This window comes from Anomaloglossus baeobatrachus, unplaced genomic scaffold (assembly GCF_048569485.1).
Source record: "Anomaloglossus baeobatrachus isolate aAnoBae1 unplaced genomic scaffold, aAnoBae1.hap1 Scaffold_2558, whole genome shotgun sequence".
Taxonomy (NCBI): domain Eukaryota; kingdom Metazoa; phylum Chordata; class Amphibia; order Anura; family Aromobatidae; genus Anomaloglossus; species Anomaloglossus baeobatrachus.
The window spans coordinates 456-144634 of NW_027442122.1; the positions used below are offsets into that span (position 1 = coordinate 456).

Sequence of the window (144179 nt, forward strand, 5' to 3'; positions counted from 1 at the left end):
GGTACAAATAGGCAACTGGGGGTTGGGGGCAGCCGTACCTGCCTGCTGTACCTGGCTAGCACACAAAAATATGGCGAAGCCCACATAATTTTTTCAGGGGGCAAAAAACTTCTGCATACAGTCCTGGATGGAGTATGCTAAGCCTTGTAGTTCTGCAGCTGCAGTCTGTCTGTATGGAGAAGAGCAGACAGCAGCTGCAGAACTACAAGGCTCAGCATACTCCATCCAGGACTGTATGCAGAATTTTTTTGCCCACCAAAAAAATGACGTGGGCTTCGCCATATTTTTGTATGCTAGCCAGGTACAGCTGGCAGCCACGGGCTGCCTCCAACCCCCAGTTGCCTATTTGTACCCGGCTGGGAACCAAAAATATAGGGAAGCCCGTTTTTTTTAATTATTTCACTTATTTCATGAAATAATTAAAAAACAAAAGACGTGGGCTTCGCCCTATTTTTGTGTCCAGCCGGGTACAACTAGGCAGCTGGGGATTGGAATCCGCAGCACAGGTTAGCCCGAGGTTTGTGGGCGCCTCTGCTGCGGATTTCAGTCCGCAGCCGTCCCAGAAAATGGCGCTCTCATAGAAGCGCCATCATCTGGCGCTGTATCCAACTCTTCCAACAGCCCTGGAGCCGGGTGGCTTGTTGGGTAATCATGAGTTAATACTGGCTTTGTTTTACCAGCCAGTATTAAGCCAGAGATTCTTAATGTCAGGCACGTTTGACCCGGCCATTAAGAATCTCCAATAAAGGGTTAAAAAAAAGACACCACACAGAGAAAAAATACTTTAATAGAAATAAATACACAGACACATTAGAGACTCCATCTTTATTACCCCCTGTCAGCCCTCCACGATCCTGCTCTTCTGTCTTCTTTCTTTCTAGTGTAGTAGTAGTGACGATTGTAGTGAGGAAGGATGAGATTCACCAGCTCATCACTTGGGGCTGGGGAACCTCCATCCTCACTACAATCATCACTAGTGTAGTAGTAGTGACGATTGTAGTGAGGAAGGATGAGATTCACCAGCTCATCACTTGGGGCTGGGGAACCTCCATCCTCACTACAATCATCACTAGTGTAGTAGTAGTGACGATTGTAGTGAGGCTGAGATTCACCAGCTCATCACTTGGGGCTGGGGAACCTCCATCCTCACTACAATCATCACTAGTGTAGTAGTGACGATTGTAGTGAGGAAGGATGAGGTTCACCAGCTCATCACTTGGGGCTGGGGAACCTCCATCCTCACTACAATCATCACTACAATCGGGAAGCAGCGTGCAGCCTTCACTCCGTGAGTGATCAGTGCTGGCTGCTAGCGGTAACGCTGACAGACGCGTTACCATAGCAACGGTGCTCTCGGAGCCGCGGTTAGCGGTGACGTCACCGCTAACTGCGTTGCTATGGCAACGGCGATCTCCGTTAATGACCGGCTGTGTCAGCCGGTCCCTAACGGAACGGGGAGTCGACCGTGTGCTAGAGCATGTCGCCGGTACACGGCGATACACATATGTGCACCGTGTACCGGAGAGATGCACTCGCAGGTCCTACATGACGTGTCATAGTCATGTGACCAGTCTGTAGCCAATGAGATAATAGCCAAGTGACTGGTCACATGGCTATTTTGACGTCACGATAGGTCCTGCATCTCTGCTGGCAGTGCAGGTCACCGGGAGGATTCAGCGATCATCGGATGGAATAGCGGCAGGAGACAGAGTGCAGAAGGGATCGCGAGGACCGGTAAGGGTTATGGCAATGTTTATTAACTGTTTGTGTACATTTATAATGCATTTTTATGTGTTTGTGATTGCCTCCCATTATAGCTTATACGTTCGAGTTCGGTTCGTCGAACGTTCGACGAACCGAACTCGAACGGGACCCCGTTCGGCGAACCGGCCTCGAGCCGAACCGGGACCAGTTCGCTCATCTCTATTAATGAAACATTTGCAATTTTTATTACATATTTTACCAGTTTTATTCCTACAAAGGAATTTTGCTTAAATTCAAGTTTACATTGAATGTGTTACTTTTTTCTACATAGTTTAGTTGTTTTCTTTTGTATTTATGGGAACTATATATTTTGAAAAAAACAGGATTTTTATAATATGGGATTATGTTTCCTGCTAAAAGGTCAATAAAAAAGAAACCCAAAATCGTAGTTCTCTTGGTGATGGAAGCCAAAATGTATTGTCATTTGGCAACTAAACCAATAATTTCATATATTAAAAGTCGATAGGAAATAACTTCAACTCCAAAAACGGATTGGTTTCACTAGGGAATAAACCCAGAATACTCTGCATGTGAAGCAGACTTGATGAACACCACACTAGAAAACCTGTGAAATCCTGCAAAGTAATGGCAATTAGAGACGAGTTTTGACCGCCAGGGGAAAAAAAAAATAATTTGTATTTCTGTTGGTGATGGAAGCCAAAACATCCCATCATTCGGCAACAAGCCAAGAACTTCATATTTTCTAGTTTGATAGGGTATTATTTCAACACCAAGAACAGATTGGTTTTAATGGGGATTTAACCAAGGACCTTCTGCGTGTTAATGCTGAAGGAAAGTATTTTTGGTTAATGAAACATTTACAATTTTTATTACATATTTTACCAGTTTTATTCCTACAAACGGATTTTGCTTAAATTGAAGTTTACATTGAAAATGTTACTTTTTTCTACATAGTTTAGTCGTTTGCTTTTGTATTTATGGGAACCATATATTTTAAAACAAACAGGATTTTTATAATATGGGATTATGTTTTCTGGTAATTTCATATATTACAAGTCGATAGGAAATAACTTCAACTCCGAAATCGTATTTGTTTCAGTGGAGATTGAACCCAGAACGTTCTGCATGTGAAGCAGACTTGATGACCACCACCCTTGAAAACCTGTGAAATCCTGCAAAGTAATGGCAATTAGAGACGAGTTTTGACCGCCAGGGGCAAAAAAAAATAATTCATAGTTATGTTGGTGATGGAAGCCAAAACATCCCGTCATTCGGCAACAAAGCCAAGAACTTCATATATTGTAGTTTGATACGGTATTATTTCAACACCAAGAACAGATTGCTTTTACTGGGGATTGAACCAAGGACCAGCGTGTTGAGCAGACGTGATGACCAGTACACTATGATACCTGATGGAAAATTACTGTGTATTGGCAAGCAGAGCAGAATTGTGACTGACAGGGCCTTTTTATTGCTGAAGGAAAGTATTTTTGGTTAATGAAACATTTACAATTTTTAGTACATATTTGACCAGTTTTATTCCTACAAAGGGATTTTGCTTAAATTGAAGTTTACATTGAATGTGTTACTTTTTTCCACAAAGTTTAGTCGTTTGCTTTTGTATTTATGGGAACTATATATTTTGAAACAAACAGGTTTTTTATAATATTGGATTATGTTTTCTGCTAAAATGTTCAATAAAAAAGAAACCCAAAATCGTAGTTCTCCTTGTGATAGAAGCCAAAATGTATTGTCATTTGGCAAAGAAACCAAGAATTTCATACATTAAAGGTTGATAGGAAATTACTTCAACACCGAAAACAGATTGGTTTCACTGGGGATTGAACCCAGAACGTTCTGCATGTGATGCAGACTTGATGACAACCACACTTTAAAACTTGTGAAATCCTGCAAAGTAATGGCAATTAGAGACGAGTTTTGACTGCCAGGAAAAAAAAAATTCGTAGTTCTGTTGGTTATGGTATCCAAAACGTCCCGTCATTCAGCAACAAAGCCAAGAACTTTATGTATTGTAATTGCATAGGGTATTATTTCAACACCAAGAACAGATTGGTTTCACTTGGGATTAAACCCAGAACCTTCTGCGTGTTAAGCAGACGTGATGACCACTACACTTTGAAACCTGTGAAATTCTGCAAAGTAATGGAAATTAGAGACGAGTTTTGACCACCAGGGGAAAAAAAAAATATAATTCGTAGTTCTATTGGTGATGGAAGCCAAAACATCCCGTCATTCGGCAACAATGCCAAGAACTTCATATATTGTAGTTGGATAGGGTATTATTTCAACACCAAGAACAGATTGGTTTCACTGGGGATTGAACCCAGGAACTTCTGCGTGTTAAGCAGACATGATGATCACTACTCTATGAAACCTGTGAAATCCTGCAAAGCAATGGCAATTGGAGACAAGTTTTGACCGCCAGGGGAAAAAAAAAAATTCGTAGTTCTGTTGGTGATGGAAGCCAAAACATCCTGTTATTCGACAACAAAGCCAAGAACTTTATATATTGCTGGTTGATAGGGTATTATTTTAACATTAAGACCAGATTGGTTTCACTGGGGATTGAACTCAGGACCTTTTGCGAATTAAGCAGACGTGATGACCACTACACTTTGAAACCTGTGAAATCCTGCAAAGTAATGGCAATTAGAGACGAGTTTTGACCGCCAGGGGAAAAAAAAATAATTCGTAGTTCTGTTGATGATGGAATCTAAAACATCTCATCATTCGGCAACAATGCCAAGAACTTCATATATTGTAGTTTGATAGGTTATTATTTCAACACCAAAAACAGATTGGTTTTACTGGGGATTGAACCCAGGACCTTCCGCATTTTAAGCAGACGTGATGCCCACTACACTATGAAACCTTATGGAAAGTTACTGAGTATTGGCAAGCAGAGTAGAATTGTGACTGACGGGGCCTTTTTATTGCTGAATGAAAGTATTTTTGGTAATGAAACATATACAATTTTTATTACATATTTTACCAGTTTTATTCCTACAAAGGGGTATTGCTTAAATTGAAGTTTACATTGAATGTGTTACTTTTTTCTACACAGTTTAGTAATTTGCTTTTGTATTTATGGGAACTATATATTTTGAAACAAACAGGATTTTTATAATATGGGATTATGTTTTCTGCTAAAATGGACAATAAAAAAGAAACCCAAAATCGTAGTTCTCTTTGTGGTGAAAGCCAAAATGTATTGTCATTTGGCAACGAAACCAAGAATTTTATATATTACAGGCTGATAGCAAATTACTTCAACAGCGAAAACGGCTTGTTTTTTACTAGGGATTGAACCCGGTACCTTCTGCGTGTGAAGCAGATGGGATGACTACTACACTTTGAAACCTGTGAAATCCTGCAAAATAATGGCAATTAGAGACGAGTTTTGACCACCAGGGGAAAAAAAAAATAATTCGTAGTTCTATTGGTGATGGAAGCCAAAACATCCCGTCATTCGGCAACAACGCCAAGAACTTCATGTATTGTAGTTAGATAGTGTATTATTTCAACACTAAGAACAGATTGGTTTCACTAGGCTTTGAACCTAGGACCTTCTGTGAGTTAAGCAGACGTGATGACTACTACACTATGACACCTGATAGAAATTTACTGTGTATTGGCAAGCAGAGCAGAATTGTGACTGACGGGGCCTTTTTATTGCTGAAGAAAAGTAGTTTTGGTAATGAAACATTTACAATTTTTATTACATATTTTACCAGTTTTATTCCTACATAGGGATATTGCTTAAATTGAAGTTTACATTGAATGTGTTACTTTTTTCTACACAGTTTAGTCATTTGCTTCTGTATTTATGGGAACTATATATTTTAAAGCAAACAGGATTTTTATAATATGGGATTATGTTTTCTGTTAAAATGGTCAATAAAAAAGAAACCCAAAATCGTAGTTCTCTTTGTGATGGAAGCCAAAATGTATTATCATTTGGCAACGAAAGCAAGAATTTTATATATTATAGGTTGATAGCAAATTACTTCAACAGCGAAAATGGCTTGTTTTTACTGGGGATTGAACCCAGGACCTTCTGCGTGTGAAGCAGACGTGATGACTACTACAATTTAAAACCTGTGAAATCCTGCAAAGAGAAGGCAATTAGAGACGAGTTTTGACCACCAGGGGAAAAAAAAAATAATTCGTAGTTCTATTGGTGATGGTAGCCAAAACATCCTGTCATTCGGCAAAAAAGCCAAGAACTTCATATATTGTAGTTGGATAGAGTATTATTTTAACACCAAGAACAGACTGGTTTCACTGGGGATTGAACCCAGGACCTTCTGCGTGTTAAGCAGACGTGATGACCACTACACTATGAAACCTGTGAAAACCTGCAAAGTAATGGCAATTAGAGACGAGTTTTGACCGCCAGCGGGAAAAAAGAATAATTCTTAGTTCAGTTGGTGATGGAAGCCAAAACATCCTGTTATTCGGCAACAAAGCCAAGAACTTTATATATTGCTGGTTGATAGGGTATTATTCCATCACCAATGACAGATGGGTTTCACTGGGGATTGAACTCAGGTCTTTCTGCGTGTAAAGCAGACGTGATTACCACTACACTATGAAACCTGACAAAAAAATTATAGAGTATTGGCTATCGGAGCCGAATTGTAACTGACGGGGGCCTTTTTATTGCTGAAGAAAAGTGTTTTTGGTTAATAAAACATTTACAATTTTTATTTCATATTTTACTAGTTTTATTCCTACAAAGGGATTTTGCTTAAATTGAAGTTTATATTGAATGTGTTACTTTTTCCACAAAGTTTTGTCTTTTGCTTTTGTATTTATGGGAACTATATTTTTTCAAACAAACAGGATTTTTATAATATGGGATTATGTTTTCTGCTAAAATGGTCAATAAAAAAGAAACCCAAAATCGTAGTTCTCTTGGTGATGGAAGCCAAAATGTATTGTCATTTGGCAATGAAACCAAGAATTTCATATATTACAAGTCGATAGGAAATTACTTCAACATCGAAAACAGATTGGTTTCACTGGGGATTGAACCCAGGACCTTCTGCGTGTCAAGCAGACGTGATGACCACTACACTATGAAACCTGTGAAATCTTGCAAAGCAATGGCAATTGGAGACGAGTTTTGACCACCAGGGGAAAAAAAAAATTCTTAGTTCTGTTGGTGATGGAAGCCAAAACATCCCATCATTCGGCAACAAAGCCAAGAACTTCATATATTGTAGTTTGATACGGTATTATTTCAACACCAAGAACAGATTGCTTTTACTGGGGTTTGAACCCAGGACCTTCTGCGCGTTATGCAGACGTGATGACCACTACACTAAGAAACCTGTGAAATCCTGCAAAGTAATGGCAATTAGAGACGAGTTTTGACCGCCAGGGGAAAAAAAAAAAAATAATTCATAGTTCTGTTGGTGATGGAAGCTAAAACAACCCATCATTCGTCAACAAAGCCAAGAACTTCATATATCGTAGTTTGATAGGGTATTATCTCAACACCAAGAACAGACTGGTTTTACTGGGTATTGAACCTGGGACCTTTTACGTGTTAAGCAGACGTGATGACCACTACACTATGAAACCTGATGAAAAGTTGCTGTGTATTGGCTAGCAGAGCAGAATTGTCACTGACGGGGCCTTTTTATTGCTGATGGAAAGTATTTTTGGTAATGAAACATTTACAATTTTTATTACATATTTTACCAGTTTTATTCCTACAAAGGGATATTGCTTAAATTGAAGTTTACATTGAATGTGATACTTTTTTCTACACAGTTTAGTCGTTTGCTTTTGTATTTATGGGAACTATATATTTTGAAACAAACAGGATTTTTATAATATGGGATTATGTTTTCTGCTAAAATGGTCAATAAAAAAGAAACCCAAATTCGTAGTTCTCTTTTTGATGGAAGCCAAAATGTATTGTCATTTGGCAACAAAACCAAAAATTTCATTTCTTACAGGTTGATAGGAAATTACTTCAACACCGAAAACAGGTTGGTTTCACTGGGGATTGAACCCAGAACTTACTGCATGTGAAGCAGACTTAATGACAACCACACTAGAAACCTGTGAAATCCTGCACAGTAATGGCAATTAGAGACGAGTTTTAACTAGAGTTGAGCGCGGTTCGTGGTTCGTGGTTCTCCAGTTCGCGGCTCGAGTGATTTTGGGGGCTGTCTTAGATCGATCTAGAACTCGAGCTTTTTGATAAAAGCTCGATAGTTCTAGATACGTTCGAGAACGGTTCTAGCAGCAAAAAAAACAGCTAATTCCTAGCTGGCTTTCCGCTGTAATAGTGTAAGTCACTCTGTGACTTACACTATTATAACATTTCAGTGTATAGTGTGCGGGAACAGTGCGTTCAGATCACTGCTGTATGGATAATGGCAATCGCCATTTTTTTTTTTTCCTTGTCTTCCTTCCCTAAGCGCGCGCGTGTAGTGGGGAGGGCCAGCATGTCAGCCAATCCCAGACACACACACAGCTAAGTGGACTTTTAGCCAGAGAAGCAGCGGCATGTGTGATAGGATGTCCATGTCACATGTCCCTGCATTATTAAACCGGACATTTTCCTCCAGCACGCCATTATCTGCCTTCTGCGTCCTTGGTGTCAGACTTAACTGGCGCAGCTCCTATCGCCGATACAGCTGTATACGCTCCATACACAGTGCTGGGCAGCATAGGGATAGCACTTTCTATCAGTCCTTTTAAGGGCTCATACCGGCAGGGTCAGAGCCATAGGTGACAGGTCCTGAAAACAGAGTTTAACAGCTACACAAGATGACAGCGTCTGTGTAGCTAAGGTCAGGGATTTCCTCGCTGCATTTTCCCATTAGGAGGGATAGAAAGGCAGGCTTCATTTCCTCTACCCAGAGACCCACAACCCTGCCACTGTACCCTCCTGCCCTTTGCACACTCCAACTCATTGTTACTAAGCCATTATACTAGCAAACACTGAGTGAACTTAGTGGCATCCTAAACGTGGCTATTGGACTTCTGTATAGTTCCAGTAGTGCACAGATATTTGCAGCACCTCTGCCTGCATTGCACACTCAAACTCATTGTTACTAAGCCATTATACTAGCAAACACTGAGTGAACCTAGTGGCATCCTAAACGTGGCTATTGGATTTCTGTATAGTCCCACTAGTGCAAAGATATTTGCAGCACGTCTGCCTGCATTGCACACTCAAACTCATTGTTACTAAGCCATTATACTAGCAAACAATGAGTGAACTTAGTGGCATCCTAAACGTGGCTATTGGACTTCTGTATAGTCCCAGTAGTGCACAGATATTTGCAGCACCTCTGCCTGCATTGCACATTCAAACTCATTGTTACTAAGCCATTATACTAGCAAACACTGAGTGAACCTAGTGGCATCCTAAACGTGGCTATTGGACTTCTGTATAGTCCCACTAGTGCAAAGATATTTGCAGCACGTCTGCCTGCATTGCACACTCAAACTCATTGTTACTAAGCCATTATACTAGAAAACAATGAGTGAACCTAGTGGCATCCTAAACGTGGCTATTGGACTTCTGTATAGTCCCACTAGTGCAAAGATATTTGCAGCACGTCTGCCTGCATTGCACACTCAAACTCATTGTTACTAAGCCATTATACTAGCAAACACTGAGTGAACCTAGTGGCATCCTAAACGTGGCTATTGGACTTCTGTATAGTCCCACTAGTGCAAAGATATTTGCAGCACGTCTGCCTGCATTGCACACTCAAACTCATTTTTACTAAGCCATTATACTAGCAAACACTGAGTGAACCTAGTGGCATTCTAAACGTGGCTATTGGACTTCTGTATAGTCCCAGTAGTGCACCGATATTTGCAGCACGTCTGCCTGCATTGCACACTCAAACTCATTGTTACTAAGCCATTATACTAGCAAACACTGAGTGAACCTAGAGGCATCCTAAACGTGGCTATTGGACTTCTGTATAGTCCCACTAGTGCAAAGATATTTGCAGCACTGCTGCCTGCATTGCACACTCAAACTCATTGTTACTAAGCCATTATACTAGCAAACACTGAGTGAACCTAGTGGCATCCTAAACGTGGCTATTGGACTTCTGTATAGTCCCACTAGTGCAAAGATATTTGCAGCACGTCTGCCTGCATTGCACACTCAAACTCATTGTTACTAAGCCATTATACTAGCAAACACTGAGTGAACCTAGTGGCATCCTAAACGTGGCTATTGGACTTCTGTATAGTCCCAGTAGTGCACAGATATTTGCAGCACGTCTGCCTGCATTGCACACTCAAACTCATTGTTTCTAAGCCATTATACTAGCAAACACTGAGTGAACCTAGTGGCATCCTAAACGTGGCTCTTGGACTTCTGTATAGTCCCACTAGTGCAAAGATATTTGCAGCACGTCTGCCTGCATTGCACACTCAAACTCATTGTTACTAAGCCATTATACTAGCAAACACTGAGTGAACCTAGTGGCATCCTAAACATGGCTATTGGACTTCTGTATTGTCCCACTAGTGCAAAGATATTTGCAGCACGTCTGCCTGCATTGCACACTCAAACTAATTGTTACCAAGCCATTATACTAGCAAACACTGAGTGAACTTAGTGGCATCATAAAATTGGCTGTTGGACTTCTGTATTGTCCCACTAGTGCAAAGATATTTGCAGCACGTCTGCCTGCATTGCACACTCAAACTCATTGTTACTAAGCCATTATACTAGCAAACACTGAGTGAATCTAGTGGCATCTTAAACGTGGCTATTGGACTTCTGTATAGTCTCACTAGTGCGAAGATATTTGCAGCATGTCTGCCTGCATTGCACACTCAAACTCATTGTTACTAAGCCATTATACTAGCAAACACTGAGTGAACCTAGTGGCATCCTAAACGTGGCTATTGGACTTCTGTATAGTCCCACTAGTGCAAAGATATTTGCAGCACGTCTGCCTGCATTGCACACTAAAACTCATTGTTACTTACTAAGACATTATAATACCAAAAATTGAGTAAACTTAGTGGCATACAAGAAGTGGCTGTTGTACTCCATTAGTGGCCCATTGGTGCAAATCTATGTGCAGCACCTGTGCAGGACACCCTCCTGCTCTGTTTTTAATAAGCTATAATGATAGCAAAAAGTACTGCCATTTAGTGGCATCATAGAACTGGATGTTGTATTCCATTATTGTCCCACTGGTGCCAAGCTATTTCTAGTACCTGTGCAGGACACCCTCCTGCTCTGTTTTTAATAAGCTATATTGATAGCAAAAAATACTGCCATTTAGTGGCATTATAGAACTGGATGTTGTATTCCATTATTGTCCCACTGGTGCCAAGCTATTTCTAGCACCTGTGCAGGACACCTTCATGCACATTTTGCTACGCTAATGTTATAGCAAACTCAGGGAATTCATTGCTGCATTTGATAATTCGGAGGGATAGAAAGTGAGGCTTTCTTTAGCTTTTCCTTCTGTTCATAGACAGCATCTCCAAGTCCACACCCGAAGAGCAATTTCTCCTCCACGTGTAAGTGTGGAGAGGCAGCTAGTGCGCATGCGTGTGCCGATTTACCCCAGCTACAGCCTAACTACAGTGTTTCACCTAGTGAGTATGCTCAGCCTGACTGTGCCATTCCTGACGCTAAGTCTTCATTTCGGGATACAGCGCATGCTCCCACACTTAGTGTGAAAAGCCTCTTTGCACAGGTACTTGCATTCTGTGCCGGGTCTAAGTCCTGTTTTGTGCCGAGACACCATGCTAAAGCTGATAGTCTTTTTTCAGAGATGCTATTTCATGCAACTGACCATGCTCAGGCACTTACTGCATCAGAAACTAGGTCCGGTAATGAACTCTTTGGCCCTGCCCCTGATGTGGGGGGGCCCATATAGACCACAGAGCATCAGGTGTCCTGACGATGTGGCCAGGCCACTCCCAAATGGCTTGCAGAGGCCCGCCCCTATGACTTGTCACCTCATTATTGATGGTAAAACAATGACTGGTGAGGTGTTTGTGTTGTGGCCGCCATGATGTCATTATTGAAGTTGCGGTTCCAAATAGGACGCTAGTTATGCCACTCATGACGTGTCACTCTGCTTTTTTCTCCAGGAGGTGCATTGTGGTCCACCCTGGTTTGGGGCGGACCCAGGTTATAAAACGGGCTGGAGCCAACAAGGAGGTGCGCAGTCTTCTATTATGCTCCGAAAGAGCACACCTCCATGTGTTGAACCCATTGCGGCTTTAGGCCAGAGGTAGGCAGGGATAGGGCGTCGATGCAGGCCGCCACCACAGTTGGTAACGCAGAACGGTTAAGACCAGCTCCTGTCCTTCAAGTCCTGCTTGTGCAGCCCAGTGGCATTAACAGGCCTGCTGCTGCTGATGCACCTGCTGTCCACAGGTGTGGCCCCAATGCACACGGTCAGCGTACTCAATGGCCCCTGTGATGTTAACAGGGAGTTCCTGGGCTGGGTGGGCGTGTGGACCCTGTGACGCTAACAGGGCTCCCAGTCTCAAGATCCGAGTGGCGTCTAACTCGGTTCAGGCAACTATTAGTTTCATAGCCACACAGATCTGTATCCTCCACCGAACCTTCCATTTGCCAACCTCTCCTTTTCCATCTGGGAGCACGGTGGACATTGACTGCTGATGGGGATATATACCTTTCTCTTTTTTTTCTTATTAATTTTCGTTATATACCAGTAACATAGTATATACCACCTTATCCAAATCTGCCAGTCCCACCGTAACAGATGGTGTTTCTTCATCAAATGTTACTTTTGCTTAACAACCAAACCCACTCACAAAAACTTTTTTCCCCTTTCCAACACACCTGTTCCCCTTTCCACCAGCATTTGTCATTTTTCAACTCATTTGGTATATGACCAAAAGTGCAACTCTGCAGGGACACCGTACTCAATGCTGTCACGCTCCCCGGGTCCTTGGCTCCCCTCCCCGGGTCCTCCGCTCCGCTCCCCGGGTCCTCAGCCCCGCTCCCCGGCTCACCTGCCACGCTCCCCGGGTCCTTGGCTCCGGTGCCCGTCCTTCCCAGGCCCCCTGGTCTCCGATCGCGGCGCCCGACGGCCTCCCAGGCCCTGGCCGGCTCCCCTGCGTCCTCTTCTCAGCCTCCTTCCCTGGCTTCTGGCACCCGGGCTGCGCGCATGCGCATTAGGGCGCGCGCGCGGTCACTGACCCTTTCTTAAAGGGCCAGCGTCCATTAACAGGAAATGAGGCTGAACAGGTACAGGGTATATAGGGGTGTATTGTCCAAGAGGGCGGGGCCTGATCTTCGTGTTTTCCAAGCTAGGAGTCAGGTCTCCTTGTGTCGTCTTGCCATACTCACGTATCTCTCTTCTAGAGCTGATCCTGCCTCGCCATCCGGTCCTGCTGAATCCCGAACCCCGCACGCTGTCCGTCTGCCATCTGACAGTCCGTACCATCTCGGATCCCTGCGGTGACCCGTCATCTCGCTCCAAAGGTTCCGGACCCCGCCTGACATCACCTCGGCTTCCGAACCTGAGCTACGTCACCCGGACTACCATCTGTGACTCCGCGGTCCCAGGGACTCCTTCGTTACACTCACTGGCACGGACTGTTCTACTGCCCATAGTGCTTCAGCTACCGGACTCCTTACCACCATCTTAGAGTTCGGCCCAGTGGATCCACCTCCTGGGTCTGCCCGACCGCCTGGCCCTGACAAATGCCATCTCAGCCCAGCAGCCAGCCCTCGGTCCCTCAGATGTGGACAAGTAAAAGCCCATTTCCTCCTATCCATGACAAAGCATTGAGATTCACTCTGTGCAGCACTGGTGTTTACTGGAAAAGCAGATCTAAGAATCCGTACCACCTTCTGCAGATACTCCTGTATACGTGCGTCCCTTTCTATGGCTGATATTATTTCGCCAAATTTTGTCTTGTACCGGGGATCTAACAGTGTGGCAACCCAGTAGTTAGCATTACTTCGAATTCGTACAATCCGAGGGTCATGTTGTAGGTAGTGCAGCAAGAAGGCGCTCATGTGTCTTGTGCATCCAGGAGGACCAAGTCCTTGGTTTGTTGGTGGCAGAGAGGTGAGAATCGTGCCTCCTTCCTCTGCCCTCTCCCCCCAACCTCGCACAACCGAAATGTGAGCAAGCTCTCACTCATCTGCTGAGTCTTCCATGCCCATCGCAAGTTCGTCCTCCATTTCTTCATGGGCTCCTGCACCTTCCTCAACAATTTTTGCTGATACTATGCGCCCTTGTTAATCCCTATCCCCCACCATGACTGCCGCCTAGGTGCCGCTCAACGTATGGACCTTGTACATCTTATTATCCCTTCTGCATATGACTCCTCCTGTACTTCCTCCCCTTCCTCTTGGACCAACACCTGACTCCGAATAATGCTTACAGTGTGCTCCATCTTGTAGATGACCAGAATTGTCACACTGAGAATGGCATCGCTAGTGCTAAACATCTTCGTCGACATTTGTAAACTGTGTAGAAGGGTGCATAGGTCCTTGATCTGACACCACTCCAGCAGCGTGATCTGCACCACCTCTGGATCAAGTTAGCCCAGGGTATACATTATAACGTATTTCAGCAGGGCTCTGCGGTGCTTCCACAGACGCTGCAACATGAGCAGATTCCAATTCCTGCGTGTCGGAACATCGCATTTCCGGCGTTTAACCGCCAGACCCTAAGACTTCAGGAGCGATGAAAGTTGTTGAGCTGCTGGGTGCGAAGGATGAAAGTGAGCACATAGCAGCATGCCCGCTGCACAAGGCCATGTAGGCCGGGATGGTATTTTAAAAATTGCTGGAGAATCAGATTCAACACGTGAGCCATACAAGGCACGTGTGTCACATTGCCCTGACGAAGGGCCGCAGACAGGTTTGCATCATTGCCGCACACGGCTGTTAAGTCACCAACGTAGTCCACTCAATTAATTTGTACTCCGGTCGCCAGGTGACAACGTGTTCCTTTCGTGCATAGTGCTGATGATGGGAAAGGAGTCGATGCCTGCGGCGCAGGTGGACGCAGGTTATGGTCACCCACTGGGTTGCGTTACCTTGACAGGCTGAATGTAGGTGGTGGGTATCTCACAGATGAAGTACCATCATTCAGCTACAACCAATGGGAAGACACCACACCCTTTTTTAGGCCCCTCCTGTCTGCAGACCACTGCCAGACAAAGCTATGAACCTTTTGTTACTGTTACCCTCAGTTCAGTTTTATGAGTTTGTGTGCTTGTTACCTGACTACTTTTCCTGCTTGCTGTTTATGTACCTCGTTGGCCGATCCGCATTTCACCTCTGCTTGTTTTCTGATTAAGTCCTGGCCATCCCATTCTGTTCCTCTTCCTCAATTAATGTTTTTGACCCTGCATGACTACTATTCTCTGGAACTGCAGCCTTCCACAGGTATTGATCAACTTGGGCCCTGTGTAATTCCAAATCACTGTATAGGGGTTAAAGGGTTTCAGGGTTCTGGGTGTCCAGCTTGGTGAGTGGCTTGCCTCTAGCCTATCCTTTACAGCCCATCTGAGTGTGTCGATCCAGGCAGGCGTTACACCGTGCCCTCTGCAGAAGGCCATGTAGGCCGGGATAGTGTTTTAAAAATTGCTGGACAACCAGGTTCAACACGTGAGCCATACAAGGCACGTGTGCCACATTGCCCTGAAGAAGGGTCGCAGACTGGTTTGCATCATTGTCGCACCCGACCTTCCCTGGCTGCTGGTTGAGTGGAGACAACCTTTGATGAAACTCGGTCTCACTCTCCAGAGCTAACCGTCCACAATTCCTCAGCGGTGTCTCACATTTCCCCTACATTTCAAAGTAAACATTTGACCGCCTGATGGCCTTGAGCTCTGCTGCCAGCATAGTAAGGAGGTGTGTGGGATTCCTTGGGCGCAGTTACAAGGAAGGGTGGACTGACCACACAGGGCTTGGGCCACACGAGGTTGAGGAGGCAGAAGCAGCGGATGAACTTGTACATACAGAGGAAGGATTGACACACAAGTCGTGGGGACGGAAAGACTTGTACAGCAAACCCTTCTCCATCTCTCACCCAGTTACCCAGTGCCCAGTCAGCAACATGTAACTCCCCTGTCCATGCTTACTGGTCCAAGTATCTGTGGTGAAATGCACCCTGTCACACACAGAGTTTCTCAAGGAATCGGTGAGGTTGTGTGCGACCTACTGTGGTAGCGCGGGCACGCCTTTCTTGGAGAAGGAGTGACGACTGGCCATCGGCTCTTGGGGCACTGCAATGGGCATAAGGTCTCGAAAATCCTCGGTCTCAATAGGGTGTAAAGGCAGCCTTTCTGTTGCCAACAAGTTGCAGATGATGAAACTCAACCTCTTAGGCATGTCATGCCCTTCGAAAATCTTGTAAAACACAGCGAGGGGACTCCAACCACAGTCTCCCTCATTGCCACTAGTTGGGCCACACACACCCCACTTGACTGGCATCAGTTGACCCCCCCTTTTGAAAAAGAAAAAGATGCTTTGCATGAAGCACTCTCAAAAATACGCTTGCCTTTCCCATCCCCTGGCTGACTCAGGGGAAGAAAAGTCCTCTGAGAGCCATGACTTGTTCATCTTGGTTCTTTTAGAAACACAGCGAGGGGACTCCAACCACAGTCTCCCTCGTTGCCACTAATTGGGCCACACACACCCCACTTGACTGGCATCAGTTGACCCCCCTTGTGAAAAAGAAAAAGATGCTTTGCATGAAGCACTCTCAAAAATAAGCGTGCCTTTCCCGTCCCTTGGGTGACCCAGGGGAAGAAAAGTCCTCTGAGAGCCTTGTCCACATTGTCAGTGGACAGACACGTGTGCTTATCTACCAGCAGACCCCCAGCAGCACTGAAGACAGGTTCCGAGAGAACGCTGGCTGCAGGACACGACAAGATCCCCAAGGCGTACGTGGCAATCTCAGGCAATTTATCCAGATTCGAAGCCTAAAATGAGCAGGGCTCAAGTTGCACAGTAATGGCATCGATGTTTCCTTGCATATACTCATATATCTGTGTGTCCTCCTCTTTTTCCTTGTCCAGCACTTTTGTTTTCGCATGAGTATATGTCCTTGTCACTTTCCCATGTGTTTGGGATGTGTTGTGCGTTGTTTGTCACCTTTTGGACACCATTGAGGGTGTTTTCTATGTGTTTTTATGTGTTTGTGAATGCCTGCCATTGTTTCCTATGCAGTTCGAGTTCGGTTCGTCAAACGTTCGACGAACCGAACTCGAACGGGAGCTCCGTTCGGCGAACCGACCTCGAGCCAAACCGCGACCGGTTCGCTCATCTCTAGTTTTGACCGCCAGGGTAAAAAAAAAAAATAATTCGTAGTACTGTTGGTGATGGAAGAAAAAACACCCCGTTATTCGTGAACAAAGCCAAGAACTTTTTATATTGCTGGTTGATAGAGTATTACTTCAACACCAAGAACAGATAGGTTTCACTGGGGATTGAATCAGGACCTTCTGCATGTAAAGCACACATGATAACCACTACACTATGAAACATGACAAAAAAATTATAGAGTATTGGCTATCGGAGCAAAATTGTGACTGACAGGGCCTTTTTATTGCTGAAGGAAAGTATTTTTGGTAATGAAACATTTACAATTTTTATTACATATTTTACCAGTTTTATTCCTACAAAGGGATATTGCTTAAATTGAAGTTTACATTGAATGTGTTACTTTTTTCTACATAGTTTAGTCGTTTGCTTTTGTATTTATGGGAACTATATATTTTAAAACAAACAGGTTTTTTTATAATATGGGATTATGTTTTCTGCTAAAATGTTCAATAAAAAAGAAACCCAAAATCGTAGTTCTCCTTGTGATAGAAGCCAAAATGTATTGTCATTTGGCAACGAAACCAAGAATTTCATACTTTACAGGTTGATAGGAAATTACTTCAACACCGAAAACAGATTGGTTTAACTGGGTATTGAATCCAGAACGTTCTGCATATGAAGCAGACTTGATGACCACCACACTTTAAAACCTGTGAAATCCTGCAAAGTAATGGCAATTAGAGACGAGTTTTGACTGCCAGGGAAAAAAAAAATTCGTAGTTCTGTTGGTTATGGAAGCTAAAACACCCCGTCATTCGGCAACAAAGCCAAGAACTTCATGTATTGTAGTTGGATAGGGTATTATTTCAACACCAAGAACAGACCGGTTTTACTGGGGATTAAACCCAGGACTTTCTGCGTGTTGAGCAGACGTGATGACCACTACACTATGAAACCTGTGAAATCCTGCAAAGCAATGGCAATTGGAGACGATTTTGACCGCCAGGGAAAAAAAAAAAATATCAAAGTTCTGTTGGAAGCCAAAACATCCTGTTATTCGACAACAAAGCCAAGAACTTCATATATTGTAGTTGGATAGTGTATTATTTCAACACCAAGAAATCCTTGGAAGCCAAAACATCCCATCATTCGGCAACAAAGCCAAGAACTTCATATATTGTAGTTTAATAGGGTATTATTTCAACACCAAGAACAGATTGCTTTTACTGGGGATTGAACCAGTGTTAAGCAGATGTGATGACTACTACACTATGAAACCTTCTGGAAAGTTACTGTGTATTGGCAAGCAGAGCAGAATTGTAACTGACGGGACCTTTTTATTGCTGAAGAAAAGTGTTTTTGGTAATGAAACATTTACAATTTTTATTACATATTTTACCAGTTTTATTCCTACAAAGGGATATTGCTTAAATTGAAGTTTACATTGAATGTGTTACTTTTTTTCTTTGTTCTGAAACAAACAGGATTGTTATAATATGGGATTATGTTTTCTGCTAAAATGTTCAATAAAAAAGAAACCCAAAATCGTAGTTCTCCTTGTGATAGAAGCCAAAATGTATTGTCATTTGGCAACGAAACCAAGAATTTCATACTTTACAGGTTGATAGGAAATTACTTCAACACCGAAAACAGATTGGTTTCACTGGGTATTGAGCCCAGAATGTTCTGCATATGAAGCAGACTTGATGACCACCACACTTTAAAACCTGTGATTCCTGCAGAGTAATGGCAACTAGAGACGAAAATTGACTGCCAGGAAAAAAAAAAAATCGTAGTTCTGTTGGTTATGGAAGCTAAAACATCCCGTCATTCGGCAACAAAGCCAAGAACTTCATGTATTGCAGTTGGATAGGATATTGTTTTAACACCAAGAACAGACTGGTTTTACTGGGGATTTAACCCAGGACCTTCTGCGTGTTAAGCAGACATGATGACCACTACACTATGAAACCTGTGAAATCCTGCAAAGCAATGGCAATTGGAGACGAGTTTTGACCGCCAGGGAAAAAAAAAAAAATTCTTAGTTCTGTTGGTGATGGAAGCCAAAACATCCCATCATACTACAACAAAGCCAAGAACTTCATATATTGTAGTTTGATAGGGTATTATTTCAACACCAAGGACAAATGGGTTTCACTGGGGTTTGAACCCAGGATCTTCTGCGAGTAAAGCAGACGTGATGACCACTACACTATGAATCCTAATGAAAAGTTACTGTGTATTGGCTAGCAGAGCAGAATTGTGATTTCAGGGCCTTTTTATTGCTGAAGGAAAGTATTTTTGGTAATGAAACATTTACAATTTTTATTACATATTTTACCAGTTTTATTCCTACAAAGGGATATTGCTTAAATTGAAGTTTACATTGAATGTGTTACTTTTTTCTACACAGTTTAGTCGTTTGCTTTTGTATTTATGGGAACTATATATTTTAAAACAAACAGGATTTTTATAATATGGGATTATGTTTTCTGCTAAAATGGTCAATATAAAAGAAAGCCAAAATCGTAGTTCTTTGTGATGGAAGCCAAAATGTATTGTCATTTCGGCAACAAAACCAAGAATTTTCATATTACAGGTTGACAGCAAATTACTTCAACAGCGAAAACGGCTTGTTTTTACTAGGGATTGAACCCAGGACCTCCTGCGTGTGAAGCAGATGTGATGACTACTACACTTTGAAACCTGTGAAATCCTGCAAAGTAATGGCAAATAGAGACGAGTTTTGACCACTAGGGGAAAAAAAAAATAATTCGTAGTTCTGTTGTTGATGGAAGCCAAAACATCCTTTTATTCGGCAACAAAGCCAAGTACTTAATATATTGCAGGTTGATAGGGTATTATTTCAACACCAAGGACAGATGGGTTTCACTGTGGTTTGAACCCAGGATCTTCTGCGAGTAAAGCAGACGTGATGACCACTAGACTATTAAACCTGTGAAATTCTGCAAAGCAATGGCAATTGGAGACGAGTCTTGACAGCCAGAGGAAAAAAAAAAAAAAATCGTAGGTCTGTTGGTGATGGAAGCCAAAACATCCCGTCATTCAGCAACAAAGCCAAGCACTTCATGTATTGTAGTAAGATAGGGTATTATTTCAACACTAATAACAGATTGGTTTTAATGGGGATTAAACCCAGGACCTTCTGTGCGTTAAGCAGACGTGATGACCACTACACTATGAAACCTGATGAAAAGTTACTGTGTATTGGCTAGCAGAGCAGAATTGTGACTGACGGGGCCTTTTTCTTGCTGAAGGAAAGTATTTTTGGTAATGAAACATTTACAATTTTTATTACATATTTTACCAGTTTTATTCCTACAAAGGGATATTGCTGAAATTGAAGTTTACATTGAATGGGTTCCTTTTTTCTACACAGTTTAGTCGTTTGCTTTTGTATTTATGGGAACTATATATTTTAAAGCAAACAGGATTTTTATAATATGGGATTATGTTTTCTGCTAAAATGGACAATAAAAAAGAAACCCAAAATAATAGTTCTCTTTGTGATGGAAGCCAAAATGTATTGTCATTTGGCAACGAAACCAAGAATTTTATATATTACAGGTTGATAGTAAATTACTTCAACAGCGAAAACAGATTGGTTTCACTGGGGATTGAACCCAGGACCTTCTGCGTATGAAGCAGACATGATGACCACTACACTATGAAACCTGTGAAATCCTGCAAAGCAATGGCAATTGAAAACGAGTTTTGCCAGCCAGGGGAAAAAAATTATTAGTTCTGTTGGTGATGGAAGCCAAAACATCCCATCATTCGGCAACAAAGCCAAGAACTTCATATATTGTAGTTTGATAGGGTATTATTTCAACACCAAGAACAGATTGCTTTTACTGGGGATTGAACCAGTGTTAAGCAGACGTGATGACTACTACACTATGAAACCTTCTGGAAAGTTACTGTGTATTGGCAAGCAGAGCAGAATTGTAACTGATGGGGCCTTTTTATTGCTGAAGAAAAGTGTTTTTGTTAATGAAACATTTACAATTTTTATTACATATTTTACCAGTTTTATTCCTACAAAGGGATATTGCTTAAATTGAAGATTACATTGAATGTGTTACTTTTTTCTACACAGTTTAATCGTTTGCTTTTGTATTTATGGGAACTATAAATTTTGAAACAAACAGGATTGTTATAATATGGGATTATGTTTTCTGCTAAAATGTTCAATAAAAAGAAACCCAAAATCGTAGTTCTCCTTGTGATAGAAGCCAAAATGTATTGTCATTTGGCAACGATACCAAGAATTTCATACTTTACAGGTTGATAGGAAATTACTTCAACACCGAAAACAGATTGGTTTCACTGGGTATTGAACCCAGAACGTACTGCATATGAAGCAGACTTGATGACCACCACACTTTAAAACCTGTGATTCCTGCAAAGTAATGGCAATTAGAGACGAAATTTGACTGCCAGGAAAAAAAACAAAAATTCGTAGTTCTGTTGGTTATGGAAGCTAAAACATCCCGTCATTCGGCAACAAAGCCAAGAACTTCATGTATTGCAGTTGGATAGTTTATTATTTCAACACTAAGAACAGACTGGTTTTACTGGGGATTAAACCCATGACCTTCTGCGTGTTAAGCAGACGTGATGACCTTCTACGTGTTAAGCAGACATGATGACCACTATACTATGAAACCTGTGAAATCCTGTTGATAGCATATTACTTAAACAGCGAAAACGGATTGGTTTCACTGGGGATTGAACCCAGGACCTTCTGCGTGTGAAGCAGACGTGATGACCACTACACTATGAAACCTGTGAAATCCTGCAAAGCAATGGCAATTGAAAACGAGTTTTGACCGCCAGGGGAAAAAAATTATTAGTTCTGTTGGTGATGGAAGACAAAACAACCCATCATTCGGCAACAAAGCCAAGAACTTCATATATTGTAGTTTGATAGGGTATTATTTCAACACCAAGAACAGATTGCTTTTACTGGGGATTGAACCAGTGTTAAGCAGATGTGATGACTACTACACTATGAAACCTTCTGGAAAGTTACTGTGTATTGGCAAGCAGAGCAGAACTGTAACTGATGGGGCCTTTTTATTGCTGAAGAAAAGTGTTTTTGGTAATGAAACATTTACAATTTTTATTACATATTTTACCAGTTTTATTCCTACAAAGGGATATTGCTTAAATTGAAGTTTACATTGAATGTGTTACTTTTTTCTACACAGTTTAATCGTTTGGTTTTGTATTTATGGGAACTATAAATTTTGAAACAAACAGGATTGTTATAATATGGGATTATGTTTTCTGCTAAAATGTTCAATAAAAAAGAAACGCAAAATCGTAGTTCTCCTTGTGATAGAAGCCAAAATGTATTGTCATTTGGCAACGAAACCAAGAATTTCATACTTTACAGGTTGATAGGAAATTACTTCAACACCGAAAACAGATTGGTTTCACTGTGTATTGAACCCAGAACGTTCTGCATATGAAGCAGACTTGATGACCACCACAATTTAAAACCTGTGATTCCTGCAAAGTAATGGCAATTAGAGACGAAATTTGACTGCCAGGAAAAAAAAAAATTCGTAGTTCTGTTGGTTATGGAAGCTAAAACATCCCGTCATTCGGCAACAAAGCCAAGAACTTCATGTATTGCAGTTGAATAGGGTATTATTTCAACACCAAGAAGAGACTGGTTTCACTGGGGATTGAACCCAGGACCTTCTGCGTGTTAAGCAGACGTGATGACCACTACACTATGAAACCTGTGAAATCCTGCAAAGCAATGGCAATTGGAGACGAGTTTTGACCGCCAGGAAAAAAAAAAAATTCGTAGTTCTGTTGGTTATGGAAGCTAAAACATCCCGTCATTCGGCAACAAAGCCAAGAAATTCATATATTGTAGTTGGATAGGGTATTATTTCAACACCAAGAAAAAATTGGTTTCACTGGGGATTGAACCCAGGACCTTCTGCGTGTTAAGCAGACGTGATGACCACTACACTATGAAACCTGATGAAAAGTTACTGTGTATTGGCTAGCAGAGCAGAATTGTGACTGACGGGGCCTTTTTATTGCTGAAGGAAAGTATTTTTGGTAATGAAACATTTACAATTTTTATTACATATTTTACCAGTTTTATTCCTACAAAGGGATATTGCTTAAATTGAAGTTTACATTGAATGTGTTACTTTTTTCTACACAGTTTAGTCGTTTGCTTTTGTATTTATGGGAACTATATATTTTTAAACAAACAGGATTTTTATAATAAGGGATTATGTTTTCTGCTAAAATGGACAATGAAAAAGAAACCCAAAATAATAGTTCTCTTTGTGATGGAAGCCAAAATGTATTGTCATTTGGCAACGAAATCAAGAATTTTATATATTACAGGTTGATAGCAAATTACTTCAACAGCGAAAACAGATTGGTTTCACTGGGGATTGAACCCAGGACCTTCTGCGTGTGAAGCAGATATGATGACCACTACACTATGAAACCTGTGAAATCCTGGAAAGCAATGGCAATTGAAAACGAGTTTTGCCAGCCAGGGGAAAAAAATTATTAGTTCTGTTGGTGATGGAAGCCAAAACATCCCATCATTCGGCAACAAAGCCAAGAACTTCATATATTGTAGTTTGATAGGGTATTATTTCAACACCAAGAACAGATTGCTTTTACTGGGGATTGAACCAGTGTTAAGCAGACGTGATGACTACTACACTATGAAACCTTCTGGAAAGTTACTGTGTATTGGCTAGCAGAGCAGAATTGTAACTGATGGGGCCTTTTTATTGCTGAAGAAAAGTGTTTTTGGTAATGAAACATTTACAATTTTTATTACATATTTTACCAGTTTTATTCCTACAAAGGGATATTGCTTAAATTGAAGATTACATTGAATGTGTTACTTTTTTCTACACAGTTTAATCGTTTGCTTTTGTATTTATGGGAACTATAAATTTTGAAACAAACAGGATTGTTATAATATGGGATTATGTTTTCTGCTAAAATGTTCAATAAAAAGAAACCCAAAATCGTAGTTCTCCTTGTGATAGAAGCCAAAATGTATTGTCATTTGGCAACGATACCAAGAATTTCATACTTTACAGGTTGATAGGAAATTACTTCAACACCGAAAACAGATTGGTTTCACTGGGTATTGAACCCAGGACCTTCTGCGTGTGAAGTAGACATGATGACCACTCCACTTTGAAACCTGTGAAATCCTGCAAAGTAATGGCATTTAGAGACGAGTTTTGACCGCCAGGGGAAAAAAAAAAATAAATTTGTAGTTCTGTTTGTGATGGAAGCCAAAACATACTGTCATTCGGCAACAATGCCGAGAACTTCATATATTGTAGTTGGATAGCGTATTATTTCAACACTAAGAACAGATTGGTTTCACTGGGGATTGAAGCCAGGACCTTCTGCGTGTTAAGCAGACGTGATGACCACTACACTATGAAACCTGACAAAAAGTTACTATGTATTCGCTAGCAGAGCAGAATTGTGACTGACGGGGCCTTTTTATTGCTGAAGGAAAGTATTTTTGGTTAATGAAACATTTACAATTATTATTACATATTTTACCAGTTTTATTCCTACAAAAGGATTTTGCTTAAATTGAAGTTTATATTGAATGTGTTACTTTTTTCTCCATAGTTTGGTCTTTTGCTTTTGTATTTATGGGAACTATATATTTTGAAACAAATAGGATTTTTATAATATGGGATTATGTTTTCTGCTAAAATGGTCAATAAAAAAGAAACCCAAAATCGTAGTTCTCTTTGTGATGGAAGCCAAAATGTATTGTCATTTGGCAACGAAACCAAGAATTTCACATATTACAAGTCGATAGGAAATTACTTCAACACCAAAAACAGATTGGTTTCACTGGGGATTGAACCAAGGACCTTCTGCATGTGAAGCAGATGTGATGACCACTACACTATGAAACCTTTGAAATCCTGCAAAGTAATGGCAATTAGAGACGAGTTTTGACCGCCAGGGGAAAAAAAACAAATTCGTAGCTCTGTTGGTGATGAAAGCTAAAACATCCCGTTATTCAGCAACAAAGCCAAGAACTTTATATACTGCAGGTTGATAGGGGATTATTTCAAGACCAAGAACACATGGGTTTCACTGGGGATTGAACCCAGGTCCTTCTGCGTGTAAAGCAGACGTGATTTCCACTACACTATGAAACCTTTGAAAGCCTGCAAAGTAATGGCAATTAGAGACGAGTTTTGACCGCCAGGGGAAAAAAAAACAAATTCGTAGCTCTGTTGGGGATGGAAGCCAAAACATTTCATCATTCGGCAACAAAGCCAAGAACTTCATATATTGTAGTTTAATTGAGTATTATTTCAACACCAAGAACAGATTGGTTTTACTGGGGATTGAACGCAGGACCTTCTGCGTGTTAAGCAGACGTGATGACCACTACTCTATGAAACCTGATGGAAAGTTACTGTGTATTGGCTAGCAGAGCAGAATTGTGACTGATGGGGCCTTTTTATTGCTGAAGGAAAGTATTTTTGGTTAATGAAACATTTACAATTTTTATTACATATTTTACCAGTTTTATTCCTACAAAGGGATTTTGCTTAAAAGGAAGTTTACATTGAATGTGTTACTTTTTTCCACATAGTTTAGTTGTTTGCTTTTGTATTTAAAGGAACTATATATTTGTTAACAAACAGGATTTTTATAATATGGGATTATGTTTTCTGCTAAAATGGTCAATACAAAAGAAACCCAAAATCGTAGTTCTCTTGGTGATGGAAGTCAAAATATATTATCAGTTGGCAACAAAACAAAGAATTTCATATGTTACAGGTTGATAGCAAATTACTTGAACAGCGAAAACGGCTTGTTTTTACTGAGGATTGAACCCAGGACCTTCTGCGTGTGAAGTAGACGTGATGACGACTCCACTATGAAACCTGTGAAATCCTGCAAAGTAATGGCATTTAGAGACGAGTTTTGACCGTTAGGGGAAAAAAAAAAAATAAATTTGTAGTTCTGTTTGTGATGGAAGCCAAAACATCCCGTCATTCGGCAACAAAGCCGAGAACTTCATATAATGTAGTTGGATAGCGTATTATTTCAACACTAAGAACAGATTGGTTTCACTGGGGATTGAACCCAGGACCTTCTGCGTGTTAAGCAGACGTGATGACCACTACACTATGAAACCTGACGAAAAATTACTGTGTATTGGCTAGCAGAGCAGAATTGTGACTGACGGGGTATTTTTATTGCTGAAGGAAAGTATTTTTGGTTAATGAAACATTTACAATTATTATTACATATTTTACCAGTTTTATTCCTACAAAGGGATTTTGCTTAAATTGAAGTTTATATTGAATGTGTTACTTTTTTCTCCATAGTTTGGTCTTTTGCTTTTGTATTTATGGGAACTATATATTTTGAAACAAATAGGATTTTTATAATATGGGATTATGTTTTCTGCTAAAATGGTCAATAAAAAACAAACCCAAAATCGTAGTTCTCTTTGTGATGGAAGCCAAAATGTATTGTCATTTGGCAACGAAACCAAGAATTTCACATATTGCAAGTCGATAGGAAATTACTTCAACACCAAAAACAGATTGGTTTCACTGGGGATTGAACCCAGGACCTTCTGCGTGTGAAGCAGATGTGATGACCACTACACTATGAAACCTTTGAAATTCTGCAAAGTAATGGCAATTAGAGACGAGTTTTGACCGCCAGGGGAAAAAAAACAAATTCGTAGCTCTGTTGGTGATGGAAGCTAAAACATCCCGTTATTCAGCAACAAAGCCAAGAACTTTATATACTGCAGGTTTATAGGGGATTACTTAAACACCAAGAACACATGGGTTTCACTGGGGATTGAACCCAGCACCTTCTGCGTGTAAAGCAGATGTGATTTCCACTAAACTATGAAACCTCTGAAAGCCTGCAAAGTAATGGCAATTAGAGACGAGTTTTGACCGCCAGGGAAAAAAAAAAACAAATTCGTAGCTCTGTTGGGGATGGAAGCCAAAACATCCCATCATTCGGCAACAAAGCCAAGAACTTCATATATTGTAGTTTAATTGAGTATTATTTCAACACCAAGAACAGATTGTTTTTACTGGGGATTGATCGCAGGACCTTCTGCGTGTTATGCAGACGTGATGACCACTACTCTATAAAACCTGATGGACAGTTACTGTGTATTGGCTAGCAGAGCAGAATTGTGACTGACGGGGCCTTTTTATTGCTGAAGGAAAGTATTTTTGGTTAATGAAACATTTACAATTTTTATTACATATTTTACCAGTTTTATTCCTACAAAGGGATTTTGCTTAAAAGGAAGTTTACATTGAATGTGTTACTTTTTTCCACATAGTTTAGTTGTTTGCGTTTGTATTTAAAGGAACTATATATTTTGAAACAAACAGGATTTTTATAATATGGGATTATGTTTTCTGCTAAAATGGTCAATAAAAAAGAAACCCAAAATCGTAGTTCTCTTGGTGATGGAAGCCAAAATATATTATCAGTTGGCAACAAAACAAAGAATTTCATATGTTACAGGTTGATAGCAAATTACTTGAACAGCGAAAACGGCTTGTTTTTACTGGGGATTGAACCCAGGACCTTCTGCGTGTGAAGTAGACGTGATGACGACTCCACTATGAAACCTGTGAAATCCTGCAAAGTAATGGCATTTAGAGACGAGTTTTGACCGTTAGGGGAAAAAAAAAAAATAATTTGTAGTTCTGTTTGTGGTGGAAGCCAAAACATCCCGTCATTCGGCAACAAAGCCGAGAACTTCATATATTGTAGTTGGATAGCGTATTATTTCAACACTAAGAACAGATTGGTTTCACTGGGGATTGAACCCAGGACCTTCTGCGTGTTAAGCAGACGTGATGACCACTACACTATGAAATCTGACGAAAAATTACTGTGTATTGGCTAGCAGAGCAGAATTGTGACTGACAGGGTATTTTTATTGCTGAAGGAAAGTATTTTTGGTTAATGAAACATTTACAATTATTATTACATATTTTACCAGTTTTATTCCTACAAAGGGATTTTGCTTAAATTGAAGTTTATATTGAATGTGTTACTTTTTTCTCCATAGTTTGGTCTTTTGCTTTTGTATTTATGGGAACTATATATTTTGAAACAAATAGGATTTTTATAATATGGGATTATGTTTTCTGCTAAAATGGTCAATAAAAAACAAACCCAAAATCGTAGTTCTCTTTGTGATGGAAGCCAAAATGTATTGTCATTTGGCAACGAAACCAAGAATTTCACATATTACAAGTCGATAGGAAATTACTTCAACACCAAAAACAGATTGGTTTCACTGGGGATTGAACCCAGGACCTTCTGCGTGTGAAGCAGATGTGATGACCACTACACTATGAAACCTTTGAAATCCTGCAAAGTAATGGCAATTAGAGACGAGTTTTGACCACCAGGGGAAAAAAAACAAATTCGTAGCTCTGTTGGTGATGGAAGCTAAAACATCCCGTTATTCAGCAACAAAGCCAAGAACTTTATATACTGCAGGTTGATAGGGGATTACTTCAACACCAAGAACACATGGGTTTCACTGGGGATTGAATCCAGGACCTTCTGCGTGTAAAGCAGACGTGATTTCCACTAAACTATGAAACCTCTGAAAGCCTGCAAAGTAATGGCAATTAGAGATGAGTTTTGACCGCCAGGGAAAAAAAAAAACAAATTCGTAGCTCTGTTGGGGATGGAAGCCAAAACATCCCATCATTCGGCAACAAAGCCAAGAACTTCATATATTGTAGTTTAATTGAGTATTATTTCAACACCAAGAACAGATTGGTTTTACTGGGGATTGAACGCAGGACCTTCTGCGTGTTATGCAGACGTGATGACCACTACTCAATAAAACCTGATGGAAAGTTACTGTGTATTGGCTAGCAGAGCAGAATTGTGACTGACGGGGCCTTTTTATTGCTGAAGGAAAGTATTTTTGGTTAATGAAACATTTACAATTTTTATTACATATTTTACCAGTTTTATTCCTACAAAGGGATTTTGCTTAAAAGGAAGTTTACATTGAATGTGTTACTTTTTTCCACATAGTTTAGTTGTTTGCGTTTGTATTTAAAGGAACTATATATTTTGAAACAAATAGGATTTTTATAATATGGGATTATGTTTTCTGCTAAAATGGTCAATAAAAAAGAAACCCAAAATCGTAGTTCTCTTGGTGATGGAAGCCAAAATATATTATCAGTTGGCAACAAAACAAAGAATTTCATATGTTACAGGTTGATAGCAAATTACTTCAACAGCGAAAACGGCTTGTTTTTACTGGGGATTGAACCCAGGACCTTCTGCGTGTGAAGTAGACGTGATGATGACTCCACTATGAAACCTGTGAAATCCGGCAAAAAAAAGAAAAAAAGAAACCCAAAATCGTAGTTCTCCTTGTGATAGAAGCCAAAATGTATTGTCATTTGGCAACGAAACCAAGAATTTCATACTTTACAGGTTGATAGGAAATTACTTCAACACCGAAAACAGATTGGTTTAACTGGGTATTGAATCCAGAACGTTCTGCATATGAAGCAGACTTGATGACCACCCCACTTTAAAACCTGTGAAATCCTGCAAAGTAATGGCAATTAGAGACGAGTTTTGACTGCCAGGAAAAAAAAATAATTCGTAGTTCTGTTGGTTATGGAAGCGAAAACATCCCGTCATTCGGCAACAAAGCCAAGAACTTCATGTATTGTAGTTGGATAAGGTATTATTTCAACACCAAGAACAGACTGGTTTTACTGGGGATTAAACCCAGGACTTTCTGCGTGTCAAGCAGACGTGATGACCACTACACTATAAATCTTAATGAAAAGTTACTGTGTATTGGCTAGCAGAGCAGAATTGTGACTGACGGGGCCTTTTTATTGCTGATGGAAAGTATTTTTGGTAATGAAACATTTACAATTTTTATTACATATTTTACCAGTTTTATTCCTACAAAGGGATATTGCTTAAATTGAAGTTTACATTGAATGTGTTACTTTTTTCTACACAGTTTAATCGTTTGCTTTTGAATTTATGGGAACTATAAATTTTGAAACAAACAGGATTGTTATAATATGGGATTATGTTTTCTGCTAAAATGTTCAATAAAAAAGAAACCCAAAATCGTAGTTCTCCTTGTGATAGAAGCCAAAATGTATTGTCATTTGGCAACGAAACCAAGAATTTCATACTTTACAGGTTGATAGGAAATTACTTCAACACCGAAAACAGATTGCTTTCACTGGGTATTGAACCCAGAACGTTCTGCATATGAAGCAGACTTGATGACCACCACACTTTAAAACCTGTGATTCCTGCAAAGTAATGGCAATTAGAGACGAAATTTGACTGCCAGGAAAAAAAAAAAATTCGTAGTTCCGTTGGTTATGGAAGCTAAAACATCCCGTCATTCGGCAACAAAGCCAAGAACTTCATGTATTGCAGTTGGATAGGGTATTATTTCAACACCAAGAAGAGACTGGTTTCACTGGGGATTGAACCCAGGACCTTCTGCGTGTTAAGCAGACGTGATAACCACTACACTGTGAAACCTGTGAAATCCTGCAAAGCAATGGCAATTGGAGACGAGTTTTGACCGCCAGGAAAAAAAAAAAATTCAAAGTTCTGTTGGTGATGGAAGACAAAACATCCTGTTATTCGGCAACAAAGCCAAGAAATTCATATATTGTAGTTGGATAGGGTATTATTTCAACACCAAGAAGAGATTGGTTTCACTAGGGATCGAACCCAGGACCTTCTGCGTGTTAAGCAGACGTGATGACCGCTACACTATGAAACCTGATGTAAAGTTACTGTGTATTGGCTAGCAGAGCAGAATTGTGACTGACGGGGCCTTTTTATTGCTGAAGGAAAGTATTTTTGGTAATGAAACATTTACAATTTTTATTACATATTTTACCAGTTTTATTCCTACAAAGGGATATTGCTTAAATTGAAGTTTACATTGAATGTGTTACTTTTTTCTACACAGTTTAATCGTTTGGTTTTGTATTTATGGGAACTATAAATTTTGAAACAAACAGGATTGTTATAATATGGGATTATGTTTTCTGCTAAAATGTTCAATAAAAAAGAAACGCAAAATCGTAGTTCTCCTTGTGATAGAAGCCAAAATGTATTGTCATTTGGCAACGAAACCAAGAATTTCATACTTTACAGGTTGATAGGAAATTACTTCAACACCGAAAACAGATTGGTTTCACTGTGTATTGAACCCAGAACGTTCTGCATATGAAGCAGACTTGATGACCACCACAATTTAAAACCTGTGATTCCTGCAAAGTAATGGCAATTAGAGACGAAATTTGACTGCCAGGAAAAAAAAAAATTCGTAGTTCTGTTGGTTATGGAAGCTAAAACATCCCGTCATTCGGCAACAAAGCCAAGAACTTCATGTATTGCAGTTGAATAGGGTATTATTTCAACACCAAGAAGAGACTGGTTTCACTGGGGATTGAACCCAGGACCTTCTGCGTGTTAAGCAGACGTGATGACCACTACACTATGAAACCTGTGAAATCCTGCAAAGCAATGGCAATTGGAGACGAGTTTTGACCGCCAGGAAAAAAAAAAAATTCGTAGTTCTGTTGGTTATGGAAGCTAAAACATCCCGTCATTCGGCAACAAAGCCAAGAAATTCATATATTGTAGTTGGATAGGGTATTATTTCAACACCAAGAAAAAATTGGTTTCACTGGGGATTGAACCCAGGACCTTCTGCGTGTTAAGCAGACGTGATGACCACTACACTATGAAACCTGATGAAAAGTTACTGTGTATTGGCTAGCAGAGCAGAATTGTGACTGACGGGGCCTTTTTATTGCTGAAGGAAAGTATTTTTGGTAATGAAACATTTACAATTTTTATTACATATTTTACCAGTTTTATTCCTACAAAGGGATATTGCTTAAATTGAAGTTTACATTGAATGTGTTACTTTTTTCTACACAGTTTAGTCGTTTGCTTTTGTATTTATGGGAACTATATATTTTTAAACAAACAGGATTTTTATAATAAGGGATTATGTTTTCTGCTAAAATGGACAATGAAAAAGAAACCCAAAATAATAGTTCTCTTTGTGATGGAAGCCAAAATGTATTGTCATTTGGCAACGAAATCAAGAATTTTATATATTACAGGTTGATAGCAAATTACTTCAACAGCGAAAACAGATTGGTTTCACTGGGGATTGAACCCAGGACCTTCTGCGTGTGAAGCAGATATGATGACCACTACACTATGAAACCTGTGAAATCCTGGAAAGCAATGGCAATTGAAAACGAGTTTTGCCAGCCAGGGGAAAAAAATTATTAGTTCTGTTGGTGATGGAAGCCAAAACATCCCATCATTCGGCAACAAAGCCAAGAACTTCATATATTGTAGTTTGATAGGGTATTATTTCAACACCAAGAACAGATTGCTTTTACTGGGGATTGAACCAGTGTTAAGCAGACGTGATGACTACTACACTATGAAACCTTCTGGAAAGTTACTGTGTATTGGCTAGCAGAGCAGAATTGTAACTGATGGGGCCTTTTTATTGCTGAAGAAAAGTGTTTTTGGTAATGAAACATTTACAATTTTTATTACATATTTTACCAGTTTTATTCCTACAAAGGGATATTGCTTAAATTGAAGATTACATTGAATGTGTTACTTTTTTCTACACAGTTTAATCGTTTGCTTTTGTATTTATGGGAACTATAAATTTTGAAACAAACAGGATTGTTATAATATGGGATTATGTTTTCTGCTAAAATGTTCAATAAAAAGAAACCCAAAATCGTAGTTCTCCTTGTGATAGAAGCCAAAATGTATTGTCATTTGGCAACGATACCAAGAATTTCATACTTTACAGGTTGATAGGAAATTACTTCAACACCGAAAACAGATTGGTTTCACTGGGTATTGAACCCAGAACGTTCTGCATATGAAGCAGACTTGATGACCACCACACTTTAAAACCTGTGATTCCTGCAAAGTAATGGCAATTAGAGACGAAATTTGACTGCCAGGAAAAAAAACAAAAATTCGTAGTTCTGTTGGTTATGGAAGCTAAAACATCCCGTCATTAGGCAACAAAGCCAAGAACTTCATGTATTGCAGTTGGATAGGGTATTATTTCAACACCAAGAACAGACTGGTTTTACTGGGGATTAAACACAGGACCTTCTGCGTGTTAAGCAGACGTGATGACCACTATACTATGAAACCTGTGAAATCCTGTTGATAGCAAATTACTTCAACAGCGAAAACGGATTGGTTTCACTGGGGATTGAACCCAGGACCTTCTGCGTGTGAAGCAGACGTGATGACCACTACACTATGAAACCTGTGAAATCCTGCAAAGCAATGGCAATTGAAAACGAGTTTTGACCGCCAGGGGAAAAAAATTATTAGTTCTGTTGGTGATGGAAGACAAAACAACCCATCATTCGGCAACAAAGCCAAGAACTTCATATATTGTAGTTTGATAGGGTATTATTTCAACACCAAGAACAGATTGCTTTTACTGGGGATTGAACCAGTGTTAAGCAGATGTGATGACTACTACACTATGAAACCTTCTGGAAAGTTACTGTGTATTGGCAAGCAGAGCAGAACTGTAACTGATGGGGCCTTTTTATTGCTGAAGAAAAGTGTTTTTGGCAATAAAACATTTACAATTTTTATTACATATTTTACCAGTTTTATTCCTACAAAGGGATATTGCTTAAATTGAAGTTTACATTGAATGTGTTACTTTTTTCTACACAGTTTAATCGTTTGGTTTTGTATTTATGGGAACTATAAATTTTGAAACAAACAGGATTGTTATAATATGGGATTATGTTTTCTGCTAAAATGTTCAATAAAAAAGAAACGCAAAATCGTAGTTCTCCTTGTGATAGAAGCCAAAATGTATTGTCATTTGGCAACGAAACCAAGAATGTCATACTTTACAGGTTGATAGGAAATTACTCCAACACCGAAAACAGATTGGTTTCACTGTGTATTGAACCCAGAACGTTCTGCATATGAAGCAGACTTGATGACCACCACAATTTAAAACCTGTGATTCCTGCAAAGTAATGGCAATTAGAGACGAAAGTTGACTGCCAGGAAAAAAAAAAAATTCGTAGTTCTGTTGGTTATGGAAGCTAAAACATCCCGTCATTCGGTAACAAAGCCAAGAACTTCATGTATTGCAGTTGGATAGGGTATTATTTCAACACCAAGAAGAGACTGGTTTCACTGGGGATTGAACCCAGGACCTTCTGCGTGTTAAGCAGACGTGATGACCACTACACTATGAAACCTGTGAAATCCTGCAAAGCAATGGCAATTGGAGACGAGTTTTGACCGCCAGGGAAAAAAAAAAAAAAATCTTAGGTCTGTTGGTGATGGAAGCCAAAACATCCCATCATTCTGCAACAAAGCCAAGAACTTCATATATTGTAGTTTCATAGGGTATTATTTCAACACCAAGAACAGACTGGTTTTACTGGGGATTAAACCCAGGACTTTCTGTGTGTTAAGCAGACGTGATGACCACTACACTATGAATCTTAATGAAAAGTTACTGTGTACTGGCTAGCAGAGCAGAATTGTGACTGACGGGGCCTTTTTATTGCTGAAGGAAAGTATTTTTGGTAATGAAACATTTACAATTTTTATTACATATTTTACCAGTTTTATTCCTACAAAGGGATATTGCTTAAATTGAAGTTTACATTGAATGTGTTACTTTTTTCTACACAGTTTAATCGTTTGCTTTTGTATTTATGGGAACTATAAATTTTGAAACAAACAGGATTGTTATAATATGGGATTACGTTTTCTGCTAAAATGGACAATAAAAAAGAAACCCAAATAGTAGTTCTCTTTGTGATGGAAGCCAAAATGTATTGTCATTTGGCAACGAAACCAAGAATTTTATATATTACAGGTTGATAGCATATTACTTCAACAGCGAAAACAGATTGGTTTCACTGGGGATTGAACCCAGGACCTTTTGCGTGTGACGCAGACGTGATGACCACTACACTATGAAACATGTGAAATCCTGCAAAGCAATGGCAATTGAAAACGAATTTTGACCGCCAGGGGAAAAAAATTATTAGTCCTGTTGGTGATGGAAGCCAAAACATCCCATCATTCGGCAACAAAGCCAAGAACTTCATATATTGTAGTTTGATAGGGTATTATTTCAACACCAAGAACAGATTGCTTTTACTGGGGATTGAACCAGTGTTAAGCAGACGTGATGACTACTACACTATGAAACCTTCTGGAAAGTTACTGTGTATTGGCAAGCAGAGCAGAATTGTAACTGATGGGGCCTTTTTATTGCTGAAGAAAAGTGTTTTTGGTAATGAAACATTTACAATTTTTATTACATATTTTACCAGTTTTATTCCTACAAAGGGATATTGCTTAAATTGAAGCTTACATTGAATGTGTTACTTTTTTCTACACAGTTTAATCGTTTGCTTTTGTATTTATGGGAACTATAAATTTTGAAACAAACAGGATTGTTATAATATGAGATTATGTTTTCTGCTAAAATGTTCAATAAAAAAGAAACGCAAAATCGTAGTTCTCCTTGTGATAGAAGCCAAAATGTATTGTCATTTGGCAACGAAACCAAGAATTTCATACTTTACAGGTTAATAGGAAATTACTTCAACACCGAAAACAGATTGGTTTCACTGGGTATTGAACCCAGAACGTTCTGCATGTGAAGCAGACTTGATGACCACCACACTTTAAAACCTGTGATTCCTGCAAAGTAATGGCAATTAGAGACGAATGTTGACTGCCAGGAAAAAAAAAAAATTCGTAGTTCTGTTGGTTATGGAAGCTAAAACATCCCGTCATTCGGCAACAAAGCGAAGAACTTCATGTATTGCAGTTGGATAGGGTATTATTTCAACACCAAGAAGAGACTGGTTTCACTGGGGATTGAACCCAGGACCTTCTGCGTGTTAAGTAGATGTGATGACCTTCTACGTGTTAAGCAGACATGATGACCACTACAGTATGAATCCTGATGAAAAGTTACTGTGTATTGGCTAGCAGAGCAGAATTGTGACTGACAGGGCCTTTTTATTGCTGAAGGAAAGTATTTTTGGTAATGAAACATTTACAATTTTTATTACATATTTTACCAGTTTTATTCCTACAAAGGGATATTGCTTAAATTGAAGTTTACATTGAATGTGTTACTTTTTTCTACACAGTTTAGTCGTTTGCTTTTGTATTTATGGGAACTATATATTTTTAAACAAACAGGATTTTTATAATATGGGATTATGTTTTCTGCTAAAATGGACAATAAAAAAGAAACCCAAATTCGTAGTTCTCTTTGTGATGGAAGCCAAAATGTATTGTCATTTGGCAACGAAACCAAGAATTTTATACATTACAGGTTGATAGCAAATTACTTCAACAGCGAAAACAGATTGGTTTCACTGGGGATTGAACCCAGGACCTTCTGCGTGTTAAGCAGACGTGATGACCACTACACTATGAAACCTGTGAAATCCTGCAAAGCAATGGCAATTGAAAACGAGTTTTGACAGCCAGGGGAAAAAAATTATTAGTTCTGTTGGTGATGGAAGCCAAAACATCCCATCATTCGGCAACAAAGCCAAGAACTTCATATATTGTAGTTTGATAGGGTATTATTTCAACACCAAGAACAGATTGCTTTTACTGGGGATTGAACCAGTGTTAAGCAGACGTGATGACTACTACACTATGAAACCTTCTGGAAAGTTACTGTGTATTGGCAAGCAGAGCAGAATTGTAACTGATGGGGCCTTTTTATTGCTGAAGAAAAGTGTTTTTGGTAATGAAACATTTACAATTTTTATTACATATTTTACCAGTTTTATTCCTACAAAGGTATATTGCTTAAATTGAAGATTACATTGAATGTGTTACTTTTTTCTACACAGTTTAATCGTTTGCTTTTGTATTTATGGGAACTATAAATTTTGAAACAAACAGGATTGTTATAATATGGGATTATGTTTTCTGCTAAAATGTTAAATAAAAAAGATTGAACGCAGGACCTTATGCGTGTGAAGCAGACGTGATGACCACTACACTATGAAACCTGTGAAATTCTGCAAAGCAATGGCAATTGAAAACGAGTTTTGACAGCCAGGGGAAAAAAATTATTAGTTCTGTTGGTGATGGAAGCCAAAACATCCCATCATTCGGCAACAAAGCCAAGAACTTCATATATTGTAGTTTGATAGGGTATTATTTCAACACCAAGAACAGATTGCTTTTACTGGGGATTGAACCAGTGTTAAGCAGACGTGATGACTACTACACTATGAAACCTTCTGGAAAGTTACTGTGTATTGGCAAGCAGAGCAGAATTGTAACTGATGGGGCCTTTTTATTGCTGAAGAAAAGTGTTTTTGGTAATGAAACATTTACAATTTTTATTACATATTTTACCAGTTTTATTCCTACAAAGGGATATTGCTTAAATTGAAGATTACATTGAATGTGTTACTTTTTTCTACACAGTTTAATCGTTTGCTTTTGTATTTATGGGAACTATAAATTTTGAAACAAACAGGATTGTTATAATATGGGATTATGTTTTCTGCTAAAATGTTCAATAAAAAAGAAACCCAAAATCGTAGTTCTCCTTGTGATAGAAGCCAAAATGTATTGTCATTTGGCAACGAAACCAAGAATTTCATACTTTACAGGTTAATAGGAAATTACTATAACACCGAAAACAGATTGGTTTCACTGGGTATTGAACCCAGAACGTTCTGCATATGAAGCAAACTTGATGACCACCACACTTTAAAACCTGTGATTCCTGCAAAGTAATGGCAATTAGAGACGAAATTTGACTGCCAGGAAAAAAAAGTTTCGTAGTTCTGTTGGTTATGGAAGCTAAAACATCCCATCATTTGGCAACAAAGCCAAGAACTTCATATATTGCAGTTGGATAGGGTATTATTTCAACACCAAGAACAGACTGGTTTTTACTGAGGATTAAACCCAGGACCTTCTGCGTGTTAAGCAGACGTGATGACCACTACACTATGAAACCTGTGAAATCCTGTTGATAGCAAATTACTTCAACAGCGAAAACGGATTGGTTTCACTGGGGATTGAACCCAGGACCTTCTGCGTGTAAAGCAGACGTGATGACCACTACACTATGAAACCTGTGACATCCTGCAAAGCAATGGCAATTGAAAACGAGTTTTGACCGCCAGGGGAAAAAAATTATTAGTTCTGTTGGTGATGGAAGCCAAAACATCCCATCATTCGGCAACAAAGCCCAGAACTTCATATATTGTAGTTTGATAGGGTATTATTTCAACACCAAGAACAGATTGCTTTTACTGGGGATTGAACCAGTGTTAAGCAGACGTGATGACTACTACATTATGAAACCTTCTGGAAAGTTACTGTGTATTGGCAAGCAGAGCAGAATTGTAACTGATGGGGCCTTTTTATTGCTGAAGAAAAGTGTTTTTGGTAATGAAACATTTCCAATTTTTATTACATATTTTACCAGTTTTATTCCTACAAAGGGATATTGCATAAATTGAAGATTACATTGAATGTGTTACTTTTTTCTACACAGTTTAATCGTTTGCTTTTGTATTTATGGGAACTATAAATTTTGAAACAAACAGGATTGTTATAATATGGGATTATCTTTTCTGCTAAAATGTTCAATAAAAAAGAAACCCAAAATCGTAGTTCTCCTTGTGATAGAAGCCAAAATGTATTGTCATTTGGCAACGAAACCAAGAATTTTATACTTTACAGGTTAATAGGAAATTACTTCAACACCGAAAACAGATTGGTTTCACTGGGTATTGAACCCAGAACGTTCTGCATATAAAGCAGACTTGATGACCACCACACTTTAAAACCTGTGATTCCTGCAAAGTAATGGCAATTAGAGACGAAATTTGACTGTCAGGAAAAAAAAAAATTCGTAGTTCTGTTGGTTATGGAAGCTAAAACATCCCGTCATTCGGCAACAAAGCCAAGAACTTCATGTGTTGTAGTTGGATAAGGTATAATTTCAACACCAAGAACAGACTGGTTTTACTGGGAATTGAACCAGTGTTAAGCAGACGTGATAACTACTACACTATGAAACCTGTGAAATCCTGCAAAGCAATGGCAATTGGAGACGAGTTTTGACCGCCAGGGAAAAAAAAATAAATTCTTAGTTCTGTTGGTGATGGAAGCCAAAACGTCCCATCATTCTGCAACAAAGCCAAGAACTTCATATATTGCAGTTGGATAAGGTATTATTTCAACACCAAGAACAGACTGGTTTTACTGGGGATTAAACCCGGGACCTTCTACGTGTTAAGCAGATGTGATGACCACTACACTATGAAACCTGTGAAATCCTGTTGGTAGCAAATTACTTCAACAGCGAAAACAGATTGGTTTCACTGGGGATTGAACCTTGGACCATCTGCGTGTGAAGCAGACGTGATGACCACTACACTATGAAACCTGTGAAATCCTGCAAAGCATTGGCAATTGAAAACGAGTTGTGACCGCCAGGGGAAAAAAATTATTAGTTCTGTTGGTGATGGAAGCCAAAACATCCCATCATTCGGCAACAAAGCCCAGAACTTCATATATTGTAGTTTGATAGGGTATTATTTCAACACCAAGAACAGATTGCTTTTACTGGGGATTGAACCAGTGTTAAGCAGATGTGATGACTACTACACTATGAAACCTTCTGGAAAGTTACTGTGTATTGGCAAGCAGAGCAGAATTGTAACTGATGGGGCCTTTTTATTGCTGAAGAAAAGTGTTTTTGGTAATGAAACATTTACAATTTTTATTACATATTTTACCAGTTTTATTCCTACAAAGGGATATTGCTTAAATTGAAGTTTACATTGAATGTGTTACTTTTTTCTACACAGTTTAATCGTTTGCTTTTGTATTTATGGGAACTATAAATTTTGAAACAAACAGGATTGTTATAATATGGGATTATGTTTCTGCTAAAATGTTCAATAAAAAAGAAACCCAAAATCGTAGTTCTCCTTGTGATAGAAGCCAAAATGTATTGTCAATTGGCAACGAAACCAAGAATTTCATACTTTACAGGTTGATAGGAAATTACTTCAACACCGAAAACAGATTGGTTTCACTGGGTATTGAACCCAGAACGTTCTGCATATGAAGCAGACTTGATGACCACCACACTTTAAAACCTGTGATTCCTGCAAAGTAATGGCAATTAGAGACGAAATTTGACTGCCAGGAAAAAAAAAAATTCGTAGTTCTGTTGGTTATGGAAGCTAAAACATCCCGTCATTCGGCAACAAAGCCAAGAACTTCATGTATGGCAGTTGTATAGGGTATTATTTCAACATCAAGAAGAGACTGGTTTCACTGGGGATTGAACCCAGGACCTTCTGCGTGTTAAGCAGACGTGATGACCACTACACTATGAAACCTGTGAAATCCTGCAAAGCAATGGCAATTGGAGACGAGTTTTGACCGCCCGGAAAAAAAAAAAATTCGTAGTTCTGTTGGTTATGGAAGCTAAAACATCCCGTCATTCGGCAACAAAGCCAAGAAATTCATATATTGTAGTTGGATAGGGTATTATTTCAACACCAAGAAAAAATTGGTTTCACTGGGGATTGAACCCAGGACCTTCTGGGTGTTAAGCAGACGTGATGACCACTACACTATGAAACCTGATGAAAAGTTACTGTGTATTGGCTAGCAGAGCAGAATTGTGACTGACGGGGCCTTTTTATTGCTGAAGGAAAGTATTTTTGGTAATGAAACATTTACAATTTTTATTACATATTTTACCAGTTTTATTCCTACAAAGGGATATTGCTTAAATTGAAGTTTACATTGAATGTGTTACTTTTTTCTACACAGTTTAGTCGTTTGCTTTTGTATTTATGGGAACTATATATTTTTAAACAAACAGGATTTTTATAATAAGGGATTATGTTTTCTGCTAAAATGGACAATGAAAAAGAAACCCAAAATAATAGTTCTCTTTGTGATGGAAGCCAAAATGTATTGTCATTTGGCAACGAAACCAAGAATTTTATATATTACAGGTTGATAGTAAATTACTTCAACAGCGAAAACAGATTGGTTTCACTGGGGATTGAACCCAGGACCTTCTGCGTATGAAGCAGACATGATGACCACTACACTATGAAACCTGTGAAATCCTGCAAAGCAATGGCAATTGAAAACGAGTTTTGCCAGCCAGGGGAAAAAAATTATTAGTTCTGTTGGTGATGGAAGCCAAAACATCCCATCATTCGGCAACAAAGCCAAGAACTTCATATATTGTAGTTTGATAGGGTATTATTTCAACACCAAGAACAGATTGCTTTTACTGGGGATTGAACCAGTGTTAAGCAGACGTGATGACTACTACACTATGAAACCTTCTGGAAAGTTACTGTGTATTGGCAAGCAGAGCAGAATTGTAACTGATGGGGCCTTTTTATTGCTGAAGAAAAGTGTTTTTGTTAATGAAACATTTACAATTTTTATTACATATTTTACCAGTTTTATTCCTACAAAGGGATATTGCTTAAATTGAAGATTACATTGAATGTGTTACTTTTTTCTACACAGTTTAATCGTTTGCTTTTGTATTTATGGGAACTATAAATTTTGAAACAAACAGGATTGTTATAATATGGGATTATGTTTTCTGCTAAAATGTTCAATAAAAAGAAACCCAAAATCGTAGTTCTCCTTGTGATAGAAGCCAAAATGTATTGTCATTTGGCAACGATACCAAGAATTTCATACTTTACAGGTTGATAGGAAATTACTTCAACACCGAAAACAGATTGGTTTCACTGGGTATTGAACCCAGAACGTACTGCATATGAAGCAGACTTGATGACCACCACACTTTAAAACCTGTGATTCCTGCAAAGTAATGGCAATTAGAGACGAAATTTGACTGCCAGGAAAAAAAACAAAAATTCGTAGTTCTGTTGGTTATGGAAGCTAAAACATCCCGTCATTCGGCAACAAAGCCAAGAACTTCATGTATTGCAGTTGGATAGTTTATTATTTCAACACTAAGAACAGACTGGTTTTACTGGGGATTAAACCCATGACCTTCTGCGTGTTAAGCAGACGTGATGACCTTCTACGTGTTAAGCAGACATGATGACCACTATACTATGAAACCTGTGAAATCCTGTTGATAGCATATTACTTAAACAGCGAAAACGGATTGGTTTCACTGGGGATTGAACCCAGGACCTTCTGCGTGTGAAGCAGACGTGATGACCACTACACTATGAAACCTGTGAAATCCTGCAAAGCAATGGCAATTGAAAACGAGTTTTGACCGCCAGGGGAAAAAAATTATTAGTTCTGTTGGTGATGGAAGACAAAACAACCCATCATTCGGCAACAAAGCCAAGAACTTCATATATTGTAGTTTGATAGGGTATTATTTCAACACCAAGAACAGATTGCTTTTACTGGGGATTGAACCAGTGTTAAGCAGATGTGATGACTACTACACTATGAAACCTTCTGGAAAGTTACTGTGTATTGGCAAGCAGAGCAGAACTGTAACTGATGGGGCCTTTTTATTGCTGAAGAAAAGTGTTTTTGGTAATGAAACATTTACAATTTTTATTACATATTTTACCAGTTTTATTCCTACAAAGGGATATTGCTTAAATTGAAGTTTACATTGAATGTGTTACTTTTTTCTACACAGTTTAATCGTTTGGTTTTGTATTTATGGGAACTATAAATTTTGAAACAAACAGGATTGTTATAATATGGGATTATGTTTTCTGCTAAAATGTTCAATAAAAAAGAAACGCAAAATCGTAGTTCTCCTTGTGATAGAAGCCAAAATGTATTGTCATTTGGCAACGAAACCAAGAATTTCATACTTTACAGGTTGATAGGAAATTACTTCAACACCGAAAACAGATTGGTTTCACTGTGTATTGAACCCAGAACGTTCTGCATATGAAGCAGACTTGATGACCACCACAATTTAAAACCTGTGATTCCTGCAAAGTAATGGCAATTAGAGACGAAATTTGACTGCCAGGAAAAAAAAAAATTCGTAGTTCTGTTGGTTATGGAAGCTAAAACATCCCGTCATTCGGCAACAAAGCCAAGAACTTCATGTATTGCAGTTGTATAGGGTATTATTTCAACACCAAGAAGAGACTGGTTTCACTGGGGATTGAACCCAGGACCTTCTGCGTGTTAAGCAGACGTGATGACCACTACACTATGAAACCTGATGAAAAGTTACTGTGTATTGGCTAGCAGAGCAGAATTGTGACTGACGGGGCCTTTTTATTGCTGAAGGAAAGTATTTTTGGTAATGAAACATTTACAATTTTTATTACATATTTTACCAGTTTTATTCCTACAAAGGGATATTGCTTAAATTGAAGTTTACATTGAATGTGTTACTTTTTTCTACACAGTTTAGTCGTTTGCTTTTGTATTTATGGGAACTATATATTTTTAAACAAACAGGATTTTTATAATAAGGGATTATGTTTTCTGCTAAAATGGACAATGAAAAAGAAACCCAAAATAATAGTTCTCTTTGTGATGGAAGCCAAAATGTATTGTCATTTGGCAACGAAATCAAGAATTTTATATATTACAGGTTAATAGCAAATTACTTCAACAGCGAAAACAGATTGGTTTCACTGAGGATTGAACCCAGGACCTTCTGCGTGTGAAGCAGATATGATGACCACTACACTATGAAACCTGTGAAATCCTGGAAAGCAATGGCAATTGAAAACGAGTTTTGCCAGCCAGGGGAAAAAAATTATTAGTTCTGTTGGTGATGGAAGCCAAAACATCCCATCATTCGGCAACAAAGCCAAGAACTTCATATATTGTAGTTTGATAGGGTATTATTTCAACACCAAGAACAGATTGCTTTTACTGGGGATTGAACCAGTGTTAAGCAGACGTGATGACTACTCCACTATGAAACCTTCTGGAAAGTTACTGTGTATTGGCTAGCAGAGCAGAATTGTAACTGATGGGGCCTTTTTATTGCTGAAGAAAAGTGTTTTTGGTAATGAAACATTTACAATTTTTATTACATATTTTACCAGTTTTATTCCTACAAAGGGATATTGCTTAAATTGAAGATTACATTGAATGTGTTACTTTTTTCTACACAGTTTAATCGTTTGCTTTTGTATTTATGGGAACTATAAATTTTGAAACAAACAGGATTGTTATAATATGGGATTATGTTTTCTGCTAAAATGTTCAATAAAAAGAAACCCAAAATCGTAGTTCTCCTTGTGATAGAAGCCAAAATGTATTGTCATTTGGCAACGATACCAAGAATTTCATACTTTACAGGTTGATAGGAAATTACTTCAACACCGAAAACAGATTGGTTTCACTGGGTATTGAACCCAGAACGTTCTGCATATGAAGCAGACTTGATGACCACCACACTTTAAAACCTGTGATTCCTGCAAAGTAATGGCAATTAGAGACGAAATTTGACTGCCAGGAAAAAAAACAAAAATTCGTAGTTCTGTTGGTTATGGAAGCTAAAACATCCCGTCATTAGGCAACAAAGCCAAGAACTTCATGTATTGCAGTTGGATAGGGTATTATTTCAACACCAAGAACAGACTGGTTTTACTGGGGATTAAACACAGGACCTTCTGCGTGTTAAGCAGACGTGATGACCACTATACTATGAAACCTGTGAAATCCTGTTGATAGCAAATTACTTCAACAGCGAAAACGGATTGGTTTCACTGGGGATTGAACCCAGGACCTTCTGCGTGTGAAGCAGACGTGATGACCACTACACTATGAAACCTGTGAAATCCTGCAAAGCAATGGCAATTGAAAACGAGTTTTGACCGCCAGGGGAAAAAAATTATTAGTTCTGTTGGTGATGGAAGACAAAACAACCCATCATTCGGCAACAAAGCCAAGAACTTCATATATTGTAGTTTGATAGGGTATTATTTCAACACCAAGAACAGATTGCTTTTACTGGGGATTGAACCAGTGTTAAGCAGATGTGATGACTACTACACTATGAAACCTTCTGGAAAGTTACTGTGTATTGGCAAGCAGAGCAGAACTGTAACTGATGGGGCCTTTTTATTGCTGAAGAAAAGTGTTTTTGGCAATAAAACATTTACAATTTTTATTACATATTTTACCAGTTTTATTCCTACAAAGGGATATTGCTTAAATTGAAGTTTACATTGAATGTGTTACTTTTTTCTACACAGTTTAATCGTTTGGTTTTGTATTTATGGGAACTATAAATTTTGAAACAAACAGGATTGTTATAATATGGGATTATGTTTTCTGCTAAAATGTTCAATAAAAAAGAAACGCAAAATCGTAGTTCTCCTTGTGATAGAAGCCAAAATGTATTGTCATTTGGCAACGAAACCAAGAATGTCATACTTTACAGGTTGATAGGAAATTACTCCAACACCGAAAACAGATTGGTTTCACTGTGTATTGAACCCAGAACGTTCTGCATATGAAGCAGACTTGATGACCACCACAATTTAAAACCTGTGATTCCTGCAAAGTAATGGCAATTAGAGACGAAAGTTGACTGCCAGGAAAAAAAAAAAATTCGTAGTTCTGTTGGTTATGGAAGCTAAAACATCCTGTCATTCGGCAACAAAGCCAAGAACTTCATGTATTGCAGTTGGATAGGGTATTATTTCAACACCAAGAAGAGACTGGTTTCACTGGGGATTGAACCCAGGACCTTCTGCGTGTTAAGCAGACGTGATGACCACTACACTATGAAACCTGTGAAATCCTGCAAAGCAATGGCAATTGGAGACGAGTTTTGACCGCCAGGGAAAAAAAAAAAAAATCTTAGGTCTGTTGGTGATGGAAGCCAAAACATCCCATCATTCTGCAACAAAGCCAAGAACTTCATATATTGTAGTTTCATAGGGTATTATTTCAACACCAAGAACAGACTGGTTTTACTGGGGATTAAACCCAGGACTTTCTGTGTGTTAAGCAGACGTGATGACCACTACACTATGAATCTTAATGAAAAGTTACTGTGTACTGGCTAGCAGAGCAGAATTGTGACTGACGGGGCCTTTTTATTGCTGAAGGAAAGTATTTTTGGTAATGAAACATTTACAATTTTTATTACATATTTTACCAGTTTTATTCCTACAAAGGGATATTGCTTAAATTGAAGTTTACATTGAATGTGTTACTTTTTTCTACACAGTTTAATCGTTTGCTTTTGTATTTATGGGAACTATAAATTTTGAAACAAACAGGATTGTTATAATATGGGATTATGTTTTCTGCTAAAATGGACAATAAAAAAGAAACCCAAATAGTAGTTCTCTTTGTGATGGAAGCCAAAATGTATTGTCATTTGGCAACGAAACCAAGAATTTTATATATTACAGGTTGATAGCATATTTCTTCAACAGCGAAAACAGATTGGTTTCACTGGGGATTGAACCCAGGACCTTTTGCGTGTGACGCAGACGTGATGACCACTACACTATGAAACATGTGAAATCCTGCAAAGCAATGGCAATTGAAAACGAATTTTGACCGCCAGGGGAAAAAAATTATTAGTCCTGTTGGTGATGGAAGCCAAAACATCCCATCATTCGGCAACAAAGCCAAGAACTTCATATATTGTAGTTTGATAGGGTATTATTTCAACACCAAGAACAGATTGCTTTTACTGGGGATTGAACCAGTGTTAAGCAGACGTGATGACTACTACACTATGAAACCTTCTGGAAAGTTACTGTGTATTGGCAAGCAGAGCAGAATTGTAACTGATGGGGCCTTTTTATTGCTGAAGAAAAGTGTTTTTGGTAATGAAACATTTACAATTTTTATTACATATTTTACCAGTTTTATTCCTACAAAGGGATATTGCTTAAATTGAAGCTTACATTGAATGTGTTACTTTTTTCTACACAGTTTAATCGTTTGCTTTTGTATTTATGGGAACTATAAATTTTGAAACAAACAGGATTGTTATAATATGAGATTATGTTTTCTGCTAAAATGTTCAATAAAAAAGAAACGCAAAATCGTAGTTCTCCTTGTGATAGAAGCCAAAATGTATTGTCATTTGGCAACGAAACCAAGAATTTCATACTTTACAGGTTAATAGGAAATTACTTCAACACCGAAAACAGATTGGTTTCACTGGGTATTGAACCCAGAACGTTCTGCATGTGAAGCAGACTTGATGACCACCACACTTTAAAACCTGTGATTCCTGCAAAGTAATGGCAATTAGAGACGAATTTTGACTGCCAGGAAAAAAAAAAATTCGTAGTTCTGTTGGTTATGGAAGCTAAAACATCCCATCATTCGGCAACAAAGCCAAAAACTTCATGTATTGCAGTTGGATAGTGTATTATTTCAACACCAAGAACAGACTGGTTTTACTGGGGATTAAACCCATGACCTTTTGGGTTTTAAGCAGACGTGATGACCTTCTACGTGTTAAGCAGACATGATGACCACTACACTATGAATCCTGATGAAAAGTTACTGTGTATTGGCTAGCAGAGCAGAATTGTGACTGACAGGGCCTTTTTATTGCTGAAGGAAAGTATTTTTGGTAATGAAACATTTACAATTTTTATTACATATTTTACCAGTTTTATTCCTACAAAGGGATATTGCTTAAATTGAAGTTTACATTGAATGTGTTACTTTTTTCTACACAGTTTAGTCGTTTGCTTTTGTATTTATGGGAACTATATATTTTTAAACAAACAGGATTTTTATAATATGGGATTATGTTTTCTGCTAAAATGGACAATAAAAAAGAAACCCAAAATAGTAGTTCTCTTTGTGATGGAAGCCAAAATGTATTGTCATTTGGCAACGAAACCAAGAATTTTATATATTACAGGTTGATAGCAAATTACTTCAACAGCAAAAACAGATTGGTTTCACTGGGGATTGAACCCAGGACCTTCTGCGTGTGAAGCAGACGTGATGACCACTACACTATGAAACCTGTGATTCCTGCAAAGTAATGGCAATTAGAGACGAGTTTTGACTGCCAGGAAAAAAAAAAATTCGTAGTTCTGTTGGTTATGGAAGCTAAAACATCCCGTCATTCGGCAACAAAGCCAAGAAATTCATGTATTGTAGTTGGATAAGGTATTATTTCAACACCAAGAACAGACTGGTTTTACTGGGGATTAAACCCAGGACTTCCTGCGTGTTAAGCAGACGTGATGACCACTACACTATAAAACCTGTGAAATCCTGTTGATAGCAAATTACTTCAACAGCGAAAACAGATTGGTTTCACTGGGGATTGAACCCAGGACCTTCTGCGTGTGAAGCAGACGTGATGACCACTACACTATGAAACCTGTGAAATCCTGCAAAGCAATGGCAATTGAAAACGAGTTTTGACCGCCAGTGGAAAAAAATTATTAGTTCTGTTGGTGATGGAAGCCAAAACATCCCATCATTCGGCAACATAGCCAAGAACTTCATATATTGTAGTTTGATAGGGTATTATTTCAACACCGAGAACAGATTGCTTTTACTGGGGATTGAACCAGTGTTAAGCAGACGTGATGACTACTACACTATGAAACCTTCTGGAAAGTTACTGTGTATTGGCAAGCAGAGCAGAATTGTAACTGATGGGGCCTTTTTATTGCTGAAGAAAAGTGTTTTTGTTAATGAAACATTTACAATTTTTATTACATATTTTACCAGTTTTATTCCTACAAAGGGATATTGCTTAAATTGAAGATTACATTGAATGTGTTACTTTTTTCTACACAGTTTAATCGTTTGCTTTTGTATTTATGGGAACTATAAATTTTGAAACAAACAGGATTGTTATAATATGGGATTATGTTTTCTGCTAAAATGTTCAATAAAAAGAAACCCAAAATCGTAGTTCTCCTTGTGATAGAAGCCAAAATGTATTGTCATTTGGCAACGATACCAAGAATTTCATACTTTACAGGTTGATAGGAAATTACTTCAACACCGAAAACAGATTGGTTTCACTGGGTATTGAACCCAGAACGTACTGCATATGAAGCAGACTTGATGACCACCACACTTTAAAACCTGTGATTCCTGCAAAGTAATGGCAATTAGAGACGAAATTTGACTGCCAGGAAAAAAAACAAAAATTCGTAGTTCTGTTGGTTATGGAAGCTAAAACATCCCGTCATTCGGCAACAAAGCCAAGAACTTCATGTATTGCAGTTGGATAGTTTATTATTTCAACACTAAGAACAGACTGGTTTTACTGGGGATTAAACCCATGACCTTCTGCGTGTTAAGCAGACGTGATGACCTTCTACGTGTTAAGCAGACATGATGACCACTATACTATGAAACCTGTGAAATCCTGTTGATAGCATATTACTTAAACAGCGAAAACGGATTGGTTTCACTGGGGATTGAACCCAGGACCTTCTGCGTGTGAAGCAGACGTGATGACCACTACACTATGAAACCTGTGAAATCCTGCAAAGCAATGGCAATTGAAAACGAGTTTTGACCGCCAGGGGAAAAAAATTATTAGTTCTGTTGGTGATGGAAGACAAAACAACCCATCATTCGGCAACAAAGCCAAGAACTTCATATATTGTAGTTTGATAGGGTATTATTTCAACACCAAGAACAGATTGCTTTTACTGGGGATTGAACCAGTGTTAAGCAGATGTGATGACTACTACACTATGAAACCTTCTGGAAAGTTACTGTGTATTGGCAAGCAGAGCAGAACTGTAACTGATGGGGCCTTTTTATTGCTGAAGAAAAGTGTTTTTGGTAATGAAACATTTACAATTTTTATTACATATTTTACCAGTTTTATTCCTACAAAGGGATATTGCTTAAATTGAAGTTTACATTGAATGTGTTACTTTTTTCTACACAGTTTAATCGTTTGGTTTTGTATTTATGGGAACTATAAATTTTGAAACAAACAGGATTGTTATAATATGGGATTATGTTTTCTGCTAAAATGTTCAATAAAAAAGAAACGCAAAATCGTAGTTCTCCTTGTGATAGAAGCCAAAATGTATTGTCATTTGGCAACGAAACCAAGAATTTCATACTTTACAGGTTGATAGGAAATTACTTCAACACCGAAAACAGATTGGTTTCACTGTGTATTGAACCCAGAACGTTCTGCATATGAAGCAGACTTGATGACCACCACAATTTAAAACCTGTGATTCCTGCAAAGTAATGGCAATTAGAGACGAAATTTGACTGCCAGGAAAAAAAAAAATTCGTAGTTCTGTTGGTTATGGAAGCTAAAACATCCCGTCATTCGGCAACAAAGCCAAGAACTTCATGTATTGCAGTTGTATAGGGTATTATTTCAACACCAAGAAGAGACTGGTTTCACTGGGGATTGAACCCAGGACCTTCTGCGTGTTAAGCAGACGTGATGACCACTACACTATGAAACCTGATGAAAAGTTACTGTGTATTGGCTAGCAGAGCAGAATTGTGACTGACGGGGCCTTTTTATTGCTGAAGGAAAGTATTTTTGGTAATGAAACATTTACAATTTTTATTACATATTTTACCAGTTTTATTCCTACAAAGGGATATTGCTTAAATTGAAGTTTACATTGAATGTGTTACTTTTTTCTACACAGTTTAGTCGTTTGCTTTTGTATTTATGGGAACTATATATTTTTAAACAAACAGGATTTTTATAATAAGGGATTATGTTTTCTGCTAAAATGGACAATGAAAAAGAAACCCAAAATAATAGTTCTCTTTGTGATGGAAGCCAAAATGTATTGTCATTTGGCAACGAAATCAAGAATTTTATATATTACAGGTTAATAGCAAATTACTTCAACAGCGAAAACAGATTGGTTTCACTGAGGATTGAACCCAGGACCTTCTGCGTGTGAAGCAGATATGATGACCACTACACTATGAAACCTGTGAAATCCTGGAAAGCAATGGCAATTGAAAACGAGTTTTGCCAGCCAGGGGAAAAAAATTATTAGTTCTGTTGGTGATGGAAGCCAAAACATCCCATCATTCGGCAACAAAGCCAAGAACTTCATATATTGTAGTTTGATAGGGTATTATTTCAACACCAAGAACAGATTGCTTTTACTGGGGATTGAACCAGTGTTAAGCAGACGTGATGACTACTCCACTATGAAACCTTCTGGAAAGTTACTGTGTATTGGCTAGCAGAGCAGAATTGTAACTGATGGGGCCTTTTTATTGCTGAAGAAAAGTGTTTTTGGTAATGAAACATTTACAATTTTTATTACATATTTTACCAGTTTTATTCCTACAAAGGGATATTGCTTAAATTGAAGATTACATTGAATGTGTTACTTTTTTCTACACAGTTTAATCGTTTGCTTTTGTATTTATGGGAACTATAAATTTTGAAACAAACAGGATTGTTATAATATGGGATTATGTTTTCTGCTAAAATGTTCAATAAAAAGAAACCCAAAATCGTAGTTCTCCTTGTGATAGAAGCCAAAATGTATTGTCATTTGGCAACGATACCAAGAATTTCATACTTTACAGGTTGATAGGAAATTACTTCAACACCGAAAACAGATTGGTTTCACTGGGTATTGAACCCAGAACGTTCTGCATATGAAGCAGACTTGATGACCACCACACTTTAAAACCTGTGATTCCTGCAAAGTAATGGCAATTAGAGACGAAATTTGACTGCCAGGAAAAAAAACAAAAATTCGTAGTTCTGTTGGTTATGGAAGCTAAAACATCCCGTCATTAGGCAACAAAGCCAAGAACTTCATGTATTGCAGTTGGATAGGGTATTATTTCAACACCAAGAACAGACTGGTTTTACTGGGGATTAAACACAGGACCTTCTGCGTGTTAAGCAGACGTGATGACCACTATACTATGAAACCTGTGAAATCCTGTTGATAGCAAATTACTTCAACAGCGAAAACGGATTGGTTTCACTGGGGATTGAACCCAGGACCTTCTGCGTGTGAAGCAGACGTGATGACCACTACACTATGAAACCTGTGAAATCCTGCAAAGCAATGGCAATTGAAAACGAGTTTTGACCGCCAGGGGAAAAAAATTATTAGTTCTGTTGGTGATGGAAGACAAAACAACCCATCATTCGGCAACAAAGCCAAGAACTTCATATATTGTAGTTTGATAGGGTATTATTTCAACACCAAGAACAGATTGCTTTTACTGGGGATTGAACCAGTGTTAAGCAGATGTGATGACTACTACACTATGAAACCTTCTGGAAAGTTACTGTGTATTGGCAAGCAGAGCAGAACTGTAACTGATGGGGCCTTTTTATTGCTGAAGAAAAGTGTTTTTGGCAATAAAACATTTACAATTTTTATTACATATTTTACCAGTTTTATTCCTACAAAGGGATATTGCTTAAATTGAAGTTTACATTGAATGTGTTACTTTTTTCTACACAGTTTAATCGTTTGGTTTTGTATTTATGGGAACTATAAATTTTGAAACAAACAGGATTGTTATAATATGGGATTATGTTTTCTGCTAAAATGTTCAATAAAAAAGAAACGCAAAATCGTAGTTCTCCTTGTGATAGAAGCCAAAATGTATTGTCATTTGGCAACGAAACCAAGAATGTCATACTTTACAGGTTGATAGGAAATTACTCCAACACCGAAAACAGATTGGTTTCACTGTGTATTGAACCCAGAACGTTCTGCATATGAAGCAGACTTGATGACCACCACAATTTAAAACCTGTGATTCCTGCAAAGTAATGGCAATTAGAGACGAAAGTTGACTGCCAGGAAAAAAAAAAAATTCGTAGTTCTGTTGGTTATGGAAGCTAAAACATCCTGTCATTCGGCAACAAAGCCAAGAACTTCATGTATTGCAGTTGGATAGGGTATTATTTCAACACCAAGAAGAGACTGGTTTCACTGGGGATTGAACCCAGGACCTTCTGCGTGTTAAGCAGACGTGATGACCACTACACTATGAAACCTGTGAAATCCTGCAAAGCAATGGCAATTGGAGACGAGTTTTGACCGCCAGGGAAAAAAAAAAAAAATCTTAGGTCTGTTGGTGATGGAAGCCAAAACATCCCATCATTCTGCAACAAAGCCAAGAACTTCATATATTGTAGTTTCATAGGGTATTATTTCAACACCAAGAACAGACTGGTTTTACTGGGGATTAAACCCAGGACTTTCTGTGTGTTAAGCAGACGTGATGACCACTACACTATGAATCTTAATGAAAAGTTACTGTGTACTGGCTAGCAGAGCAGAATTGTGACTGACGGGGCCTTTTTATTGCTGAAGGAAAGTATTTTTGGTAATGAAACATTTACAATTTTTATTACATATTTTACCAGTTTTATTCCTACAAAGGGATATTGCTTAAATTGAAGTTTACATTGAATGTGTTACTTTTTTCTACACAGTTTAATCGTTTGCTTTTGTATTTATGGGAACTATAAATTTTGAAACAAACAGGATTGTTATAATATGGGATTATGTTTTCTGCTAAAATGGACAATAAAAAAGAAACCCAAATAGTAGTTCTCTTTGTGATGGAAGCCAAAATGTATTGTCATTTGGCAACGAAACCAAGAATTTTATATATTACAGGTTGATAGCATATTTCTTCAACAGCGAAAACAGATTGGTTTCACTGGGGATTGAACCCAGGACCTTTTGCGTGTGACGCAGACGTGATGACCACTACACTATGAAACATGTGAAATCCTGCAAAGCAATGGCAATTGAAAACGAATTTTGACCGCCAGGGGAAAAAAATTATTAGTCCTGTTGGTGATGGAAGCCAAAACATCCCATCATTCGGCAACAAAGCCAAGAACTTCATATATTGTAGTTTGATAGGGTATTATTTCAACACCAAGAACAGATTGCTTTTACTGGGGATTGAACCAGTGTTAAGCAGACGTGATGACTACTACACTATGAAACCTTCTGGAAAGTTACTGTGTATTGGCAAGCAGAGCAGAATTGTAACTGATGGGGCCTTTTTATTGCTGAAGAAAAGTGTTTTTGGTAATGAAACATTTACAATTTTTATTACATATTTTACCAGTTTTATTCCTACAAAGGGATATTGCTTAAATTGAAGCTTACATTGAATGTGTTACTTTTTTCTACACAGTTTAATCGTTTGCTTTTGTATTTATGGGAACTATAAATTTTGAAACAAACAGGATTGTTATAATATGAGATTATGTTTTCTGCTAAAATGTTCAATAAAAAAGAAACGCAAAATCGTAGTTCTCCTTGTGATAGAAGCCAAAATGTATTGTCATTTGGCAACGAAACCAAGAATTTCATACTTTACAGGTTAATAGGAAATTACTTCAACACCGAAAACAGATTGGTTTCACTGGGTATTGAACCCAGAACGTTCTGCATGTGAAGCAGACTTGATGACCACCACACTTTAAAACCTGTGATTCCTGCAAAGTAATGGCAATTAGAGACGAATTTTGACTGCCAGGAAAAAAAAAAATTCGTAGTTCTGTTGGTTATGGAAGCTAAAACATCCCATCATTCGGCAACAAAGCCAAAAACTTCATGTATTGCAGTTGGATAGTGTATTATTTCAACACCAAGAACAGACTGGTTTTACTGGGGATTAAACCCATGACCTTTTGGGTTTTAAGCAGACGTGATGACCTTCTACGTGTTAAGCAGACATGATGACCACTACACTATGAATCCTGATGAAAAGTTACTGTGTATTGGCTAGCAGAGCAGAATTGTGACTGACAGGGCCTTTTTATTGCTGAAGGAAAGTATTTTTGGTAATGAAACATTTACAATTTTTATTACATATTTTACCAGTTTTATTCCTACAAAGGGATATTGCTTAAATTGAAGTTTACATTGAATGTGTTACTTTTTTCTACACAGTTTAGTCGTTTGCTTTTGTATTTATGGGAACTATATATTTTTAAACAAACAGGATTTTTATAATATGGGATTATGTTTTCTGCTAAAATGGACAATAAAAAAGAAACCCAAAATAGTAGTTCTCTTTGTGATGGAAGCCAAAATGTATTGTCATTTGGCAACGAAACCAAGAATTTTATATATTACAGGTTGATAGCAAATTACTTCAACAGCAAAAACAGATTGGTTTCACTGGGGATTGAACCCAGGACCTTCTGCGTGTGAAGCAGACGTGATGACCACTACACTATGAAACCTGTGATTCCTGCAAAGTAATGGCAATTAGAGACGAGTTTTGACTGCCAGGAAAAAAAAAAATTCGTAGTTCTGTTGGTTATGGAAGCTAAAACATCCCGTCATTCGGCAACAAAGCCAAGAAATTCATGTATTGTAGTTGGATAAGGTATTATTTCAACACCAAGAACAGACTGGTTTTACTGGGGATTAAACCCAGGACTTCCTGCGTGTTAAGCAGACGTGATGACCACTACACTATAAAACCTGTGAAATCCTGTTGATAGCAAATTACTTCAACAGCGAAAACAGATTGGTTTCACTGGGGATTGAACCCAGGACCTTCTGCGTGTGAAGCAGACGTGATGACCACTACACTATGAAACCTGTGAAATCCTGCAAAGCAATGGCAATTGAAAACGAGTTTTGACCGCCAGTGGAAAAAAATTATTAGTTCTGTTGGTGATGGAAGCCAAAACATCCCATCATTCGGCAACATAGCCAAGAACTTCATATATTGTAGTTTGATAGGGTATTATTTCAACACCGAGAACAGATTGCTTTTACTGGGGATTGAACCAGTGTTAAGCAGACGTGATGACTACTACACTATGAAACCTTCTGGAAAGTTACTATGTATTGGCAAGCAGAGCAGAATTGTAACTGACGGGGCCTTTTTATTGCTGAAGAAAAGTGTTTTTGGTAATGAAACATTTACAATTTTTATTACATATTTTACCAGTTTTACTCCTACAAAGGGATATTGCTTAAATTGAAGATTACATTGAATGTGTTACTTTTTTCTACACAGTTTATTCGTTTGCTTTTGTATTTATGGGAACTATAAATTTTGATGACCACTACACTATGAAACCTGTGAAATCCTGCAAAGCAATGGCAATTGGAGACGAGTTTTGACCGCCAGGGAAAAAAAAAAAAAATCTTAGGTCTGTTGGTGATGGAAGCCAAAACATCCCATCATTCTGCAACAAAGCCAAGAACTTCATATATTGTAGTTTCATAGGGTATTATTTCAACACCAAGAACAGACTGGTTTTAAAGGGGATTAAACCCAGGACTTTCTGCGTGTTAAGCAGACGTGATGACCACTACACTATGAATCTTAATGAAAAGTTACTGTGTACTGGCTAGCAGAGCAGAATTGTGACTGACGGGGCCTTTTTATTGCTGAAGGAAAGTATTTTTGGTAATGAAACATTTACAATTTTTATTACATATTTTACCAGTTTTATTCCTACAAAGGGATATTGCTTAAATTGAAGTTTACATTGAATGTGTTACTTTTTTCTACACAGTTTAATCGTTTGCTTTTGTATTTATGGGAACTATAAATTTTGAAACAAACAGGATTGTTATAATATGGGATTATGTTTTCTGCTAAAATGGACAATAAAAAAGAAACCCAAATAGTAGTTCTCTTTGTGATGGAAGCCAAAATGTATTGTCATTTGGCAACGAAACCAAGAATTTTATATATTACAGGTTGATAGCATATTACTTCAACAGCGAAAACAGATTGGTTTCACTGGGGATTGAACCCAGGACCTTTTGCGTGTGACGCAGACGTGATGACCACTGCACTATGAAACATGTGAAATCCTGCAAAGCAATGGCAATTGAAAACGAATTTTGACCGCCAGGGGAAAAAAATTATTAGTCCTGTTGGTGATGGAAGCCAAAACATCCCATCATTCGGCAACAAAGCCAAGAACTTCATATATTGTAGTTTGATAGGGTATTATTTCAACACCAAGAACAGATTGCTTTTACTGGGGATTGAACCAGTGTTAAGCAGACGTGATGACTACTACACTATGAAACCTTCTGGAAAGTTACTGTGTATTGGCAAGCTGAGCAGAATTGTAACTGATGGGGCCTTTTTATTGCTGAAGAAAAGTGTTTTTGGTAATGAAACATTTACAATTTTTATTACATATTTTACCAGTTTTATTCCTACAAAGGGATATTGCTTAAATTGAAGCTTACATTGAATGTGTTACTTTTTTCTACACAGTTTAATCGTTTGCTTTTGTATTTATGGGAACTATAAATTTTGAAACAAACAGGATTGTTATAATATGAGATTATGTTTTCTGCTAAAATGTTCAATAAAAAAGAAACGCAAAATCGTAGTTCTCCTTGTGATAGAAGCCAAAATGTATTGTCATTTGGCAACGAAACCAAGAATTTCATACTTTACAGGTTAATAGGAAATTACTTCAACACCGAAAACAGATTGGTTTCACTGGGTATTGAACCCAGAACGTTCTGCATGTGAAGCAGACTTGATGACCACCACACTTTAAAACCTGTGATTCCTGCAAAGTAATGGCAATTAGAGACGAATTTTGACTGCCAGGAAAAAAAAAAATTCGTAGTTCTAATGGTTATGGAAGCTAAAACATCCCATCATTCGGCAACAAAGCCAAGAACTTCATGTATTGCAGTTGGATAGTGTATTATTTCAACACCAAGAACAGACTGGTTTTACTGGGGATTAAACCCATGACCTTTTGCGTGTTAAGCAGACGTGATGACCTTCTACGTGTTAAGCAGACATGATGACCACTACACTATGAATCCTGATGAAAAGTTACTGTGTATTGGCTAGCAGAGCAGAATTGTGACTGACAGGGCCTTTTTATTGCTGAAGGAAAGTATTTTTGGTAATGAAACATTTACAATTTTTATTACATATTTTACCAGTTTTATTCCTACAAAGGGATATTGCTTAAATTGAAGTTTACATTGAATGTGTTACTTTTTTCTACACAGTTTAGTCGTTTGCTTTTGTATTTATGGGAACTATATATTTTTAAACAAACAGGATTTTTATAATATGGGATTATGTTTTCTGCTAAAATGGACAATAAAAAAGAAACCCAAAATAGTAGTTCTCTTTGTGATGGAAGCCAAAATGTATTGTCATTTGGCAACGAAACCAAGAATTTTATATATTACAGGTTGATAGCAAATTACTTCAACAGCGAAAACAGATTGGTTTCACTGGGGATTGAACCCAGGACCTTCTGCGTGTGAAGCAGACGTGATGACCACTACACTATGAAACCTGTGATTCCTGCAAGGTAATGGCAATTAGAGACGAGTTTTGACTGCCAGGAAAAAAAAAATTCGTAGTTCTGTTGGTTATGGAAGCTAAAACATCCCGTCATTCGGCAACAAAGCCAAGAAATTCATGTATTGTAGTTGGATAAGGTATTATTTCAACACCAAGAACAGACTGGTTTTACTGGGGATTAAACCCAGGACTTCCTGCGTGTTAAGCAGACGTGATGACCACTACACTATAAAACCTGTGAAATCCTGTTGATAGCAAATTACTTCAACAGCGAAAACAGATTGGTTTCACTGGGGATTGAACCCAGGACCTTTTGCGTGTGACGCAGACGTGCTGACCACTACACTATGAAACCTGTGAAATCCTGCAAAGCAATGGCAATTGAAAACGAGTTTTGACCGCCAGTGGAAAAAAATTATTAGTTCTGTTGGTGATGGAAGCCAAAACATCCCATCATTCGGCAACATAGCCAAGAACTTCATATATTGTAGTTTGATAGGGTATTATTTCAACACCGAGAACAGATTGCTTTTACTGGGGATTGAACCAGTGTTAAGCAGACGTGATGACTACTACACTATGAAACCTTCTGGAAAGTTACTATGTATTGGCAAGCAGAGCAGAATTGTAACTGACGGGGCCTTTTTATTGCTGAAGAAAAGTGTTTTTGGTAATGAAACATTTACAATTTTTATTACATATTTTACCAGTTTTACTCCTACAAAGGGATATTGCTTAAATTGAAGATTACATTGAATGTGTTACTTTTTTCTACACAGTTTATTCGTTTGCTTTTGTATTTATGGGAACTATAAATTTTGAAACAAACAGGATTGTTATAATATGGGATTATGTTTTCTGCTAAAATGTTCAATAAAAAAGAAACCCAAAATCGTAGTTCTCCTTCTGATAGAAGCCAAAATGTATTGTCATTTGGCAACGAAACCAAGAATTTCATACTTTACAGATTGATAGGAAATTACTTCAACACCGAAAACAGATTGGTTTCACTGGGTATTGAACCCAGAATGTTCTGCATATGAAGCAGACTTGATGACCACCACACTTTAAAACCTGTGATTCCTGCATAGTAATGGCAATTAGAGACGAAATTTGACTGCCAGGAAAAAAAAAAAGTTCGTAGTTCCGTTGGTTATGGAAGCTAAAACATCCCGTCATTCGGCAACAAAGCCAAGAACTTCATGTATTGCACTTGGATAGGGTATTATTTCAACACCAAGAAGAGACTGGTTTCACTGGGGATCGAACCCAGGGCCTTCTGCGTGTTAAGCAGACGTGATAACCACTACACTATGAAACCTGTGAAATTCTGCAAAGCAATGGCAATTGGAGATGAGTTTTGACCGCCAGGGAAAAAAAAAAAATTCAAAGTTCTGTTGGTGATGGAAGACAAAACATCCTGTCATTCGGCAACAAATCCAAGAAATTCATATATTGTAGTTGGATAGGGAATTATTTCAACACCAAGAAGAGATTGGTTTCACTGGGGATTGAACCCAGGACCTTCTGCGTGTTAAGCAGACGTGATGACCACTACCCTATGAAACCTGATGAAAAGTTACTGTGTATTGGCTAGCAGAGCAGAATTGTGACTGACGGGGCCTTTTTATTGCTGAAGGAAAGTATTTTTGGTAATGAAACATTTACAATTTTTATTACATATTTTACCAGTTTTATTCCTACAAAGGGATATTGCTTAAATTGAAGTTTACATTGAATGTGTTACTTTTTTCTACACAGTTTAGTCGTTTGCTTTTGTATTTATGGGAACTATATATTTTTAAACAAACAGGATTTTTATAATATGGGATTATGTTTTCTGCTAAAATGGACAATAAAAAAGAAACCCAAAATAGTAGTTCTCTTTGTGATGGAAGCCAAAATGTATTGTCATTTGGCAACGAAACCAAGAATTTTATATATTACAGGTTGATAGCAAATTACTTCGTCAGCGAAAACAGATTGGTTTCACTGTGTATTGAACCCAGAACGTTCTGCATATGAAGCAGACTTGATGACCACCACACTTTAAAACCTGTGATTCCTGCAAAGTAATGGCAATTAGAGACGAAATTTGACTGCCAGGAAAAAAAAAAAATTCGTAGTTCTGTTGGTTATGGAAGCTAAAACATCCCGTCATTCGGCAACAAAGCCAAGAACTTCATGTATTGCAGTTGGATAGGGTATTATTTTAACACCAAGAACAAACTGGTTTTACTGGGGATTAAACCCAGGACCTTCTGCGTGTTAAGCAGACGTGATGACCACTACACTATGAAACCTGTGAAATCCTGTTGATAGCAAATTACTTCAACAGCGAAAACGGATTGGTTTCACTGGGGATTGAACCCAGGACCTTCTGCGTGTGAAGCAGACGTGATGACCACTACACTATGAAACCTGTGAAATCCTGCAAAGCAATGGCAATTGAAAACGAGTTTTGACCGCCAGGGGAAAAAAATTATTAGTTCTGTTGGTGATGGAAGCCAAAACATCCCATCATTCAGCAACAAAGCCAAGAACTTCATATATTGTAGTTTGATAGGGTATTATTTCAACACCAAGAACAGATTGCTTTTATTGGGGATTGAACCAGTGTTAAGCAGACGTGATGACTACTACACTATGAAACCTAAAAAGTTACTGTGTATTGGCAAGCAGAGCAGAATTGTAACTGATGGGGCCTTTTTATTGCTGAAGAAAAGTGTTTTTGGTAATGAAACATTTACAATTTTTATTACATATTTTACCAGTTTTATTCCTACAAAGGGATATTGCTTAAATTGAAGTTTACATTGAATGTGTTACTTTTTTCTACACAGTTTAATCGTTTGCTTTTGTATTTATGGGAACTATATATTTTTAAACAAACAGGATTTTTATAATATGGGATTATGTTTTCTGCTAAAATGGACAATAAAAAAGAAACCCAAAATAGTAGTTCTCTTTGTGATGGAAGCCAAAATGTATTGTCATTTGGCAACGAAACCAAGAATTTTATATATTACAGGTTGATAGCAAATTACTTCAACAGCGAAAACAGATTGGTTTCACTGGGGATTGAACCCAGGACCTTCTGCGTGTGAAGCAGACGTGATGACCACTACACTATGAAACCTGTGAAATCCTGCAAAGCAATGGCAATTGAAAACGAGTTTTGACAGCCAGGGGAAAAAAATTATTAGTGCTGTTGGTGATGGAAGCCAAAACATCCCATCATTCGGCAACAAAGCCAAGAACTTCATATATTGTAGTTTGATAGGGTATTATTTCAACACCAAGAACAGATTGCTTTTACTGGGGATTGAACCAGTGTTAAGCAGACGTGATGACTACTACACTATGAAACCTTCTGAAAAGTTACTGTGTATTGGCAAGCAGAGCAGAATTGTAACTGATGGGGCCTTTTTATTGCTGAAGAAAAGTGTTTTTGGTAATGAAACATTTACAATTTTTATTACATATTTTACCAGTTTTATTCCTACAAAGGGATATTGCTTAAATTGAAGATTACATTGAATGTGTTACTTTTTTCTACACAGTTTAATCGTTTGCTTTTGTATTTATGGGAACTATAAATTTTGAAACAAACAGGATTGTTATAATATGGGATTATGTTTTCTGCTAAAATGTTCAATAAAAAAGAAACCCAAAATCGTAGTTCTCCTTGTGATAGAAGCCAAAATGTATTGTCATTTGGCAACGAAACCAAGAATTTCATACTTTACAGGTTGATAGGAAATTACTTCAACACCGAAAACAGATTGGTTTCACTGGGTATTGAACCCAGAATGTTCTGCATATGAAGCAGACTTGATGACCACCACACTTTAAAACCTGTGATTCCTTCAAAGTAATGGCAATTAGAGACAAAATTTGACTGCCAGGAAAAAAAAAAAATTCGTAGTTCTGTTGGTTATGGAAGTTAAAACATCCCGTCATTCGGCAACAAAGCCAAGAACTTCATGTATTGCAGTTGGATAGGGTATTATTTTAACACCAAGAACAGACTGGTTTTACTGAGGATTAAACCCAGGACCTTCTGCGTGTTAAGCAGACGTGATGACCACTACACTATGAAACCTGTGAAATCCTGTTGATAGCAAATTACCTCAACAGCGAAAACGGATTAGTTTCACTGGGGATTGAACCCAGGACCTTCTGCGTGTGAAGCAGACGTGATGACCACTACACTATGAAACCTGTGAAATCCTGCAAAGCAATGGCAATTGAAAACGAGTTTTGACCGCCAGGGGAAAAAAATTATTAGTTCTGTTGGTGATGGAAGCCAAAACATCCCATCATTCGGCAACAAAGCCAAGAACTTCATATATTGTAGTTTGATAGGGTATTATTTCAACACCAAGAACAGATTGCTTTTACTGGGGATTGAACCAGTGTTAAGCAGACGTGATGACTACTACACTATGAAACCTTCTGGAAAGTTACTGTGTATTGGCAAGCAGAGCAGAATTGTAACTGATAGGGCCTTATTATTGCTGAAGAAAAGTGTTTTTGGTAATGAAACATTTACAATTTTTATTACATATTTTACCAGTTTTATTCCTACAAAGGGATATTGCTTAAATTGAAGTTTACATTGAATGTGTTAATTTTTTCTACACAGTTTAATCGTTTGCTTTTGTATTTATGGGAACTATAAATTTTGAAACAAACAGGATTGTTATAATATGGGATTATGTTTTCTGCTAAAATGTTCAATAAAAAAGAAACCCAAAATCGTAGTTCTCCTTGTGATAGAAGCCAAAATGTATTGTCATTTGGCAACGAAACCAAGAATTTCATACTTTACAGGTTAATAGGAAAATACTATAACACCGAAAACAGATTGGTTTCACTGGGTATTGAACCCAGAACGTTCTGCATATGAAGCAAACTTGATGACCACCACTAGAGTTGAGCGCGGTTCGTGGTTCGTGGTTCTCCAGTTCGCGGCTCGAGTGATTTTGGGGCATGTTCTAGATCGAACTAGAACTCGAGCTTTTTGCAAAAGCTCGATAGTTCTAGAAACGTTCGAGAACGGTTCTAGCAGCCAAAAAACAGCTAAATCCTAGCTTGGTTTCTGCTGTAATAGTGTAAGTCACTCTGTGAATCAAACTATTATCACATTTCAGTGTATAGTGTGCGTGAACAGCGCCTTCAGATCACTGCTGTTTCTATAATGGCGATCGCCATTTTTTTTTTTTTTTTTCTTGTCTTCCTTCCCTAAGCGCGCGCGTCTTGTGGGGCGGGCCAGCATGTCAGCCAATCACAGACACACACACACCTAAGTGGACTTTGAGCCAGAGAAGCAACGGCATGTGTGATAGGATCTGCATGTCACATGTCCCTGCATTATAAAACCGGACATTTTCTTCACGAACGCCATTATCTGCCTTCTGCGTCTTTGGTGTCAGACATCAGTGTCGCAGCTCCGTCCTCCTGAGTCCTATAGCCGATACAGCTGTATGCGCTGCATACACAGCGTTAGACAGCTTAGGGAGAGCACATTCTAGCAGTCCTTTTAAGGGCTCAAAGCGGCAGGGTCAGAGAGCAATAAGTGACAGGTCCTGCAAACAGCAACAGCGTCTGTGTAGCCCAGGTCAGGGATTTCCTCCCTGCATTTCACCATTAGGAGGGAATAGAAAGGCAGGCTTCCATTCCTCTACCCAGAGCACCACAATCCTGCCACTGTACCCTCTTGTCCTCTGCACACTCCAACTCATTCTAAGTAAGCCATTATACTAGCAAACACTCAGTGTACCTAGTGGCATCCTAAACGTGGCTATTGGACTTTGCTATAGTCCCACTAGTGCAAAGACATTAGCAGAGCACATCTGCCTGCATTGCACACTCCAAGTTTTTTAAACTAAGCAATTTTACTAGCAAACACTCAGTGTACCTAGTGGCATCCTATACGTGGCTATTGGACTTTGCTATAGTCCCACTAGTGCAAAGACATTTGCAGAGCACGTCTGCCTGCATTGCACACTACAACGTTTTTAAACTAAGCAATTTTACTAGCAAACACTCAGTGTACCTAGTGGCATCCTATACGTGGCTATTGGACTTTGCTATAGTCCCACTAGTGCAAAGACATTTGCAGAGCACGTCTGCCTGCATTGCACACTACAACTTTTTTAAACTAAGCAATTTTACTAGCAAACACTCAGTGTACCTAGTGGCATCCTATACGTGGCTATTGGACTTTGCTATAGTCCCACTAGTGCCAAGACATTTGCAGAGCGCATCTGCCTGCGTTGCACACTCCAACTAATTATAATGAAGCCATTATACTAGCAAACACTCAGTGTACCTAGTGGCATCCTATACGTGGCTATTGGACTTTGCTATAGTCCCACTAGTGCAAAGACATTAGCAGAGCACATCTGCCTGCATTGCACACTCCAAGTTTTTTAAACTAAGCAATTTTACTAGCAAACACTCAGTGTACCTAGTGGCATCCTATACGTGGCTATTGGACTTTGCTATAGTCCAACTAGTGCAAAGACATTTGCAGAGCACGTCTGCCTGCATTGCACACTACAACTTTTTTAAACTAAGCAATTTTACTAGCAAACACTCAGTGTACCTAGTGGCATCCTATACGTGGCTATTGGACTTTGCTATAGTCCCACTAGTGCAAAGACATTTGCAGAGCACGTCTGCCTGCATTGCACACTACAACTTTTTTAAACTAATCAATTTTACTAGCAAACACTCAGTGTACCTAGTGGCATCCTAAACGTGGCTATTGGACTTTGCTATAGTCCCACTAGTGCAAAGACATTAGCAGAGCACATCTGCCTGCATTGCACACTCCAAGTTTTTTAAACTAAGCAATTTTACTAGCAAACACTCAGTGTACCTAGTGGCATCCTATACGTGGCTATTGGACTTTGCTATAGTCCCACTAGTGCAAAGACATTTGCAGAGCACGTCTGCCTGCATTGCACACTACAACTTTTTTAAACTAAGCAATTTTACTAGCAAACACTCAGTTTACCTAGTGGCATCCTATACGTGGCTATTGGACTTTGCTATAGTCCCACTAGTGCAAAGACATTTGCAGAGCACGTCTGCCTGCATTGCACACTACAACTTTTTTAAACTAAGCAATTTTACTAGCAAACACTCAGTGTACCTAGTGGCATCCTATACGTGGCTATTGGACTTTGCTATAGTCCCACTAGTGCCAAGACATTTGCAGAGCGCATCTGCCTGCGTTGCACACTCCAACTAATTATAACGAAGCCATTATACTAGCAAACACTCAGTGTACCTAGTGGCATCCTATACGTGGCTATTGGACTTTTGTCAATTCACAGTATTGGAACGTTATTTGCATGACATCTGCATGCATTGCACACTCTAACTTTTTTAAACTCAGCCATTATACTAGCAAACACTCACTGTACCTAGTTGTATCCTAAACGTGGCTATTGTACTTTTGTCAATTCACAGTATTGGAACGTTATTTGCAGGACATCTGCCTGCCTTGCACACTCAAACTTTTTTAAACTCAGCCATTATACTAGCAAACACTCACTGTACCTAGTTGTATCCTAAACGTGGCTATTGTACTTTTGTCAATTCACAGTATTGGAACGTTATTTGCAGGACGTCTGCCTGCATTGCACACTCAAACTTTTTTAAACTCAGCCATTATACTAGCAAACACTCACTGTACCTAGTTGTATCCTAAACGTGGCTATTGTACTTTTGTCAATTCACAGTATTGGAACGTTATTTGCAGCACGTCTGCCTGCATTGCACACTCAAACTTTTTTAAACTCAGCCATTATACTAGCAAACACTCACTGTACCTAGTTGTATCCTAAACGTGGCTATTGTACTTTTGTCAATTCACAGTATTGGAACGTTATTTGCAGGACGTCTGCCTGCATTGCACACTCAAACTTTTTTAAACTCAGCCATTATACTAGCAAACACTCACTGTACCTAGTTGTATCCTAAACGTGGCTATTGTACTTTTGTCAATTCACAGTATTGGAACGTTATTTGCAGGACGTCTGCCTGCATTGCACACTCAAACTTTTTTAAACTCAGCCATTATACTAGCAAACACTCACTGTACCTAGTTGTATCCTAAACGTGGCTATTGTACTTTTGTCAATTCACAGTATTGGAACGTTATTTGCAGCACGTCTGCCTGCATTGCACACTCAAACTTTTTTAAACTCAGCCATTATACTAGCAAACACTCACTGTACCTAGTTGTATCCTAAACGTGGCTATTGTACTTTTGTCAATTCACAGTATTGGAACGTTATTTGCAGGACATCTGCCTGCCTTGCACACTCAAACTTTTTTAAACTCAGCCATTATACTAGCAAACACTCACTGTACCTAGTTGTATCCTAAACGTGGCTATTGTACTTTTGTCAATTCACAGTATTGGAACGTTATTTGCAGGACGTCTGCCTGCATTGCACACTCAAACTTTTTTAAACTCAGCCATTATACTAGCAAACACTCACTGTACCTAGTTGTATCCTAAACGTGGCTATTGTACTTTTGTCAATTCACAGTATTGGAACGTTATTTGCAGGACGTCTGCCTGCATTGCACACTCAAACTTTTTTAAACTCAGCCATTATACTAGCAAACACTCACTGTACCTAGTTGTATCCTAAACGTGGCTATTGTACTTTTGTCAATTCACAGTATTGGAACGTTATTTGCAGCACGTCTGCCTGCATTGCACACTCAAACTTTTTTAAACTCAGCCATTATACTAGCAAACACTCACTGTACCTAGTTGTATCGTAAACGTGGCTATTGTACTTTTGTCAATTCACAGAATTGGAACGTTATTTGCAGGACATCTGCCTGCCTTGCACACTCAAACTTTTTTAAACTCAGCCATTATACTAGCAAACACTCACTGTACCTAGTTGTATCCTAAATGTGGCTATTGTACTTTTGTCAATTCACAGTATTGGAACGTTATTTGCAGGACGTCTGCCTGCATTGCACACTCAAACTTTTTTAAACTCAGCCATTATACTAGCAAACACTCACTGTACCTAGTTGTATCCTAAACGTGGCTATTGTACTTTTGTCAATTCACAGTATTGGAACGTTATTTGCAGCACGTCTGCCTGCATTGCACACTCAAACTTTTTTAAACTCAGCGATTATACTAGCAAACACTCACTGTACCTAGTTGTATCCTAAACGTGGCTATTGTACTTTTGTCAATTCACAGTATTGGAACGTTATTTGCAGCACGTCTGCCTGCATTGCACACTCAAACTTTTTTAAACTCAGCCATTATACTAGCAAACACTCACTGTACCTAGTTGTATCCTAAACGTGGCTATTGTACTTTTGTCAATTCACAGTATTGGAACGTTATTTGCAGGACGTCTGCCTGCATTGCACACTCAAACTTTTTTAAACTCAGCCATTATACTAGCAAACACTCACTGTACCTAGTTGTATCCTAAACGTGGCTATTGTACTTTTGTCAATTCACAGTATTGGAACGTTATTAGCAGCACGTCTGCCTGCATTGCACACTCAAACTTTTTTAAACTCAGCCATTATACTAGCAAACACTCACTGTACCTAGTTGTATCCTAAACGTGGCTATTGTACTTTTGTCAATTCACAGTATTGGAACGTTATTTGCAGGACATCTGCCTGCCTTGCACACTCAAACTTTTTTAAACTCAGCCATTATACTAGCAAACACTCACTGTACCTAGTTGTATCCTAAACGTGGCTATTGTACTTTTGTCAATTAACAGTATTGGAACGTTATTTGCAGCACGTCTGCCTGCATTGCACACTCAAACTTTTTAAAAACTCAGCCATTATACTAGCAAACACTCACTGTACCTAGTTGTATCCTAAACGTGGCTATTGTACTTTTGTCAATTCACAGTATTGGAACGTTATTTGCAGCACGTCTGCCTGCATTGCACACTCAAACTTTTTTAAACTCAGCCATTATACTAGCAAACACTCACTGTACCTAGTTGTATCCTAAACGTGGCTATTGTACTTTTGTCAATTCACAGTATTGGAACGTTATTTGCAGGACGTCTGCCTGCATTGCACACTCAAACTTTTTTAAACTCAGCCATTATACTAGCAAACACTCACTGTACCTAGTTGTATCCTAAACGTGGCTATTGTACTTTTGTCAATTCACAGTATTGGAACGTTATTTGCAGCACGTCTGCCTGCATTGCACACTCAAACTTTTTTAAACTCAGCCATTATACTAGCAAACACTCACTGTACCTAGTTGTATCCTAAACGTGGCTATTGTACTTTTGTCAATTCACAGTATTGGAACGTTATTTGCAGCACGTCTGCCTGCATTGCACACTCAAACTTTTTTAAACTCAGCCATTATACTAGCAAACACTCACTGTACCTAGTTGTATCCTAAACGTGGCTATTGTACTTTTGTCAATTCACAGTATTGGAACGTTATTTGCAGGACGTCTGCCTGCATTGCACACTCAAACTTTTTTAAACTCAGCCATTATACTAGCAAACACTCACTGTACCTAGTTGTATCCTAAACGTGGCTATTGTACTTTTGTCAATTCACAGTATTGGAACGTTATTAGCAGCACGTCTGCCTGCATTGCACACTCAAACTTTTTTAAACTCAGCCATTATACTAGCAAACACTCACTGTACCTAGTTGTATCCTAAACGTGGCTATTGTACTTTTGTCAATTCACAGTATTGGAACGTTATTTGCAGGACATCTGCCTGCCTTGCACACTCAAACGTTTTTAAACTCAGCCATTATACTAGCAAACACTCACTGTACCTAGTTGTATCCTAAACGTGGCTATTGTACTTTTGTCAATTCACAGTATTGGAACGTTATTTGCAGCACGTCTGCCTGCATTGCACACTCAAACTTTTTTAAACTCAGCCATTATACTAGCAAACACTCACTGTACCTAGTTGTATCCTAAACGTGGCTATTGTACTTTTGTCAATTCACAGTATTGGAACGTTATTTGCAGCACGTCTGCCTGCATTGCACACTCAAACTTTTTTAAACTCAGCCATTATACTAGCAAACACTCACTGTACCTAGTTGTATCCTAAACGTGGCTATTGTACTTTTGTCAATTCACAGTATTGGAACGTTATTTGCAGGACGTCTGCCTGCATTGCACACTCAAACTTTTTTAAACTCAGCCATTATACTAGCAAACACTCACTGTACCTAGTTGTATCCTAAACGTGGCTATTGTACTTTTGTCAATTCACAGTATTGGAACGTTATTTGCAGCACGTCTGCCTGCATTGCACACTCTAACTTTTTTAAACTCAGCCATTATACTAGCAAACACTCACTGTACCTAGTTGTATCCTAAACGTGGCTATTGTACTTTTGTCAATTCACAGTATTGGAACGTTATTTGCAGGACATCTGCCTGCCTTGCACACTCAAACTTTTTTAAACTCAGCCATTATACTAGCAAACACTCACTGTACCTAGTTGTATCCTAAACGTGGCTATTGTACTTTTGTCAATTCACAGTATTGGAACGTTATTTGCAGCACGTCTGCCTGCATTGCACACTCAAACTTTTTTAAACTCAGCCATTATACTAGCAAACACTCACTGTACCTAGTTGTATCCTAAACGTGGCTATTGTACTTTTGTCAATTCACAGTATTGGAACGTTATTTGCAGGACGTCTGCCTGCATTGCACACTCAAACTTTTTTAAACTCAGCCATTATACTAGCAAACACTCACTGTACCTAGTTGTATCCTAAACGTGGCTATTGTACTTTTGTCAATTCACAGTATTGGAACGTTATTTGCAGCACGTCTGCCTGCATTGCACACTCAAACTTTTTTAAACTCAGCCATTATACTAGCAAACACTCACTGTACCTAGTTGTATCCTAAACGTGGCTATTGTACTTTTGTCAATTCACAGTATTGGAACGTTATTTGCAGCACGTCTGCCTGCATTGCACACTCAAACTTTTTTAAACTCAGCCATTATACTAGCAAACACTCACTGTACCTAGTTGTATCCTAAACGTGGCTATTGTACTTTTGTCAATTCACAGTACTGGAACGTTATTTGCAGGACGTCTGCCTGCATTGCACACTCAAACTTTTTTAAACTCAGCCATTATACTAGCAAACACTCACTGTACCTAGTTGTATCCTAAACGTGGCTATTGTACTTTTGTCAATTCACAGTATTGGAACGTTATTAGCAGCACGTCTGCCTGCATTGCACACTCAAACTTTTTTAAACTCAGCCATTATACTAGCAAACACTCACTGTACCTAGTTGTATCCTAAACGTGGCTATTGTACTTTTGTCAATTCACAGTATTGGAACGTTATTTGCAGGACATCTGCCTGCCTTGCACACTCAAACGTTTTTAAACTCAGCCATTATACTAGCAAACACTCACTGTACCTAGTTGTATCCTAAACGTGGCTATTGTACTTTTGTCAATTCACAGTATTGGAACGTTATTTGCAGCACGTCTGCCTGCATTGCACACTCAAACTTTTTTAAACTCAGCCATTATACTAGCAAACACTCACTGTACCTAGTTGTATCCTAAACGTGGCTATTGTACTTTTGTCAATTCACAGTATTGGAACGTTATTTGCAGCACGTCTGCCTGCATTGCACACTCAAACTTTTTTAAACTCAGCCATTATACTAGCAAACACTCACTGTACCTAGTTGTATCCTAAACGTGGCTATTGTACTTTTGTCAATTCACAGTATTGGAACGTTATTTGCAGGACGTCTGCCTGCATTGCACACTCAAACTTTTTTAAACTCAGCCATTATACTAGCAAACACTCACTGTACCTAGTTGTATCCTAAACGTGGCTATTGTACTTTTGTCAATTCACAGTATTGGAACGTTATTTGCAGCACGTCTGCCTGCATTGCACACTCTAACTTTTTTAAACTCAGCCATTATACTAGCAAACACTCACTGTACCTAGTTGTATCCTAAACGTGGCTATTGTACTTTTGTCAATTCACAGTATTGGAACGTTATTTGCAGGACATCTGCCTGCCTTGCACACTCAAACTTTTTTAAACTCAGCCATTATACTAGCAAACACTCACTGTACCTAGTTGTATCCTAAACGTGGCTATTGTACTTTTGTCAATTCACAGTATTGGAACGTTATTTGCAGGACGTCTGCCTGCATTGCACACTCAAACTTTTTTAAACTCAGCCATTATACTAGCAAACACTCACTGTACCTAGTTGTATCCTAAACGTGGCTATTGTACTTTTGTCAATTCACAGTATTGGAACGTTATTTGCAGGACGTCTGCCTGCATTGCACACTCAAACTTTTTTAAACTCAGCCATTATACTAGCAAACACTCACTGTACCTAGTTGTATCCTAAACGTGGCTATTGTACTTTTGTCAATTCACAGTATTGGAACGTTATTAGCAGCACGTCTGCCTGCATTGCACACTCAAACTTTTTTAAACTCAGCCATTATACTAGCAAACACTCACTGTACCTAGTTGTATCCTAAACGTGGCTATTGTACTTTTGTCAATTCACAGTATTGGAACGTTATTTGCAGGACATCTGCCTGCCTTGCACACTCAAACTTTTTTAAACTCAGCCATTATACTAGCAAACACTCACTGTACCTAGTTGTATCCTAAACGTGGCTATTGTACTTTTGTCAATTCACAGTATTGGAACGTTATTTGCAGCACGTCTGCCTGCATTGCACACTCAAACTTTTTTAAACTCAGCCATTATACTAGCAAACACTCACTGTACCTAGTTGTATCCTAAACGTGGCTATTGTACTTTTGTCAATTCACAGTATTGGAACGTTATTTGCAGCACGTCTGCCTGCATTGCACACTCAAACTTTTTTAAACTCAGCCATTATACTAGCAAACACTCACTGTACCTAGTTGTATCCTAAACGTGGCTATTGTACTTTTGTCAATTCACAGTATTGGAACGTTATTTGCAGGACATCTGCCTGCCTTGCACACTCAAACTTTTTTAAACTCAGCCATTATACTAGCAAACACTCACTGTACCTAGTTGTATCCTAAACGTGGCTATTGTACTTTTGTCAATTCACAGTATTGGAACGTTATTTGCAGGACATCTGCCTGCATTGCACACTCAAACTTTTTTAAACTCAGCCATTATACTAGCAAACACTCACTGTACCTAGTTGTATCCTAAACGTGGCTATTGTACTTTTGTCTATTCACACTACTGCAAATCTATGTGCAGCACCTCTGCATGACAACCTCGTGCTCTGTTTTTAATAAGCTATAATGATAGCACAAAATACTGCCATTTTGTGGCATCATAGAACTGGCTGTTGTATTCCATTAGTGCCCCACTGGTGACAAGCTATTTCTAGCACCTCTACATCACACCCTCATGCACATTTTGCTACGCTAATGTTATAGCAAACTCATGGAATTCATTGCTGCATTTCATAATTCGGAGGGATAGAAAGTCAGGCTTCCTTTAGCTTTTCCTTCTGTTCATAGACAGCATCTCCAAGACAAATTTCCCCTCCACGTCTAAGTGTGGAGAGGCAGCTAGTGCGCATGCGTGTGCCGATGTACCCCAGCTGCAGCATAATTACAGTGTTTCGCCTAGTGAGTATGCTCAGCCTGACTGTGCCATTCCTGACGCTAAGTTTTCATTTCGGGATACAGCGCATGCTCCCACACTAAGTGTGAAAAGCCTCTTTGCACAGGTGCTTGCATTCCGTGCCGGGTATAAGTCCTGTTTTGGGCATAGACACCATGCTAAAGCTGATAGTCTTTTTTCAGAGACTGTATTTCATGCTACTGAGCATGCTCAGGCACTTCCTGCATCAGAGACTAGGTCCGGTAATGAACTCTTTGGCCCTGGCCCTGATGTGGGGGTCCCATATAGACCACAGGGCATCAGGTGTCCTCCCAAATGGCTTGCAGAGGCCCACACCTATGACTTGTCACCGCATTATTGATGCTCAGACGATGACTGGTGAGGTGTTTGGGTCATGGCAGCCATGAGGTCATCATTGAAGTTGCGTTTCCAAATAGGACGCTAGTTATGCCACTCATGACGTGTCACTCTACTTTTGTCTCCAGGAGGTGCATTGTGGTTCACCCTGGTTTGGGGCGGACCCAGGTTATAAAAGGGGCTGGAGCCAACAAGGAGGTGCGCAGTCTTCTATTATGCTCCGAAAGAGCACACCTCCATGTGTTGAACCCATTGCGGCTTTAGGCCAGAGGTAGGCAGGGATCGGGTGGTGGATGCAGGCCACCACCACAGTTGGTAACGCAGAACGGTTAAGACCAGCTCCTGTCCTAACAGTCCTGCTTGTGCAGCCCAGTGGCATTAACAGGCCTGCTGCTGCTGATGCGCCTGCTGTCCACAGGTGTGGCCCCTACGCACACGGTCAGCGTACTCAATGGCCCCTGTGTTGTTAACAGGGAGTTCCTGGGCTGGGTGGGCATGTGGACCCTGTGACGCTAACAGGGCTCACAGTCTCCAGATCCGAATGGCGTCTAACTCGGTTCAGGCTACTATTAGTTTCATAGCCACACAGCTCTGTATCCTCCACCAAACCTTCAAGTTGCCAACCTCTCCTTTTCCAACTGGGAGCACGGTGGACACTGACTGCTGATGGGGATATATACCTTTCTCTTTCTTTTCTTATTAATTTTCGTTATATAGCGGTCACAGATTATATACCACTTTATCCAAATCTGCCAGTCCCACTGTAACAGATGTTGTTTCTTCAGCAAATGTTACAGTTGCTTAACCACCAAATCCACGGACCAAAACTTTTTTCCCCTTTCCAACACACCTGTTCCCCTTTCCAACAGCATCTGTCCTTTTTCAACTCATTTTGGGATATGACCAAAAGTGCAACTGTGCAGGGACACCGTACTCAACGCCATCTCAGCACAGCAGCCATCCCTCGGTCCCTCCGATGTGGACAAGTAAAAGACCATTTCCTCCTATCCATGACAAAGCGTTGAGATTCACTCTGTGCAGCACTGGTGTTTAGTGGACAAGTAGATCTAAGATTGCGTACCACATTCTGCAGATACTCCTGTATACGTGCGTCTATTTCTATGGCAGGAATTAGTTCGCCAAATTTTGTCTTGTACCGGGGATCTAACAGTGTGGCAACCCAGTATTCAGGATTAGTTCAAATTCATACAATCCGAGGGTCATGTAGGTAGTGCAGCAAGAAGGCGCTCATGTGTCTTGTGCATCCAGGAGGACCAAGTCCTTGGTGTGTTGGTGGCAGAGAGGTGAGAATCGTGCATCCTTCCTCTGCCCTCTCCCCCCAACCTCGCACAACCGAAATATGAGCAAGCTCTCACTCATCTGCTGAGTCTTCCATGCCCATCGCCAGTTCGTCCTCCATTTCTTCATGGGCTCCTGCACTTTCATCAACACTTTTTGCTGATACTATGCGCCCTTGTTAATCCCTCTCCCTCACCATGACTGCCGCATAGGTGCCGCTGACCATCTGGACCTCGTAGATCTTGTTATCCCTTCCGCATATGACTCCTCCTGTACTTCCTCCCCTTCCTCTTGTCCCAACACCTGACTCCGAATAATAATTACAGTGTGCTCCATCATGTAGATGACCAGAATTGTCACGCTGAGAATGACATTGCCAGTGCTAAACATCTTCGTCGACATTTCAAAACTGTGTAGCAGGGTGCATAGGTCCTTGATCTGACACCACTCCAGCAGCGTGATCTGCACCACCTCTGGATCAAGTTATCCCAGGCTATATGTTTTACCGTATTTCAGCAGGGCTCTGCGGTGCTGCCACACACGCTGCAACATGTGCAGATTCCAATTCCTGCGTGTCGAAACATCGCATTTACGGCGTTTAACTGCCAGACCCTAAGACTTCCGGAGTGATGAAAGTTGTTGAGCTGCTGTGTGCGCACGATGGAAGTGAGCACATAGCGAGCGTGCCCACTGCACAAGGCCATGTAGGCCGTGATGGTGTTTTAAAAATTGCTGGCGAATTCGGTTCAACACGTGAGCCCTAAAAGGCACGTGTGTCACATTGCCCTGAGGATGGCCCGCAGCCAGGTTTGCATCATTGCCGCACACGGCTGTTAAGTCACCAACGGAGTCCGCTCCGTCAATTTGTACTCCGGTCGCCAGGTGACAACGTGTTCCTTTCATGAATAGTGCTGATGATGGGAGAGTAGTCGATGCCAGCGGCGCAGGTGGACGCAGGTTATGCTCACCCACTGGGCTGCATTACCTTGACAGATGCAGAATCTCTGGCTGAATGTAGCTGGTGGGTATCTCACAGATGAAATACCATCATTCAGCTACAACCAATGGGAAGACACCACACCCTTTTTTATGCCCATCCTGTCTGCAGACCACTGCCAGACATAGCTATGAACCTCTGGTTAATTTTACCCCCAGTTCAGTTTTATGATTTTGTGTGCTTGTTACCTGACTACTTTTCCTGCTTGCTGTTTATGTACCTTGTTGGCCGATACGCATTTCACCTCTGCTTGTTTTCTGATTCTTTCCTGGCCGTCCCATTCTGTTCCTGTTCCTCAATTAATGTTTTGACCCTGCCTGACTACTATTCTCTGTAATAGCGGTGTGACTCACATTTCCCATACATTTCAAAGTAAAACTTTGACCGCCTGATGGCATTGAGCTCTGCTGCCAGCATAGTAAGGAGGTGTGTGGTAGTCCTTGTGCGCAGTTGCAAGGAAGGGTGGCCTGACCACACAGGGTTTGCGCCAAGGTAGAGGACCCACACGAGGTTGAAGAGGCAGAAGCAGTGTATTAACTTCTACATACAGAACAAGGATTGAAACAACTCGTGGGGACGGCAAGACTTGTACAGCAGACCCTTCTCCATCTCTCACCATAGTTTGCCAGTGCCCAGTCAGTGACATGTAATGACCCTGTCTATGCTTACTGGTCCAAGTATCTGTGTTGAAATGCACCCTGTCGCACACAGATTTTCTCAAGGAAGTGGTGATGTTGTGTGCGACATGCTGGTGTAGCGCGGGCATGCTTTTCTTGGAGAAGCAGTGGTGATTGGGCATCTGGTACTGGGGCACAGCGACAGACATAAGGTCTGTAAAATCCTGTGTGTCCACTACGCGTAAAGGCAGCATTTCGGTAGCCAACAGCTTACAGAGGGATAGAGTCAACCACTTAGCTTTGTCATGGGTCGCAGTAAGTGGCCTTTTATTTGACCACATCTGAGGGACAGAGATCTGGCTGCTGTCTGTAGACGGTGTTGAGTAGGGTGTCCCTGGAAAAATGCAGGTTTGTGAGAAAAGTGCAGGCGGAGACATGATGTTGCCTTCATCTTGCCTTCAGATCTGTTCATCTTGTATCATTTTTAAAAAACACAGCAAGCAAGGGTTACTCCAAGCGGAGTCTACCTTTTTTCCCCAAATTGGGCACACAGACACCCCATCAGTGGCAGGACTTGTGCCCTAGTTGCAAACAGGATGTTTTGATTTGCATCAAGCACATTCCAAATCCACAAGCATTTACTCTCCCCAGGATGACACAGGGGTAGTAAATTCCTTCTGGATCCATGACTTGTTCATTTTGATGAACGTCAGTCTGTCCACATTGTCACTGGACAGACGCGTGCGCTTATCTGTCAGCACACACCCAGCAGCACTGAAGACACATTCATAGACAACGCTGGCAGCTGGACACGACAAAATCTTCAAGGCGTAACTGGAGAGCTCTTGACATTTTTCTAGATTTGAAGCACAAAAGGAGCAAGGCTCCATTTGCAAAGTCATTGCATCGATGTTCATTTGGAGATACTCCTGTATCATCCTCTCCATCCGTTGACTATGTGACACACTTGATGTCTCTGGTGGCCTTGCAAAGGAGGGTCTAAAAAAATTCTGAAAAGATTCCATAAAATTGCTGTTACCAGCACCAGATACGGTCCTACTGGTACGGGTAGACTGTTGAAGATGACGAGGCCGTCCCATGTTTGTCAAGTTACAACTGGGAGAATCACTCCCTTCACCTGCACGGTTGTTTAGTGGAAAAGCCGAGCTAAGATCGAGTAACAGCTTCTGCTGATACTCCTGCATACGTGCGTCCCTTTCTATGGGTGGAATTATGTCACAAAATTTGGACTTGTCCCGGGGATCTAATAGTGTGGCAAGCCAGTAGTCATCATCACTTCTAATTTTGACAATACGAGGGTCATGTTGGAGGTAGTGCAACAAGAAGGCACTCATGTGTCTTGCGCAGCCATGCGGACCAAGTCCACGCTGTGTTTGTGGCATAGAGGTGCTAACCGTTCTTTCTTCCTCTGTCATCTCCCCCCAACCTCTTTCAACTTAAATTTGACCAAGGTCCCCCTCATCAGCTGAGTCTTCCATGTCCATGGACAGTTCGTCCTCCATATCTTCATGTCCTCCTGCACCTTCCTCAACATCTCGCCTGCTACCATGCGCCCTTGTTGATCCCTGTCCCCCATGGTCCCATGCCTGCCGCGTTGGTGATGATGAACGTCTGGACCTTGGTGATGTTGTTGTGTCTTGCGCATATGAATCCTCCTGTAGTTCCTCCCCTTCCTGTTGTCCCACCCCCTGACTCCGAATAGTGTTTAGCGTGTGCTCCAGCATGTAAATGACTGTAATCGTCATGCTGATAATGGCATTGTCAGCGCTAAACATATTCGTCGCCATGTCGAAACTGTGCAGAAGGGTGCATAGGTCCGTGATCTGAGATCACTCCATCAGGGTGATCTGCCCCACCTCTGCATCTCGTTGGCCCAGGCTATACGTCATGACGTATTGCACCAGGGCTCTGCGGTGCTGCCACAGTCGCTGTAACATGTGGAGAGTTGAATTCCAGCGTGTCGCCACATCGCATTTCAGGCGATGAACCGGCAGGCCGAAAGACTTCTGGAGCGATGCAAGTCGCTCAGCTGCGGCGCTTGAACGGCGGAAGTGAGCACTGCAGACAGTTTCCGTGCCCTGGTCAGAAGGCCATCTAGGCCGGGATAGTGTGTTAAAAATTGCTGGACAACAAGGTTCAACACGTGAGCCATACAAGGCACGTGTGTCACCTTGCCCAGGCGAAGGGCCGCACCCAGGTTTGCAGCATTGTCGCACACGGCCTTACCAGGCTGCAGGTTGAGTGGAGACAACCATTTATTAAACTCGGACCGCAGAGCTGACCACAACTCCTCAGCTGTGTGACTCTTATTCCCAAGACATGTCAAGCTAAAGACCGCCTGATGCCGTTGCGCTCTGCTGCCAGCATAGTAATGAGGGGTGCGTGATTCCTTCTGCGCAGTGAGAACGCTGGTGGCCTGACCAGGCAGGCTTGGGGCGGAGGTGGAGGACCCAGATGAGGTGGAGGATGCAGAAGCAGTGGCGGAACTTGGACAGACAGAGGATTGACACACAAGTCGTGGGGACGGCAAGACTTGTGCAGCAGACCCTTCACCATCTATCACCATAGTTACCCAGTGCCCAGTCAGCGACATGTAACGTCCCTGTCCATGCTTACTGGTCCAAGTATCGGTGCTGAAATTCACCCGTTCACACACAGAGTTTCTCAAGGAAGCGGTGATATTGTGTGCGACATGCTGGTGTAGCGCGGGCACACCTTTCTTAGAGAAGTAGTGGCGACTAGGCATCTGGTACTGGGGCACAGCGACAGATATAAGGTCTCTAAAATCCTGTGTGTCCACTAGGCGGAAAGGCAGCATTTCTGTAGCCAACAGCTTACAGAGGGATAGAGTCAACCTCTTCGCTTTGTCATGGGTCGAAGGAAGTGGCCTTTTATTTGACCACATCTGAGGGACAGAGATCTGGCTGCTGTGTGTAGACGGTGTTGAGTAGGGTGTCCCTGGAAAAATGCAGCTTTGGGAGGAAAGTGCAGGCAGAGACATGATGTTGCCTTCATCCAAAGTTGGTGCTATCGATGTCTGAGAGAGCTGTACACACTCACTTGTTTCCCCTTCCAAACCAACTGACGACCTACCAAGCAAACTGCCTGTTGCGGTTACAGTGGTGGAAGTTGTGGGTGGAAAAACAGGTGTGACAGCTGTCCCCACAGTCCTAGAAGATGACGAGCGCGCGGATGCCCTGGAAGGGGCAGGCGGTGGATGGTTGGCTCCACTAGGCCGCATTGCAGCACGGTGAGCTTCCCACCAGGCCATATGATATTTATTCATGTGACGATTCATGGAAGAAGTTGTCAAACTGCTGAGGTTTTGACCTCTACTAAGATAACCATGGCAAATGTTACAGATCACATAATTTGGCCGATCTTTTTTTATGTCAAAAAAGGACCAGGCTAGGCAAGGCTTAGAGGCCATGCGACCTGTTGATCCACCCCGAATAATGCTCAGAGGCAGAGTGGTGGCTGAGGATGCAGTTGTAGACGTGCTACCAGTGCTCCGACTGTGTCCAGGAAGGCGCCAGGTTACTTCGACGTCGGTTGCATCCTCCTCCACCGCCTCTATTGACCTCCTCGAGTGTCTGACTGTGGGTTGACAGTAGGTGGGATCTAGAACTTCATCATCAATTGTTGTGTTTGCACTCCCCTCCCCCTCAGACCGAGTTTCTTCTTGCCCTGACCGAATATTTAAGTTGTCATCCCAATCGGGTATCTGCGTCTCATCTTCATCAGTATGTTCCTCATTGCCTATAACCACAGTTGTTGGAAAGGCAGCATTTTGGTAGCCAACAGTTTGCATTTTATGAAAGTCAACCTCCAAGCCATGTCATGCCCTTCTAAAAGCATGTATAACACAGCGAGGGGACTCCAACCACAGTCTCCCTCGTTGCCACTCACTGGGCCACACACACCCCACTTGACTGGCATCGGTTGAGCCCCCTTTTGAAAAAGAAAAAGATGCTTTGCATGAAGCACTCTCAAAAATACGCGTGCCTTTCCCGTCCCCTGGCTGACCCCGGGGAAGAAAAGTCCTCTGAGAGCCATGACTTGTTCATCTTGGTTCTTTTAGAAACACAGCGAGGGGACTCCAACCACAGTCTCCCTCGTTGCCACTCACTGGGCCACACACACCCCACTTGACTGGCATCGGTTGAGCCCCCTTTTGAAAAAGAAAAAGATGCTTTGCATGAAGCACTCTCAAAAATACGCGTGCCTTTCTCGTCCCCTGGCTGACCCCGGGGAAGAAAAGTCCTCTGAGAGCCATGACTTGTTCATCTTGGTTCTTTTAGAAACACAGCGAGGGGACTCCAACCACAGTCTCCCTCGTTGCCACTCACTGGGCCACACACACCCCACTTGACTGGCATCGGTTGAGCCCCCTTTTGAAAAAGAAAAAGATGCTTTGCATGAAGCACTCTCAAAAATACGCGTGCCTTTCCCGTCCCCTGGCTGACCCCGGGGAAGAAAAGTCCTCTGAGAGCCATGACTTGTTCATCTTGGTTCTTTTAGAAACACAGCGAGGGGACTCCAACCACAGTCTCCCTCGTTGACACTCACTGGGCCACACACACCCCACTTGACTGGCATCGGTTGAGCCCCCTTTTGAAAAAGAAAAAGATGCTTTGCATGAAGCACTCTCAAAAATACGCGTGCCTTTCCCGTCCCCTGGCTGACCCCGGGGAAGAAAAGTCCTCTGAGAGCAATGACTTGTTCATCTTGGTTCTTTTAGAAACACAGCGAGGGGACTCCAACCACAGTCTCCCTCGTTGCCACTCACTGGGCCACACACACCCCACTTGACTGGCATCGGTTGAGCCCCCTTTTGAAAAAGAAAAAGATGCTTTGCATGAAGCACTCTCAAAAATACGCGTGCCTTTCCCGTCCCCTGGCTGACCCCGGGGAAGAAAAGTCCTCTGAGAGCCATGTCCACATTGTCAGTGGACAGACACGTGTGCTTATCTGCCAGCAGACCCACAGCAGCACTGAAGACAGGTTCCGAGAGAACGCTGGCTGCAGGACACGACAAGATCCCCAAGACGTACGTGGCGAGCTCAGGCAATTTATCAAGATTGGAAGCCAAGAATGAGCAGGGCTCAAGTTGCACAATAATGGCATGTTTCCTTGCATATACTCATATATCTGTGTGTCCTCCTCTTTTTCCTTGTCCAGCTCTTTTGTTTTCGCATGAGTATATGTCCTTGTCACTTTCCCATGTGTTGTGAGTTGTTTGTGACCTTTTGGACACCTTTGAGGGTGTTTTCTAGGTGTTTTTCTGTGTTTGTGATTGCCTGCCATTGTTTCCTATGCAGTTCGAGTTCGGTTCGTCGAACGTTCGACGAACCGAACTCGAACGGGAGGTCCGTTCGGCGAACCAACCTCGAGCCGAACCGCGACCGGTTCGCTCATCTCTAACCACCACACTTTAAAACCGGTGATTCCTGCAAAGTAATGGCAATTAGAGACGAAATTTGACTGCCAGGAAAAAAACAAAAATTCGTAGTTCTGTTGGTTATGGAAGCTAAAACATCCCGTCATTTGGCAACAAAGCCAAGAACTTCATGTATTGCAGTTGGATAGGGTATTATTTCAACACCAAGAACAGACTGGTTTTTACTGGGGATTAAACCCAGGACCTTCTGCGTGTTAAGCAGACGTGATGACCACTACACTATAAAACCTGTGAAATCCTGTTGATAGCAAATTACTTCAACAGCGAAAACAGATTGGTTTCACTGGGGATTGAACCCAGGAACGTCTGCGTGTGAAGCAGACGTGATGACCACTACACTATGAAACCTGTGAAATCCTGCAAAGCAATGGCAATTGAAAACGAGTTTTGACCGCCAGGGGAAAAAAATTATTAGTTCTGTTGGTGATGGAAGCCAAAACATCCCATCATTCGGCAACAAAGCCAAGAACTTCATATATTGTAGTTTGATAGGGTATTATTTCAACACCGAGAACAGATTGCTTTTACTGGGGACTGAACCAGTGTTAAGCAGACGTGATGACTACTACACTATGAAACCTTCTGGAAAGTTTCTATGTATTGGCAAGCAGAGCAGAATTGTAACTGACGGGGCCTTTTTATTGCTGAAGAAAAGTGTTTTTGGTAATGAAACATTTACAATTTTTATTACATATTTTACCAGTTTTATTCCTACAAAGGGATATTGCTTAAATTGAAGATTACATTGAATGTGTTACTTTTTTCTACACAGTTTAATCGTTTGCTTTTGTATTTATGGGAACTATAAATTTTGAAACAAACAGGATTGTTATAATATGGGATTATGTTTTCTGCTAAAATGTTCAATAAAAAAGATTGAACCCAGGACCTTCTGCGTGTGAAGCAGACGTGATGACCACTACACTATGAAACCTGTGAAATCCTGTTGATAGCAAATTACTTCAACAGCGAAAACGGATTGGTTTCACTGGGGATTGAACCCAGGACCTTCTGCGTGTGAAGCAGACGTGATGACCATTACACTATGAAACCTGTGAAATCCTGCAAAGCAATGGCAATTGAAAACGAGTTTTGACCGCCAGGGGAAAAAAATTATTAGTTCTGTTGGTGATGGAAGCCAAAACATCCCATCATTCGGCAACAAAGCCAAGAACTTCATATATTGTAGTTTGATAGGGTATTATTTCAACACCAAGAACAGATTGCTTTTACTGGGGATTGAAGCAGACGTGATGACTACTACACTATGAAACCTTCTGGAAAGTTACTGTGCATTGGCAAAAAGAGCAGAATTGTAACTGATGGGGCCTTTTTATTGCTGAAGAAAAGTGTTTTTGGTAATGAAACATTTACAATTTTTATTACATATTTTACGAGTTTTATTCCTACAAAGGGATATTGCTTAAATTGAAGTTTACATTGAATGTGTTACTTTTTTCTACATAGTTTAGTCGTTTGCTTTTGTATTTATGGGAACTATATATTTTAAAACAAACAGGTTTTTTTATAATATGGGATTATGTTTTCTGCTAAAATGTTCAATAAAAAAGAAACCCAAAATCGTAGTTCTCCTTGTGATAGAAGCCAAAATGTATTGTCATTTGGCAACGAAACCAAGAATTTCATACTTTACAGGTTGATAGGAAATTACTTCAACACCGAAAACAGATTGGTTTAACTGGGTATTGAATCCAGAACGTTCTGCATATGAAGCAGACTTGATGACCACCACACTTTAAAACCTGTGAAATCCTGCAAAGTGATGGCAATTAGAGACGAGTTTTGACTGCCAGGAAAAAAAAAAATTCGTAGTTCTGTTGGTTATGGAAGCTAAAACATCCCGTCATTCGGCAACAAAGCCAAGAACTTCATGTATTGTAGTTGGATAAGGTATTATTTCAACACCAAGAACAGACTGGTTTTACTGGGGATTAAACCCAGGACTTTCTGCGTGTTAAGCAGACGTGATGACAACTACACTATGAATCTTAATGAAAAGTTACTGTGTATTGGCTAGCAGAGCAGAATTGTGACTGACGGGGCCTTTTTATTGCTGAAGGAAAGTATTTTTGGTAATGAAACATTTACAATTTTTATTACATATTTTACCAGTTTTATTCCTACAAAGGGATATTGCTTAAATTGAAGTTTACATTGAATGTGTTCCTTTTTTCTACACAGTTTAATCGTTTGCTTTTGTATTTATGGGAACTATAAATTTTGAAACAAACAGGATTGTTATAATATGGGATTATGTTTTCTGCTAAAATGTTCAATAAAAAAGAAACCCAAAATCGTAGTTCTCCTTGTGATAGAAGCCAAAATGTATTGTCATTTGGCAACGAAACCAAGAATTTCATACTTTACAGGTTGATAGGAAATTACCTCAACACCGAAAACAGATTGGTTTCACTGGGTATTGAATCCAGAACGTTCTGCATATGAAGCAGACTTGATGACCACCACACTTTAAAACCTGTGATTCCTGCAAAGTGATGGCAATTAGAGACGAGTTTTGACTGCCAGGAAAAAAAAAAATTCGTAGTTCTGTTGGTTATGGAAGCTAAAACATCCCGTCATTCGGCAACAAAGCCAAGAACTTCATGTATTGTAGTTGGATAAGGTATTATGTCAACACCAAGAACAGACTGGTTTTACTAGGGATTAAACCCAGGACTTTCTGCGTGTTAAGCAGACGTGATGACCACTACACTATGAATCTTAATGAAAAGTTACTGTGTATTGGCTAGCAGAGCAGAATTGTGACTGACGGGGCCTTTTTTATTGCTGAAGGAAAGTATTTTTGGTAATGAAACATTTACAATTTTTATTACATATTTTACCAGTTTTATTCCTACAAAGGGATATTGCTTAAATTGAAGTTTACATTGAATGTGTTACTTTTTTCTACACAGTTTAATCGTTTGCTTTTGTATTTATGGGAACTATAAATTTTGAAACAAACAGGATTGTTATAATATGGGATTATGTTTTCTGCTAAAATGTTCAATAAAAAAGAAACCCAAAATCGTAGTTCTCCTTGTGATAGAAGCCAAAATGTATTGTCATTTGGCAACGAAACCAAGAATTTCATACTTTACAGGTTGATAGGAAATTACTTAAACACCGAAAACAGATTGGTTTCACTGGGTATTGAACCCAGAACGTTCTGCATGTGAAGCAGACTTGATGACCACCACACTTTAAAACCTGTGATTCCTGCAAAGTAATGGCAATTAGAGACGAAATTTGACTGCCAGGAAAAAAAAAAAATTCGTAGTTCCGTTGGTTATGGAAGCTAAAACATCCCGTCATTCGGCAACAAAGCCAAGAACTTCATGTATTGCAGTTGGATAGGGTATTATTTCAACACCAAGAAGAGACTGGTTTCACTGGGGATTGAACCCAGGACCTTCTGTGTGTTAAGCAGACGTGATAACCACTACACTATGAAACCTGTGAAATCCTGCAAAGCAATGGCAATTGGAGACGAGTTTTGACCGCCAGGGAAAAAAAAAAAAAATTCAAAGTTCTGTTGGTGATGGAAGACAAAACATCCTGTTATTCGGCAACAAAGCCAAGAAATTCATATATTGTAGTTGGATAGGGTATTATTTCAACACCAAGAAGAGATTGGTTTCACTGGGGATTGAACCCAAGGACCTTCTGCGTGTTAAGCAGACGTGATGACCACTACACTATGAAACCTGATGAAAAGTTACTGTGTATTGGCTAGCAGAGCAGAATTGTGACTGACGGGGCCTTTTTATTGCTGAAGGAAAGTATTTTTGGTAATGAAACATTTACAATTTTTATTACATATTTTACCAGTTTTATTCCTACAAAGGGATATTGCTTAAATTGAAGTTTACATTGAATGTGTTACTTTTTTCTACACAGTTTAGTCGTTTGCTTTTGTATTTATGGGAACTATATATTTTTAAACAAACAGGATTTTTATAATATGGGATTATGTTTTCTGCTAAAATGGACAATAAAAAAGAAACCCAAAATAGTAGTTCTCTTTGTGATGGAAGCCAAAATGTATTGTCATTTGGCAATGAAACCAAGAATTTTATATATTACAGGTTGATAGCAAATTACTTCAACAGCGAAAACAGATTGGTTTCACAGGGGATTGAACCCAGGACCTTCTGCGTGTGAAGCAGACGTGATGACCACTACACTATGAAACCTGTGAAATCCTGCAAAGCAATGGCAATTGAAAACGAGTTTTGACAGCCAGGGGAAAAAAATTATTAGTTGTGTTGGTGATGGAAGCCAAAACATCCCATCATTCGGCAACAAAGCCAAGAACTTCATATATTGTAGTTTGATAGGGTATTATTTCAACACCAAGAACAGATTGCTTTTACTGGGGATTGAACCATTGTTAAGCAAACGTGTTGACTACTACACTATGAAACCTTCTGGAAAGTTACTGTGTATTGGCAAGCAGAGCAGAATTGTAACTGATGGGGCCTTTTTATTGCTGAAGAAAAGTGTTTTTGGTAATGAAACATTTACAATTTTTATTACATATTTTACCAGTTTTATTCCTACAAAGGGATATTGCTTAAATTGAAGATTACATTGAATGTGTTACTTTTTTCTACACAGTTTAATCGTTTGCTTTTGTATTTATGGGAACTATAAATTTTGAAACAAACAGGATTGTTATAATATGGGATTATGTTTTCTGCTAAAATGTTCAATAAAAAAGAAACCCAAAATCGTAGTTCTCCTTGTGATAGAAGCCAAAATGTATAGTCATTTGGCAACGAAACCAAAAATTTCATACTTTACAGGTTGATAGGAAATTACTTCAACACCGAAAACAGATTGGTTTCACTGGGTATTGAACCCAGAACATTCTGCATATGAAGCAGACTTGATCACCACCACACTTTAAAACCTGTGATTCCTGCAAAGTAATGGCAATTAGAGACGAAATTTGACTGCCAGGAAAAAAAAAAAATTCGTAGTTCTGTTGGTTATGGAAGCTAAAACATCCCGTCATTCGGCAACAAAGCCAAGAACTTCATGTATTGCAGTTGGATAGGGTATTATTTCAACACCAAGAAGAGACTGGTTTTACTGGGGATTAAACCCAGGACCTTCTACGTGTTAAGCAGACATGATGACCACTACACTATGAATCCTGATGAAACGTTACTGTGTATTGGCTAGCAGAGCAGAATTGTGACTGACAGGGCCTTTTTATTGCTGAAGGAAAGTATTTTTGGTAATGAAACATTTACAATTTTTATTACATATTTTACCAGTTTTATTCCTACAAAGGGATATTGCTTAAATTGAAGTTTACATTGAATGTGTTACTTTTTTCTACACAGTTTAATCGTTTGCTTTTGTATTTATGGGAACTATATATTTTTAAACAAACAGGATTTTTATAATATGGGATTATGTTTTCTGCTAAAATGGACAATAAAAAAGAAACCCAAAATAGTAGTTTTTTTTGTGATGGAAGCCAAAATGTATTGTCATTTGGCAACGAAACCAAGAATTTTATATATTACAGGTTGATAGCAAATTACTTCAACAGCGGAAACAGATTGGTTTCACTGGGGATTGAACCCAGGACCTTCTGCGTGTGAAGCAGACGTGATGACTACTACACTATGAAACCTGTGAAATGCTGCAAAGCAATGGCAATTGAAAACTAGTTTTGACCGCCAGGGGAAAAAAAATTATTAGTTCTGTTGGTGATGGAAGCCAAAACATCCCATCATTCGGCAACAAAGCCAAGAACTTCATATATTGTAGTTTGATAGGGTATTATTTCAACACCAAGAACAGATTGCTTTTACTGGGGATTGAACCAGTGTTAAGCAGACGTGTTGACTACTACACTATGAAACCTTCTGGAAAGTTACTGTGTATTGGCAAGCAGAGCAGAATTGTAACTGATGGGGCCTTTCTATTGCTGAAGAAAAGTGTTTTTGGTAATGAAACATTTACAATTTTTATTACATATTTTACCAGTTTTATTCCTACAAAGGGATATTGCTTAAATTGAAGTTTACATTGAATGTGTTACTTTTTTCTACATAGTTTAATCGTTTGCTTTTGTATTTATGGGAACTATAAATTTTGAAACAAACAGGATTGTTCTAATATGGGATTATGTTTTCTGCTAAAATGTTCAATAAAAAAGAAACCCAAAATCGTAGTTCTCCTTGTGATAGAAGCCAAAATGTATTGTCAATCGGCAACGAAATCAAGAATTTCATACTTTACAGGTTAATAGGAAATTACTTCAACACCGAACACAGATTGGTTTCACAGGGTATTGAACCCAGAACGTTCTGCATATGAAGCAGACTTGATGACCACCACACTTTAAAACCTGTGATTCCTGCAAAGTAATGGCAATTAGAGACGAAATTTAACTGCCAGGAAAAAAAAAAAAATTCGTAGTTCTGTTGGTTATGGAAGCTAAAACATCCCGTCATTCGGCAACAAAGCCAAGAACTTCATGTATTGCAGTTGGATAGGGTATTATTTCAACACCAAGAACAGACTGGTTTCACTGGGGATTAAACCCAGGACCTTCTGCGTGTTAAGCAGACGTGATGACCTTCTACGTGTTAAGCAGACATGATGACCACTACACTATAAATCCTGATGAAAAGTTACTGTGTTTTGGCTAGCAGAGCAGAATTGTGACTGACAGGGCCTTTTTATTGCTGAAGGAAAGTATTTTTGGTAATGAAACATTTACAATTTTTATTACATATTTTACCAGTTTTATTCCTACAAAGGGATATTGCTTAAATTGAAGTTTACATTGAATGTGTTACTTTTTTCTACACAGTTTAGTCGTTTGCTTTTGTATTTATGGGAACTATATATTTTTAAACAAACAGGATTTTTATAATATGGGATTATGTTTTCTGCTAATATGGACAATAAAAAAGAAACCCAAAATAGTAGTTCTCTTTGTGATGGAAGCCAAAATGTATTGTCATTTGGCAACGAAACCAAGAATTTTATATATTACAGGCTGATAGCAAATTACTTCAACAGCGAAAACAGATTGGTTTCACTGGGGATTGAACCCAGGACCTTCTGCGTGTGAAGGAGACGTGATGACCACCACACTATGAAACCTGTGAAATCCTGCAAAGCAATGGCAATTGAAAACGAGTTTTGACAGCCAGGGGAAAAAAATTATTAGTTCTGTTGGTGTTGGAAGCCAAAACATCCCATCATTCGGCAACAAATCCAAGAACTTCATATATTGTAGTTTGATAGGGTATTATTTCAACACCAAGAACAGATTGCTTTTTACTGGGGATTGAACCAGTGTTAAGCAGACGTGATGACTACTACACTATGAAACCTTCTGGAAAGTTACTGTGTATTGGCAAGCAGAGCAGAATTGTAACTGATGGGGCCTTTTTATTGCTGAAGAAAAGTGTTTTTGGTAATGAAACATTTACAATTTTTATTACATATTTTACCAGTTTTATTCCTACAAAGGGATATTGCTTAAATTGAAGATTACATTGAATGTGTTACTTTTTTCTACACAGTTTAATCGTTTGCTTTTGTATTTATGGGAACTATAAATTTTGAAACAAACAGGATTGTTATAATATGGGATTATGTTTTCTGCTAAAATGTTCAATAAAAAAGAAACCCAAAATCGTAGTTCTCCTTGTGATAGAAGCCAAAATGTATTGTCATTTGGCAACAAACCAAGAATTTCATACTTTACAGGTTAATAGGAAATTACTATAACACCGAAAACAGATTGGTTTCACTGGGTATTGAACCCAGAAGGTTCTGCATATGAAGCAGACTTGATGACCACCACACTTTAAAACCTGTGATTCCTGCAAAGTAATGGCAATTAGAGACGAAATTTGACTGCCAGGAAAAAAAAAAATTCGCAGTTCTGTTGGTTATGGAAGCTAAAACATCCCGTCATTCGGCAACAAAGCCGAGAACTTCATGTATTGCAGTTGGATAGGGTATTATTTCAACACCAAGAAGAGACTGGTTTCACTGGGGATTGAACCCAGGACCTTCTGCTTGTTAAGCAGATGTAATGACCACTACACTATGAAACCTGTGAAATCCTGCAAAGCAATGGCAATTGGAGACGAGTTTTGACCGCCAGGGAAAAAAAAAAAAAATTCTTAGTTCTGTTGGTGATGGAAGCCAAAACATCCCATCATTCTGCAACAAAGGCAAGAACTTCAAATATTGTAGTTTGATAGGGTATTATTTCAACACCAAGAACAGACTGGTTTTACTGGGGATTAAACCCAGGAACTTCTACGGGTTAAGCAGACATGATGACCACTACACTATGAATCCTGATGAAAAGTTACTGTGTATTGGCTAGCAGAGCAGAATTGTGACTGACAGGGCCTTTTTTATTGCTGAAGGAAAGTATTTTTGGTAATGAAACATTTCCAATTTTTATTACATATTTTACGAGTTTTATTCCTACAAAGGGATATTGCTTAAATTGAAGTTTACATTGAATGTGTTACTTTTTTCTACATAGTTTAGTCGTTTGCTTTTGTATTTATGGGAACTATATATTTTAAAACAAACAGGTTTTTTTATAATATGGGATTATGTTTTCTGCTAAAATGTTCAATAAAAAAGAAACCCAAAATCGTAGTTCTCCTTGTGATAGAAGCCAAAATGTATTGTCAATTGGCAACGAAACCAAAAATTTCATACTTTACAGGTTGATAGAAAATTACTTCAACACCGAAAACAGATTGGTTTCATTGGGTATTGAACCCAGAATGTTCTGCATATGAAGCAGACTTGATGACCACCACACTTTAAAACCTGTGATTCTTGCAAAGTAATGGCAATTAGAGACGAAATTTGACTGCCAGGAAAAAAAAAAAATTCGTAGTTCTGTTGGTTATGGAAGCTAAAACATCCCGTCATTCGGCAACAAAGCCAAGAACTTCATGTATTGCAGTTGGATAGGGTAATATTTCAACACCAAGAACAGACTGGTTTTTACTGGGGATTAAACCCAGGACCTTCTGCGTGTTGAGCAGACGTGATGACCACTACACTATAAAACCTGTGAAATCCTGTTGATAGCAAATTACTTTAACAGCGAAAATAGATTGGTTTCACTGGGGATTGAACCCAGGACCTTCTGCGTGTGAAGCAGACGTGATGACCACTACACTATGAAACCTGTGAAATCCTGCAAAGCAATGGCAATTGAAAACGAGTTTTGACCGCCAGGGGAAAAAAAATATTAGTTCTGTTGGTGATGGAAACCAAAACATCCCATCATTCGGCAACAAAGCCAAGAACTTCATATATTGTAGTTTGATAGGGTATTATTTCAACACCAAGAACAGATTGCTTTTACTGGGGATTGAACCAGTGTTAAGCAGACGTGATGACTACTACACTATGAAACCTTCTGGAAAGTTACTATGTATTGGCAAGCAGAGCAGAATTGTAACTGACGGGGCCTTTTTATTGCTGAAGAAAAGTGTTTTTGGTAATGAAACATTTACAATTTTTATTACATATTTTACCAGTTTTATTCCTACAAAGGGATATTGCTTAAATTGAAGATTACATTGAATGTGTTACTTTTTTCTACACAGTTTAATCGTTTGCTTTTGTATTTATGGGAACTATAAATTTTGAAACAAACAGGATTGTTATAATATGGGATTATGTTTTCTGCTAAAATGTTCAATAAAAAAGATTGAACCCAGGACCTTCTGCGTGTGAAGCAGACGTGATGACCACTACACTATGAAACTTGTGAAATCCTGCAAAGCAATGGCAATTGAAAACGAGTTTTGACAGCCAGAGGAAAAAAATTATTAGTTCTGTTGGTGATGGAAGCCAAAACATCACATCATTCGGCAACAAAGCCAAGAACTTCATATATTGTAGTTTGATAGGGTATTATTTCAACACCAAGAACAGATTGCTTTTACTGGGGATTGAACCAGTGTTAAGCAGACGTGATGGCTACTACACTATGAAACCTTCTGGAAAGTTACTGTGTATTGGCAAGCAGAGCAGAATTGTAACTGATGGGGCCTTTTTATTGCTGAAGAAAAGTGTTTTTGGTAATGAAACATTTACAATTTTTATTACATATTTTACCAGTTTTATTCCTACAAAGGGATATTGCCTAAATTGAAGATTACATTGAATGTGTTACTTTTTTCTACACAGTTTAATCATTTGCTTTTGTATTTATGGGAACTATAAATTTTGAAACAAACAGGATTGTTATAATATGGGATTATGTTTTCTGCTAAAATGTTCAATAAAAAAGAAACCGAAAATCGTAGTTCTCCTTGTGATAGAAGCCAAAATGTATTGTCATTTGGCAACGAAACCAAGAATTTCATACTTTACAGGTTGATAGGAAATTACTTCAACACCGAAAACATATTGGTTTCACTGGGTATTGAACCCAGAACGTTCTGCATATGAAGCAGACTTAATGACCACCACACTTTAAAACCTGTGATTCCTGCAAAGTAATGGCAATTAGAGACGAAATTTGACTGCCAGGAAAAAAAAAAAATTCGTAGTTCCGTTGGTTATGGAAGCTAAAACATCCCGTCATTCGGCAACAAAGCCAAGAAATTCATGTATTGCAGTTGGATAGGGTATTATTTCAACACCAAGAAGAGACTGGTTTCACTGGGGATTGAACCCAGGACCTTCTGCATGTTAAGCAGACGTGATAACCACTACACTATGAAACCTGTGTAATCCTGCAAAGCAATGGCAATTGGAGACGAGTTTTGACCGCCAGGGAAAAAAAAAAATTCGTAGTTCTGTTGGTTATGGAAGCTAAAACATCCCGTCATTCGGCAACAAAGCCAAGAACTTCATCTATTGCAGTTGGATAGGGTATTATTTCAACACCAAGAACAGACTGGTTTTACTGGGGATTAAACCCAGGACCTTCTGCGTGTTAAGCAGACGTGATGACTTTCTACGTGTTAAGCAGACTTGATGACCACTACACTATGAATCCTGATGAAAAGTTACTGTGTATTGGCTAGCAGAGCAGAATTGTGACTGACAGGGCCTTTTTATTGCTGAAGGAAAGTATTTTTGGTAATGAAACATTTACAATTTTTATTACATATTTTACCAGTTTTATTCCTACAAAGGGATATTGCTTAAATTGAAGTTTACATTGAATGTGTTACTTTTTTCTACACAGTTTAATCGTTTGCTTTTGTATTTATGGGAACTATATATTTTTAAACAAACAGGATTTTTATAATATGGGATTATGTTTTCTGCTAAAATGGACAATAAAAAAGAAACCCAAAATAGTAGTTCTCTTTGTGATGGAAGCCAAAATGTATTGTCATTTGGCAACGAAACCAAGAATTTTATATATTACAGGTTGATAGCAAATTACTTCAACAGCGAAAACAGATTGGTTTCACTGGGTATTGAACCTAGAACGTTCTGCATATGAAGCAAACTTGATGACCACCACACTTTAAAACCGGTGATTCCTGCAAATTAAAGGCAATTAGAGACGAAATTTGACTGCCAGGAAAAAAAAAAATTCGTAGTTCTGTTGGTTATGGAAGCTAAAACATCCCGTCATTCGGCAACAAAGCCAAGAACTTCATGTATTGCAGTTGGATAGGGTATTATTTCAACACCAAGAACAGACTGGTTTTTACTGGGGATTAAACCCAGGACCTTCTGCGTGTTAAGCAGACGTGATGACCACTACACTATAAAACCTGTGAAATCCTTTTGATAGCAAATTACTTCAACAGCGAAAACAGATTGGTTTCACTGGGGATTGAACCCAGGACCTTCTGCGTGTGAAGCAGACGTGAGGACCACTACAATATGAAACCTGTGAAATCCTGCAAAGCAATGGCAATTGAAAACGAGTTTTGACCGCCAGGGGAAAAAAATTATTAGTTCTGTTGGTGATGGAAGCCAAAACATCCCATCATTCAGCAAAAAAGCCAAGAACTTCATATATTGTAGTTTGATAGGGTATTATTTCAACACCAAGAACAGATTGCTTTTACTGGGGATTGAACCATTGTTAAGCAGACGTGATGACTACTACACTATGAAACCTTCTGGAAAGTTACTATGTATTGGCAAGCAGAGCAGAATTGTAACTGACGGGGCCTTTTTATTGCTGAAGAAAAGTGTTTTTGGTAATGAAACATTTACAATTTTTATTACATATTTTACCAGTTTTATTCCTACAAAGGGATATTGCTTAAATTGAAGATTACATTGAATGTGTTACTTCTTTCTACACAGTTTAATCGTTTGCTTTTGTATTTATGGGAACTATAAATTTTGAAACAAACAGGATTGTTATAATATGGGATTATGTTTTCTGCCAAAATGTTCAATAAAAAAAGATTGAACCCAGGACCTTCTGCGTGTGAAGCAGACGTGATGACCACTACACTATGAAACCTGTGAAATCCTGCAAAGCAATGGCAATTGAAAACGAGTTTTGACAGCCAGGGGAAAAAAATTATTAGTTCTGTTGGTGATGGAAGCCAAAACATCCCATCATTCGGCAACAAAGCCAAGAACTTCATATATTGTAGTTTGATAGGGTATTATTTCAACACCAAGAACAGATTGCTTTAACTGGGGATTGAACCAGTGTTAAGCAGACGTGATGATTACTACACTATGAAAACTTCTGGAAAGTTACTGTGTATTGGCAAGCAGAGCAGAATTGTAACTGATGGGGCCTTTTTATTGCTGAAGAAAAGTGTTTTTGGTAATGAAACATTTACAATTTTTATTACATATTTTACCAGTTTTATTCCTACTAAGGGATATTGCTTAAATTGAAGTTTACATTGAATGTGTTACTTTTTTCTACACAGTTTAATCGTTTGCTTTTGTATTTATGGGAACTATAAATTTTGAAACAAACAGGATTGTTATAATATGGGATTATGTTTTCTGCTAATATGTTCAATAAAAAAGAAACCCAAAATCGTAGTTCTCCTTGTGATAGAAGCCAAAATGTATTGTCATTTGGCAACGAAACCAAGAATTTCATACTTTACAGGTTGATAGGAAATTACTTCAACACCGAAAACAGATTGGTTTCACTGGGTATTGAACCCAAAACGTTCTGCATATGAAGCAGACTTGATGACCACCACACTTTAAAACCTGTGATTCCTGCAAAGTAATGGCAATTAGAGACGAAATTTGACTGCCAGGAAAAAAAAATAATTCGTAGTTCTGTTGGTTATGGAAGCTAAAACATCCCGTCATTCGGCAACAAAGCCAAGAACTTCATGCATTGTAGTTGGATAAAGTATTATTCCAACAACAAGAACAGACTGGTTTTACTGGGGATTAAACCCAGGACTTTCTGCGTGTTAAGCAGACGTGATGACCACTACACTATGAATCTTAATGAAAAGTTACTGTGTATTGGCTAGCAGAGCAGAATTGTGACTGACGGGGCCTTTTTATTGCTGAAGGAAAGTATTTTTGGTAATGAAACATTTACAATTTTTATTACATATTTTACCAGTTTTATTCCTACAAAGGGATATTGCTTAAATTGAAGTTTACATTGAATGTGTTACTTTTTTCTACACAGTTTAATCGTTTGCTTTTGTATTTATGGGAACTATAAATTTTGAAACAAACAGGATTGTTATAATATGGGATTATGTTTTCTGCTAAAATGTTCAATAAAAAAGAAACCCAAAATCGTAGTTCTCCTTGTGATAGAAGCCAAAATGTATTGTCATTTGGCAACGAAACCAAGAATTTCATACTTTACAGGTTGATAGGAAATTACTTCAACACCGAAAACAGATTGGTTTCACTGGGTATTGAACCCAAAACGTTCTGCATATGAAGCAGACTTGATGACCACCACACTTTAAAACCTGTGATTCCTGCAAAGTAATGGCAATTAGAGACGAAATTTGACTGCCAGGAAAAAAAAATAATTCGTAGTTCTGTTGGTTATGGAAGCTAAAACATCCCGTCATTCGGCAACAAAGCCAAGAACTTCATGTATTGCAGTTGGATAGGGTATTATTTCAACACCAAGAATAGACTGGTTTTACTGGGGATTAAACCCAGGACTTTCTGCGTGTTAAGCAGACGTGATGACCACTACACTATGAATCTTAATGAAAAGTTACTGTGTATTGGCTAGCAGAGCAGAATTGTGACTGACGGGGCCTTTTTATTGCTGAAGGAAAGTATTTTTGGTAATGAAACATTTACAATTTTTATTACATATTTTACCAGTTTTATTCCTACAAAGGGATATTGCTTAAATTGAAGTTTACATTGAATGTGTTACTTTTTTCTACACAGTTTAATCGTTTGCTTTTGTATTTATGGGAACTATAAATTTTGAAACAAACAGGATTGTTATAATATGGGATTATGTTTCTGCTAAAATGTTCAATAAAAAAGAAACCCAAAATCGTAGTTCTCCTTGTGATAGAAGCCAAAATGTATTGTCATTTGGCAACGAAACCAAGAATTTCATACTTTACAGGTTGATGATGTTGGTGATGGAAGCCAAAACATCCCATCATTCGGCAACAAAGCCAAGAACTTCATATATTGTAGTTTGATAGGGTATTATTTCAACACCAAGAACAGATTGCTTTTACTGGGGATTGAACCAGTGTTAAGCAGACGTGATGGCTACTACACTATGAAACCTTCTGGAAAGTTACTGTGTATTGGCAAGCAGAGCAGAATTGTAACTGATGGGGCCTTTTTATTGCTGAAGAAAAGTGTTTTTGGTAATGAAACATTTACAATTTTTATTACATATTTTACCAGTTTTATTCCTACAAAGGGATATTGCCTAAATTGAAGATTACATTGAATGTGTTACTTTTTTCTACACAGTTTAATCGTTTGCTTTTGTATTTATGGGAACTATAAATTTTGAAACAAACAGGATTGTTATAATATGGGATTATGTTTTCTGCTAAAATGTTCAATAAAAAAGAAACCGAAAATCGTAGTTCTCCTTGTGATAGAAGCCAAAATGAATTGTCATTTGGCAACGAAACCAAGAATTTCATACTTTACAGGTTGATAGGAAATTACTTCAACACCGAAAACAGATTGGTTTCACTGGGTATTGAACCCAGAACGTTCTGCATATGAAGCAGACTTGATGACCACCACACTTTAAAACCTGTGATTCCTGCAAAGGAATGGCAATTAGAGACGAAATTTGACTGCCAGGAAAAAAAAAAATTCGTAGTTCTGTTGGTTATGGAAGCTAAAACATCCCGTCATTCGGCAACAAAGCCAAGAACTTCATGTATTGCAGTTGGATAAGGTATTATTTCAACACCAAGAACAGACTGGTTTTACTGGGGATTAAACCCAGGACCTTCTGCGTGTTAAGCAGACATGATGAGCACTACACTATGAAACCTGTGAAATCCTGTTGATAGCAAATTACTTCAACAGCGAAAACGGATTGGTTTCACAGGGGATTGAACCCAGGACCTTCTGCGTGTGAAGCAGACGTGATGACCACTACACTATGAAACTTGTGAAATCCTGCAAAGCAATGGCAATTGAAAACGAGTTTTGACCGCCAGGGGAAAAAAATTATTAGTTCAGTTGGTGATGGAAGCCAAAACATCCCATCATTTGGCAACAAAGCCAAGAACTCCATATATTGTAGTTTGATAGGGTATTATTTCAACACCAAGAACAGATTGCTTTTACTGGGGATTGAACCAGTGTTAAGCAGATGTGATGGCTACTACACTATGAAACCTTCCGGAAAGTTACTGTGTATTGGCAAGCAGAGCAGAATTGTAACTGATGGGGCCTTTTTATTGCTGAAGAAAAGTGTTATTGGTAATGAAACATTTACAATTTTTATTACATATTTTACGAGTTTTATTCCTACAAAGGGATATTGCTTAAATTGAAGTTTACATTGAATGTGTTACTTTTTTCTACATAGTTTAGTCGTTTGCTTTTGTATTTATAAGAACTATATATTTTAAAACAAACAGGTTTTTTTAAATATGGGATTATGTTTTCTGCTAAAATGTTCAATAAAAAAGAATCCCAAAATCGTAGTTCTCCTTGTGATAGAAGCCAAAATGTATTGTCATTTGGCAACGAAACCAAGAATTTCATACTTTACAGGTTGATAGGAAATTACTTCAACACCGAAAACAGATTGGTTTAACTGGGTATTGAATCCAGAACGTTCTGCATATGAAGCAGACTTGATGACCACCACACTTTAAAACCTGTGAAATCCTGCAAAGTAATGGCAATTAGAGACGAATTTTGACTGCCAGGAAAAAAGAAAAAATTCGTAGTTCTGTTGGTTATGGAAGCTAAAACATCCCGTCATTCGGCAACAAAGCCAAGAACTTCATGCATTGTAGTTGGATAAAGTATTATTTCAACAACAAGAACAGACTGGTTTTACTGGGGATTAAACCCAGGACTTTCTGCGTGTTAAGCAGACGTGATGACCACTACACTATGAATCTTAATGAAAAGTTACTGTGTATTGGCTAGCAGAGCAGAATTGTGACTGACGGGGCCTTTTTATTGCTGAAGGAAAGTATTTTTGGTAATGAAACATTTACAATTTTTATTACATATTTTACCAGTTTTATTCCTACAAAGGGATATTGCTTAAATTGAAGTTTACATTGAATGTGTTACTTTTTTCTACACAGTTTAATCGTTTGCTTTTGTATTTATGGGAACTATAAATTTTGAAACAAACAGGATTGTTATAATATGGGATTATGTTTTCTGCTAAAATGTTCAATAAAAAAGAAACCCAAAATCGTAGTTCTCCTTGTGATAGAAGCCAAAATGTATTGTCATTTGGCAACGAAACCAAGAATTTCATACTTTACAGGTTGATAGGAAATTACTTCAACACCGAAAACATATTGGTTTCACTGGGTATTGAACCCAGAACGTTCTGCATATGAAGCAGACTTGATGACCACCACACTTTAAAACCTGTGATTCCTGCAAAGTAATGGCAATTAGAGACGAAATTTGACTGCCAGGAAAAAAAAAAAATTCGTAGTTCCGTTGGTTATGGAAGCTAAAACATCCCGTCATTCGGCAACAAAGCCAAGAAATTCATGTATTGCAGTTGGATAGGGTATTATTTCAACACCAAGAAGAGACTGGTTTCACTGGGGATTGAACCCAGGACCTTCTGCGTGTTAAGCAGACGTGATAACCACTACACTATGAAACCTGTGAAATCCTGCAAAGCAATGGCAATTGGAGACGAGTTTTGACCGCCAGGGAAAAAAAAAAAAATTCAAAGTTCTGTTGGTTATGGAAGCTAAAACATCCTGTTATTCGGCAACAAAGCGAAGAAATTCATATATTGTAGTTGGATAGGGTATTATTTCAACACCAAGAAGAGATTGGTTTCACTGGGGATTGAACCCAGGACCTTCTGCGTGTTAAGCAGACATGATGACCACTACACTATGAACCCTGATGAAAAGTTACTGTGTATTGGCTAGCAGAGCAGAATTGTGACTGACAGGGCCTTTTTATTGCTAAAGGAAAGTATTTTTGGTAATGAAACATTTACAATTTTTATTACATATTTTACCAGTTTTATTCCTACAAAGGGATATTGCTTAAATTGAAGTTTACATTGAATGTGTTACGTTTTTCTACACAGTTTAGTCGTTTGATTTTGTATTTATGGGAACTATATATTTTTAAACAAACAGGATTTTGATAATATGGGATTATGTTTTCTGCTAAAATAGACAATAAAAAAGAAACCCAAAATAGTAGTTCTCTTTGTGATGGAAGCAAAAATGTATTGTCATTTGGCAACGAAACCAAGAATTTTATATATTACAGGTTGATAGCAAATTACTTCAACAGCGAAAACAGATTGGTTTCACTGGGTATTGAACCTAGAACGTTCTGCATATGAAGCAAACTTGATGACCACCACACTTTAAAACCAGTGATTCCTGCAAAGTAAAGGCAATTAGAGACGAAATTTGACTGCCAGGAAAAAAAAAAATTCGTAGTTCTGTTGGTTATGGAAGCTAAAACATCCCGTCATTCGGCAACAAAGCCAAGAACTTCATGTATTGTAGTTGGATAGGGTATTATTTCAACACCAAGAACAGATTGCTTTAACTGGGGATTGAACCAGTGTTTAGCAGACGTGATGATTACTACACTATGAAACCTTCTGGAAAGTTACTGTGTATTGGCAAGCAGAGCAGAATTGTAACTGATGGGGCCTTTTTATTGCTGAAGAAAAGTGTTTTTGGTAATGAAACATTTACAATTTTTATTACATATTTTACCAGTTTTATTCCTACTAAGGGATATTGCTTAAATTGAAGTTTACATTGAATGTGTTACTTTTTTCTACACAGTTTAATCGTTTGCTTTTGTATTTATGGGAACTATAAATTTTGAAACAAACAGGATTGTTATAATATGGGATTATGTTTTCTGCTAAAATGTTCAATAAAAAAGAAACCCAAAATCGTAGTTCTCCTTGTGATAGAAGCCAAAATGTATTGTCATTTGGCAACGAAACCAAGAATTTCATACTTTACAGGTTGATAGGAAATTACTTCAACACCGAAAACAGATTGGTTTCACTGGGTATTGAACCCAGAACGTTCTGCATATGAAGCAGACTTGATGACCACCACACTTTAAAACCTGTGATTCCTGCAAAGTAATGGCAATTAGAGACGAAATTTGACTGCCAGGAAAAAAAAATAATTCGTAGTTCTGTTGGTTATGGAAGCTAAAACATCCCGTCATTCGGCAACAAAGCCAAGAACTTCATCTATTGCAGTTGGATAGGGTATTATTTCAACACCAAGAATAGACTGGTTTTACTGGGGATTAAACCCAGGACCTTCTGCATGTTAAGCAGACGTGATGACCACTACACTATGAAACCTGTGAAATCCTGTTGATAGCAAACTACTTCAACAGCGAAAACGGATTGGTTTCACTGGGGATTGAACCCAGGACCTTCTGCGTGTGAAGCAGACGTGATGACCACTACACTATGAAACCTGTAAAAACCTGCAAAGCAATGGCAATTGGAGACGAGTTTTGACCGCCAGGGAAAAAAAAAAAAATTCTTAGTTCTGTTGGTGATGGAAGCCAAAACATCCCATCATTCTGCAACAAAGCCAAGAAATTCATATATTGTAGTTTGATAGGGTATTATTTCAACACCAAGAACAGACTGGTTTTACTGGGGATTAAACCCAGGACCTTCTACGTGTTAAGCAGACATGATGACTAGAGATGAGCGAACCGGTCGCGGTTCGGCTCGAGGTAGGTTCGCCGAACGGACCTCCCGTTCGAGTTCGGTTCGTCGAACGTTCGACGAACCGAACTCGAACTGCATAGGAAACAATGGCAGGCAATCACAAACACAGAAAAACACCTAGAAAACACCCTCAAAGGTGTCCAAAAGGTCACAAACAACTCACAACACATGGGAAAGTGACAAGGACATATACTCATGCGAAAACAAAAGAGCTGGACAAGGAAAAAGAGTAGGACACACAGATATATGAGTATATGCAAGGAAACATCGATTCCATTATTGTGCAACTTGAGCCCTGCTTATTTTAGGCTTCCAATGTTGATAAATTGCCTGAGCTCGCCACGTACGTCTTGGGGGGATTGTCGTGTCCTGCAGCCAGCGTTCTCTCGGAACCTGTCTTCAGTGCTGCTGTGGGTCTGCTGGCAGATAAGCACACGTGTCTGTCCACTGACAATGTGGACATGGCTCTCAGAGGACTTTTCTTCCCCTGGGTCAGCCAGGGGACGGGAAAGGCACGCGTATTTTTGAGAGTGCTTCATGCAAAGCATCTTTTTCTTTTTCAAAAGGGGGCTCAACCGATGCCAGTCAAGTGGGGTGTGTGTGGCCCAGTTAGTGGCAACGAGGGAGACTGTGGTTGGAGTCCCCTCGCTGTGTTTCTAAAAGAACCAAGATGAACAAGTCATGGCTCTCAGAGGACTTTTCTTCCCCTGGGTCAGCCAGGGGACGGGAAAGGCACGCGTATTTTTGAGAGTGCTTCATGCAAAGCATCTTTTTCTTTTTCAAAAGGGGGCTCAACCGATGCCAGTCAAGTGGGGTGTGTGTGGCCCAGTTAGTGGCAACGAGGGAGACTGTGGTTGGAGTCCCCTCGCTGTGTTTCTAAAAGAACCAAGATGAACAAGTCATGGCTCTCAGAGGACTTTTCTTCCCCTGGGTCAGCCAGGGGACGGGAAAGGCACGCGTATTTTTGAGAGTGCTTTATGCAAAGCATCTTTTTCTTTTTCAAAAGGGGGCTCAACCGATGCCAGTCAAGTGGGGTGTGTGTGGCCCAGTTAGTGGCAACGAGGGAGACTGTGGTTGGAGTCCCCTCGCTGTGTTTCTAAAAGAACCAAGATGAACAAGTCATGGCTCTCAGAGGACTTTTCTTCCCCTGGGTCAGCCAGGGGACGGGAAAGGCACGCGTATTTTTGAGAGTGCTTCATGCAAAGCATCTTTTTCTTTTTCAAAAGGGGGCTCAACCGATGCCAGTCAAGTGGGGTGTGTGTGGCCCAGTTAGTGGCAACGAGGGAGACTGTGGTTGGAGTCCCCTCGCTGTGTTTCTAAAAGAACCAAGATGAACAAGTCATGGCTCTCAGAGGACTTTTCTTCCCCTGGGTCAGCCAGGGGACGGGAAAGGCACGCGTATTTTTGAGAGTGCTTCATGCAAAGCATCTTTTTCTTTTTCAAAAGGGGGCTCAACCGATGCCAGTCAAGTGGGGTGTGTGTGGCCCAGTTAGTGGCAACGAGGGAGACTGTGGTTGGAGTCCCCTCGCTGTGTTTCTAAAAGAACCAAGATGAACAAGTCATGGCTCTCAGAGGACTTTTCTTCCCCTGGGTCAGCCAGGGGACGGGAAAGGCACGCGTATTTTTGAGAGTGCTTCATGCAAAGCATCTTTTTCTTTTTCAAAAGGGGGCTCAACCGATGCCAGTCAAGTGGGGTGTGTGTGGCCCAGTTAGTGGCAACGAGGGAGACTGTGGTTGGAGTCCCCTCGCTGTGTTTCTAAAAGAACCAAGATGAACAAGTCATGGCTCTCAGAGGACTTTTCTTCCCCTGGGTCAGCCAGGGGACGGGAAAGGCACGCGTATTTTTGAGAGTGCTTCATGCAAAGCATCTTTTTCTTTTTCAAAAGGGGGCTCAACCGATGCCAGTCAAGTGGGGTGTGTGTGGCCCAGTTAGTGGCAACGAGGGAGACTGTGGTTGGAGTCCCCTCGCTGTGTTTTACATGCTTTTAGAAGGGCATGACATGGCTTGGAGGTTGACTTTCATCATATGCAAACTGTTGGCTACCAAAATGCTGCCTTTCCAACAACTGTGGTTATAGGCAATGAGGAACATACTGATGAAGATGAGACGCAGATACCCGATTGGGATGACAACTTAAATATTCGGTCAGGGCAAGAAGAAACTCGGTCTGAGGGGGAGGGGAGTGCAAACACAACAATTGATGATGAAGTTCTAGATCCCACCTACTGTCAACCCACAGTCAGACACTCGAGGAGGTCAATAGAGGCGGTGGAGGAGGATGCAACCGACGTCGAAGTAACCTGGCGCCTTCCTGGACACAGTCGGAGCACTGGTAGCACGTCTACAACTGCATCCTCAGCCACCACTCTGCCTCTGAGCATTATTCGGGGTGGATCAACAGGTCGCATGGCCTCTAAGCCTTGCCTAGCCTGGTCCTTTTTTGACATAAAAAAAGATCGGCCAAATTATGTGATCTGTAACATTTGGCATGGTTATCTTAGTAGAGGTCAAAACCTCAGCAGTTTGACAACTTCTTCCATGAATCGTCACATGAATAAATATCATATGGCCTGGTGGGAAGCTCACCGTGCTGCAATGCGGCCTAGTGGAGCCAACCATCCACCGCCTGCCCCTTCCAGGGCATCCGCGCGCTCGTCATCTTCTAGGACTGTGGGGACAGCTGTCACACCTGTTTTTCCACCCACAACTTCCACCACTGTAACCGCAACAGGCAGTTTGCTTGGTAGGTCGTCAGTTGGTTTGGAAGGGGAAACAAGTGAGTGTGTACAGCTCTCTCAGACATCGATAGCACCAACTTTGGATGAAGGCAACATCATGTCTCCGCCTGCACTTTCCTCACAAAGCTGCATTTTTCCAGGGACACCCTACTCAACACCGTCTACACACAGCAGCCAGATCTCTGTCCCTCAGATGTGGTCAAATAAAAGGCCACTTCCTGCGACCCATGACAAAGCGAAGAGGTTGACTCTATCCCTCTGTAAGCTGTTGGCTACAGAAATGCTGCCTTTCCGCCTAGTGGACACACAGGATTTTAGAGACCTTATATCTGTCGCTGTGCCCCAGTACCAGATGCCTAGTCGCCACTACTTCTCTAAGAAAGGTGTGCCCGCGCTACACCAGCATGTCGCACACAACATCACCGCTTCCTTGAGAAACTCTGTGTGTGAACGGGTGCATTTCACCACCGATACTTGGACCAGTAAACATGGACAGGGACGTTACATGTCGCTGACTGGGCACTGGGTAACTATGGTGATAGATGGTGAAGGGTCTGCTGCACAAGTCTTGCCATCCCCACGACTTGTGTGTCAATTCTATGTCTGTCCAAGTTCCGCCACAGCTTCTGCATCCTCCACCTCATCTGTGTCCTCCACCTCCGCCCCAAGCCTGCCTGGTCAGGCCACCAGCGTTCTCACTGCGCAGAAGGAATCACGCACCCCTCATTACTATGCTGGCAGCAGAGCGCAACGGCATCAGGCGGTCTTTAGCTTGACATGTCTTGGGAATAAGAGTCACACAGCTGAGGAGTTGTGGTCAGCTCTGCGGTCCGAGTTTAATAAATGGTTGTCTCCACTCAACCTGCAGCCTGGTAAGGCCGTGTGCGACAATGCTGCAAACCTGGGTGCGGCCCTTCGCCTGGGCAAGGTGACACACGTACCTTGTATGGCTCACGTGTTGAACCTTGTCGTCCAGCAATTTTTAACACACTATCCCGGCCTAGATGGCCTTCTGAACAGGGCACGAAAACTGTCAGCTCACTTCCGCCGTTCAAGCGCCGCAGCAGAGCGACTTGCATCGCTCCAGAAGTCTTTCGGCCTGCCGGTTCATCGCCTGAAATGCGATGTGGCGACACGCTGGAATTCAACTCTCCACATGTTACAGCGACTGTGGCAGCACCGGCGAGCCCTGGTGCAATACGTCATGATGTATAGCCTGGGCCAACGAGATGCAGAAGTGGGGCAGATCACCCTGATGGAGTGATCTCAGATCAAGGACCTATGCACCCTTCTGCACAGTTTCGACATGGCGACGAATATGTTTAGCGCTGACAATGCCATTATCAGCATGACGATTACAGTCATTTACATGCTGGAGCACACGCTAAACACTATTCGTAGTCAGGGGGTGGGACAACAGGAAGGGGAGGAACTACAGGAGGATTCATATGCGCAAGACACAACAACATCACCAAGGTCCAGACGTTCATCATCACCAACGCGGCAGGCATGGGACCATGGGGGACAGGGATCAACAAGGGCGCATGGTAGCAGGCGACATGTTGAGGAAGGTGCAGGAGGACATGAAGATATGGAGGACGAACTGTCCATGGACATGGAAGACTCAGCAGATGAGGGGGACCTTGGTCAAATTTCAGTTGAAAGAGGTTGGGGGGAGATGACAGAGGAAGAAAGAACGGTTAGCACCTCTATGCCACAAACACAGCGTGGACTTGGTCCGCATGGCTGCGCAAGACACATGAGTGCCTTCTTGTTGCACTACCTCCAACATGACCCTCGTATTGTCAAAATTAGAAGTGATGATGACTACTGGCTTGCCACACTATTAGATCCCCGGGACAAGTCCAAATTTTGTGACATAATTCCACCCATAGAAAGGGACGCACGTATGCAGGAGTATCAGCATAAGCTGTTACTCGATCTTAGCTCGGCTTTTCCACCAAACAACCGTGCAGGTGAAGGGAGTGATTCTCCCAGTTGTAACTTGACAAACATGGGACGGCCTCGTCATCTTCAACAGTCTACCCGTACCAGTAGGACCGTATCTGGTGCTGGTAACAGCAATTTTATGGAATCTTTTCATAATTTTTTTAGACCCTCCTTTGCAAGGCCACCAGAGACAACAAGTCTGACACATAGTCAACGGATGGAGAGGATGATACAGGAGTATCTCCAAATGAACATCGATGCAATGACTTTGTAAATGGAGCCTTGCTCCTTTTGGGCTTCAAATCTAGAAAAATTGACAGAGCTCTCCAGTTACGCCTTGGAGATTTTGTCGTGTCCAGCTGCCAGCGTTGTCTCTGAACGTGTCTTCAGTGCTGCTGGGTGTGTGCTGACAGATAAGCGCACGCGTCTGTCCAGTGACAATGTGGACAGACTGATGTTCATCAAAATGAACAAGTCATGGATCCAGAAGGAATTTACTACCCCTGTGTCATCCTGGGGAGAGTAAATGCTTGTGGATTTGGAATGTGCTTGATGCAAATCAAAACATCCTGTTTGCAACTAGGGCACAAGTGCTGCCACTGATGGGGTGTCTGTGTGCCCAATTTTGGGAAAAAAGGTAGACTCCGCTTGGAGTAACCCTTGCTTGCTGTGTTTTTTAAAAATGATACAAGATGAACAGATCTGAAGGCAAGATGAAGGCAACATCATGTCTCCGCCTGCACTTTTCTCACAAACCTGCATTTTTCCAGGGACACCCTACTCAACACCGTCTACAGACAGCAGCCAGATCTCTGTCCCTCAGATGTGGTCAAATAAAAGGCCACTTACTGCGACCCATGACAAAGCTAAGTGGTTGACTCTATCCCTCTGTAAGCTGTTGGCTACCGAAATGCTGCCTTTACGCGTAGTGGACACACAGGATTTTACAGACCTTATGTCTGTCGCTGTGCCCCAGTACCAGATGCCCAATCACCACTGCTTCTCCAAGAAAAGCATGCCCGCGCTACACCAGCATGTCGCACACAACATCATCACCACTTCCTTGAGAAAATCTGTGTGCGACAGGGTGCATTTCAACACAGATACTTGGACCAGTAAGCATAGACAGGGTCATTACATGTCACTGACTGGGCACTGGCAAACTATGGTGAGAGATGGAGAAGGGTCTGCTGTACAAGTCTTGCCGTCCCCACGAGTTGTTTCAATCCTTGTTCTGTATGTAGAAGTTAATACACTGCTTCTGCCTCTTCAACCTCGTGTGGGTCCTCTACCTTGGCGCAAACCCTGTGTGGTCAGGCCACCCTTCCTTGCAACTGCGCACAAGGACTACCACACACCTCCTTACTATGCTGGCAGCAGAGCTCAATGCCATCAGGCGGTCAAAGTTTTACTTTGAAATGTATGGGAAATGTGAGTCACACCGCTATTCCAGAGAATAGTAGTCAGGCAGGGTCAAAACATTAATTGAGGAACAGGAACAGAATGGGACGGCCATGACTTAATCAGAAAACAAGCAGAGGTGAAATGCGTATCGGCCAACAAGGTACATAAACAGCAAGCAGGAAAAGTAGTCAGGTAACAAGCACACAAAATCATAAAACTAAACTGGGGGTAAAATTAACCAGAGGTTCATAGCTATGTCTGGCAGTGGTCTGCAGACAGGATGGGCATAAAAAAGGGTGTGGTGTCTTCCCATTGGTTGTAGCTGAATGATGGTATTTCATCTGTGAGATACCCACCAGCTACATTCAGCCAGAGATTCTGCATCTGTCAAGGTAATGCAGCCCAGTGGGTGAGCATAACCTGCGTCCACCTGCGCCGCTGGCATCGACTACTCTCCCATCATCAGCACTATTCATGAAAGGAACACGTTGTCACCTGGCAACCGGAGTACAAATTGACGGAGCGGACTACGTTGGTGACTTTACAGCCGTGTGCGGCAATGATGCAAACCTGGCTGTGGGCCATCGTCAGGGCAATGTGACACACGTGCCTTGTATGGCTCACGTGTTGAACCGAATTCTCCAGCAATTTTTAAAACACCATCACGGCCTACATGGACTTGTGCAGCGGGCACGCTCACTATGTGCTCACTTCCATCGTGCGCACACAGCAGCTCAACAACTTTCATCACTCCGGAGGTCTTAGGGTCTGGCAGTTAAACGCCGGAAATGAGATGTTCCGACACGCAGGAATTGGAATCTGCACATGTTGCAGCGTGTGTGGCAGCACCGCAGAGCCCTGCTGAAATACGGTAAGACATATAGCCTGGGATAACTTGATCCAGAGGTGGTGCAGATCACGCTGCTGGAGTGGTGTCAGATCAAGGACCTATGCACCCTGCTACACAGTTTTGAAATGTCGACGAAGATGTTTAGCACTGGCAATGTCATTCTCAGGGTGACAATTCTGGTCATCTACATGATGGAGCACACTGTAATTATTATTCAGAGTCAGGTGTTGGGACAAGAGGAAGGGGAGGAAGTACAGGAGGAGTCATATGCGGAAGGGATAACAAGATCTACGAGGTCCAGATGGTCAGCGGCACCTATGCGGCAGTCATGGTGAGGGAGAGGGATTAACAAGGGCGCATAGTATCAGCAAAAAGTGTTGATGAAAGTGCAGGAGCCCATGAAGAAATGGAGGACGAACTGGCGATCGGCATGGAAGACTCAGCAGATGAGTGAGAGCTTGCTCACATTTCGGTTGTGCGAGGTTGTGGGTAGAGGACAGAGGAAGTATGCACGATTCTCACCTCTCTGCCACCAACACACCAAGGACTTGGTCCTCCTGGATGCACAAGACACATGAGCGGATTCTTGCTGCACTACCTACAACATGACCCTCGGATTGTACGAATTCAAAGTAATCCAGAATACTGGGTTGCCACACTGTTAGATCCCCGGTACAAGACAAAATTTGCCGAACTAATTCCTGCCATAGAAATAGACGCACGTATACAGGAGTATCTGCAGAATGTGGTACGCAATCTTAGATCTACTTTTCCACTAAACACCAGTGCTGCACAGAGTGAATCTCAACGCTTTGTCATGGATAGGAGGAAATGGTCTTTTACTTGTCCACATCGGAGGGACCGAGGGATGGCTGCTGTGCTGAGATGGCGTTGAGTACGGTGTCCCTGCACAGTTGCACTTTTGGTCATATCCCAAAATGAGTTGGAAAAGGACAGATGCTGTTGGAAAGGGGAACAGGTGTGTTGGAAAGGGGAAAAAAATTTTGGTCCGTGGATTTGGTGGTTAAGCAACTGTAACATTTGCTGAAGAAACAACATCTGTTACAGTGGGACTGGCAGATTTGGATAAAGTGGTATATAATCTGTGACCGCTATATAACGAAAATTAATAAGAAAAGAAAGAGAAAGGTATATATCCCCATCAGCAGTCAGTGTCCACCGTGCTCCCAGTTGGAAAAGGAGAGGTTGGCAACTGGAAGGTTTGGTGGAGGATACAGAGCTGTGTGGCTATGAAACTAATAGTAGCCTGAACCGAGTTAGACGCCATTCGGATCTGGAGACTGTGAGCCCTGTTAGCGTCACAGGGTCCACATGCCCACCCAGCCCAGGAACTCCCTGTTAACAACACAGGGGCCATTGAGTACGCTGACCGTGTGCGTAGGGGCCACACCTGTGGACAGCAGGCGCATCAGCAGCAGCAGGCCTGTTAATGCCACTGGGCTGCACAAGCAGGACTGTTAGGACAGGAGCTGGTCTTAACCGTTCTGCGTTACCAACTGTGGTGGTGGCCTGCATCCACCACCCTATCCCTGCCTACCTCTGGCCTAAAGCCGCAATGGGTTCAACACATGGAGGTGTGCTCTTTCGGAGCATAATAGAAGACTGTGCACCTCCTTGTTGGCTCCAGCCCCTTTGATAACCTGGGTCCGCCCCAAACCATGGTGAACCACAATGCACCTCCTATAGACAAAAGTAGAGTGACACGTCATGAGTGGCATAACTAGCGTCCTATTTGGAAACGCAACTTCAATGATGACCTCATGGCTGCCATGACCCAAACACCTCACCAGTCATCGTCTGACCATCAATAATGCGATGACAAGTCATAGGTGTGGGCCTCTGCAAGCCATTTGGGAGGACACCTGATGCCCTGTGGTCTATATGGGACCCCCACATCAGGGCCAGGGCCAAAGAGTTCATTACCGGACCTAGTCTCTGATGCAGGAAGTGCCTGAGCATGCTCAGTAGCATGAAATACAGTCTCTGAAAAAAGACTATCAGCTTTAGCATGGTGTCTAGGCACAAAACAGGACTTAGACCCGGCACGGAATGCAAGCACCTGTGCAAAGAGGCTTTTCACACTTAGTGTGGGAGCATGCGCTGTATCCCGAAATGAAGACTTAGCGTCAGGAATGGCACAGTCAGGCTGAGCATACTCACTAGGCGAAACACTGTAATTATGCTGCAGCTGGGGTACATCGGCACACGCATGCGCACTTGCTGCCTCTCCACACTTAGACGTGGAGGGGAAATTTGTCTTGGAGATGCTGTCTATGAACAGAAGGAAAAGCTAAAGGAAGCCTGACTTTCTATCCCTCCGAATTATGAAATGCAGCAATGAATTCCATGAGTTTGCTATAACATTAGCGTAGCAAAATGTGCATGAGGGTGTGATGTAGAGGTGCTAGAAATAGCTTGTCACCAGTGGGGCACTAATGGAATACAACAGCCAGTTCTATGATGCCACAAAATGGCAGTATTTTGTGCTATCATTATAGCTTATTAAAAACAGAGCACGAGGTTGTCATGCAGAGGTGCTGCACATAGATTTGCAGTAGTGTGAATAGACAAAATTACAATAGCCACGTTTAGGATACAACTAGGTACAGTGAGTGTTTGCTAGTATAATGGCTGAGTTTAAAAAAGTTAGAGTGTGCAATGCAGGCAGACGTGCTGCAAATAACGTTCCAATACTGTGAATAGACAAAAGTACAAAAGCCACGTTTAGGATACAACTAGGTACACTGTGTGTTTGCTAGTATAATGGCTGAGTTTAAAAAAGTTAGAGTGTGCAATGCAGGCAGACGTGCTGCAAATAACGTTCCAATACTGTGAATTGACAAAAGTACAATAGCCACGTTTAGGATACAACTAGGTACAGTGAGTGTTTGCTAGTATAATGGCTGAGTTTAAAAAAGTTAGAGTGTGCAATGCAGGCAGACGTGCTGCAAATAACGTTCCAATACTGTGAATAGCCAAAAGTACAAAAGCCACGTTTAGGATACAACTAGGTACACTGTGTGTTTGCTAGTATAATGGCTGAGTTTAAAAAAGTTAGAGTGTGCAATGCAGGCAGACGTGCTGCAAATAACGTTCCAATACTGTGAATTGACAAAAGTACAATAGCCACGTTTAGGATACAACTAGGTACAGTGAGTGTTTGCTAGTATAATGGCTGAGTTTAAAAAAGTTAGAGTGTGCAATGCAGGCAGACGTGCTGCAAATAAAGTTCCAATACTGTGAATTGACAAAAGTACAATAGCCACGTTTAGGATACAACTAGGTACAGTGAGTGTTTGCTAGTATAATGGCTGAGTTTAAAAAAGTTAGAGTGTGCAATGCAGGCAGACGTGCTGCAAATAACGTTCCAATACTGTGAATTGACAAAAGTACAAAAGCCACGTTTACGATACAACTAGGTACACTGTGTGTTTGCTAGTATAATGGCTGAGTTTAAAAAAGTTAGAGTGTGCAATGCAGGCAGACGTGCTGCAAATAACGTTCCAATACTGTGAATTGACAAAAGTACAATTGCCACGTATAGGATGCCACTAGGTACACTGAGTGTTTGCTAGTATAATGGCTTAGTAACAATGAGTTGTAGTGTGCAATGCAGGCAGACGTGCTCTGCAAATGTCTTTGCTATAGTCCCACTAGTGCAAAGTCCAATAGCCACGTTTAGGATGCCACTAGGTACACTGAGTGTTTGCTAGTATAATGGCTTAGTAACAATGAGTTGTAGTGTGCAATGCAGGCAGACGTGCTCTGCAAATGTCTTTGCACTAGTGGGACTATAGCAAAGTCCAATAGCCACGTATAGGATGCCACTAGGTACACTGAGTGTTTGCTAGTAAAATTGCTTAGTTTAAAAAAGTTGGAGTGTGCAATGCAGGCAGATGTGCTCTGCTAATGTCTTTGCACTAGTGGGACTATAGCAAAGTCCAATAGCCACTTTTAGGATGCCACTAGGTACACTGAGTGTTTGCTAGTAAAATTGCTTAGTTTAAAGAAGTTGGAGTGTGCAATGCAGGCAGATGTGCTCTGCAAATGTCTTTGCACTAGTGGGACTATAGCAAAGTCCAATAGCCACGTATAGGATGCCACTAGGTACACTGAGTGTTTGCTAGTATAATGGCTTAGTAACAATGAGTTGTAGTGTGCAATGCAGGCAGACGTGCTCTGCAAATGTCTTTGCACTAGTGGGACTATAGCAAAGTCCAATAGCCACGTATAGGATGCCACTAGGTACACTGAGTGTTTGCTAGTAAAATTGCTTAGTTTAAAAAAGTTGGAGTGTGCAATGCAGGCAGATGTGCTCTGCTAATGTCTTTGCACTAGTGGGACTATAGCAAAGTCCAATAGCCACTTTTAGGATGCCACTAGGTACACTGAGTGTTTGCTAGTAAAATTGCTTAGTTTAAAAAAGTTGGAGTGTGCAATGCAGGCAGATGTGCTCTGCAAATGTCTTTGCACTAGTGGGACTATAGCAAAGTCCAATAGCCACGTATAGGATGCCACTAGGTACACTGAGTGTTTGCTAGTATAATGGCTTAGTAACAATGAGTTGTAGTGTGCAATGCAGGCAGACGTGCTCTGCAAATGTCTTTGCACTAGTGGGACTATAGCAAAGTCCAATAGCCACGTATAGGATGCCACTAGGTACACTGAGTGTTTGCTAGTAAAATTGCTTAGTTTAAAAAAGTTGGAGTGTGCAATGCAGGCAGATGTGCTCTGCTAATGTCTTTGCACTAGTGGGACTATAGCAAAGTCCAATAGCCACTTTTAGGATGCCACTAGGTACACTGAGTGTTTGCTAGTAAAATTGCTTAGTTTAAAAAAGTTGGAGTGTGCAATGCAGGCAGATGTGCTCTGCAAATGTCTTTGCACTAGTGGGACTATAGCAAAGTCCAATAGCCACGTATAGGATGCCACTAGGTACACTGAGTGTTTGCTAGTATAATGGCTTAGTAACAATGAGTTGTAGTGTGCAATGCAGGCAGACGTGCTCTGCAAATGTCTTTGCACTAGTGGGACTATAGCAAAGTCCAATAGCCTCCTTTAGGATGCCACTAGGTACACTGAGTGTTTGCTAGTAAAATTGCTTAGTTTAAAAAAGTTGGAGTGTGCAATGCAGGCAGATGTGCTCTGCAAATGTCTTTGCACTAGTGGGACTATAGCAAAGTCCAATAGCCACGTTTAGGATGCCACTAGGTACACTGAGTGTTTGCTAGTATAATGGCTTAGTTAGAATGAGTTGGAGTGTGCAGAGGACAAGAGGGTACAGTGGCAGGATTGTGGTGCTCTGGGTAGAGGAATGGAAGCCTGCCTTTCTATTCCCTCCTAATGGTGAAATGCAGGGAGGAAATCCCTGACCTGGGCTACACAGACGCTGTTGCTGTTTGCAGGACCTGTCACCTATGGCTCTCTGACCCTGCCGCTTTGAGCCCTTAAAAGGACTGCTAGAAAGTGCTCTCCCTAAGCTGTCTAACGCTGTGTATGCAGCGCATACAGCTGTATCGGCTATAGGACTCAGGAGGACGGAGCTGCGACACTGATGTCTGACACCAAAGACGCAGAAGGCAGATAATGGCGTTCGTGAAGAAAATGTCCGGTTTTATAATGCAGGGACATGTGACATGCAGATCCTATCACACATGCCGTTGCTTCTCTGGCTCAAAGTCCACTTAGCTGTGTGTGTGTCTGTGATTGGCTGACATGCTGGCCCGCCCCACAAGACGCGCGCGCTTAGGGAAGGAAGACAAGAAAAAAAAAAAAAAAATGGCGATCGCCATTATAGAAACAGCAGTGATCTGAAGGCGCTGTTCACGCACACTATACACTGAAATGTGATAATAGTTTGATTCACAGAGTGACTTACACTATTACAGCAGAAACCAAGCTATGATTTAGCTGTTTTTTGGCTGCTAGAACCGTTCTCGAACGTTTCTAGAACTATCGAGCTTTTGCAAAAAGCTCGAGTTCTAGTTCGATCTAGAACATGCCCCAAAATCACTCGAGCCTAGAACTGGAGAACCACGAACCACGAACCGCGCTCAACTCTAATGATGACCACTACACTATGAATCCTGATGAAAAGTTACTGTGTATTGGCTAGCAGAGCAGAATTGTGACTGACAGGGCCTTTTTATTGCTGAAGGAAAGTATTTTTGGTAATGAAACATTTCCAATTTTTATTACATATTTTACGAGTTTTATTCCTACAAAGGGATATTGCTTAAATTGAAGTTTACATTGAATGTGTTACTTTTTTCTACATAGTTTAGTCGTTTGCTTTTGTATTTATGGGAACTATATATTTTAAAACAAACAGGTTTTTTTATAATATGGGATTATGTTTTCTGCTAAAATGTTCAATAAAAAAGAAACCCAAAATCGTAGTTCTCCTTGTGATAGAAGCCAAAATGTATTGTCATTTGGCAACGAAACCAAGAATTTCATACTTTACAGGTTGATAGGAAATTACTTCAACACCGAAAACAGATTGGTTTAACTGGGTATTGAATGCAGAACGTTCTGCATATGAAGCAGACTTGATGACCACCACACTTTAAAACCTGTGAAATCCTGCAAAGTAATGGCAATTAGAGATGAGTTTTGACTGCCAGGAAAAAAAAAAATGCGTAGTTCTGTTGGTTATGGAAGCTAAAACATCCCGTCATTCGGCAACAAAGCCAAGAACTTCATGTATTGTAGTTGGATAAGGTATTATTCCAACACCAAGAACAGACTGGTTTTACTGGGGATTAAACCCAGGACTTTCTGCGTGTTAAGCAGACGTGATGACCACTACACTATGAATCTTAATGAAAAGTTACTGTGTATTGGCTAGCAGAGCAGAATTGTGACTGACGGAGCCTTTTTATTGCTGAAGGAAAGTATTTTTGGTAATGAAACATTTACAATTTTTATTACATATTTTACCAGTTTTATTCCTACAAAGGGATATTGCTTAAATTGAAGTTTACATTGAATGTGTTACTTTTTTCTACACAGTTTAGTCGTTTGCTTTTGTATTTATGGGAACTATATATTTTAAAACAAACAGGATTTTTATAATATGGGATTATGTTTTCTGCTAAAATTGACAATAAAAAAGAAACCCAAAGTAGTAGTTCTCTTTGTGATGGAAGCCTAAATGTATTGTCATTTGGCAACGAAACCAAGAATTTTATATATTACAGGTTGATAGCAAATTACTTCAACAGCGAAAACAGATTGGTTTCACTGGGGATTGAACCCAGGACCTTCTGCGTGTGAAGCAGACGTGATGACCACTATACTATGAAACCTGTGACATCCTGCAAAACAATGGCAATTGAAAACGAGTTTTGACAGCCAGGGGAAAAAAATTATTAGTTCTGTTGGTGATGGAAGCCAAAACATCCCATCATTCGGCAACAAAGCCAAGAACTTCATATATTGTAGTTTGATAGGGTATTATTTCAACACCAAGAACAGATTGCTTTTACTGGGGATTGAACCAGTGTTAAGCAGACGTGATGCCTACTACACTATGAAACCTTCTGGAAAGTTACTGTGAATTGGCAAGCAGAGCAGAATTGTAACTGATGGGGCCTTTTTATTGCTGAAGAAAAGTGTTTTTGGTAATGAAACATTTCCAATTTTTATTACATATTTTACCAGTTTTATTCCTACAAAGGGATATTGCTTAAATTGAAGTTTGCATTGAATGTGTTACTTTTTTCTACACAGTTTAATCGTTTGCTTTTGTATTTATGGGAACTATAAATTTTGAAACAAACAGGATTGTTATAATATGGGATTATGTTTTCTGCTAACATGTTCAATAAAAAAGAAACCCAAAATAGTAGTTCTCTTGGTGATGGAAGCCAAAATGTATTGTCATTTGGCAACGAAACCAAGAATTTCATATATTACAAGTCGATAGGAAATTGCTTCAACACCGAAAACAGATTGGTTTCACTGGGGATTGAACCCAGGATCTTCTGTGTAAAGCAGACGAGATGACCGTTACACTATGAAACCTGTGAAATCCTGCAAAGTGATAGCAATTGGAGACGAGTTTTGACCGCCAGGGGAAAAAAAAAATTCGTATCTCTGTTGATGATGGAAGCCAAAACATCCCGTCATTCGGCAACAAAGCCAAGAACTTCATATATTGCAGGTTGATAGGGTTTTATTTCAATCAGTAATTTATATCAGCTCACCGCTCACCGTGTGTAGGCTCACTCCTGGTTGTCCCCTGGAGCACGGACAGGCACTGCCACAGCCTAGTATTGCAGATAAAAAAGAAGGGATGTCCAGCTCTTCAGGCAGAGAAACCAAGGTCTTTAATTCATCATGCAGATACAACGAAATACATGGCCAGCACTACGCGTTTTAGGTGTAAAACTCACCCTTAATCATGATGCTGGAAAGGAGGCGCTACAGAGTTTATATACAATTGTCAAAGCAGGTGTTTAGAACACTTGAGCACCATACACATTTTAAGTGAGGCTTCCATAATGATTATAATATAATACAAACAAGATTTTTTTTAGATTTTTTGGATTTTCTTAAAAATATCTGGACTAAATATAGATATTATTACAGCATACTGGTTATGATGCGCCAATATACAGTGCAAATATGCATACTTGAAAATACACGCACATATTAGTACATAAATATACATAAACATGCACAATTACAATGACACCTATAAACCTGCACATGGAAATAATTGTTTTTTTCTGTGATTTTTCCCTTTTTATTTTAATTATTTAATAGTGACACCTTATATAAGATTTAATTCAAAAACAAAATGTTCTTTAAATTGAATGATGTCCTACATTTATGTGCAGTTGGTAATCATGCTTTTGTTGAATATATTTCTGAATATAAAACTACCCATTTCTATGTAGCTCATCTATAATACTGGATTCGTATTGAGAAAAAAAATTATCAGTTCTTAAAATTTTAATAATTTATTTGGTGATTTTTTTGATGATTTTTTGGCTGTGTCTGCCTAGATATAATACAAAGTACAATTAATAGTAAGCAAAGGTTGTTGAGATTGTATTTTAAATTGCAGCCATTCATGTCAAGCTGTTATCTGTGATAATTATTGCTTTTGTTTAACTCAGTGTGTGGAAAATCGGCCGTACACCTCCACGGCAAACTATAAGATTAGCACTAACAGATCAAAGCCGCAAGTTGTAATCAGTGCCATTAAGACTGTAGCACGATCATCCATAAACTTCACATGGGAGAACTTCTGTTGTGAACACTGGGAGATAAGCCCCAAGCCTTTTTCTAGGGACATGAACACACCCTACTACCAATAGGATCATTGTGAATAACACGATCGCAGGTAGTATCAAGCAGACTTAAAAGTTCCACATTGCAGAAGCAGACCTACATGTTGCAAATGTTCGTTTATTAACAGTAGCTGACAGTAGTTGAGCTTGGATCGCGGTTCTCCAGTTCGCGGTTCGAGTGATTTTGGGGGGTGTTCTAGAACGAAATAAAACTCGAGCTTTTTGCTAAAGTTCGATAGTTCTAGTTACGTTCGAGAGCGGTTCTAGCAGCAAAAAGCAGGGCTTTTTGCAGCTAGTGTGCAGGAGCCATCGCTGGCAGCCTGCCAGAAGCTGGTAACCAAGATAAACATCGGGTATCCAAGCAAAGCGCTTTGGTTAGTAACCCGATATTTATCCTAGTTACGTGTGCACCCTCCTGCACGCGGCCTGTACACACACACACACACACACACACACTCACACTCACCTGTCCCCAGCCAAGCAGTCCACAACACTGACGTCCTCAGTGCCATATGACCCTGCTAGGCTCCACCCACTTCGCACTCCGCCGCCAGCACACATGGCTCCGCCCACCTGGCACTCTGCACACATGGTCCTGCTAGGCTTTGCCCAACTGACAATCTGCACACATGGTCCCGCTAGGCTCCGCCCACCTGGCACTATGCACACATGGCTCTGCTAGGCTCCGTCCATCTGGCACTTTGCACACATTACCCTGCTTGGCTCCGCCCACCTGTCACTCTGCACACATGGTCCCGCTAGGCTCCGCCCATCTGGCACTCTGCACACATGGTCCCGCTAGGCTCCGCCCACCTGGCACTCTGCACACATGGTCCCGCTAGGCTCCGCCCACCTGGCACTCTGCACACATTGCTCCGCTAGGCTCCGCCACCTGGAACTCTGCACACATGGTCCCGCTAGGCTCCGCCCACCTGGCACTCTGCTCACATGGTCCCGCTAGGCTCCGCCCACCTGGCACTCTGCACACATTACCCCGCTAGGCTCCGCTCACCTGGCACTCTGCACACATGGTCCCGCTCGGCTTACCTGTGGTGATGAAGTCCCGACCTCAGCGCTGTCACTGTCCTCCATAGCCGCCGCTTGTCACATCACCTTCTCTCACTTCCGACCCGAGACTGACTAGCGGTGATGTCACGAGCCGCTCGTGATACTTGGCTGTGAAGATGATTGAAGTCAGTGTGCAGGAGATCAGCGCAGGTAATGTACCTCGCTGACAGCAGCACTTGTCATCCCCTGCAATGACCTGGGCTGACCTATTGATGTTAGCTCAGGTCACTGCACTGCTCTCCCAGCCAATGGGGAACATCCTGCTCTTCATTGACTGGGACAGTGTGGATCGTCATGGGAACCCCTTGGATTACACTAGACCTGGATTTGTTTTTCTATCTAATAAATTGGTTAAAGAGGGAATGTTTTGGGGACTGTTTTTTCAAATAAAAATGTGTTTGTCGTCTATTTTTTTTTATTACTGACCGGGTTGGTGATGTCGGGTGTCTGATAGACGCCTGACCTCACCAACCCCAGGGCTTGGTGCCAGGTGACATTACACATCTGGTATTAGCCCCATATATTACCCCGTTTGCCACCGCACCAGGGCACGGGATGAGCTGGGGCGAAGCACCAGAATTGGCGCATCTAATGGATGCGCCACTTCTGGGGCGGCTGCGGCCTGCTACTTTTAGGCTAGTGAGAGTCCAATAACCATGAACCTCCCTAGTCTGAGAATATCAGACCCCAGCTGTTTGCTTTACCTTGGCTGGTGATGCAATTTTGGGGGGACCCCTACGTGTTTTTTTTTTTTAATTATTTATTTAATTTAAAATAACAGCGTGGGGTGCCTCAGTTTTGGATTACCAGCCAAGGTGAAGCTGCCAGCTGTGGTCTGCAGGCTGCAGCCGTCTGCTTTACCCTAGTTGGCTACAAAAATAGGGGGAACCCTACGTCATTTTTTTTTTCATTTTTTTGGCTAAATACAAAGCTAAGCACCCCTTAGTGCCACATGAAAGGCACCAAAGGGTGCAAAATTACAAAATGCAGGAGAGTGGGACATTATGTGTCTTTCTGCCATTATAATGACAGAAAAGACCGATATAAAGTGTACAAGCACTGTATAATCACCAGAGCGCTCTACGCTGTGAAAAGCAGTAGAAAATGGCACTGGAGTGAACATGTGACCGCTTCATGTAGGTTGAAGCTATTTATCCTGGGTAAATTTATGTATTTTCCCTCCATCAGTTTTTTTGTAGTACGCAAAAAAAACAGAAGGCACACGGATGACAAACAGATGACATACGGACCGTCTACGGAACGGAAACGGATGCCACACGGATGCACCCGTGAAAAAAACGGACAGTTTTTTGCAGACCGCAAAAATGGATCGGTCGTGTTAATGTAGCCTTATTCTGATCTGCCGTTTATAAACAGCAGGCAGAAATAAGTGAATAGCGCCCCCCAGCGTCAGAAAATCTCCGGGGTTTCAGGCGTAGCTGAGACCCTGGAGATCCTGATTCAGGACGGTTTTTCCGGTCCCCGCTCACAGGTATACACCGTACACTGATGATCACGTTACAGTAAATGACAGTGTCGGTAAAAAATTATTTATCTCCCATCTGGCATGAACAAACATGATAAATCTCCTACCCGGTCCCCTCCGGTCCCCCGGTGTCGCCAAAGTGCCCCCCCCCTGATGCCCTCCCAGAAATCCAAGATGGCCGCGCGCACAGCAGCGCGCCGGCCGCATTCACCCTACTCTTCTGATTTCTGTCACATGTGCCATGACACATGCGACAGAAAACTCCTCCCCAGGCCCTGCCAGGTCACCCCCTATAACCCCACCGGTGTTCCCCGGTGTCCCACGGTACCTGTGCAGTGTTGATCCCCCGCGGCCCTCTCCTTCACAATAGATGCTGCCGCATGCACAGAGCGGCTGTCAGCTCAAGTTCCTGTGTTCAGACACAGTGAGTGGTAGTTATGCATCTGTAAGCTAAATGGGTGGCATGGTGGCTCAGTGGTTAGCACTGCAGTCTTGCAGCACTGAAGTACTGGGTTCAATTCTCACCAACAACACCATCTGCAAGGAGTTTGTATGTTCTTCCTGTGTTTGTGTGGGTTTCCTCTGGGTACTCTGGTTTCCTCCCACACTCCAAAGACATACAGATAGGGAATTTAGATTGTGAGCCCCAATGGGGACAGTGTTCCCAATGTATGCAAAGTGCAATGGAATTAATAGCGCTGAATAAATTATTATTATTACTGCAATGCACTGTTCATGAGGTAAGGAACATAGTTGATCAGGAGAGCTATATACTACATTTCCAAATGGAGGCATTTGATTTTATAGTTGCCCTGCTGAACGACTACCAAACATGAGAGTCCGTTATACGCCACAAGAAAACACATCTAAATAACGAGCTCTGTTGTTTAGTATTCATTCAGCTGGATAACTGGACTTAAAGGGGTATTCCATCTCCAAGATCCTATCCCCAATATATAGTAGGTGGAATAGCAATAATATCAGCAAATACCAAGATTTGGAAATGTAGAATAGTTCTCCTGATTAGGCATGCCCTTACCTCATGAGCAGGGCATTGCAGCTTTGGTAGCAACCGTTACGACATGGACTCTGCTGCTGTGGACCCAGTGAGAGTGGGTGCAGATTCATTGCACCCACACTCTTCACATAGAGGGTCTGCACTCCTAGAAAATGGGGGATACGTTCCCGTTTTTTCCTTACAATAAATTTGTGAAAGAGGGAATGTTTTGAGGAGTTTTTTTTCAAATACATTTTTTTTTTTTATTTTTTTTGTTAGTACTGACAGTTTGTGATGTCAGGTATCTGACAGACGCCATGACATCACAAACTGCTGGGCTTGATGTCAGGTGACTTTACAACTAGTATCAACCCCATTTATTACCCCGTTTGCCACTGCACCAGGGCACGGGATGAGCTGTGGTGAAGCGCCAGGATTGGCGCATCTAGTGGATGTGCCACGTCTAGGGTGCCTGTGGCCTGCTATTTTTAGGCTGTGAAGGCCGAATAACTATGGACCTTCCCACCCTGAGAATACCAGACCACAGCTGTCCGCTTTACCTTGGCTGGTGATCCAATTTGGGGGGGACCCTACTTTTTTTTTGTAATTATTATTATTTATAAAATAATTATAAAAAAAGAGCCTGGGGTGACCTCCACATTGGATCTCCAACCACGGTAAAGCTGCCTGCTGTGGTTTTCAGGCTACAGCCGTCTGCCGTCTACAGCCTGCTGGCTATCAAAAATGGGGGGACCCAACATCATTTTTTTTTAACTATTTTTTAAATAAAAAAAATTAATGGGCTTCCCTGTATTTTGATTGCCAACCAAGGTAAAGCCAGGCAGATGGAGGTCTCAACCCATAGCTGTCTGCTTTATCTGCACTGAGAATCAAAAATACCGCGGAGCGCTACGTCATTTTTTTAAAGATTTGTTTTTACAGCACTGTCATGTCAGGCAATCAAAATACAAGGAAACCCTTTTTGTTTTTAGTTATTTAAATAAATAATTAAAAAAATATATATGGGCTCCTGCTGCATATTTTGTATTGCTAGCTAAGGGTAATCCAAGCAGCTACTGGCTGCTAACCCCCACTGCTTGGTGTTACCTTCACTGGCAATGGAAAATCCAGGGAAGCATTTTTTTTTTTTTTTTGCCAAAAAACTACAAAAAAATGACGTGGGCTTCGCCATATTTTTGTATGCTAGCCAGATACAGCAGGCAGGTACGGGCTGCCCGTAACCCCCAGCTACCTATTTGTACCCGGCTGGGAACTAAAAATATAGGGAAGCCCTTTTTTAATTAATTTATGAATTTTATGAAATAATTAAAAAAAAAACAAAAAAACAACGTGGGCTTCGCCCCATTTTTGTGTCCAGCCAGGTACAACAAGGCAGCTGGGGATTGGAATCCACAGCACAGGTTAGCCCGAGGTTTCTGGGCCCCTCTGCTGCGAATTGCAGTCCGCAGCTGCCCCAGAAAATGGCGCTCTCATAGAAGCACCATTATCTGGCGCTGTATCCAACTCTTCCAACAGCCCTGGAGCCAGGTGGCTTGTTGGGTAATCATGAGTTAATACTGGCTTTGTTTTACTAGCCAGTATTAAGCCAGAGATTCTTAATGTCAGGCACGTTTGACCTGGCCATTAAGAATCTCCAATAAAGGGTTAAAAAAAACACCACACAGAAAAAAAATACTTTAATAGAAATAAATACACAGACACATTAGAGACTCCATCTTTATTACCCCTTGTCAGCCCTCCACGATCCTTCTCTTATGTCTTCTTTCTCCTTCAACACATGCAGCTCTGTCTGCTCCATCAAACAGCACAGCTGCATGGGGGAAGACGCTTTGCTCCGTGCAGAAATCACTCTGTGAGAGTGACCACAGGCTCCCGGCTGTAAGCGGTGGCACGGGTTGCCATAGCAACGCTGCTCCGATCACGTGATTCCGGTGCCGCTGCGTGCTGGTAGCGGGACGTCCCCGTCACTGCTACCAAGCGCATTGCTATGGCAACGGTGATCTCCGTGATTGACCGGCTGTGTCAGCCGGTCAGGAGCCGGCTTCTGCGGACGCTGGTAACTACGGTAAACATCGGGTAAGCAAGAAGCCCTTTCCTTGGTTACCCGATGTTTACCGTAGTTACCAGCATCCGCTGCTCTCACGCTGCCAGTGCCAGCCCCCTGCATACATAACCAGACTACACATCGGGTTAAATTAACCCGATGTGTACTCTGGTTAGGAGTGCAGGAAGCCAGCGCTAAGCGGTGTGCGCTGGTAACCAAGGTAAATATCGGGTTGGTTACCCGATATTTACCTTTGTTACCAAGTGCAGCATCGCTTCCACGCGTCGCTGCTGGCTGGGGGCTGTGGTCACTGGTTTCTGGTGAGATCTGCCTGTGTGACAGCTCACCAGCAACCCGTGTAGCGACGCTCCAGCGATCCCTGCCAGGCCAGGTTGCTGGTGGGATCGCTGGAGCTTCGCTTAGTGTGACGGTACCTTAAGGGAACGTGGAAGCAGAGCGGGGAGTCGAGCTAGAGCACCCTGTAACAGATATGCAATGACAGGTTCTACATGACGCGTCATAGTCATGTGACCAGTCTGTAGCCAATGAGATAACAGGCACCTGACTGGTCACATGGCTATTTTTCACGTCATGATAGGTCCTGCATCACTGCTGGCAGTGCTGGTTACCGGGAGGATTCAGCGATCATCGGATGGAATAGCGGCAGGAGACAGAGTGCAGGAGGGATCGCGGGAACCGGTAAGTGTTATGGCAATGTTTATTAACTGTATGTGTACATTTATAATGTGTTTTTATGTGTTTGTGATTGCCTCCTATTGTTCCCCATGCGGTTCGAGTTCGGTTCGTCGAACGTTCGCCGAACTCGAACGAGACCTTCGTTCGGCGAACCGAACTCGAGCCGAACCACGCCCGGTTCGCTTATCTCTAATTAACAGTCATTATGAAGTCACAGTATCCACACATTATCCACACACGGAGTCAAAGTTAACAACAATGGTAACTGGCAGTTAATTTATATATTGTGGAAAATTATATGGGCCACAATATGGTGGCAAGGGAGACTTATTTAATATATATTTTTTAATAATGAATCATGAGGTCTCTGCAAAGATTTATTTGATGATTTTTGGCTGTGTCTGCCTAGATGTAGTACAAAGTACAAGGATTGTTGAGATTATAATTTAAATTGTGACTATTCATGTCAAACTGTTATCTATGGTATAATTAATGCTTTTGTTATGCTCAGTGTGTGGAAAATCAGCCACACACCTCCACGGCAAGCTGTCAGATTAACACTATCAGATGAAAACCGCATGTTGTAATCAGTGCCATTAAATCAGTAGCTGGATCATTCATAAACTTCACATAGGAAAACCTCTGTTGTGAACACTGGGATACCAGCCCCAAGCTTTTTTTTTAGGGACGTGAACACACCCTGCTAACAATAGGATCATTGTGAATCACACGATCGCAGATAGTATAAGGCTATGTGCCCACGCTAGAATGTCCCTGCGGATTTTTCTGCCTGAAAATCCGCGACTTTCGCGGCAAATCCGCACCCGCGGATTTGCCGCGAATTTACTGCGGATTTACCGCGGATTTGCCGCGGATTTTGATGCGGATTTCATTTTTTTTTTTCCCCCATTCAAAACCAAAAATCCGGACCAAATCTGCACCAAACAATTGACATGCTGCAGATTTTTCCGGATCAAAATCCGCGGCAAATTTGCAGCGGAAAAATCCGCAGCATGGACACAGCATTTCCAAAATGCCATTGAAATGGCTTGGAAGTGCCGCTGCTGCAGATTTTCGGGAAATCCGCGGCAAATCCGCGGCAAAATCCGCGCAAAATCCGCGGTAAATCCGCAGCATGGGCACATAGCCTAAAGCAAACTTGAAAGTTCACCATTACAGAAGCAGACCTACGTGTTGCAAATGTTCGTTTACTACTAGACATTATAAAATCAAATTATCCACACACTGAGTGAAGATTGATAACAATGGTAACTGGCACTCGATTTATACATTGTGGAAAATTCTATAAGCCACAATATGATGGCAAAAGAGACTTATTTAATATATATTTTTTAATAGTAAATCATGAGGTCTCTGCGGAGATTCAGACCATGAGGGAAAGTAGTTCCTAGTCTGAATATCCACCAGACCTCTCTTTTATGTAAAAATGTTTCTAAGTTACCCCCTCTATAAGACTTCTGTATTTTTTCTATGCCATATACTCGTAGGGTGTCAAATTGTCCATTGTGTTTATTAATGAAGTGTTTTGATAATTGGGAGGTGCCTCTGGAAGTTTTTTTGTGTTTTATGTCGTACAGATGTTCCTTAATGCGTATATGCAGTTCCCGTTTAGTACTACCTATATATTTTAATTTGCAGATTGTGCATTCTGCCAAGTAGATAATATATGTACTTTTACAGTTTATAAAGGTTTTAATTGCATAGCTACTACTGGCATTATTATTATCAAAGGATGTGATTTTTTTAGAAGTTAATGGACATAATTTGCAATGTTTCCTGGCACATTGGTAGAAACCCTTTAAGGATAACCAGTTAGTGCCTATAAAGTTCGATTTCTTACTGATAATGTCACTTGGGGATAATTTGTCACCTAGAGAGGTTGATCGTTTAGCAACCACTCTACAGTTGTTATCGAGAATTTTTTTCAGAACTCTGTCTGTTTTTAATGTATTTAAATTACGATAAAAGATTTTACGTATATCATTAAATTGGTTGCTGTATTGTAATGCAAGGGTAATGACTGAATTAATGGTAGATCGATTCTTAGATGAATTATGGGGATGAACTTTAGTTGGAGTGATTCGAGATTTTACGATTTTTTGTGCTCTATTGAGCATCCAGTTCTTATATCCTCTGTTTCTAAGTCTAGAATTAATTGTATTTATTTCAGTTTGTAAGGTTGTTTGTGAATTACAATTCCTATAAGCACGTTGAGTTTCCCCTACTGGTATAGCTTTAATAGTATGTATTGGGTGATGGCTTGCTGCATGCAATATGTTGTTACCTGATACTTGTTTTCCATGGGTGCATGTTTCAATGTAACCATTACTATGCCCCGTCAGCCGCAAATCAAGGAACTCCACAGCAAATTGCTGGAAGTTCACTTTAAATTTTATGTTGAGAGGATTATTGTTTAAATAGGTAGTGAGGTCTGATACGAGAGACCCACCGCCCGCCCACACCAGGAGGACGTCATTGATGAATCTCCCATACCAGACCACACACTCTGCAAATGGATTGTCATCGCTGTAAATATACATTTCCTCCCACCAACTCATAACTAGGTTTGCGACTGACAGGGAATATTTAGCACCCATAGATACTCCTACCCTTTGGATGAAAAATGTAGGATCAAATAGAAAGTAGTTATTAGCCATAAGAAACTTAATGGTGTCCAATATGAACAACACCTTTTCATTGTCAAAATTCGAATATTTTACCAAATGATGTTGAACCGCCATTAATGCTACCTGCTGGGGTATTGAAGTATATAAAGAGATGACATCTGCTGTTATCCACCCATAACCATTCTGCCATTTGATGTTTTTTATTCCATTCAAGACACTGATAGTGTCTCTAAGGTAACCTGGGACTCGACGGGCCAGAGGCTGCAACACCGAATCAATCCATTGTCCAAGCCTCTCACCCACCGAGCTAATACCTGACATTATAGGCCGCATGGGAGGTGGATTTTCCCCTTTGTGTGTTTTAGGTAACCCGTATAAAATGGGTATTTTGGGGGTATCAATTACGAAATATTCAGCGTGTTTTTTACTATAGCAACTAAGGGAGGCCCCTTCACTTATTAACTTGTGAATTTTTTTGTTGATGGTAAGGGTGGGATCGGTGGCAACAGGGGCATATGTATTATTATCTGATAACAAAAGATACATCCAATCAATATAATCAGTCTTATCCATTAGTACCACCGATCCCCCATTATCAGATTTTTTGATGATAATATTACTATTATTTTCTAGTTGATGTAGTGCCTCCCTCTGCTGGACATTCAAGTTATTGAGATTGGTGTTTTTGCCCGAATCATGTAGTAATCTCAAATCCCTTTCCATATTTTTTTGAAAATCAACTATGGCTTCACATCTTTCATTTAAGGGATAAAAATCTGGATTGGGGACTCGAGCTGCAATATTGCTATCAAAGGGGGACTCTGGTTTGTGTTGATTATCTAGGTCTTCCAATGACAATAATGCAAGTTGTTCTCTAAAATCAAAATTTGCATACACATTTTCATGCTTAGCCTTATTAGTGTTTAATTGTGCATCAGCCTCTTCTTTATAACAGCATTACGAACAAATCTATTGATATCACACAATGTACCAAAAAAAATCAAAATTGTTTGTTGGGGCAAAATTTAAACCCAGTGCAAGAAGTGCTCTTTGTGTTTCTGACACATTATGTGACGACAAATTAATGACATCAAAATTGGCATCTAGGTCTAAGTCCTTTTTGGACGTAGGGCATAACCTTTTGGATTTATGCTTCCTACCTCCTCTTCTACATTTCTTTTGAAATTTTTCTGTTTTCTGTAGTAGTTTTTTGAAGGTTGAAATGTTGATTCAACAGATGATTCATCAGTAGTGTATACCATAGAAGTGTCCAGATCAGAGGAACCAAATGAGACTTTAGATTTCATTTTGGGAGTTTTTAGTATGGAGCACGGGCTTTTCCATTTATTTGCATTCTCCCATCTGCCCCATTCATAGACTTGGTTAGATGAATAGTCATGTAAGTCCCTATTAAGCTTGCGTTTTTTCATGTGCATAATACTTGATTCAATTTTATCAACAGATACTTGCATGCGATTAATAGTTTCCAGAAAATCTTCTTCCGAAACAGTAGATTTAAATGTAGATTTTGCTTCATCCAAACTTGTCTGGGTCTCTTTAAGTGTGATCTCTTCATGTTCGATAATTAGACCCATGAGCTTCAGAGAGCAAAAAGATAATAAATCATTCCATTTGGAGACAAATTCTTCAGAATAGACTGTGTTGGGAATTTTTTTCAGGCGTAAGCCCCTTGGAATAATAGACTTTTCAGCATAGTTCTTTAAGGTGGTTACATTCCACCGAATTCTATTTTCTTTTTCTGCCAATTTTTGCAATATTTTCACTGATTCATCGCTTGATACAGAAATGGCAGGTGCATGCATGTTTGTAGCACCAAATAGTAACTTTGCTTTATCTAGGCGTTGGCTACGGCCATTCATCTTACTGGTTAGATGAACAAAATGGGTTAAGTCCAGAAAGGTAACAACGTTGTATGCTCAATTAGTATGGAGAGCAAAGCCACGGGAGTCCCGAAAGGCAGAAAATAATCCAGTAATATATATCAGCTCACCGTGTGTAGGCACACTCCTGGTTGTCCCCTGGAGCACAGACAGGCACTGCCATAGCCTAGTATTGCAAATAAAGAAGAAGGGATGTCCAGCTCTTTAGGCAGAGAAACCAAGGTCTTTAATTCATCACGCAGATACAATGAAAAACATGACCAGCACTACACGTTTCAGGTGAAACACTTATTTCAACACCATGAAGAGATTTGTTTTACTGGGGATTGAACCTAGGACCTTCTGCATGTTAAACAGACGTGATGACCACTGCACTATGAAACCTGATAGAAACTTACTGTGTATTGGCTTGCAGAGCAGAATTGTGACTGACGGGGCCTTTTTATTGCTGAAAGAAAGTATTTTTGGTTAATGAAACATTTACAATTTTTATTACATATTTTACCAGTTTTATTCCTACAAAGGGATTTTGCTTAAATTGAAGTTTACATTAAATGTGTTATTTTTTTCTACATAGTTTAGTCGTTTGCTTTTGTATTTATGGGAACTATATATTTTAAAACAAACAGGATATTTATAATATGGGAAGATGTTTTCTGCTAAAATGGTCAATAAAAAAGAAACCCAAAATCGTAGTTCTCCTGGTGATGCAAGCCAAAATGTATTGTCATTTGGCAACGAAACCAAGAATTTCATATTTTACAGGTTGATAGGAAATTACTTCAACACCGAAAACGGATTGGTTTCACTGGGGATTGAACCCAGGAACTTCTGGGTGTGAAGCAGAAAAGTTTGTGATTTCTTCTGGTGGACCAACCCAAATCAGTAGCATGTCATCCAGGTAACTGCCATACCAAAGGATGCTACTGCTGCTGCTGCTGCTGCTGAATGGGTTGGCATCACCGTATAAAAACTGTTCCTTCCACCTCACCATGACAATGTTAGCTAGCGAGGGGGAGAATCGAGCCCCCATACTGACTCCCCTACACTGCAAATAATACTGTCCATCAAAGGTAAAATAATTGTGTTGTAAGAGAAACTGTACAGCCATCAAAATAAAATCCTTAAGTTCAGTTTCATAAGTGCTGAATCTGTCCAGATGTTGTGACAGAGATCTTAATGCTATATTGTGTGGTATTGAAGGGTACAATGAAATTAAATCGCATGAGAGCCATCGATAGTTTTTTTGCCAATGAAATCTATCTAATGCTTTGACAATCTCTTTCGTGTCTTTGATAAAACATGGGATGTTATAAACCAATGGTTGCAAAAATTGATCCACCCAACCTCCTAATTTTTCCCCCAAAGACCCTATGCCGGAGGGGGGGAGGAAAAATGTTTTTATGTATTTTACGTAATGAATGGTATATTGGTACCACAGGAAATGACACAAATAGATTGTCTTTTATTTTACTATCAATGGCTCCCATTCAAACACCCTCTTCCAAGATTTTTAACATAAGAATATTGTAATGGTCAGTAGGATCCTTTTGTAGTTCAGCATAGGTATCCAGGTCCTGTAGATCAGAGAGAGTTAATTTCTCATATAGGCCAGAGTCGAGCAGGACAATCAACCCTCCTTTATCTGCTTATCTGATCACTATGTTAGTATTATGAATTAGTTCAGACAATGCGGTTCTTTCTCCTTTTGTGAGATTATCTCTGTGGGGGGAGAATGTCCTGCTCAGCTCTGTTAATTCTTGGACTATCAGTTCTTGAAAAGTGTCCATTATCATTGGTCATGATTGAACTGGATAATATGTCTAATTAGACAACTGAATTTTTGATCTAATGTCTTCAGAGTAAAATTGCTGATTCTGGTCCGACTGGAGAAGACGGAGGTCCATGATGGCTTTTTGTTCTTGAAACAATGGGTAGTCATTTGCAATATAAGGTTTATCAGTTGGTACAATAGTCTTTTGGATATTTACTGTTGTCTCTGTATCTTGAAAGAAGTGTCGCTTTAACGTTATATTTCTGGCAAATTTTTTCAGGTCTAAGCTGGTATGGAAGACAACAAAATTAGTATTGAGTGAGAATCCCAAGCCCTTGCTTAATAGAGAAATTTGATTCTCTGAAAGGATATAAGCAGATAGGTTCCAGACTGGCACATTATCTAATTGTAATTTCGTGCTCCTTTTATGTTTTTTTTATGAAATCCTTGCGAAGTAATGGCAATTAGAGACAAGTTTTGACCACCAGGAAAAAAACAAACAAATTCGTAGTTCTAATGGTGATGGAAGCCAAAACATCCCATCATTCGGCAACAAAGCCAAGAACTTCATATACTGTAGGTTGATAGGAAATTACTTCAACACCGAAAACAGCTTGTTTTCACTGGGGATTGAACCCAGGACCTTCAGTGTGTGAAGCAGACATGATGACCACTACACTATGAAACCTGTGAAATCCTGCAAAGCAATGGCAATTGGAGACGAGTTTTGACCGCCAGGGGAAAAAAAAAAAAAATCGTAGTTCTGTTGGTGATGGAAGCCAAAACAACCCATCATTCGGCAACAAAGCCAAAAACTTCATATATTGTAGTTTGATAGGGTATTATTTCAACACCAAGAACAGATTGGTTTTACTGGGGATTGAACCCAAGACCTGCTACGTGTTAAGCAGACGTGATGACCACTACACTATGAAACCTGGTGAAAAGTTACTGTTTATTGGCTAGCAGAGCAGAATTTTGACTGACGGGGCCTTTTTATTGCTGATGGAAAGTATTTTTGGTAATAAAACATTTACAATTTTTATTGCATATTTTACCAGTTTTATTCCTACAAAGGGATATTGCTTAAATTGAAGTTTACATTGAATGTGTTACATTTTTCTACACAGTTTAGTCGTTTGCATTTGTATTTATGGGAACTATGTATTTTGAAACAAACAGGATTTTTATAATATGGGATTATGTTTTCTGCTAAAATGGTCAATAAAAAAGAAACCCAAATTCGTAGTTCTCTTTGTAATGGAAGCCAAAATGTATTGTCATTTGGCAACGAAATGAAGAATTTCATTTCTTACAGGTTGATAGGAAATTACTTCAACACCGAAAACAGGTTGGTTTCACTGGGGATTGAACCCAGAACTTCCTGCATGTGAAGCAGACTTGATGACAACCACACTAGAAAACCTGTAAAATCCTGCACAGTAATGGCAATTAGAAACGAGGTTTGACCGCCAGGGGAAAAAAAAAATAATTCGTAGTACTGTTGGTGATGGAAGACAAAACATCCCATTATTCGTGAACAAAGCCAAGAACTTTTTATATTGCAAGTTGATAGAGTATTACTTCTACACCAAGAACTGATAAGTTTCACTGGGGATTGAATCAGGACCTTCTGCATGTAAAGCACACATGATTACCACTACACTATGAAACCTGACAAAAAATTATAGAGTATTGGCTATCAGAGCAAAATTGTGACTAACGGGGCCTTTATATTGCTGAAGAAAAGTATTTTTGGTAATGAAAAATTTACAATTTTTATTACATATTTTACCAGTTTTATTCCTACAAAGGTATATTGATTAAATTGAAGTTTACATTGAATGTGTTACTTTTTTCTACACAGTTTAGTCGTTTGCTTTTGTATTTATGGGAACTATATATTTTGAAACAAAAAGGATTTTTATAATATGTGATTATGTTTTCTGCTAAATTAGTCAATAAAAAAGAAACCCAAAATCGCAGTTCTCTTTGTGATGGAAGCCAATATGTATTGTCATTTGGCAACGAAACCAAGAATTTCATATACTACAGGTTGAGAGCAAATTACTTCAACACTGAAAAAAGATTGGTTTCACTGGGGATTAAACCCAGAACGTTCTGCATGTGAAGCAGACTTGATAACTAGAGTTGAGCGCGGTTCGTGGTTCGTGGTTCTCCAGTTCGCGGCTCGAGTGATTTTGGGGCATGTTCTAGATCGAACTAGAACTCGAGCTTTTTGCAAAAGCTCGATAGTTCTAGAAACGTTCGAGAACGGTTCTAGCAGCCAAAAAACAGCTAAATCCTAGCTTGGTTTCTGCTGTAATAGTGTAAGTCACTCTGTGAATCAAACTATTATCACATTTCAGTGTATAGTGTGCGTGAACAGCGCCTTCAGATCACTGCTGTTTCTATAATGGCGATCGCCATTTTTTTTTTTTTTTTCTTGTCTTCCTTCCCTAAGCGCGCGCGTCTTGTGGGGCGGGCCAGCATGTCAGCCAATCACAGACACACACACACCTAAGTGGACTTTGAGCCAGAGAAGCAACGGCATGTGTGATAGGATCTGCATGTCACATGTCTCTGCATTATAAAACCGGACATTTTCTTCACGAACGCCATTATCTGCCTTCTGCGTCTTTGGTGTCAGACATCAGTGTCGCAGCTCCGTCCTCCTGAGTCCTATAGCCGATACAGCTGTATGCGCTGCATACACAGCGTTAGACAGCTTAGGGAGAGCACATTCTAGCAGTCCTTTTAAGGGCTCAAAGCGGCAGGGTCAGAGAGCCATAAGTGACAGGTCCTGCAAACAGCAACAGCGTCTGTGTAGCCCAGGTCAGGGATTTCCTCCCTGCATTTCACCATTAGGAGGGAATAGAAAGGCAGGCTTCCATTCCTCTACCCAGAGCACCACAATCCTGCCACTGTACCCTCTTGTCCTCTGCACACTCCAACTCATTCTAAGTAAGCCATTATACTAGCAAACATTCAGTGTACCTAGTGGCATCCTATACGTGGCTATTGGACTTTGCTATAGTCCCACTAGTGCAAAGACATTTCCAGAGCACGTCTGCCTGCATTGCACACTCCAACGAATTATAACTAAGCCAATATACTAGCACACACTCAGTGTACCTAGTGGCATCCTATACGTGGCTATTGGACTTTGCTATAGTCCCACTAGTGCCAAGACATTTGCAGAGCGCATCTGCCTGCGTTGCACACTCCAACGAATTATAACTAAGCCAATATACTAGCACACACTCAGTGTACCTAGTGGCATCCTATACGTGGCTATTGGACTTTGCTATAGTCCCACTAGTGCAAAGACATTTGCAGAGCACGTCTGCCTGCATTGCACACTACAACTTTTTTAAACTAAGCAATTTTACTAGCAAACACTCAGTGTACCTAGTGGCATCCTATACGTGGCTATTGGACTTTGCTATAGTCCCACTAGTGCCAAGACATTTGCAGAGCGCATCTGCCTGCGTTGCACACTCCAACGAATTATAACTAAGCCAATATACTAGCACACACTCAGTGTACCTAGTGGCATCCTATACGTGGCTATTGGACTTTGCTATAGTCCCACTAGTGCAAAGACATTTGCAGAGCACGTCTGCCTGCATTGCACACTCCAACTTTTTTTAAACTAAGCAATTTTACTAGCAAACACTCAGTGTACCTAGTGGCATCCTATACGTGGCTATTGGACTTTGCTATAGTCCCACTAGTGCCAAGACATTTGCAGAGCGCATCTGCCTGCGATGCACACTCCAACTAATTATAACTAAGCCATTATACTTGCACACACTAAGTGTTTTTTAGTGGCATCCTATACGTGGCTATTGGACTTTGCTATAGTCCTACTAGTGCCAAGACATTTGCAGAGCGCATCTGCCTGCGTTGCACACTCCAACTAATTATAACTAAGCCATTATACTAGCACACACTCAGTGAACCTAGTGGCATCCTATACGTGGCTATTGGACTTTGCTATAGTCCCACTAGTGCCAAGACATTTGCAGCACGTCTGCCTGCGTTGCACACTCCAACTAATTATAACTAAGCCATTATACTAGCACACACTCAGTGTACCTAGTGGCATCCTATACGTGGCTATTGGACTTTGCTATAGTCCCACTAGTGCCAAGACATTTGCAGCACGTCTGCCTGCGTTGCACACTCCAACTAATTATAACTAAGCCATTATACTAGCACACACTCAGTGTACCTAGTGGCATCCTATACGTGGCTATTGGACTTTGCTATAGTCCCACTAGTGCCAAGACATTTGCAGCACGTCTGCCTGCGTTGCACACTCCAACTAATTATAACTAAGCCATTATACTAGCACACACTCAGTGTACCTAGTGGCATCCTATACGTGGCTATTGGACTTTGCTATAGTCCCACTAGTGCCAAGACATTTGCAGCACGTCTGCCTGCGTTGCACACTCCAACTAATTATAACTAAGCCATTATACTAGCACACACTCAGTGTACCTAGTGGCATCCTATACGTGGCTATTGGACTTTGCTATAGTCCCACTAGTGCCAAGACATTTGCAGCACGTCTGCCTGCGTTGCACACTCCAACTAATTATAACTAAGCCATTATACTAGCACACACTCAGTGTACCTAGTGGCATCCTATACGTGGCTATTGGACTTTGCTATAGTCCCACTAGTGCCAAGACATTTGCAGCACGTCTGCCTGCGTTGCACACTCCAACGAATTATAACTAAGTTACATTGTCAGGGATATTTATTCTTTATTATTCTGCTGTTAATAAAGCTAGACCACCACTGCAATCTTCACCACCTCTCAATTTTTACTACCACATTTTCAGTCCACAATCTTGTCGCAATCAACATGAGTGGCAAAATGACAGATGCTGGTGGAAAGGGGAAGAGGCGTGGTGGAAAAGGCAAAAAAGGTTTTGTCAGTGGGGAAGGTGCCAAAGCTCCATTATCATCTGCTGAAGATAGACCATCTACTAGCAAAAGTAAGATGTCTAATACTTATTGTGGACAATCCGATGTGCTCCCTTTTTTACGGACACGAACAAGAGGAACAAAGGTAGATGATGGGCAAAAAAGGAAAATGCTTGAATGGATCTCAAGTGGTCCAACAAGTGCCCTCTCAGCCACTTCAAGTACCGCATCCAAAAAACACCATCCCTCTGAGTTGTCATCCCAATCACACTTGATTTCTCCCAGCTCTGAAGTCTTCATCAGCCCTGCACAGTATGGTGGAACTGAGATGGCTGAGTCTGCAGAGCTGTTCAGTCACACTATAGCCTGGGAATCAGAGGTCTGCTCCCAAGCTACAGTGAGTACAGAACAGGAAATGGTCTGCAGTGATGCCCAGAACCTTTGTGACTCAGATTCAGGCCGTGAGGACCAAGTTTCTGAGCATAATGTTGACCCTTTGTCACAAACTGTAACACCTGTGGTTATAGACAATGAGGAACATACTGATGAAGATGAGACGCAGATACCCGATTGGGATGACAACTTAAATATTCGGTCAGGGCAAGAAGAGGCTCGGTCTGAGGGGGAGGGGAGTGCGAACACAACAATTGATGATGACGTTCTAGATCCCACCTACTGTCAACCCCCAGTCAGGCACTCGAGGAGGTCAACAGAGGCGGTGGAGGAGGATGCAACCGACGACGAAGTTACCTTGCGCCTTCCTGGACAGTGTCGGAGCACTGGTAGCACGTCTACAACTGCATCCTCAGCCACCACTCTGCCTATGAGCATTATTCGGGGTGGATCAACAGGTCGCATGGCCTCTAAGCCTTGCCTAGCCTGGGCCTTTTTTCACATCGAAAAAGATCGCCCAACTCATGTGATATGTAACATTTGTCATGATTCTGTTAGTAGAGGTCAAAACCTCAGCAGTTTGACAACTTCTTCCATGAATCGTCACATGAATAAATATCATAAGTCCCGGTGGGAAGCTCATCGTGCTGCAATGCCGGCTAGCGGAGCGAACCATCCACCGCCCGCCCCTTCCAGTGCATCCGCGCGCTCTTCATCTTCTAGGACTGTGGGGACAGCTGTCACACCTGTTTTTCCACGCAAAACTTCCACCACTGTAACCGCAACAGGCAGTTTGCTTGTAAGGTCGTCAGTTGGTTTGGAAGGGGAAACAAGTGAGTGTGTACAGCTCTCTCAGACATCGATAGCACCAACGTTGGATGAAGGCAACATCATGTCTCCGCCTGCACTTTCCTCACAAACCTGCATTTTTCCAGGGACACCCTACTCAACACCGTCTACACACAGCAGCCAGATCTCTGTCCCTCAGATGTGGTCAAATAAAAGGCCACTTCCTCCGACCCATGACAAAGCTAAGAGGTTGACTCTATCCCTCTGTAAGCTGTTGGCTACCGAAATGCTGCCTTTCCGCCTAGTGGACACACAGGATTTTAGAGACCTTATGTCTGTCGCTGTGCCCCAGTACCAGATGCCTAGTCGCCACTACTTCTCTAAGAAAGGTGTGCCCGCGCTACACCAGCATGTCGCACACAACATCACCGCTTCCTTGAGAAACTCTGTGTGTGAACGGGTGCATTTCACCACCGATACTTGGACCAGTAAGCATGGACAGGGACGTTACATGTCGCTGACTGGGCACTGGGTAACTATGGTGATAGATGGTGAAGGGTCTGCTGCACAAGTCTTGCCGTCCCCACGACTTGTGTGTCAATCCTCTGTCTGTCCAAGTTCCGCCACAGCTTCTGCATCCTCCACCTCATCTGGGTCCTCCACCTCCGCCCCAAGCCTGCCTGGTCAGGCCACCAGCGTTCTCACTGCGCAGAAGGAATCACGCACGCCTCATTACTATGCTGGCAGCCGAGCGCAACGGCATCAGGCGGTCTTTAGCTTGACATGTCTTGGTAATAAGAGTCACACAGCTGAGGAGTTGTGGTCAGCTCTGCGGTCCGAGTTTAATAAATGGTTGTCTCCACTCAACCTGCAGCCTGGTAAGGCCGTGTGCGACAATGCTGCAAACCTGGGTGCGGCCCTTCGCCTGGGCAAGGTGACACACGTACCTTGTATGGCTCACGTGTTGAACCTTGTCGTGCAGCAATTTTTAACACACTATCCCGGCCTAGATGGCCTTCTGAACAGGGCACGAAAACTGTCTGCTCACTTCCGGCGTTCAAGCGCCGCAGCTGAGCGACTTGCATCGCTACAGAAGTCTTTCGGCCTGCCGGTTCATCGCCTGAAATGCGATGTGGCGACACGCTGGAATTCAACTCTCCACATGTTACAGCGACTGTGGCAGCACCGCAGAGCCCTGGTGCAATAAGTCATGACGTATAGCCTGGGCCAACGAGATGCAGAGGTGGGGCAGATCACCCTGATGGAGTGGTCTCAGATCAAGGACCTATGCACCCTTCTGCACAGTTTCGACATGGCGACGAATATGTTTAGCTCTGACAATGCCATTATCAGCATGACGATTCCAGTCATTTACATGCTGGAGCACACGCTAAACACTATTCGGAGTCAGGGGGTGGGACAACATGAAGGGGAGGAACTACAGGAGGATTCATATGTGCAAGGGACAACAACATCACCAAGGTCCAGACGTTCATCATCACCAACGCAGCAGGCATGGGACCATGGGGAACAGGGATCGACAAGGGCGCATAGTAGCAGGCGAAATGTTGAGCAAGGTGCAGGAGAACATGAAGAAATGGAGGACGAACTGTCCATGGACATGGAAGACTCAGCGGATGAGGGAGACCTTGGTCAAATTTCAGTTGAAAGAGGTTGGGGGGAGATGTCAGAGGAAGAAAGAACGGGTAGCACCTCTATGCCACAAACACAGCGTGGACTTGGTCCGCATGGCTGCGCAAGACACATGAGTGCCTTTTTGTTGCACTACCTCCAACATGACAGTCGTATTGTCAAAATTAGAAGTGATGATGACTACTGGATTGCCACACTATTAGATCCCCGGTACAAGTCCAAATTTTGTGACATAATTCCAGCCATAGAAAGGGACGCACGTATGCAGGAGTATCAGCAGAAGCTGTTACTCGATCTTAGCTCGGCTTTTCCACCAAACAACCGTGCAGGTGCAGGGAGGGAATCTCCCAGTTGTAACTTGACAAACATGGGACGGTCTCGTCATCTTCACCAGTCTACCCGTACCAGTAGGACCGTATCTGGTGCCGGTAACAGCAATTTTATGGAATCTTTTCATAATTTTTTTAGACCCTCTTTTGCAAGGCCACCAGAGACAACAAGTCTGACACATACTCAACGGCTGGAGAGGATGATACAGGAGTATCTCCAAATGAACATCGATGCCATGACTGTGCAACTGGAGCCTTGCTCCTTTTGGGCTTCAAACATAGAAAAATGGCCAGAGCTCTCCAGTTACGCCTTGGAGATTTTGTCGTGTCCAGCTGCCAGCGTTGTCTCTGAACGTGTATTCAGTGCTGCTGGGTGTGTGCTGACAGATAAGCGCACGCGTCTGTCCAGTGACAATGTGGACAGACTGACGTTCATCAAAATGAACAAGTCATGGATCCAGAAGGAATTTACTACCCCTGTGTCATCCTGGGGAGAGTAAATGCTTGTGGATTTGGAATGTGCTTGATGCAAATCAAAACATCCTGTTTGCAACTAGGGCCCAAGTGCTGCCACTGATGGGGTGGGTGTCTGTGTGGCCCAATTTTTGGAAAAAAAGGGAGACTCCGCTTGGAGTAACCCTTGCTTGATGTGTTTTTAAAAGAAGCCAAGATGAACAGAGCTGGGATCAGGAAAGACTTTGCTACCTACCCCGGTGTCATCCTGGGGACGGATAAGAATGGCGTATTTTTGAATGTGCTTGATGCAAATCAAAACATCCTGTTTGCAACTAGGGCCCAAGTGCTGCCACTGATGGGGTGGGTGTCTGTGTGGCCCAATTTTTGGAAAAAAAGGGAGACTCCGCTTGGAGTAACCCTTGCTTGATGTGTTTTTAAAAGAAGCCAAGATGAACAGAGCTGGGATCAGCAAAGACTTTGCTACCTACCCCGGTGTCATCCTGGGGACGGATAAGAATGGCGTATTTTTGAATGTGCTTGATGCAAATCAAAACATCCTGTTTGCAACTAGGGCCCAAGTGCTGCCACTGATGGGGTGGGTGTCTGTGTGGCCCAATTTTTGGAAAAAAAGGGAGACTCCGCTTGGAGTAACCCTTGCTTGATGTGTTTTTAAAAGAAGCCAAGATGAACAGAGCTGGGATCAGCAAAGACTTTGCTACCTACCCCGGTGTCATCCTGGGGACGGATAAGAATGGCGTATTTTTGAATGTGCTTGATGCAAATCTAGCTGTGAAGTGTACAACTGGGGCACAACTGCTGCCACTGAAGGGGTGGGTGTGTGTGTGGCCCAATTTTTGGAAAAAAGGGAGACTCCGCTTGGAGTAACCCTTGCGGTGTTTTACATGATTTTAGAAGGGCGTGCCATGCCTATATCTGTGTGTCCTCCTCTTTTTCCTTGTCCAGCTGTTTTGTTTTCGCATGAGTATATGTCCTTGTCACTTTCCAATGTGTTTGAGTTGTTTGTCACCTTTAGGACACCTTTGAGGGTGTTTTCTAGGTGTTTTTCTGTGTTTGTGATTGCCTGCCATTGTTTCCTATGCAGTTCGAGTTCGGTTCGTCGAACGTTCGACAAACCGAACTCGAACGGGAGGTCCGTTCGGCGAACCAACCTCGAGCCGAACCGCGACCGGTTCGCTCATCTCTATTGATAACCACCACCTGAGAAAACCTGTGAAATCCTGCAAAGTAATGGCAATTACAGACGAGTTTTGACCGCCAGGGGCAAAAAAAAAATAATTCGTAGTTCTGTTGGTTATGGAAGCCAAAACATACCATCATTCAGCAACAAAGCCAAGAACTTCATATATTGTAGTTGGATAGGGTACTATTTCAACACCAAGAACAGATTGGTTTCACTGGGGATTGAACCCAGAACCTTCTGCGTGTGAAACAGACGTGATGACCACTACACTATGAACCATGTGAAATCCTGCAAAGTAATGGCAATTGGAGACGAGTTTTGACCGCCAGGGGAAAAAAAAAAATTCGTAGTTCTGTTGGTGATGGAAGCCAAAACATCCTGTTATTCGACAACAAAGCCAAGAACTTTATATGTTGCTGGTTGATAGGGTATTATTTCAACACCAAGAACAGATTGTATTCACTGGGGATTTACCTCAGGACCTTTTGCGTATTAAGCAGACGTGATGACCACTACACTTTGAAACCTGTGAAATCCTGCAAAGTAATGGCAATTAGAGACGAGTTTTGACCGCCAGGGGAAAAAAAAAAAAAATAATTCGTAGTTCTGTTGATGATGGAAGCTAAAACATCTCATCATTCGGCAGCAATGCCAAGAACTTCATATATTGTAGTTTGATAGGCTATTATTTCAACACCAAGAACATATTGGTTTTACAGGGTATTGAACGCTGGACCTTCTGCATATTAAGCAGACGTGATGACCACTACACTATGAAACCTTGCGGAAAGTTACTGTGTATTGGCAAGCAGAGCAGAATTGTGACTGACGTGGCCTTTTTATTGCTGAAGGAAAGTATTTTTGGTTAATGAAACATTTGCAATTTTGATTACATATTTTACCAGTTTTATTCCTACAAAGGGATATTGCTTAAATTGAAGTTTACATTGAATGTGTTACTTTTTTCTATACAGTTTAGTCGTTTGCTTTTGTATTTATGGGAACTATATATTTTAAAACAAACAGGATTTTTATAATATGGGATTATGTTTTCTCCTAAAATGGTCAATAAAAAAGAAACCCAAAATCGTAGTTCTCTTGGTGACGGAAGCCAAAATGTATTGTCATTTGTAGAGTTGAGCGCGGTTCGCGGTTCGAGGTTCTCCAGTTCTAAGCTCGAGTGATTTTGGGGGCTGTTCGAGATCGAACTAGAACTCGAGCTTTTTGCAGAAGCTCGATAGTTCTAGATACATTCGAGAACGGTTCTAGCAGCAAAAAGCAGGGCTTTTTACAGCTACAGTGTGCAGGAGCCATCTCTGGCAGCCTGCCAGAAGCTGGTAACCAAGATAAACATCGGGTATCCAACCAAAGCGCTTTGGTTAGCAACCCGATGTTTATCCTAGTTACGTGCAGGAAGCTCACACTTCCCCGCTCAGCTCGCTCCGCCCCCTCCTGCCCGCAGCATGTACACAAGTACACACACACACACACACACACACACACACACGGTCCCGCTCGGCTTACCTGCGGTGATGAAGTCCCGCCATCCCGACCTCAGCGCTGTCACTGTCCTCCATGGCCGCCGCTTGTCACATCACCTCTCGCTTCCGACCCGAGACTGACTAGCGGTGACGTCACGGGCCTCTCGCGATATTTGGCTGTGAAAGCGGTGGTCATTGAACTCAGTGACAGGTCGGCAGTGCTGGAGATCAGCGCAGGTAATGTACCTCGCTGACAGGAAGCACTTGTCATGCCCTGCAGTGACCTGGGCTGACCCATTGATGTTAGCTCAGGTAACTGCACTGCTCTCCCAGCCAATGGGGAACATCCTGCTCTTCATTGACTGGGACAGTGTGGATCGTCATGGCAACCCCTTGGATTACACCAGACCTGGATTTGTTTTTCATTCTTATAAATTGGTTAAAGAGGGAATGTTTTGGGGAGTGTTTTTTCAAATAAAAATGTGTTTGTCGTCTATTTTTTTTTATTACTGACTGGGTTGGTGATGTCGGGTATCTGATAGACGCCTGACCTCACCAACCCCAGGGCTTGATGCCAGGTGACATTACACATCTGGTATTAACCCCATATATTACCCTGTTTGCCACCGCACCAGGGCGTGGGATGAGCTGGGGCGAAGCACCAGGATTGGCGCATCTAATGGTTGCGCCACTTCTGGGGCGGCTGCGGCCTGCTATTTTTAGGCTGGGGAGAGTCCAATAACCATGGACCTCCCTAGTCTGAGAATATCAGACCCCAGCTGTCTGCTTTACCTTGGCTGGTGATCCAATTTTGGGGGGACCCCTACGTGTTCTTTTTTTTTAATTATTTATTTAATTTAAAATAACAGCGTGGGGTGCCCTCAGTTTTGGATTACCAGCCGGGTACAAATAGGCAACTGGGGGTTGGTGGCAGACTTACCTGCCTGCTGTACCTGGCTAGCATACAAAAATATGGCGAAGCCCACATAACTTTTTCAGGGGGCAAAAAACTTCTGCATACAGTCCTGGATGGAGTATGCTGAGCTTTGTAGTTCTGCAGCTGCTGTCTGTCTGTATGGAGAAGAGCAGACAGCAGCTGCAGAACTACAAGGCTCAGCATACTCCATCCAGGACTGTATGCAGAAGTTTTTTGCCCACCAAAAAAATGACGTGGGCTTCGCCATATTTTTGTATGCTAGCCAGGTACAGCAGGCAGCCACGGGCTGCTTCCAACCCCCAGTTGCCTATTTGTACCCGGCTGGGAACCAAAAATATAGGGATGCCCATTTTTTTTTAATTATTTCACTTATTTCATGAAATAATTAAAAAACAAATGACGTGGGTTTCGCCCCATTTTTGTGTCCAGCCGGGTACAACTAGGCAGCTGGGGATTGGAATCCGCAGCATAGGTTAGCCCGAGGTTTCTGGGCGCCTCTGCTGCGGATTTCAGTCCGCAGCCGTCCCAGAAAATGGCGCTCTCATAGAAGCGCCATCATCTGGCGCTGTATCCAACTCTTCCAACAGCCCTGGAGCCGGGTGGCTTGTTGGGTAATCATGAGTTAATACTGGCTTTGTTTTACTAGCCAGTATTAAGCCAGAGATTCTTAATGTCAGGCACGTTTGACCCGGCCATTAAGAATCTACAATAAAGGGTTAAAAAAAGACACCACACAGAGATAAAATACTTTAATAGAAATAAATACACAGACACATTAGAGACTCCATCTTTATTACCCCCTGTCAGCCCTCCACGATCCTGCTCTTCTGTCTTCTTTCTTTCTAGTGTAGTAGTAGTGATGATTGTAGTGAGGATGAGGTTCACCAGCCCATCACTTGGAGCTGGGGAACCTCATCCTCAGTACAATCCTCACTAGTGTAGTAGTAGTGACGATTGTAGTGAGGATAAGGTTCACCAGCTCATCACTTGGGGCTGGGGAACCTCATCCTCAGTACAATCCTCACTACAATCGGGAAGCAGCGTGCAGCCTTCACTCCGTGAGTGATGAGTGCTGGCTGTCAGCGGTAACAGCGGTAACTAGAGATGAGCGAACCGGTCCCGGTTCGGCTCGAGGTCGGTTCGCCGAACGGAGGTCCCGTTCGAGTTCGGCTCGTCGAACGTTCGACGAACCGAACTCGAACTGCATAGGAAACAATGGCAGGCAATCACAAACACATAAAAACACCTAGAAAACACCCTCAAAGGTGTCCAAAAGGTGACAAACAACTCACAACACAACACAAACACATGGGAAAGTGACAAGGACATATACTCATGCGAAAACAAAACAGCTGGACAAGGAAAAAGAGGAGGACACACAGATATATGAGTATATGCAAGTAAACATCGATTCCATTATTGTGCAACTTGAGCCCTGCTCATTTTAGGCTTCCAATCTTGATAAATTGCCTGAGCTCGCCACGTACGCCTTGGGGATCTTGTCGTGTCCTGCAGCCAGCGTTCTCTCGGAACCTGTCTTCAGTGCTGCTGGGGGTCTGCTGGCAGATAAGCACACGTGTCTGTCCACTGACAATGTTGACATGGCTCTCAGAGGACTTTTCTTCCCCTGGGTCAGCCAGGGGACGGGAAAGGCACGCGTATTTTTGAGAGTGCTTCATGCAAAGCATCTTTTTCATTTTGAAAAGGGGGGTCAAGTGATGGCAGTCAAGTGGGGTGTGTGTGGCCCAATTAGTGGAAACGAGGGAGACTGTGGTTGGATTCCCTTCGCTTTTGAAAAAAGAACCAAGATGAACAAGTCGGGGCTCTCAGAGGACTTTTCTTCCCCTGG

At 40.7% G+C, this 144179-nt stretch overlaps 38 non-coding genes across 38 annotated transcripts; all 38 read right to left on the bottom strand.

The window, feature by feature from the left end:
• Positions 1-4545: 4545 nt before the first annotated feature.
• On the bottom strand, positions 4546-4618 carry TRNAF-AAA (transfer RNA phenylalanine (anticodon AAA)). Its single transcript has one exon. It is a non-coding gene; the product is annotated as a tRNA-Phe (tRNA).
• Positions 4619-6022: 1404 nt separating this feature from the next.
• Positions 6023-6095, bottom strand: TRNAV-AAC (transfer RNA valine (anticodon AAC)). The gene has a single exon. It is a non-coding gene; the product is annotated as a tRNA-Val (tRNA).
• Positions 6096-6762: 667 nt separating this feature from the next.
• Positions 6763-6835, bottom strand: TRNAV-GAC (transfer RNA valine (anticodon GAC)). The gene has a single exon. It is a non-coding gene; the product is annotated as a tRNA-Val (tRNA).
• Positions 6836-21763: 14928 nt separating this feature from the next.
• TRNAV-CAC (transfer RNA valine (anticodon CAC)) lies at positions 21764-21836 on the bottom strand. Its single transcript has one exon. It is a non-coding gene; the product is annotated as a tRNA-Val (tRNA).
• Positions 21837-22728: 892 nt separating this feature from the next.
• On the bottom strand, positions 22729-22801 carry TRNAV-AAC (transfer RNA valine (anticodon AAC)). The gene has a single exon. It is a non-coding gene; the product is annotated as a tRNA-Val (tRNA).
• Positions 22802-22975: 174 nt separating this feature from the next.
• TRNAV-AAC (transfer RNA valine (anticodon AAC)) lies at positions 22976-23048 on the bottom strand. Its single transcript has one exon. It is a non-coding gene; the product is annotated as a tRNA-Val (tRNA).
• Positions 23049-25172: 2124 nt separating this feature from the next.
• TRNAV-UAC (transfer RNA valine (anticodon UAC)) lies at positions 25173-25245 on the bottom strand. Its single transcript has one exon. It is a non-coding gene; the product is annotated as a tRNA-Val (tRNA).
• Positions 25246-26164: 919 nt separating this feature from the next.
• Positions 26165-26237, bottom strand: TRNAV-AAC (transfer RNA valine (anticodon AAC)). The gene has a single exon. It is a non-coding gene; the product is annotated as a tRNA-Val (tRNA).
• Positions 26238-26653: 416 nt separating this feature from the next.
• On the bottom strand, positions 26654-26726 carry TRNAV-CAC (transfer RNA valine (anticodon CAC)). Its single transcript has one exon. It is a non-coding gene; the product is annotated as a tRNA-Val (tRNA).
• Positions 26727-28383: 1657 nt separating this feature from the next.
• On the bottom strand, positions 28384-28456 carry TRNAV-CAC (transfer RNA valine (anticodon CAC)). The gene has a single exon. It is a non-coding gene; the product is annotated as a tRNA-Val (tRNA).
• A 1386-nt stretch (positions 28457-29842) lies between these two features.
• TRNAV-GAC (transfer RNA valine (anticodon GAC)) lies at positions 29843-29914 on the bottom strand. The gene has a single exon. It is a non-coding gene; the product is annotated as a tRNA-Val (tRNA).
• Positions 29915-31556: 1642 nt separating this feature from the next.
• Positions 31557-31629, bottom strand: TRNAV-AAC (transfer RNA valine (anticodon AAC)). The gene has a single exon. It is a non-coding gene; the product is annotated as a tRNA-Val (tRNA).
• A 174-nt stretch (positions 31630-31803) lies between these two features.
• TRNAV-AAC (transfer RNA valine (anticodon AAC)) lies at positions 31804-31876 on the bottom strand. The gene has a single exon. It is a non-coding gene; the product is annotated as a tRNA-Val (tRNA).
• Positions 31877-33377: 1501 nt separating this feature from the next.
• On the bottom strand, positions 33378-33450 carry TRNAV-CAC (transfer RNA valine (anticodon CAC)). The gene has a single exon. It is a non-coding gene; the product is annotated as a tRNA-Val (tRNA).
• Positions 33451-34343: 893 nt separating this feature from the next.
• Positions 34344-34416, bottom strand: TRNAV-AAC (transfer RNA valine (anticodon AAC)). Its single transcript has one exon. It is a non-coding gene; the product is annotated as a tRNA-Val (tRNA).
• A 2146-nt stretch (positions 34417-36562) lies between these two features.
• TRNAV-AAC (transfer RNA valine (anticodon AAC)) lies at positions 36563-36635 on the bottom strand. Its single transcript has one exon. It is a non-coding gene; the product is annotated as a tRNA-Val (tRNA).
• Positions 36636-38232: 1597 nt separating this feature from the next.
• Positions 38233-38305, bottom strand: TRNAV-UAC (transfer RNA valine (anticodon UAC)). The gene has a single exon. It is a non-coding gene; the product is annotated as a tRNA-Val (tRNA).
• A 2212-nt stretch (positions 38306-40517) lies between these two features.
• Positions 40518-40590, bottom strand: TRNAV-AAC (transfer RNA valine (anticodon AAC)). Its single transcript has one exon. It is a non-coding gene; the product is annotated as a tRNA-Val (tRNA).
• Positions 40591-42366: 1776 nt separating this feature from the next.
• Positions 42367-42439, bottom strand: TRNAV-CAC (transfer RNA valine (anticodon CAC)). The gene has a single exon. It is a non-coding gene; the product is annotated as a tRNA-Val (tRNA).
• An 892-nt stretch (positions 42440-43331) lies between these two features.
• TRNAV-AAC (transfer RNA valine (anticodon AAC)) lies at positions 43332-43404 on the bottom strand. The gene has a single exon. It is a non-coding gene; the product is annotated as a tRNA-Val (tRNA).
• A 1501-nt stretch (positions 43405-44905) lies between these two features.
• Positions 44906-44978, bottom strand: TRNAV-CAC (transfer RNA valine (anticodon CAC)). The gene has a single exon. It is a non-coding gene; the product is annotated as a tRNA-Val (tRNA).
• Positions 44979-45871: 893 nt separating this feature from the next.
• TRNAV-AAC (transfer RNA valine (anticodon AAC)) lies at positions 45872-45944 on the bottom strand. Its single transcript has one exon. It is a non-coding gene; the product is annotated as a tRNA-Val (tRNA).
• A 2144-nt stretch (positions 45945-48088) lies between these two features.
• Positions 48089-48161, bottom strand: TRNAV-CAC (transfer RNA valine (anticodon CAC)). Its single transcript has one exon. It is a non-coding gene; the product is annotated as a tRNA-Val (tRNA).
• Positions 48162-48452: 291 nt separating this feature from the next.
• Positions 48453-48525, bottom strand: TRNAV-CAC (transfer RNA valine (anticodon CAC)). The gene has a single exon. It is a non-coding gene; the product is annotated as a tRNA-Val (tRNA).
• A 1041-nt stretch (positions 48526-49566) lies between these two features.
• TRNAV-CAC (transfer RNA valine (anticodon CAC)) lies at positions 49567-49639 on the bottom strand. The gene has a single exon. It is a non-coding gene; the product is annotated as a tRNA-Val (tRNA).
• An 892-nt stretch (positions 49640-50531) lies between these two features.
• Positions 50532-50604, bottom strand: TRNAV-AAC (transfer RNA valine (anticodon AAC)). Its single transcript has one exon. It is a non-coding gene; the product is annotated as a tRNA-Val (tRNA).
• Positions 50605-52105: 1501 nt separating this feature from the next.
• Positions 52106-52178, bottom strand: TRNAV-CAC (transfer RNA valine (anticodon CAC)). Its single transcript has one exon. It is a non-coding gene; the product is annotated as a tRNA-Val (tRNA).
• An 893-nt stretch (positions 52179-53071) lies between these two features.
• Positions 53072-53144, bottom strand: TRNAV-AAC (transfer RNA valine (anticodon AAC)). The gene has a single exon. It is a non-coding gene; the product is annotated as a tRNA-Val (tRNA).
• Positions 53145-55288: 2144 nt separating this feature from the next.
• Positions 55289-55361, bottom strand: TRNAV-CAC (transfer RNA valine (anticodon CAC)). Its single transcript has one exon. It is a non-coding gene; the product is annotated as a tRNA-Val (tRNA).
• Positions 55362-55652: 291 nt separating this feature from the next.
• Positions 55653-55725, bottom strand: TRNAV-CAC (transfer RNA valine (anticodon CAC)). The gene has a single exon. It is a non-coding gene; the product is annotated as a tRNA-Val (tRNA).
• Positions 55726-58357: 2632 nt separating this feature from the next.
• On the bottom strand, positions 58358-58430 carry TRNAV-CAC (transfer RNA valine (anticodon CAC)). Its single transcript has one exon. It is a non-coding gene; the product is annotated as a tRNA-Val (tRNA).
• A 1256-nt stretch (positions 58431-59686) lies between these two features.
• TRNAV-AAC (transfer RNA valine (anticodon AAC)) lies at positions 59687-59759 on the bottom strand. Its single transcript has one exon. It is a non-coding gene; the product is annotated as a tRNA-Val (tRNA).
• Positions 59760-60787: 1028 nt separating this feature from the next.
• On the bottom strand, positions 60788-60860 carry TRNAV-CAC (transfer RNA valine (anticodon CAC)). The gene has a single exon. It is a non-coding gene; the product is annotated as a tRNA-Val (tRNA).
• A 644-nt stretch (positions 60861-61504) lies between these two features.
• Positions 61505-61577, bottom strand: TRNAV-CAC (transfer RNA valine (anticodon CAC)). Its single transcript has one exon. It is a non-coding gene; the product is annotated as a tRNA-Val (tRNA).
• Positions 61578-91021: 29444 nt separating this feature from the next.
• On the bottom strand, positions 91022-91094 carry TRNAV-CAC (transfer RNA valine (anticodon CAC)). Its single transcript has one exon. It is a non-coding gene; the product is annotated as a tRNA-Val (tRNA).
• A 1479-nt stretch (positions 91095-92573) lies between these two features.
• TRNAV-AAC (transfer RNA valine (anticodon AAC)) lies at positions 92574-92646 on the bottom strand. The gene has a single exon. It is a non-coding gene; the product is annotated as a tRNA-Val (tRNA).
• Positions 92647-99091: 6445 nt separating this feature from the next.
• TRNAV-AAC (transfer RNA valine (anticodon AAC)) lies at positions 99092-99164 on the bottom strand. The gene has a single exon. It is a non-coding gene; the product is annotated as a tRNA-Val (tRNA).
• Positions 99165-100914: 1750 nt separating this feature from the next.
• TRNAV-CAC (transfer RNA valine (anticodon CAC)) lies at positions 100915-100987 on the bottom strand. Its single transcript has one exon. It is a non-coding gene; the product is annotated as a tRNA-Val (tRNA).
• Between the last annotated feature and the right edge of the window lie 43192 nt (positions 100988-144179).